General features: G+C 41.7%; 1 protein-coding gene and 1 long non-coding RNA gene across 3 annotated transcripts in view; one reads left to right on the forward strand and one right to left on the reverse strand.

Annotated features, from left to right (window-relative positions):
• Nucleotides 1–46,522: 46,522 nt before the first annotated feature.
• Nucleotides 46,523–113,774, reverse strand: LOC128929915 (uncharacterized). Its single transcript, XR_008477227.2, has 3 exons — nucleotides 113,536–113,774; nucleotides 47,644–47,847; nucleotides 46,523–47,213 (listed from the first exon to the last, which is right to left on the reverse strand). It is a non-coding gene; the product is annotated as an uncharacterized LOC128929915 (long non-coding RNA).
• Nucleotides 113,775–143,411: 29,637 nt separating this feature from the next.
• LRATD2 (LRAT domain containing 2) overlaps nucleotides 143,412–144,179 on the forward strand; it is a 5,950-nt gene continuing 5,182 nt past the window's right edge. For both annotated transcript variants that reach the window (XR_008477226.2, XM_054246724.2), the window contains exon 1: nucleotides 143,412–143,768. The gene's annotated coding sequence lies outside the window, so the exon portion shown is untranslated. The remainder of the gene's footprint in view (nucleotides 143,769–144,179) is intronic.

Raw genomic sequence — 144,179 nt, forward strand, 5'->3', positions numbered from 1 at the left:
GAATGAGCAAAGAAAGTGGTTTCTTGAGACATAATCTATTCCTGGTGAAATGCTGTGAACATTGTTAAAATGAAAACAAAGGATTTAGAAAATTATGTCAACTTAGTTGCTAAAGCAGATGCAAGTTTTGAGATGATTGACTCGCACTTTGGATAAAATTCTACTGTGGGTAAAGTATTAAATACTATAACTTTTTACAGAGAAATCATTCATAAAACAGTCAATCCATGTGGCAAACTTCACTGTAGTCATATTTTAGTCAATTGCCACAGCTACTTCAGCTGTCAGCCACCACCATCCTGGTCAGTCAAGCCATCACAATGGAGACAAGCCCCTCCAACCAAAATATTATGACTCACTGAAGGCTCAGATGATCATTAACATTTTTTATCTTTAAAGCATTTTTAATTAAGGTATGTATATATTTTTTTTAGACATAGTGCTACTGCATGCTTAATACACTGCATCATAGTGTAAACATAACTTTTATATGCACTGTGAAACAAAAATAATTATGGGACTCACTTTATTGCAATATTTGCTTTATCGCAGTGGTCTGGAAATGAACTCACAGTATCTCTGAAGTGTGTCTATACAGACATATTCTGTTGGTTTTGTTCTTCTGGATAAGGTCAGTATACCACCTAAGGAGGTTTTAGGCTAGGACTCATACCCTGTGCCTTCCTATCCAGTGTTCTTTCAACTTTAATGGACTGTCTGCAAAAGCCACTAAAGGAAGTTATTAAGTGGGCAAATGTGTTCCCTATTTGGAGGTATATCCCTTTGATGTAGCTCTACTAGCATAAATATTTTCCAGATCTCCTATCTCAAGAAGAAAAACATAGGGCTCCGATTTAGAAAAGAGCCAAAAGACAGAAGTAGATGTCAGTTCTAGGATACCAGAGCACTAAAGCAGGAAGTGCTCTCTCTCAAGATGATGGGAGATGCCAAGACCATACCAACGGGCAGAGAAAGCAACAGGCTGGAGCACCAGTATATTAACTGATGAGAAAGAAACCAAGAGGAGAGCCAAACCCCAGGGAGACAGGACAAGGTGTTAAAAGGGCCCAAAATTCAAACTAGACCAATGAAAACAGATACAAATACAGATAGCAGGAAGTAGTTCCAATGATTCACTCAACAATTATTTATTGTGCACCTGACATGTTTCAGGAACTATTATAAGCACAGAGGATGAAATAATGAACAAAGGGGCCATGACATAATCCCTACCCTCAAGGGGTTTAGAGACTACCTTTTGCAACTATCTGGAATAATGATTTTGAGCTGAGAAGCAGAGAGGGCATAGCTTGCCATGAGCTTGCTGGTACATCTCCAGGGTAACAGGGAAGAGATGTGTAATTTTTAAAATACACATTCCAAATGATCCTATACATTTCTACTGGAGAGTCATTTTTAAAATCTATTGTTTTCATAACATAAACTATGGAAAGTAAATCTTGGCAAGTTCTTCTTGCAGAAAGGGCAGTTTGAGAAATATTTGCCAAGAATATCAGCAAGGGTTTTCAGCTTGCTTTTGTAAACTGGCAAAGCTGGGATGCAGAAGATTGTTGACTTGCAAAGCAAGACCAAAATGGAACAGATATATGTTTATTCACATGCGCACATCGATTACATGTCCTCCAGCTCCCATTTCCCCTGCTTCCACCGCATATACCTACAGCCACTTCTACACAGACACACTATCTAAACAGGGTCTTTTATCCATCATTTATTCAGCAACACATGCTGACCATGTGCCAGACTGTGTGCTATGTACTAAGAATGTGGTCCCTGTCCTCATGTTGCTTCTTGTCTGCTGAAAAAGCAAAACAATAAGTAAATTCTTGCACTAACAAATGTACTTGGCAAACCGAGTATGCAGCTAAAATGGAAAGCTGTATAATTCTGTGAGAGCAGAGCTGAGGACACCCAGCCCAACCCACGGTGTCAGGAGGAAAGTGCAGTGGAGTGATTGGACTAATTTAGGTCAGAGACGTGGTCCTCTTTTCAGAGCCATAGAACATCTTACTGTTCTTTTCTAGCCCATATTTTATCTACATAGCATGCATGAAGGTAGCAAGAAGATGGCAAGGCCATCAAATCCAGTGTCAGAATGATTGATGGAAGTGCTATAACCCTTCTGAAAATATTACCTGAATATCACTCACACTGTAAGTGTGGCTCTCCCACAGTCCTTTAAGATTTTCATAAATCCTCCTTGTAAGAAAGTTCTGCTAACACTCACGACACAGCACTTATTTGCAGCCTTTTGATTTTCACCAGGTGATGCACAGTCATTACTAATTCAGCCAAATAGTTCAGATTCAGTGAATCATCGGCCCAGCAGTTTGGAGAAAACAAAGCAAAAAAAAAAAAAAAAAAAAACAAAACAAACAAAAACACATATCTTGGGCTTGGTTTATGACCCCCAAGGCCAAATGCTTGGCATTTTCTGATGCTTCTTCATGAGATTTTCTTATGGAATGGATATGTTTGTTAATTTTTAACCTGCTCCTCTTCGGATAAGTAAGAAGACAATTTCATTCTATAGCTCAGATGCATCTATTTGCCTCTGCTGATGCAATCGATAAGCATTTTTGACTACCTACTATGAATGAGGCTCTCCAAGTTGCTGACAGACAAGCAGGGAGACAGAGATGCAAATAAATAAATGCAATAAACCAGGGGAAGTACAAAACCAGAGGCAGAGACTAAATTCCTGAGACAGGAGAGGGTGAGGGATTGCTCTGTAGGGAAAGAACGATTCTAGCTGCGATGCAAGATGAATCGTTTCCTAGGCAGGGGGTGGAGAGGAGGGTGGGAAGGAGGAGCAGAGGCTCAAGCAGAAGAAACAGCCTTTTCAAAGGTGCAGAGGTGAAGAAGAGCCTAATCATTTGTAAGCAGAAAGCCGTTCAGTATGTCCTGCAAGCCTGAAGTATGAGTGGGTGGGGAGTGGTGAGCAGCAGGGATGGTGAGGGGGACTTGTAGATTTGAATGCCATGTTAAGAGCTTTGGGCTTATTCTGGAGGCAAAAAGCAATCTCTGAAGAATTTTAAGCAGAAATGATGTTGCCATCAGATTTGTGTTTCAGAAACATTGCCTGGTAACTGTGCAAAGGATAAACTGGAATGAAGAGAACTAATGCAGGGAGATACACCAGAAGGCCACAGCAGCACAGGTGTGAGCCCAGAAAGGCTGTTTCATCTTGTTTTACTATTCCCAGAGCCTGTTTCCTCCACACCAGTCTGGCTCCAGGACTATTCTTTTAACCAGGAAATTGTTGTGTTTATTTCAAAATTTCTCCTGGGATCCAGAACTGGGTACATCAAACTGGGCGAGGATTGGGAGGGAATCTTGCAAAGGTTTAAAAAGCAAATATTCCAGATTCCTTTTTTTGTATGTCCTCCACAACCTCAGCCCTGGAGAACATAACATTCCTGATCATTGATAATCCATGGTTTAGACTCAGAACATTTATTAGCTTCCAAATACTCTTTCATATAACCATGGAAACTTGTCCTTGAAGATAGATAGCATCTAATCCCCACACTCCGCTTTACAGAGGAAATACAGTCCATAAAATATAAATGAAGTGACTTAGCCCAGGTTATCACATACAGGAAATGACAAGGTCTAAATCATTATTGACACAGCATAATGACTTATCATGATCAATTATGGGTGTTTAAAAAGCAATATGTCAGCAGGCAAATGGATTAATAAAGGAGTCCATCCAGCCAGTGAAATATTATTCAGTACTGAAAAAAGAAATGAGCTATCAAGCCATAAAAAGACATGGAGGAAACATAAATGCATTTTTATAAGTGAAAGAAGCCAATCTGGAAAGGCTACATACTGTATGATTTAAACTCTATAGCATTCTGGAGAAGGCAAAACTATAAAGATAGTAAAGTGATCGAGGGTTGCCAGGGGCTAGGGAAGAAGGAGAAATGAATAGGTAAGGAACGGAATTTCTAGGGTAGTGAAACTACTCTGTATAATATTAAAATGATGGACACGGGTCATTACACATTCATCCAAATTCATAGAATGTACAATTTTAAGAGTGAACACTGATGCAAACTGTGGAATCTGAGTGATGATGAGGTGTCAATGCAGGTTTGTCATTGCACCAAACGTACTTTGGTGGGGGATGTTGATTAATGAAGGAGGCTATCCATCTGTGGGGGACAGGAAGTATGCGGGAAATCTCTGTAACTCCCACTCAATTTTACTATGTATCTAAAATTGCTGATATGATTTTGCCGTGTGCCCCCACTCAAGTCTCATTCTCATGTTAATTCCCACATGTTATGGAAGGGACACAGTGGGAGATGATTGAATTGTGCGGGTGGGTCCTTCCCATGCTGTTCTCATGATAGTAAATGGATCTCATAAGATCTGATAGTTTTAAAAATGGGAGTTTCCCTGCACAAGCTCTCTTTGTCTACTGCCATCCACATAGCATGTGACTTCCTCCTCCTTGCCTTCTGCCATGATTGTGAGGCTTCCCCAGCCATGTGGAACCATAAATCCAGTAAATCATTTTCTGGATTCCTTTGCAATTGCTCAGTCACAGTATGTCTTCATCAGCAGCATGAAAACAGACTAATACAACTGCTATAAAAATAAGAGGTCATCTTGTGTTCTGAAATGTGTTCTTGAGTTATTGAGAAATGGAGAGAGAGCTGGGTATTGAGATCAAGCATAACCAGTGCTCTGTCCTTGCTACACCGCAGTTTCGTTGGCAGCTGCACAACTATACTGTATGAAGACAATTGATAGCAAGTGACAGAAACTCAACTTGAGTTGGGTGTAGCTTTAAAACAAAAGTAAATGATTGGAAACGTCCTTTAAATACATGAAGGACTGAGCTGCATGTAGTCTCAGGAATAATTGGAGCATTACAGGAGGATTACAGGAAAGCTTCACTTCTCATCTCTGCTTCTTTGTCTCGGGGTTGGGTCATCTTTTATCTCTCAGGCACACTTTATCCTTTTGGCAGAGGGCAAACATGGACAAAATATGGTGGCTATTCATCTCTTATAACTTTACTCAAAAAGAACTGTGCCCCAACCCCTCACACAGCCTCTCCCCTTAAAAGTCAAAATACAAAATTTGATTGTGTTTAACTTACGATACATTTTCCACCCCCATCAACCAGCTGAAGTCCTTAGACCAGAAGTGGCCACTATAATCACATAGCTGCAATTGGGGGCAAAACAATTTCTCAAGTTGAATAAAGAAGAGATCCTAGAAAAATTATTGGGGCCATAGATTCCTTCTAGTACCATTGGTTTCACTAATAGTGAGTATAAATAATTGTGGAACTTTATTCTATTGCATATTTTTTTTTAGTTTTTAGTTTTGTAAGGATGGCAATATTTTATGTATATGAGTATCATCTATCACAACTTCTCTTTACTGCTTGTGTTAATTTTTATTTAATGTGTACAAAGACTTTTTCACAAACAAAACTTTAAACTTAAAGAAAATCATAACTTTGAGGTATTTTTTAATTTCCCCACAGGGACCATCATTCATTCATTGTGTGTTGCAAACACCTGAACTACATTCAGTCTAGTGTTAGGCATGGTTATATTAAGATATACAAGCATAGAAGAGCTTCCTGAGGACAGGGGACAGCACATCAACTCGGTGAAATTTGAGCATTTGAGGTCATTCCCAGTCAGCAATCAGAGTCCCTCTCTGAAGAATATGTGAGGAAAGGACCAGGAAAATCTGCCAATTAGCAGTGGAACATGAAGAGCAAGTGAAGGGGCCTGGGGCTGGGAGTCATAGAAACTACAGTGCAGGATAACCCTATGATAGAAACAAGAGGAAGGAATTACTTACCCTGCCTGTGAATGCTGAGGAAAGTTTTGTAGTACTAACGTGAACAGATTCCTGAAGGATGAATATAAGCTTTCCAGGTGACAGAGGAGGGACGGCAGAAGTGTCAAAGGAACTGAAATATGGAAAAAATGGTGCATGGAAGTGTGTGACATGTGTACTTGAAAAGGCCACTATAATTGTAAAGAAAATAAACCTACTCAGCCTGACCAAGAGAGAGAGGGAAGGAGGGAGGAGGAATTAAGAGAAAGAAGAAATTAAAAAGAAAAAAGGAGACGGGAGGGGAGGGCAAGGGAGGGGAGGGGTGAGGAGGGGAGGGAAGGGAAAGGAAGGGAAGAAAGGAAAGAGGAAAGGAAAGGAAAAGAGAAGAGAGGGAAGGGGAGGGGAGGGGAGGGGAGGGGAGGGGAGGGGAGGGGAGGGGAGGGGAAGGGAGGGGAGGGAAAGGATTTGAAAGTATAGAACTCGACTCCTGGGACTCCAAGACAAAGACCCATTGACCATCTGGGGCATTGAGGGGACTATTTATGCATGGGCAATATGGCCACTTTCTCTGTTTCCCAGGTGAAAGGAAAGCTCTTACTTCAATTCTCTTTCATGTCATTTCTGCCTTTCTGCATGCATCTACTCTGTTCTAGTTTTGCTCAAAATTATTCTACTTACTTGTCAGCTTGCACATGGTTTAAGGTGACCAACCCCCACCCATGCGGCCCCAGACCTCTTACTTCACATCACCTTCCTCTTCATGATTCACAGCTCTCTGCAAAATGGTCTGTCCCTCTGAAAATTCTGAAGGAAAAAAAGGAAAGAAAAGGAAGAAGGAAGGAAGGAGGGAAGGAAGGAAGGAAAGAAGGAAGGAAGGAAGGAAGGAAGGAAGGAAGGAAGGAAGGAAGGAAAGAAAGAAAGAAAAGAGTGAGTTAGTTCAATTGTTTGATGGTCCTCATAGGGCTTATTTCCCTTAGATTGAGATGCATCACTTGTCTGTATAGTGGAGCACCTGAAGAAGGCCTTACCTGGGATCTTCATGGTAGAAGGGATAGTAACCTGGTGGATGAGCTGAAGAGCACGTGCTTAGCAAATGATGAGAACAGCTGGAGCACACAGCACTGCTTCACTGGCCCTGTTGTAGGACTTTAGGAGAATCAAATCCACAACCAAGCAACACCAGTACCAGCATCTGTAAGAACGGTGAGACCAGTTCTCCATCCAAGAAACAGTGTGATTATAAATGGTCAAAAAATAGCACGAAGAATGCAAAGAGACGCCAGGAGCCAAGTAGGGATAATGCCAAAACTTTAGTAATAAACACCACTGAATTCAGCCAGGAAAGCTATACTTACATGAACACTATCTGACTACAGTGTTACATGTATCCTAGATGATGTCTTTCTCACCTGAGGCCACCCGACTGGACCAGGGTGGCACATGAATGAGTTGCTGCTCCACCATGTTTTTCAGATTTCAGGTGAAAATTCATTACCATAGCTTAAGTGACATCATTAGTCATTCTAACACTTCGTGATGCTTTTCCAAATGACTGTAGCTACACTCAAATCTAATGTCATAAAACAAAATATTGTCCTTTCTTTCCATGTTATTTCAGCTGATGTTTTATGGGGAAACAGCCAAGAGGGTAAATTCTTTAAAAATTTTTGAGAAGCAGACACAGAAATTTTGTGTTAGAAAAATAAACAATATGTTCTTAACAATATGTTCTCCTAAGAACCAGCAATTTCCTAGGAATCAGCTCCCTTGGAAGCTCTGCACCCCATTTTTCCCAGCCTTGATCAAAGCTGGTAGGGAAAGGAGGAGAAGAAAACTATAAAATAAACATCAGTAACACTGAAGCCTATCAAATCAAATGTTCCTCTCTTTTCCTGAGAACTGGATTTACAGTAAGGCTTTTATTTGCATATTATTTACTTATTAATTTGGGTGCTGAGAGTTTGTTTATTTTTTAAGGCAGAGGTGAGAGGAAAACTAGGATAGAGAAGAAAATAATTAAGTCAATCTTTAGTGTTTCTTTTTTTTTTTTTTTTAGGCAGGAGCTAGACATCAGCTCAATTGGATTGGACGCAGCACATTAACTTTTAACAAGTTTAAATGCAGGTAATTGCTATCCATGTAGGAACTAGAACCACCTCTTTCTAACCATTTGTTTCAATTTAGGGTTCATTTTTGAATTAAGTATCTCAGATTACAGAAGATGGACATGTGCTCATTTATCTGTGGGTAGGAGGAAGTGACAAAGTAGAAAGCCCATTCATCATTAAGACTATCCTCATTATCAGTATTATCACCATCATCTTCTTCTTCATCATCACTATCACCACTGCTGAGCTTCTGCTGTATGCCCGGCTGACATCTAAGCTTCTTGTGTACATTGCCTCATAAAGGATCTACACACTTCATAATGTAGATACTATTACTGTGCACTATTTTGCAGATGAGGAAAGTGAGACTCCTAGGGATAGTATAAATTGCCTAAAGTTACTGAGGTGTTAAGTAAGGGAGATTGAACTGAAATCCAGCTCTTTCTAGTTCTACACTTTAAATTTTCAACTAGGATGCTGCACATATTCTAAGGAATCTCAATCCTGAGATTGTTCAACTTCTAAATAAGGAAATCAGGTCATAAACAGGGAGATCATAGATTCAGAGTGCTAAGGTTTGTGTTTCAGTCCAGCCTATCAGAAAATAATTTTGTTGAACTTGCCAAGGTTAATTACAGCTGGGTCTCGGCTTCCCCATTTCTACCATGGGGGATTGGACCAGTAGATCTCAGAAATGTCTTCCAATCCTGATATTCTGAGATGTGGTGATTTGGGGACTACCTATCCATACCAGATTTCCTCAAAATAAAAGGGCAAGGTCTCTCAGTTACCTCATCTCTAAATGGGATCGGCTTCCTCTATTTCTAATGAAAGGTCAAAACTCTGTCTCATAAATGTTTTGCAAAAATATGCCAGTGAGGTTATATGCCACATCCAGCAAGAACTGCTACTTCCATCCCCCTCAGCCATGAGCATCAACCCCCTGAGGCTCTGCAAGTGTCAATAGTCTTAAAGGAGAAAAGGGTAAGCAATGCTTGCTTTAAAATTACATTTTTGCTTCATAAAAAGATCCACTAAATATACGCTTTAAATAGCAATCTCTTTTAGAACATTTAAAAGTAATTCAATTTACTTCTTCAGATACACATTTACCATATCAAGCAAGGCCCGCCTTTATCTCCGACCAGAATTTTGAATATTTATCAGTCTAATAAAAGCAGAGACCTTTTATTCTTATAAAGGAAAATATATAAATTCGCTGACTGAAAGTGTATTCATTTCTGGTCTATTTATTAAGCACTGAAAACTGGACTGGGTACTGGGGATAAAAGTGTGAGATTGGTGCAGCGATTTTCTGCACAGAATTCCTAAATCCAGTATGTCAGTAGATAATTTCAAAAGGGATAGCTTAAAAAGAAATAAATGCTATGATGGGAGAAGTATAGGTTTTACAGGTACTCCAAGTGTGAGCATGGATGGGAGACTTTCTGGAGGAAGTGACATTTGTACTACGACCTGAGATCAGAAGGAAATAGGTGAGAGAAGGTTGGTGGGTATGAGGAGATTGTTCCAGAAAAAGGAATAAATACAGTCCAGGCATGGTGGCTCACACCTGTAATCCCAGAACTTTGGGAGGCCAAGGCAGGCAGATCACAAGATCAAGAGATCAAGACCATCCTGGCCAACAAGATGAAACCCTCTTTCTACTAAAAATACAAAAATTAGCTGGGCAGGGTAGCGCATGCACCTGTAATCCCAGCTACTGGGGAGGCTGAGACAGGAGAATTGCTTGAACCTGGGAGGTGGAGGTTGCAGTGAGCCAAGATCGCACCAGTGCACTCCAGCTTGAGTGATAGAGACTCCATCTCAAAAAAGAAAAGGAAAAACAAGTATGAAGATTCAAGAAAGAAGGAGCATGACATAATGAAGTCACTCATAGAAATGTAAGGCAAGAGTATCTGAAACATGAGGTTGTTCAGGTAGATAGGAGTCATCTCAAGAAGGGCCATAAAAGCCTTAGAGACCTCAGTCTGAGTAACTTCAGGCAAGTCACTTAACTTTTCGGAATTGCAGACTTCTAATCTGAGACATTTGTGGTTTAGAATGAATAATGTCTAAGGCCTCTTTCAACTATGAATTTAACATCATAGCTAAGGGCAGGAGATAAGGTTGGGGAAATAACTTTACCTGAACTTCATTAGAGGTGTAAAAAGATCAAGTTAAGGGTGCACTCATTTCTTTATTAAATAGTTACTTATACCTATTTATGTTCCAGCAACAAAATTAGACAGAAGTGATCAGTAAACAAGTAATTACAAAAATAATACACAAATATTATGTTTTAATACTTACATAGTAAAAAATAATTACAGAGTCAAATCTTACAAAGTGCTATGAAGAAAAATAAGGTTCTTATAAAGAATATCTACCATAAACCTACAGAAACATCATACTTTATACTAAAACATTAGGAATGTGTCAGAAATATCTTGTTATTTCCATTAAACATTGTAATGAATATTCTAACAAGAACAATAAAACAAGAAAAATAGAAAATAATAAAGATCAGAAAGGAAAAGAACTAAATCACTGCTTTTAATAGAAAATGAGATAATTTAAGTGAAAAATATCAGAACATTTCAAACCATTGGAATTAATAAAAAACACATATTTGAAGGTTGATTAAAAAATCAATTGCTATCTTATACAATTGTTATATCAGAAAGTGAACGCTTAAAATGTGCTTAAAATGCCATTTCTAGTACATGATTTGGAAGTTCTTTAAGAAAAAATTTATGAAACATTACAACTACATTTAAAAAGATCTAAATGAATTGGTGATAACCATATTTATGAATGGAGAACCCTAATATTATTGCAATGTCAATTTTACTGAAATTAATCTAAGATTAAATGTAATTCCAATCAAAATCGCAAAAATCTATTTACAAAACAAGCTATTTCTAACATTTATTTGTACAAGAAATGTATCAAGAAAATCTATGACAAATATGATTTATGATATCGCAGGCTGGGTGCGATGGTTCACATTTGTAATCCCAGGAGTTTGGGAGGCCAAGCTGGGTGGATCACAAGGTCAGGAGATGGAGACCATCCTGGCCAACATAGTGAAACCTGGTCTCTACTAAAATTCAAAAAATTAGCCCGGCATGGTGGTGCACGCTGGTAGTCCCAGCTACTCAGGAAGCTGAGGCAGGAGAATTGCTTGAACCCGAGAGGTGGAGGCTGCAGTGCGCCAAGACTACGCCACTACACTCCAGCCTGGTGACAAAGTGAGACTGTTTTAAAAAACAAAAATCACACTTCGTAAGAAATTTATAACAATTAGAACAGTGTGGCAGTTGCCCATTAACAGATAAAAATAACCAATGGTATAAAACTAAAACTAAAACAGAGACTTCAGAAACAGATCTGTGGCCATTTTGATACTTGAATACAGTCAATCATGAGGAAAGAATGAACTATACAATACATGAAGCTGAGGAAATGTTATGTATTTTTTAAAATAGTAAGATCTTTACACAATACCTACTCCAAACAATTTCACATGAATAACCTAAATGTGAGAAAGTAAAATCTGTGTATCCAAAAAGATGCAACCCCCTTTTCATACCAAGGAGTATATGATTTCTTAAACTGGACACAAAATACCTACATTGTAAAAGACTACAGTTGCCAGCTGGGCGCAGTGGCTCACGCCTGTAAGCCCAGCACTTTGGGAGGCCGAGGTGGGTGGATCACAAGGTCAAGAGACTGAGACCATCCTGGTCAACATGGTGAAACCCCATCTCTACTAAAAAAATACAAAAAGTTAGCTGGGCACAGTGGCACGTGCCTGTAATCTGAGCTACTCAGGAGGATGAGGCAGGAGAATTGCCTGAACCCAGGAGGCGGAGGTTGTGGTGAGTCGAGATCGCGCCATTGCACTTCAGCCTGGTTAACAAGAGTGAAACTCCGTCTCAAAAAAAAAAAAGACTACATTTGCCTGTGTTGAAATTTTAATAGATTGATAGATATCTATAGATAGATCAAGATAGCTAAGCTAGCTAGCTAGATAGATAGATAATCATGCATGGGGATAATAAATATAAATTTCAAAAAATGATTACCTCTGGGGGGATGGTAAGAAGGAAAATGGGATTAGTGAAACACTTGAATTTATACAAAAACATTTTATTTAACTTTCTAAAGAGAAAAGAGACATTTTCTGCTTCTCTGTTGAGTGCAGCTGAGTACAAGTAAAATAAATACTGAAAAGTATCCATAGGATTCAGCAACATGGATGACATTGGTAACCTAAGAAGTATTTTCTTTCTTTCATAGAGCAAGTAGGCATGCGTGTTGGCTCTTGGTAATCTGTTGCTATATAGCGAACTATCCAGAATTTAGCAGCTTTAAGTAGCAAGCACTTATTATCTTCATGTTTTCTGAGGGTCAGGAGCTCAGAAATGACATAACTGGGTTGCTCTGGCTATGGCCCTTTCATGGAGTTGCAGTTACAATGTCAGCTTGGGCTGCGGTCATCTGAAGGCTTGAATGGGGCTGGAAGAACTGCTTCCAATGTGACTCCCTCACAGAACTGGCTAGTTAATTAGGATGCTTGGCAGGAGGCCTGTTTCTCAACATGTGGGCCGCCTGAGTGTCCTAGAGACATAGCAGCTACTTTCTCTCTGAGAAACGTCCTCTCTCGAAGTAATAACCCACATTATCTTTTATGACCTAGTTTCTGATATTCATACCATCACTTCTGCTTTATTTGGCTCAATAGAAGCAAGTTGCAAAGTGCAGTCCACACTCAGATAAGGAGAATTAGGCTTCACCTCTTGAAGGGAGGAGTATCAACAAATTTATGGATGGACTTTCAAACCATCACAAGGCATTATAGTAGCAATATAGTGCTCTGAGACATATAAATATTATATTAGATATAATTCCTGCTGTCCAGAATGCAATTGTGTAAAGCAGTTAAGTCACATACAAGGCAGTCCACATTCAAGCCCTGAAAGAGTAGGTGCAGTCAGATAGGCTGCTGATAAATAGTTCCGTGAAAGGAGATGGAAATCTTCTTACCCCAGAACCAGAAGGCCTTGTGAAGGGCTTGGGATCAATGAAGACCCTGGCATATAAACTGCATGATGGGAACAGCTTTGGTGAGTGCTTGGGATCACAGAAAGTATGCACCCAAAGAACATTTTATTTACCATTATTATAGAAGATATCATATTGTATTAGAGTAGTTGCTTGTGGAGGTTCCCTAGCAGGTAGAAATTCACATGCTATCCTCAGAGCCTTTGTGTTTCCTCAGAACCAGGACTCCATTTCTGTGTCCTCAGGAGCTCTCCCGGCACCTGGTAAGTCACTCATAATAGTGTGTTGAAGGAAATACATGTTGAAAAATAAGGTGAACAAATGAGTAAGTAAATGACTGAGTGAACAAATGAATTCTCTGCTGCCAAGATGCTGGCCCAGACTACTTGTGTGGTAGAACAGAAACAGGATGGACACATAAGAAGTGAAAAAAAAAAGTGCAGAATGTTGAGATTTCTTGGTCTACATGAAGTCCAAAGCACAACCAGAATGAATGCCAGCCTCCGCTATCTCAGAGGCAAGGGAACAGTCCCTTTGGTCTTGCAGAATTCCCACCATAAGATGTCCAAAGCCAATCAGCTTTTAACCTTCCTTCCCTAGATAAGCAGACATAGCTGCCTCACCCTGCTGGCCTTCACTCAGAAATTACCATCCTTTCCTGTCTTTCGGTTTCTCACCCCCAACCCTGTACTCTTTATAGGCTTCTGATCTAAACCTTCACTTTGACCCAGACCACTAGCATTTACAGAAGTGTGATATCCGGGATCATCAGAAAAACAAATGGACCTTGAGGGGGTGAGGTAGGTCTGTGCCTTAACACACTAGAAAAGCACTGGACTCTTTACAGCCCTCCCCCAACCCCCATGATGTACAATGTTTAAATTCTAGTAGTCAAGAATTCTATTTAACATTCTTTTAAAATTTGCTTCTTAAACTCATTTGACCTTAGGATGCTTTTTATTGTAAAATGAATGATGATGAGAATGATAATGTAATGTAACTGACTTTTTATGTGTTCGCCACTGTACTGAGAATTTTATGTAACCTATCCATTGGCCCTCGGAAGAACTTTATGATGTGGATATTCTCACCATTCATATGTATAGATGAAGAAATCACAATACAGGCAGGTTAAATAACAACCCCAGGTAATGAACCAAGAAGTAGCCAAGATGGAATTTGGATCGACATCTACTTGGTTCCAGGGCCTATGGTTTAACACCAAATAAAAGCATTGTCGTAACCTCTCTTCAAATACATCCTCCCTCTTCTCCACCTTGTCCCCTGATAATGTGCCCTCTCCTCCTCATCTTTAGTGATCATATTCTCATCTTCCTGCCAGGTTTCCCTAGTTCATTATGGCATCTCAACAAATATCCCATGAATGGATGCATCCTATCAAATGCTAATCAAGTAGTTGAAAGTACTGCCATGAGAAAACTCATACGAACATCTATGTGTGCATCTTGTCAATTCAATACTTGTAGACTATTTTATATTTTTCTCATAATTATTTTTTGAGACCAGATCTTGCTCTGTCAGCATGAGCTCAGCTCACTGCAGACTCTGTCTCCCAGGTTCAAGCGATTCTCCCACCTCAGCCTCCCAAGTAGCTGGGACCACAGGCACGCACCACAATGCCCAGCTAATTTTTGTATTTTTAGTAAGGACCTGGTTTCGCCGTGTTGGCCTGAATGGTCTCAATCTCTTGACTTTGTGATCCACCCACCTCCACCTCCCATAGTGCTGGGATTACAGCCATGAGCCACTGTCTTAAGAATTTTTAGAAAAGAATCTTATGCAGAACTTCCTCACTGCTTGCATTATCTTCATCAATATTCTGCATCCCAGAGGGCTCCTGTAAAATGCGTTTGGCTGATTAATCCTCACTTTCACCATAATTAAAAGGAAGACTCGGTCGCTGCTTAAGCAGCTCTCAGTTGGATAAGAATTCACACAGTGATCTGTCTAGTCTAATTCATGGCAGAGGAGAGTTCCTGAAAGGGACAGCCCCAAACTATTCAAAGGTGGGACCAGCTGGGATTCCAAAGAAAGAAGTACCAAACAACACAGTGACCAGGCTAAAGCATTCATTCATTCATTCATTCATTCATTCATTTATTATTCCGAAGCATTTATTAAGGGAATTTACACACAGATAGGGCTGCAGTGTGTCCAATGGACATAGAATGAAAGAGATGTTCTACTTCAGTAAGTCCACATCAAGGGGGTTGAGGTATTGAGTTTGCATGAGGGTTTAAGGGATTTGGCTAAGGCCACAGGCTAGTTTCTTTCAGTGTTTTGAAACAACCTAAACACCTTCATCAGTGCCTTAGAATGTTCAAGTCCCCAGCTTGGGTTCAAGCCTGCAGGAGAAATTATACAGCTGGACAGGTCAAAATACTTTGTTTCTCAGTCAGGACAGAGAAAAAGTGGGGAAAACTGAGGAATCCTCCACCCCCATCTCTCTCTCTCTCTCTCTCTCTCTCTCTCTCTCTCTCTCTCTCTCTCTCTCTCTCTCTCACACACACACACACACACACACACACACACACATACACACACACACAGAGAGAGAGAGAGAGAGAGAGAGAGAGAATTACTGTGTTATAATGTTAGAGGGGCCATCAGAAAAGTCTCAATACCTGTCTTTCCAGTTCACAAGAAGCAGTTGAATGTGGCTGACACACAAAGAAATGTTTTTGCTTATCAATTTCCAGGCATCCCTCCTAGTCTTCTTATCCAGCTGCCTGGAGGAAATCTTCTGCCTCACCTTGGGAACTCTCAGTGTCTCTTCTCCTGAAAAAGACCATCAAGCTGGTAACGTGAAAAATCTCTCCAAGTGACCTGCAGGTGTCTGGGCTAACAAAGAAATTCAATGTGAAATATTAATAACCTTTATTGAATGTGAACTTTTGACAGTGTCAAAGTCCTTATCAGCCTTCTCCACATGGTCCCTGCTTTCTCTGTTTTATTGTTATTGTTATTGATAACAATATTGATTCAGACAGACTTAAGACTGCCTTCTGAAAGCACTGTTCCTCCCTCCCTAGAAAGTCATTAATGTGCATCTTGCGGCCTTGGAAATGATTAAAGGATGATTTTTATTCCCTTCTAGTCATTTGTCATTTTGCCTTGGATTATAAAAGTCTAGGATAAGTTTCCAGGGAGATTTAATCAAGTGACTGGAGTGGAATTGCACAAGATGCTTCTCCCAAGATAGGAAAATGGGAAAGGATGAGAGAATTAGGCAGATCCAGTCCCCACCATTTCCTGGATATGGGATTCTAATCAAGTCCCTTCCCCTCTTGGAACTTCAGTCACCTCATCTGGAGAATATGAGATTAATGAGTTGATGCTCATAAACACACCAGGCACAGATGTGGCTGCATACAGCAGGTGCTCCACAAGTGAGAGTTTTCCTCCAGCCTTGCTTTTAAAGAAGACTCTGAGTGCTCTCATACTACGACAACAGTTTACCAAGTGGGGAAAGTCTGGTATCTACAGAGACATGGCCTGGGATGACTCCAGAAGATCATGGATAACAACTTGAGGGTTGAAGGCAGAGGAGCTTTCCAGCATCTCCATTTATAAGGGGTATATAAATTAGTTAAATTAATAGACAGAAAGTAGGGTGCTGGTTGCTGGGGAATTGTTTGGTAATAGGTAGAGAGTTTATTTGCATGACTAAAAAGTTCTGGAGATTGATTTTCACAATAATGTGAATATTCTTAATGCTGCAGAACTACAGAGAATGGTTAACCCCACTCTGACCTATTGTTCTGTAACCAAAGGGAGGCTAGAGGACCATCCTTAGGACCTCCTCGTTGGTTGTAACTGTGCACTCTGCGAGAGAATTGACCTTTTGAGAGCAGCTCCGTGCCAGGGTCTGGGGCATGGCAAGGCGAATAAAGTCCAGTCCCTGCATGCACACAGGGTTTTTTTTTTTATTTTTAATCACAATGAGAAAGGAGCAGTCCCAGGACTGTGTATATTGTGCTGTGAGAGAAGAATTCCTTCTACCAGGAATGCAGGGATGGGAAGGCCTCCAAACCATGGGATTGGGGGCTAGGCATTCAGAATGTTCAAGAGTTTCTTCAACAGAGAGACTGCCTAGACTGAGGAAAGAGGAGCGAGAACCAAAATGAAAACCCAAAGAAACAAAATGAAGTGGGAGTGGGGAGTGAGTCTAAAAAGGTAATTTGGGCCAGATGGTAATGAGCTTCACATGCAGTGTCAAAATGCTCTGGCAAACTGCTATCACTAAAAGGTTCCTAAGCAGTGAATGACATCATCACATCTATTTGTCCTGAAAAGCCCTTTTTCATCAAATTTCAGAATTTGATTAACAAGGTTATGCTCTCTTGGAAACTTCCAGTAAGCAGTAATTGTTCTTTAGCATTTGTAAAGTATTTTTACACTCATTATTATATTTATTATTTAAATAAATGGTAATGGAACGCATCTAATGCGGTGAGGTATCAGTGCCTTTTGGCTGGAAAAAAAAGAAACATATTCTGCTAAGAATTAAAGAGATAGCTGAAGACTGGATCACCAAAGGTCGGGATGAACAGTTCCAGGCTCCACAGTGCATGAAGGAATGCTCTGCCCTAGAGGATGCCACGTGGGGATGAGGCAGGACCAACCATTTTCTTTTTATTTTTTTTCTATATTTTAGTTTTTAAAACAAAAAGACAAGCATAGAAAATAATAAACAACAATGTTCCCAACATTCTAAGACTATCAAATCATTACATGTTGTCATATTTGCTTTAGTCAATTATTAAAGATACAATGGAAGGTGGTCTGAGTTTCCTCTCCTGTCTCATTCCATATTCCTCTCTCAAAGGTCATGACACTCATCTGTTACATATGTGTTTCTATTATTTTATTATATATTTGGATACTAAAAAATCAATAGCATTGTTTCTCAACTTGTTTCTTTTTCTTTTCTTTTTTTTTTTGCTTAACATTTTTATTTTGAGTTTTTACCAAATTTATTCATGCAGGTTTAGTTCATTCATTTTCATTGAGGTCTAAATAGCCATTAACTACATCAGGGGTGTTCAATCATTTGGCTTCCCTGGGCCACACTGGAAGAAGAATTGTCTCGAGCCACATACCAAATACATTAATACTAAGAATAGCCAATGAGCTAAAAATATATATATATTGCTACAAAACATCTTATACTGTTTTAAGAAAGTTTACAGATTTGTGTTGGGCTATATTCAAAGCCATCCTGGGCCACATGCAGCCTGAGTGCAGTGGGTTGGACAAGCTTGATCTAGATAATTCTCCTTCCTTTTCCTCCTCCTCCTCCTCCTGCTCCTCTTTTCTCTCTGTCTCTGCCTCTCTTTTTATTTTGTTTCTTAGACTAGGGAACCAGACCCTGAAATGGACTGTGGTAAGGATTGTTAGGAGGTATTCTTGGAAGATACGCATAAAGTGAGGAGGGGAGACCGGGAAGAGGGAGAGTCGAACTGAGATTTCGCTGCGGCAGAGGTCTCAGCCTACCTCACAGGGACCTGTGGACATGTGATGGCCTTCAGAGTTGTCCCAAATGGAGGTGAAGTGTCCATAGTATCACCAGATTAACCAATCATTAGCAATTGTCTCCTGAGGGGAAGCAGAGTCTTGGGCGAGCCAGTTCTCAGTGTGCAAGGACAGTTCCCAGCTTTGAGCCTTCGGCCCCTAGAAATCCAAGCACTGGGGAAGCAGTGTGCCAGCCTGAAGAGAGGGTCTGGGCAGAGGACCTGAGTATCCACCATAGATTGGTAGGGTTCTTTGGCACTCAACATTCATTCTATCCTTCTTCCAGTGTGACTGGTAATGGAAAGCACAGAAAGCTTCCAACTACATTTCTCAGCCTCCCTTAGAAGCAGTGCTGTGGATGTGGCTTAGTTTGCACCTGTGTGAGATTCAAAAGGAAGGCAAGAATTGGGTGCTATGTTTCTGCTCCTGCATTTCTGCTGACAAGCAGAGGCTGGAGAGAAAGGACAGAGCAGATGGCTTTTCTGCACCAGTGATGGCAGAGATTCCAGTGTCCAGGCACTAGCTTTGTGGGTGTTGAGAAACAGCCAATGGGGGCATCCTTTCTGCAGGGGCAGGTCACACAGCAGGGGCAGCATGCTCTAGAATCAGCAGCTGCAGCTTCTTATCTTGGCAACTTCCTGCTTGGGGTCGCGGCATGTTGGTTCTACTGCTAGAGGTATGCTGATTTCAGAGGTGGCAGCTGCTCTTTGGTGGGGGCCCAGTTCTGGGGTGTGACTCTGTGGGCTGTTCCAGAAATCTCTAAGCTATTTCTTCAGTGCTTCCCCCAAGGATTCTCTAGCCACTTACTACCCTTAAATGTTCCCCTCCTCACTTAAATCACCCAAGTGATTGCAAGGTCCTGCACCTGAAACCTGACTAATTTACACTAGTTATTTACAATTTCATTTACTAATTTGTATTGTAATTTCTAACTACTTGTATTACTCCATTTTACACTGCTGATAAAGACATACCCAAGACTGAGAAGAAAAAGAGGTTTAATTTGATTTACAGTTCCACATGGCTGGGGAGGTCTCATAAACACGGTGAAGGGCAAAAGATACTTCTTACCTGGTGGCAACAAGACAGAATGAGGAAGAAGCAAAAGCAGAAACCCCTGATAAACCCATCAGATCTCATGAGACATATTCACTATCACAAAAATAGCACAGGGACGACCGGACCCCATAATTCAATTACCAGTCCCCACCCCAAGTCCCTCCCACAATATGTGGGAATTCTGGGAAATACAAATGGGGAAACAGCTAAACCATGTCATTCTGCCCTTGGTTCCTCCAAATCTCATGTCCTCACATTTCAAAACCAATCAAGCCTTCCCAACAGTCCCCCAAAGTCTCAATTCATTTTGCATTAATCCAAAAGTCCACAGTCCAAAGTCTCATCTGAGACAAGTCAGGTCCCTTCCACCTAAGAGCCTGTAAAATCAAAAGCAAGCTAATTACTTCCTAGATACAATGGGGGTACAAGGATTGGGTAAATGCAATCATTCCAAATGGAAGAAATTGGCCAAAATAAAGAGGTTACAGGGCCCATGCAAGTCCGAAATCCAGCAGTGCAGTCAAATTTTAAAGCTCCAAAATGATCTTCTTTGACTCCAGGTCTCACATCCAGATCACGCTGATGCCAAGAGGTGGCTTCCCATGGTCGTGGGCAGCTCTGCCCCTTGGCTTTGCAGGATACAGCCTCCCTCCTGCTTTCATGGGCTGGCATTGAATGGCTATGGCTTTTCCAGGAATTTGGTGCAAGCTGTCAGTAGATCTACCATTCTGGGGTCTGGAGTATGGTGGCCCTCTTCTCACAGATCCACTAGGCAGTGACCCAGTAGGGACTCTGTGTGGAGGCTCCAACCCCACATTTCCCTTCTGTACTACCCTAGCAGAGGTTCTCCATAAGGGCCCCAACCCTGCAGCAAACTTTTGCCTGGGCATCCAGGCACTTCCATACATTTTCTGAAATCTAGGTGGAGGTTCTCAAACCTCAATTCTTGACTTCTTTGCACCTGCAGGCTCAACTCCACATGGAAGCTGCCAAGGCTTGGGGCTTCCACCCTCTGAAGCCACATCCCAAGCTGTACGTTCAAAGGAAGAAGCAAAAGCAGAAACCCCTGATAAATCCATTAGATCCTGTGAGACTTATTCACTATCATGAGAATAGCACAGGAAAGACCAGCCCCCATTATTCAGTTACCTCTCCCTGGGCCCCTCCCACAACAGGTGGGAATTCTGGGAGATACAATTGAAGTTGAGATTTGAATGGGGACACAGCCAAACCACATCACTGCTACTAAAAGCAATGCTGCAATAAATATCCCTATGCATGTCTTCTGCTAAATAGATACAAGAATTTCTCTGGAGCACAGGGGCATGTCTTCAACTTTAATAGGTAGTGCCACAAAACTATTTTATCATCTTATGCTCCCCCTGCATGGCACTACAATGTTTTGCTCAAAGTCAGTATCTAAGAACATTAAGTGAGGACTGGCTTCTTGAAAATTGCAACTTTAAGCAAAATGATGTATAATAAATTCAGTTTTTTTTCATCGACATTATCTGAAACAACCTTGAATGAAACGACCTTGAATAAAACAACTTTGATTAAAAAGATGTTATTCAAGGATCTGCTGTATAAGAGTTTGATTTCTTATCCCTCACCCTTAAACTCTCCTACCTTTCCACGTCTCCAGTAAATCTATAAAAACAACAAAAAGTAATTTTGAAAAGAGTTTCATTTCTCTAACATCATTGCTAATCCCTGGAACTGTTCATACATTTTTATATTTGCCAGTCAGTGTGAAGTGATATCTCTGTTGTTTTATTTCCTCTAATAATTAGTAAAAGTAAGTATTTTTTATGTTTATTCATCATTCATGTCTCCTCTTCTGTGAACTCCCCGTTCACATCCTTTGTGGATTCTTCATTTTAGTTGTTTTTTTTTTTCCCCCTTATTGATTTGCCAAATTTATTTATGTATTCTGGGCTCTAATTCTTTCTTCATTATGTGTGTTGTAAATATAGTCTCCAATCTGTGGCTTGTGTTTTAATGTTTTATGATATCTTTCAATTATGCAGAGGTTTTAAATATTTTAAGGTGGTTTAGAACTATTGCCCCATGGTGATATTGGACAAATATCAGTTTGGAGTTGTGGGGTCAAACTCCAAACCCTGACTCACTGATGTCCATGGTTTCAGGTACTTTTATGCAAAGGAATGTATATCTTTTTGAGCTAAGTAGTGCAATTATGGTCATGTTTTTCCATAATATTCAATCTAATTTGCCATTTGTTTGTACCGAGAGAATACATGAGTCATTCCATTTAAGATTCAAATTCTAGGAAAAAGCAGATAATCTAGCTAGTGTAGTTTGAATCATATGCTCACTCTTGGCCAGGAGATTATGGGTCATCTTGACTGACACAGTTCTACCAACTGTGTCAATGGAAGAGGAGGAGATTCCTGAAGCAGAGCCCCAGTACAGTCTTCAGATGTAGGCAAAATAAAATAAAACCTGGGCAGGCAAAACAATCGATGTGGGCTTCAAGTACTTGGCAAGATAGTGAATAAAGAATTGTTATTTCTTAGCTCTGGTGATTACAGAATTTTGTTCTGCAAAATGATAAAATAACGTGATCAACTCTGGATAACATATTTACATATGGCACAATGGAAGCGTTAAAAAATAACACCTCAATTCAGTCAGGAGCATTAGAGAAGGATTCAGAGGAAGTAACTAGTGCATCAGTTACTTCCTCTGAATGGGGGAGACTTTTCTAGTCTGAGGAAACAGCACATACAAAGAAAGGAGACTGTAATAGGCAAGTGATAAAGCTCCAAGTAGTTAAGTATGGCAGACATGTGAACTGCAAAGACAGATGGTTACAGGTAAAGACACAGAGGAACGTGTCTTATAACCATTCACTAATAGATGTCTTTGGAGGTATGTCTAATAATAGAAGCTAAAATAAGAATATTGAAATTCAGGTGTTAAAAATATCTCAGGCTTCATGAGACTAGCACAGTGTCTCACAGCTGTTTCAAGGTCCCACCGTCAGAGAAAAATACTAACTGGGGGGGGATGTGAGCGAGGTGTAGTGTATCTTCTGTTCTTGGATTAAATGTACAGATCTCCATCTGCAGTGATATACCAATAAGGTCTAAAGTTAGAAAAAGCATATGAGAGTCCTAGGCAGGAAGAACCTTGAGCCTAGATTTTTCTGTCAAATCAAATATAATGTTCTTATTCAAAACACTTTCTGATTTTTGTTTTGGGACACAGTAACACCTTACTTGTAGACATGCCTGTGTCATAGAAAAGTAGAGAGGATATGAGACATGGTGTCTGCTGCTCTGGGTTTCCACCCAGCCTCTGCCACTTGACAGCTCCGTGGCTTTGGACTTCTCTACACCTGAGTTTTCACACTTGCAAAATGATGATTAAAAAATCTACAGAGTCCACCAACACCCAAAGCAGACAAACAAACAAAACTTAGCTCTTTCTATATACCTATATATAGCAGTTTTTTCTAAGAATTAATTACATAATGCTGTTTTTAAAATGCGCTTACAAATATAGAGTTGATCTTTGTTTGTTTTGAAATTGTATAATGTTTTCCAATCCGTAGGTTAAAAATCAGTTAGTGATTTTGACTACCATTAAAAACTATAATAAAAACAAAATGAAGTCTAAGAGATTGAAACAGCATCAAGTAGTTTAAATACAAACTACTAAAATAATGCCAAAATATGAAGTACTTTCCTTTCAAAAGTCTATTTTTGTGTTTGTGTGTGTGTGTGTGTGTGTGTGTGTATGTGTGAAGAAGTTGTGCTCCTGTTGCCCAGACCGAAGTGCAATGGTGTGGCCTCTGCTCACTGCAACCTCCACCTCCCAGGTTCAAGTGACGTTCCTGCCTCAGCCTTTCAAGTAGCTGGGATTAGTGCCACCACCACACCCAGCTAATTTTTGTACTTTTAGCAGAGACGGGATTTCACCATGTGGGCCAGGCTGTCTTGAAGTCCTGACTTCAGATGATCCACCCACCTCAGCCTCCCAAAGTGCTGGGATTACAGGTGTGAGCCACCGTGCTCAACTTTTTTTTCTTTCTTTTTGATACAGAGTCTCACTATGTTGCCCAGGCTGGAGTGCAGCGCTGTAATTTTGGCTCACTCCAACTTCTGCCTCCTGGGTTCAGGCGATTGTCCTGACTCAGCCTCTTGAGTAGCTGAGATTACAGGTGCAGGTCACCACACCCAACTAATTTTTGTGTTTTTAGTAGAGACAGGATTTTGCCATGTTGGCCAGGCTGGTCTTGAACTCCTGAACTCAGGTGATCCACCCACCTCGGCCTCCTAAAGTGTTGGGATTACAGGCGTGAGTCACCGCACCCAGCTTTGTTTTTGTGTTTCTTGGAGTGCGTGTGTGTGGGGGGGGTGTCATGTGATTAGTATAAATAATTGGCATGAATTAAAAATAAATGTTGAATGAGATGACCCAAAACTTAAACTAGGACTTTGGGCTTCAAGTCGAGTTCTCTTGCTGACAGTAGATACTTAATCAATATAGGGGAGGATTAGGTGTCCCATGAGTCCTTAATGAATATTAATTACTAGTCAGGAAATGAATGATGGAAATTACCAATTGAGGAATCAAGGCATTCCTCAGAATTAATGTCCTGATAGGAAGTAATGATGTCCCAGTGAATAGGTAAGGGCTATTAGCACCAGCTCAGCTGCATCTCTGGGGAATGTCTAAATCAAAGGTCATAATTATACTCTCTAGAACAGCAAATGAAGATTCATAGGCCTATAAATTTCCTTTTCTATGGGCCCTGGACTTGTGTGGCTCAGTTAAAACGCAGGGATCAAGAATAAATGCTGTGTTTAGTAAACCCAGAGGTTAGGGGCAGAAACACTCATCATTCTGTAATTCTGTTAGAACTATCCAGTTTAGAGTCTGTCAAGGGAAACATCCCTGAGGTTATCATCTTTGAAGGAACCTCGGTTTTCACATTCAGAATTGAACTATATAATCTCTAAGTTTTCATTCAACTTAACATTCTATGAGCTGAGGTGAAATTTTTGCTGACAGAGCCATCAGTGAACCTTGATATAGGAGAACACGGTGGTCTTGAAGTCATAAGTACAGTATAAACACCTCTGTCATCTGGTTCTTCTTTGAATCTTAAGTTTTGTGGTAGGAACCATCATGTACATTTGCCTATAAATAATTTGTATGCCTTTTCTCCTGTTAATCTGTCAATTGTCAGTTTGTGTTATAGACTCAAATTACCAAACTTTCAGAGGAAAAGGAAGGAAAATCCTCTTTGCCCTTATGCTATAATTTGTTCAAGATCAATCCATGATGAAGCATGTGTTAGAATCTCCTTTCTTTTTAGGCATGAATAATATTCCATTGTATGTTTATGCCACATTTTGTTTATCTACTCATTCACCAATAAACATGTGAGTTGCTTCCATCTTTTGGCAATTGTGAATACTGCCATGAACTTGAATGTACAAATACCTGTGTGAGTCATCTGTTTTCAGCTCTTTGTGGTGTATATCCTGAAGAGAAATTGCTGGATGATATGGCAATTCTGTTTAATTTTTTTTTATTTTATTAATAAAGATGCCAGGACCAATGATTACCAGCTGCCCAACTTCCAAAGATTGTGCTTCTGAAATCTCTTGATATCAACTCTGCATGGAGTCTTGCTCTGTCACCCAAACTGGAGTGCAGTGGTACGATCTCAGCTCACTGCAACCTCCGCCTCCTGGGTTTAAGTGATTCTCCTGACTCAGCCTCCCAAGTAGCTGGGATTACAGGCATGCGCCACCATGCCTGGCTAATTTTGTATTTTTGGTAGAGACAGGGTTTCTCCATGTTGGTCAGGCTGGTCTCAAACTCCTGACCTCAGGTGATCTGCCCACCTCGGCCTTTCAAACTGCTGGGATTACAGGTGTAAGCCACCATGCCCAGCTAAATTTTGTATTTTAGTAGAGGTGGGGTTTCGCCATGCCCATCCCTCTGTTTAATTTTTTAAAGAACTATCATACCAATTTCCAGAGCAGGAATACATTTTATATTCTTAACAGCAATGCACAGGGGTTCCAGTTCCTCTACATCCTCCTTAACACTTGTTATCTTCCAGTTTTTTAATGATAGCCATTCTAGTGAGTGTAAAGTGGTGTCTCATTGTGAATTTGATTTGCATTTCTCTAATGATTTTTAGCATCTTTTTTTTTTTTTGAGACAGAGTCTTGCTCTTTCGCCAGGCACCAGGCTGGAGTGCAGTGGCACGATCTCAGCTCACTGCAACCTCCACCTCCTGGGTTCAAGCAATTATCCTGCCTCAGCCTCCCAAGTAGCTGGGACTACAGGCGCACACCACCATGCCCAGCTAAATTTTGTATTTTAGTAGAGGTGGGGTTTCGCCATGTTGGCCAGGATGGTCTCCATCTCTTGACCTAGTGATCCGCTGGCCTCGGCCTCCCGAAGTGCTGGGATTACAGGCGTGAGCCACCACACCCAGCCTTGAGCATCTTTTTTATGTGCTTCCTGGTTATTTGCGTATTTTCTTTAGAGTAATGTCTATTCAAATAGTTTGCCCATTTATCAATTGGGACATTTCATTTTATTGTTGTTGTTCAATTGAAGTTCTTTGTATAATATGAATATTAATCTTTATGAAATATATTACTTGAAAATATTTTCTCCCACTCTTCAAGTTGACTTTTCACCCTGTTGATTGTGTCATTTAATACACAAGAGTTTTTAATCTTGATGAAGTCTTACCTCTTTTTTTCTTTTGTTGCCTGTGCTTTTGGTATCACAGCAAAGAAATCATTGCCAAATCTCATGTCATGAAGATATTCCCCTCACTACCCCTTTTAAGGGAAGAACTACTAGGTGAGATGGCAACAGGTAAGGATACAAGGGGCCAGGAAGTACTGGTGCTAAAATGCAAATTATCACACCTCCTTTTCCCTCTTTCAGTTGCTCACTGTCCTAATACACTCTCCTTGCTCTGCCACATAATTTTTCTCTTAGAAAGAGAATCCTGTCAACTCTGAGGTGATAGTGACTAAGGCTTGTCTAAAAGAACTACAGCTCCTAAAGATACTTATATTTCAACATGGGGCAAGAAATCTTAAACCAAGGGAAAGAAGACATGTGTTTGACATTTTGTTCATCTCTAAGCTTGTGATAGAAACCTTCTCACACCCTGAAGCCACAAATCAGAAAACTGGCCCAGTTTCCCACTTGCCATCACTTCTGTTATTCCAGCCTTCAGCACCAGACTGCTTTATTAATCAATGTTACCAGTATTCCACTACGGTCAGGCTATGGTGGAGTGTAACCTATGAGCCAAGCAGATTCCATTTGTAAAATCGACAAACAAAATTCTTATAAGCCTCCTTCAGGATGTTAATCTCTTCTCCAAGGAAGTGTGGCACCACACCTTTCCTTTGTGCAATGGCAGGTAACTACTTTTTCTTCTTTACTGGCTATTTCTTAAGTGTTTCTAAATCACGTTTGCACTTTGTAATTTGTTTATGTAAAATAAAATATTTTCTTGGAGTCTGTCCAGGTTTTGAAAAGCCTTTATTATATTCTATAATTTATATAAGAGAACAGTTTTCCTCTATTTTCTAAATGTAAAAATCATAATGCTGAGTATGCTCTTTCAAGCTATACTTCCTTGCAGAGATTGATTTCATTTCTCCACCATCATCCCAAGGTATCCAACACACACACACACACACACACACACACACACACCATAAATCATTGTTTCAGAAAGCAGAGGGACTAGAAAAGGTTGTTGTTATTTGTTTCATTTTTTATGGAGATTATAAAGACTGATGTAAATCAAGGTTTATGCGTGTGTGATGCATAGAGGCAAGGGACTGGAGCAGAAAGCAATAAACTGAGTAGACTGCATAAGGTCACTAAAGATCTGGAAGGTATGGAGGTGGCAGGTAAAGGGTGAGTTTATTGCCCGCACAAGCTAAGAGAGAAGGGACACAGCTGGAAAGGTAAGTTCCATCCGCCTCTCAGTTATGCCTTGAATGAGCACTGGTTATACCTATTTCAGTCTACCTATTAAAGTCCACTGTGGACACACAGTTGAAGGCAAAACACTGAGTGGCATCTCCTGTGGCCTTTATGATAAAAATCTAAGTGAAGCTTAGGGATAATGTAAAGAGGAGGAAAAAAGAAAGAAAGAAAGAGAGAGAAAGAAAGAAAGAGAAGAAAGAAAGAAGGAAGAAGGAAGGAAGGAAGGAAAAGAAAGAAAGAAAGAAAGAAAGAGAGAGAGAGAGAGAAAGAAAGAAAGAAAGAAAGAAAGAAAGAAAGAAAGAAAGAAAAAAAGAAAGAAAGAAAGAAAGGCATGACTAAGGTTCAAGGAAAAGTTTTCCATGCCTAATTTGTTGCAGAAATTATTCACGAATAAGTCAACTGTGAAAATATGGCCGCTGAGACCCAGCCAAGGTTAGTGTGAGCCATTAGGATCTGCTGAGTAAATTCCAGCTATGTAATCGAAAACTGCTTGGTTGGAGCTTTAACTTAAGTACCAATTCCCTGCCCCCCCAACAGTTTTTATAGGGGAACGGCGTTGGGGGGCAGGCTGAGGTACATCGCAGGTAATTGTTCTGAGCCAGATGTATAGTTCCTGGTTACTCTGTCAGAGAAGCATCTTTTAAATTTCTTCTCTCTCTTCTCTCCCTCAATTCCTGGATATTTACTTCAAATTCTACACAGAAAATGAGAGAGAAACACTGGTTTTGCTGGGGTTTTACCAGAGGGCTAGGAGCAGTCCCTTTTTCATTCAAATTGGCCAATTCTTGGCCATATACAGGGGCATAAATAAGAGTTAAACAAAGCCTAAAAAGCCAAAATAAGGGTGGGGGAGGGGAGCCTAATGATCTCACATAGGCTATGAATTAATCCATGACACCAGAAAAAAAAAGCATTTCATAAATCAGGGAGTATCCTTGTGAGGTTATATTTCACATCATCTCCAAATTTGTAATTGTGCTCACTACCTCCAACAGAAATCCCTCACCAGATTTTACTGTCTAATGGGCATATAATAAAAGGTAATATATATTCTTGTGCTAAGCAATAAATAGGGAACACTCAGCAGGACTGTCTTCCTGAGGAAATCTCAGGTCTTCTGGGATGCATATTCATTCACACAATAAGGAGACACAAATCAACATGGTGGCCGAGCAGGCACTGGGTGAGTGATGGCCTTGGGTCTTAATGAAGCCAAACCATGAAAGGCATTAGAAAGATTGATTGGAGTTAAGTTAGCTGCCAGTGTTAGCTGGGGTGACCCAGGCTGTAATGAAACTGCCAGGGGTTATTTATAGAGATACAGGGTTTGGGGTGTAAGTTACGTCCAGCAAGCTATTTTTACAGACAGACACACACTTTAACCTCTACAATGAATGGAGCAGCAGACATACAGTCCCACTGGGCTCCTCTCCCACTGGTTGGGATAGCATGCTTTCCCAGGCATTTGCACCAGGCTGAATAAAGGCAGGCTCTCAGTCAGAAGGAAACTGGGCACTGGTTAAAGGCATTGTTTGAGCATGTCAGTATCTTTTGAAAATGTTGGTGTTAGCTCAAGAGAAAGTGTCAAAATCAACATGGAATAACTGTTTTCACATGAAAGAAAACAAACACACATACCAAAACAATGTTGCTCTGTAAGTCGGGGGATAAGATATATGCTTATTTCAGTGCTGATTAATCCTCTTTTGGCCTTGGCTTCTTTTATGAGAGCCAGAATGGAAGGAAAAGAAGTAAAACCAATATTAATTGCATGCGCTCACAATGACCCTGACAAAGAAATACCAGAACGCCCATTTTACAGAAGCAAACGCTAAGTAACTTCTCAGACAATACTCCCAGAAAGTGGCATGGTTTTTACATTGTACTGGTCAGGACAATTTTATATTGTATTTGCATTCTGGAAGGAAATAAATGGAACTCTAAAAAGTTTTAACTAAGAAGAGTTTTATGAACATCCCTTGTCCCGAAGATGGGAACACAGTCAAGAAACAGTGAAGCACCCAGGGAACAGCAACTGGGAAAGGATGTGACCACCCCTACATGCGGAGGTCAGTTGGGTGAACCCAACCAGATTCCAGAAGGCAAAGCATTCTGGGTAATGCCATACACATGCTCAGCTTCCAGAGCACAGAGGAGGCTGGGGCTGAAGACGAAAGAGAATAACTAGTGCATTGTCGTGTTCTTCAACCCAGCTATATTTGCTGTATATTTTTTGGCCTTAAGATGAATGTGGGAAAAAAGGTCTGAAGCAAGCTGAAAAACGAAATTTTAATCAGCCACTAGGAATATGATCATATGAACTCTAGCACAGCCAAGAGGCTGGAAATGTTACCCAATCAGAAAGTCCCTTTAATTTCCTGCCTGACTGGCTCCAACAGAGGGAAAGGGGGAAATGGTGCATGGGTTGTGTTACAGATGTGATCCTTAGAAGCTGCTTCTTTCTTAACTTGTAAAAAATATCTGTAAAATGCTGTGAAGGGGGCCAGGGGAATATTACAGTCCAGGCCAGGAAGTACAGCAACAGTAGTTGGGGCCACAGTAGCTCATTTTTTGTGGAGAAGAGAAAGGGGGGGCACCGACAGAGTGAGGGATGGACCTGGCAGCATCCAGTGCTGTGTGGGTCACTCAGGGATCCTTCAAATGCAGACCCTGAGACAAGGATTTGGGGTGGGTCGTCGACTTGGGAGATGATATGGTTGCATATGTGTCCCCTCCAAATCTCATGTTGAAATGTAATCTTCAGACTAGGCACAGTGGCTCATGCCTCTAATCCCAGCACTTTGGGAGGCCAAGGCAGGTGAATCACCTGAGGTCAGGAGTTTGAGACCAGCCTGGCCAACATGGTGAAACCCCACCTCTACTAAAAATACAAAAAATTAGCTGGGCATGGTGGCTGGCACCTGTAATTCCAGCTACTCGGGAGACTGAGGCAGGGGAATCACTTGAACCCAGAAGGCGGAGGCTGTAGTGAGCCGAGATTATGCCACTGCCCTCTAACCTGGGCAACAGAGTAAGAATCTGTCTAAAAAGAAAAGAAGAAGAAAAAGAAAAGAAATGTACTCTTCAGTGTTGAAGGTAGGGCCTGGTGGGAGGTGTTTGGGTCATGGGATTGAATCCTTCATGAACAAATAGCTTGGTGCTGTCCTTATGATAATAAGTGAATTCTCACTGTGAGTTCATGCAAGATCTGAGTGTTTAAAAGTGAGTGGCACCTCCTTCCTCTCTCTCTTGCTGTCACACTCACAATGTGACACACCTCACCTTCTGCCATGATTGTAAGTTTCCTGGGGCCCTTAGCAGTAGCACATGCTGGCACCATGCTTCTTATACACCCTGAAAAACAATGAGCCAATTAAACCTTTTTTCTTTGTAAATTACCCAGTCACCAGTATTTCTTTATAGCAAAGCAACAATGACCTAACATAGAGGATGATAACAAGAAATATAAGTGAAGGAGTGGGGAAAAGAAAACGGAATGTTTTTCAGCAAAAAAAAAAAAAAAAAAAAAAGAAACAAACAAACAACAACAACAACAAAAAACCCTGCATCTCAGAATTAAGCCACTAGGGGAAAAGTAGAGGCATTGACCTGCTAACTCTTAATCTTCATTAGTCAAGAGATACTCCCATAAGGCATTTCCAGGTTGCTGCTACCTGTGGTGGAACAAGTTTGAAACGCCAGAGAAGGCAGCAGAGAAGAGAACACAGAACTTCTGGTGAGTTCAGGTGGGCTGAATATCAACACGTTATGATGCCAGTCACGCTGGCTCAGTCATCTGAAAAGACTGGATTTGCTCAGGGGCAAGAATCATCTTCAAGAGGTAGAGGCTGTAGATGAGATAGGTGAGAACTAGAGCATGCCATGCAGATTCAGGATTTCAAATCCAAACTCTTTGCTAATATCATTTGACTTTTCCACTAACGGTTGCCCAGGACAATGAAATTTGTTTTTCATTAATTTAGTAAGCCAAGAAATGCCTTCCTGTATTAGCTTTCTAGGGCTGCCATAATTACCACAAACTGGGTGATTTAGGTAAACATAAATCTATTTACTTACAGCTCTGGAGTCCAGAAGTCCAAAATCGAGGTGTGGGCAGGCCCTGGTCTCTCTGATTGCTCTAATGGAAGACCCTCCCTTTCCTCTTCCTGGCTTCTGGTGGCTGCCAGCATTCTGGCAGCCTTAGCATCTGTTGGCTTGCAGGCATTTTACTCCAAGCTGCTGTCATCATGAAAGGATGTTTTCCCTCTGTGTTTCTGTGTCTCTGCTTCTTTTCTTTTCTTTTGAGACAGGGTTTCACTGGATTTCCTTGGCTGGAAGTGCAGTGGCACAATCACGGCTCACTGCAGCCTTGACCTCCTGGGTGGAAGCGATCCTCCCAACTCAGCCTCCCTGTAGGTGGGACCACAGGCACCCACCACCATGCCTGGCTAATTTTTTTTTTTTTGTATTTTTAGTAGAGACAGGGTTTTGCTGTGTTGCCCAGGCTGGTTTCGATCTCCCACCTCAGCCTCCCAAAGTGCTGGGATGGTTTCTCTTCTTATAAGGATATCAGTCACTGAATTACAGCCCTCCCTAATTCAGAATGACCTCATTTTAACTAACTCCATATGCAAAGGTCCTATTTCCAAATAAGACCACATTCTGAGTTTCTGGATAGACATGAGTATTCAACTGAATATATCTTCCAAAGGATGCCATGTGAAATCTTTGGAACCCATGGCAAAAGAGCGGATAATAACTAATAGGGCAAAAGATGGGATTAAATTAAGCATTTTGAGAGAAGGGGCTAATCCTTGATTAGCTGTGTGGACCTAATTGCATACCAAGTATCCTTATAAAACAAAGAGGAAGGTTGCTTAGAGGAGACATACACACAAAAGAGAAGGTGAGGTGATGACAGAGTAGAGAAAGATGCAGCCACAAGCCAAGGGATGCCGAGACCCATGAGAAGGTAAGAGGCAGGAGCAGATTCTCCCTTAGAAACTGGGAGGAGTGCAGTCTGGCCAACACCCAGATTTCACCCCTCTGGCCTTCAGAACTGTGAGAAAATAAACTTCTGTTGATTTAAGCCACCAGGTTTGTGGGAGTTTATTATGGCAACCTAAAGAAACTAACATAAGGAATTATCTGAAACACCATGAACTTGATACTTGAGTGCTCAGTTTATTCTTGTAGCAGATCACCTTCTTGCTACTAAAATATCATCAAGCGACTGACTCTTCAAGATTGACTTTGAAACCTCCACCCAGCTCTGACCACCAACCCTGAAGAATTACGTCACCTACATTCCCAAATCAGTAAAGACCCTGCACACACAATTACCTGCATTTACCCAGACTCCAGAAACCTCATCAACACTCTTCCTTTGCCTTCTCTCCTTCAGTAAATTTAGTAAAACCCTGTTAAGGTAGTGAGCCTCCTTTCCACAGTGTTTCTGGGAAACCCGTTTCAAAGCTGGTGACTAAGGAGTGGTTAGTCACTATTTTTTTTCTTCTTGCTAACTATTTTTTTCTTCTTTCACAACATAAAACGTTCCAGTTTAATCATCATTCTTAAAAGTACATGGGATTAAATTTTGAAAAAATTCTTCAAAAACTTCATTATTCATTTATTTAATTTATTTATTTTGAGACAGAGTCTCACTCTGTCACCCAGACTAGATTGCAGTGGCATGATCTCGGCTCAGTGCAATCTCTACCTCCCAGGCTCAAGCGATTCTCCTGCCTCAGCCTCCCAAGTAGCTGGAACTATAGACCTGCACCTCTTCTGCCCAGCTAATTTTTGCATTTTTAGTAGAGATGGAGTTTGACCATGTTGGCCAGGCTGGTCTCGAACTCCTGACCTTAGATGATCCACCCTCCTCGGCCTCCCAAAGTTCTGAGATTTCAGGCGTGAGCCATTGTGCCTGACCAAGGACTTCATTTTTTAAGATTAGATTTAGGGTTAAATCTAACATAAAGGAAGACTATGGGAAAGGTAGAGATTTCTCATACGGCCTCTCCCCACATACATACCTAGTCTTCCCCAGTATCAACAATCCCCACTGCAGTGGTACATTTGCTACAATTGATTACCTTACATTGACACATCATTATCATACAAAGTCCAAAGTGTACTTTCTATGCCTTTGGACAAATCTATACTGTAGCCACAATTATAGTATAATACAGAGCATTTTCACTGCCCTAAAAATTATCTCTGCTCTACTTATTCATCCCTCTTCCCCACCAACTCCGGAAACCACTGCTCTTGCTGTCTCCAAAGTTTTGCTTTCTTCCGAATGTCATATAACACAATCATATAGTATGTAACCTTCTCAGATTGGCTTCTTTCACTGAGTAACAGACATTTGTTTTCTCCATGTCATTTCATGGTTTGATAGTTCACTTACCTTTGGTGTCAATATTTCACTGTCTGGATATACCACAGTTTATTTATCAATTGACTCACTAAAGGACATCTCTATTGCTTCCAAGTTTTGAGAATTTGAAATATAGCTGCTATTAAGAGCCATATGCAGGTTTTGTGAACATACTTTTTCAACTATTTTGGGCAAATACCAAGGAGTGTGACTGCCAGATCTCATGGTAATAGTATGTTTAGTTTTATAAGAAACTGTCAAGCCATCTTCCAAAATGGCTATACCATTTTGTATTTCCATCAGCAGCGAATGAGAACTCCTCTTGCTCCACATCCTCACCAGCGGTCGGTAACATTAGTGTTTTGGATTTTGGCCATTCTAAGTGCACAGTGATATCCTATTTTTGTTTTAATGTGCATTTCCCTGATAACATACAATGTAAAGCTTCCTTTCATTTGCTGACTTTCATCTGCATAACTTCTTCGGTAGGGTGTCTGTTCAGGTCTTTGGCCTGGTTTTCAATTGGGCTGTTGGTTTTTTTAACTGTATTTAAGAGTTCTTTATATATTTTAAGTATCATCCTCTATCACATATGTCTTGGAAAATATTGTTTCCCAGTCTGCAGCTTGCCTTTTCATTCTCTTGACAGCATCTTTGGCACAGCAAAACATTTTAATTTTAATAAAGTCCAGCTATTGATTCTCTCTTTCACAGATCGCCTTTGGTATCATATCTAAAAAAATCATCATCAAACCCATTGTCATCTAGATTATTTCCTATGTTATCTTGTAGGAGTTTCAGAGTTTTGCATTTTACATAAAGGTCTGTAAACCCTAAATCCATTCTCAGTTAATTTTTGTCAAGATTTAAGCATTCATCTAGATTTGTTTTTGTACATGCTTACCATTTTAGAATCAGCCCAGCTGATAGCATGGGATACAGCCTTCATAGCTGACAAGGGAAGCAGAGGTTTTAGACTCCTGCCAAGAGATTGAGTCTCTGTAGATATTGAAAACTTGGATCTGCATCCTCTGGAGTGGTGATCTCCAAATGTTATGACAGTACATCTTTAATGGTACATTGTGTTTAAATTACAAGTGTCCAATATACCCATGTATATATGTATGTATGTATATGTACACCCACATACATACATGCTCTGTTGTATGATGTACCTACAAGGCTGGGCACAGCAGCTCATGCCTGTAATCCCAGCACTTTGGGAAGCCGAGGCAGCAGGATTGTTTGCACCCAGGAGTTTAAGACCAGCCTGGTCAACATACTCAGACCCCATCTGTGCAAAAATAATTTAAAAATTAGCTGAGTACTGTGGTGCGTGCCTGTAGTTCTCGCTATTTGGGAGGCTGAGATGGCAGGAATGCTTGAGCCCAGGAGCTCAAGGCTGCTCGAACTGTGATCGCACCACTGCACTTCAGCCTGGGTGACGGGGTGAGAGTCTATCTCAAATAATACTAAATTTGCAAGTTCTACTGTTTTGTGTATATGAGAAAGCATAGACAGAAATGTAAATGTAAATGTTAGAAAATAGCAATGAAATGAAAAATATTTTAAATTTACTTAATAATACCACCAAAATCCTTGTTTATATCACGAAAATTAATATTACTAACTACTATATTTGTGAGAGTACAACATCAAAGTTATAAAAGGCTTTTAAATGTACAAATGATTCATAGGTTTCCTTTCAGCAGAATGCTGAGTGTTAGCTAGCAAACCCTTCAGGGCTATTTGAGCCTATAGAGTTTCATGCCCTTGATTATCTTTGATTAGGTTATTTTACAACTCTGTAAACTGTAAGAAACTGATGATAATGCAAATTATTTTTGTCCATAGAAATGCAAATGAATTTTCTGCAGTAGAGATACAATTGATTTCTGCCCTGTAGAAACACACAATTTGTTGCCCTACATGATATCAACCAGTTTTGCAGCCATTAGCAAATTAATTTTAGGATTCCTGATTGTAAATATGTCTACTCTTCAGATCTTCCTTTGAACTAGATTAATCATCTTACAGTTTTCTCATTAATTAATAAACCAGATTTAATGACAAATAGTCATTTTACATATGTCTGACAGTCACAATTTTATCTTTTTGAAAATTATCCATTAACAAATGAAAACAAATAGGTCTTTTTTTAAAATCTTGGTTTCATTTTCTGTTATATAGCAATTTATGTGTCTGATTCTAAGTTTAGTTCATTTTGATACTTGGTTCTAATGGATACTATAGCTGCAAAAATACTCTTCATAAGGATAAGTTGGTCCAAATATGAAATTGTAATGGTCGTCTTTCAAAGTCACCAGCATTATGTAAAATGTCTTTGATTTAAAAACTGTCTTCTCTGATGTTAGTTATGATTGTGAACTGATATGAATATGTTATGTTTTTATGTATAAACTCTGTGCATGTGTGTGTGTAATCATATGGGTTTATATCCCACTATAATATTTTTATTTAAAAACTTTTTAAATGGGTTAAAATTCTATTTCCCAGTGTATGGCAGGTGCACTCAACAGCAACACTTCAGCATATCCTGAGAATGACCCTATCGGTCTAAGAAGAATGTGTGTTTGGAATCCTGAGCTAAGGAATCCAGGAGTGGCCAACCTGGAGATTCACTCCTTATCTACAAAGGATGTCTGAATTCCTGGCCTATCCCCATACAGGGGTCCTTTGTTCTGGGTTAAATGGAGGTTATTAGGTAGAGGTTTCTAAGTACAGGGTGCTCAGTAAAAATGCTCTATAAACTACATACTGTGTGGACACAGTAGTGGTTTTCCTGTCCAGCCCTCTGCCGTCGAACCATCCCTGCATGTATGTCCCCGGGTGAAGTCGAAGTCATTGTCTCCAAGCCCGTTCTTCAGCCTCCTGGACACGACGCCATCCCGACTGGAGTCAACAGGGGTCTAGCATGACCCCCAGTTTTATAAATGTGGATGTGAGAGTTACCACAGTTCTCACTCTTTTTGTTGTTATTTGTTGTTGTTGCTTTTATTTTAAGTTCAGGGGTATATGGGCAGGTTTGTTATGTAGATAAACTTTTATCATGGAGGACCTCTCACTCTCAATTTATTTATGAAAAGCTAAATCATATAACACTGAAAATATTTTTAGGCACCCATTTTAAAATGTTCTTTCCAGAGCAGAGGCTTTATCTGACAAACAATTATTTTTTTTACTCATTCTTAAACCATCACATTTACCTTGAAGAAACAGTTTAACTGTAGTATTCAATTTTTTTTTTTTTAAATATATGGTAGGTAGAATAATTTTATTTATTTATTTATTTTTGAGATGGAGTCTCACTCACTCTGTTGCCCAGGCTGGAGTGTAGCAGCAGCACGATCTCTGCTCACTGCAACCTCCACTTTCCGGGTTCAAGCGATTCTCCTGCCTTAGCCTCCAAAGTAGCTGGGACTACAGGTGTGCACGATCACGCCCGGCTAATTTTTGTATTTTTATCTTTTTTTTTTTTTTTTTTTTTGAGACAGAGCCTTGCTCTGTCACCAGGCTGGAGTGCAGTGGCTCACTGCAACCTCCACCTCCTGGGTTGAAGGAATTTCTTCCACCTCAGCCTGCTGACAGAGTAGCTGGGACCACAGGTGTGTGCCACAACACCCAACTAATTTTTCTTTTCTTTTCTTTTCTTTTTTTTTAATTTTTAGTAGAGACAGGGTTTCACCGTGTTGGCCAGAATGGTCTTGATCTCTTGACCTCGTGATCCACCCGCCTCAGCATCCCAAAGTGCTGGGATTACAGTAATTTTTGTATTTTTTGTAGAAATGGGTTTCACCATGTTGGCCAGGTAGTCTCCAAGTCCTGACCTCAGGTGATCCACCTCCTTGGCCTCCCAAAGTGCTGGGATGACAGGCATGCGCCACTGTACCAGCCTAGATGCCACCACATTTCATGCAGAAAAAAAAAAAAAAAGTGGGCCGGGTGCGGTGGCTCAAGCCTGTAATCCCAGCACTTTGGGAGTCCAAGGCTGGTGGATCACGAGGTCGAGAGATCAAGACCATCCTGGTCAACATGGTGAAACCCCATATCTACTAAAAATACAAAAAATTAGCTGGGCATGGTGGCGCGTGCCTGTAATCCCAGCTACTCGGGAGGCTGAGGCAGGAGAATTGCCTGAACCCAGGAGGCGGAGGTTGCGGTGAACCAAGATCACTCCATTGCACTCCAGAGTGGGTAACAAGAGCGAAACTCCATCTCAAAAAAAAAAAAAAAAAAAAAATGTGTTAAGGGCTGGAATGCAACTCCTTAAAATTCATATGTTAAAGTTCCAATCTTCACGACCTCAGATTATAATCTTGCTTTGAGATAAGATCTTTAAACAGGCCATTGAGTTAAAATGAGGCGTTAGGGTGAGCCCTTAATCCAATATGACTAGAGTATTTACAGGAATATAAAGAGACAGGAGGGAGGCACATTTACAGGGAAAGGCCATGTGAGGACACAGGGAGAAGGTGACCATCTGTAAGCCAAGGGAGAGGCCTCAGAAAAAACTAACCTTCCAAAACCTTGATCTCAGGCTTCTAGCTGCCAGAATTGTGAGAAAACAAATTTATGCTGCCTAAGCCATCCAGTCTGAGGAATTTTATTATGGCAGCCTGAACAAACGAATGCAATGTGTGACCCATCTTCAGGTTTGGTAATACTTTTCAGTTCCTTGCTATAGAAAATGTATAACATTGGTTGGGTGTGGTGGCTCACACCTGTAATCCCAGCACTTTGGGAGGCCAAGGTGGGCAAATCACAATGTCAAGAGATCGAGACCATCCTGGCCAACATGGTGAAACCCCATCTCTACTAAAAGTACAAAAAGTTAGCCAGGCGTGGTGGTGCTTGCCTGAAGTCCCAGCTACTCGGGACGCTGAGGCAGGAGAATTTCTTGAAACTGCAAAACTGAAGCTGCAGTTAGCCGGGATAGCGCCGCTGCTGCTGCACTCCAGCCTGGCAATAGAACGAGACTCTGTCTCAAAAAAAAAAAAAAAAAAGTATAACATCTTGTGTTATAAAAATTGCTTATTTCTCAATGTAATATTGTAGAAATCACAATACTTATTTATTTATTGAGACGGAGTTTGCCTCTGCCGCCCAGACTGGAGTGCAGTGGTGCAATCTTGGCTCACTGCAATTTCCACCTCTGGGTTCAAATCAAGCAATTCTCCTGCCTCAGACTCTTGAGTAGCTGGGATTACAGGTGCACGCCACCATGCCCAGCCAAATTTTGTATTTTTAGTAGAGACAGGGTTTCACCATGTTGGCCAGGCCAATCTCAACCTCCTTACCTCAGGTGATCTGCCCACCTCAGCCTCCCAAAGTGCTAGAATTACAGGCATGAGCCACTGCACCTGGCCTTACATCATTTAAAACAACTCATAAAATCTGTAAGTCTTTCTAACAAGAGGATATGAACTACATAACTTAACACATAAACTACAATGAGCTGTAGCATGCTGAAAATCAGGGAAGGAGTAGGTCACCACTGTCAAGACCACCATATTGTGGAATTTCCATTTTTTGTTTCTGACATGGGGATCAACCCATCTTCTAGGTGAGGACTTCCCCAAAGTCAAGCCATAGAATAAATAAAGCTTAATTAATTTTTTTCATAAAGGATAAAAACAATATACAAATAAAAGCTATAGTGTTTTCTTTTCACATTGCATAAGAATCATCTTTTGCATGCCTGGGATGCCCACTCTCTATCTTAGAGACCATCACTTTAAGAAAAAAAGACCGTCCCTGCCTCTAGGAAGAAGATTCAGTGTACGAGTGAGTTTTGTGCCCCAGCACTAAAGCAGCCAGGGTACCTCAGGGGCAGCTTGCTGAACAGCTACTTCTTTCCAAAAGCTACTCCCATCTGAGATCTTTGGAGTACCTTCACATGGGTTTAACTATCCTTGGATTAAAAAAAAAATAAAGCTTTTATATCTAGACCATTCATCTAGGCAATGAATAGCTTTGAAAATCTTAAGTAAAGGAGACATGATTTAAAATGGTTAAAGTGTTGGCTCCGAGAAAAATGAGTTATGGTGGGTGAGAATAAATTCAGTGAAGCCAGTTAAGATGCTGATGCATTTTCCAAGGGGAATGATGAGAGTGTAAAATGAGCTGTTATGAGGATCCAAAGGGGACAGACTCCCGATATATTAGAAGACCGGGTTGATTGGAATTGTGCAGCATGAAAATCTTAAAGTTAGGATTTAGGATTTGGGCGTGTGGGAAATGAGGTCTATTTTTAAAAATAAGACGTGGTTATAATAAACATTTTAGGAAAAAGTAAAATCATAATTTCCATTTCATTATGTTTTAGTTTGAGTTACTTTGGAATATCTAGATGAAATTATTCATCATGGAGTAAAATATGTGAATCTGAGTTCATAAAAGAGAGGTATGGTTAATGTTTTGTTGGTTAGGGTAATAATGGGGTACAGAGGGAAGAATATACTGCATGTAATTTTAAATCACAATTAAAATCAGAGTAAATCCTTAATATTCTAGTGTTCATTTAATCTTGTCCTTGACCATAGCCAATTCATAGAGGCAGAACTCTGCTACTATACTGGACCTTATTGGTCTGCAAAAATGGTTCCATGCCCTAACAAACTAGGATTGCAAGAAAAAAAAGACAGTCCTTGAAGAGGATTCAGTGTATGAGTGGTTTCTGTGCCCCAGCACTAAAGCAGCCAGGGTACCTCTGGGGCAGCTTGTTGAACAGCTAACTCTTTCCAAAAGTTATTCCCATCTGAGATCTTTGGTGTACCTTGACCTGGGTTAAACTGTCCTTGAATTTTCTTCTAAAGAAGTGTTGATTTTACATATTTTAGGGTATTCATGACCCTAGCCACCAAAAGCCATTGAAGTGGACAAGCTTATGGAGCAAGACTATGGTACAGTTTTAAAATAGGACTCATTCTGTCTCATTTCAGTTGAGACCCTGAGAAACAAGGTGCCAACTAACTTCACATTGCAAAGCAAGGTGACAGATCACCTAGGCAGAAATTGCAAAGAAAATTTCAGAAGATGGCTTTCAATCTCTAACCTAATACCCTTTTCTGGCATAAGAATATTGAAGTTGAAAATCTCAGAGAGAATTTCCTCGGGAGAAAGTTGTTCTGGCTTACTTAGGAGAGTGTTCTGGCATGTGTGTGTGTGTGCCTCCCAGTAAAGGGAAACAAAGAAGGGAAAACCCCTTCCTAGTTCAAGAGTAAAAAAAGCTTCAAATAAATTATCTGGAGAGTTTAATAGGTGCACTTTGGACACCTTGGACTCATGTCTGACACAGATCACAGAAATGCATAGGTCAGGTTCTACATTATCAGTCTGAGGCACCAGGGCAGAGAGAGATTATGGATAGGGAGTTAGCTACACTTCATCAAGAGTAAGAAGGAGAATGCCTGAGTGATCAAAAGAGGGCTACATGGGAGAGGGACATCACACCCTACAACTGTCTTGAACCTTCCCTAAGAAGACCACCCAAAGGGATGATGCGATATCAATCAGAAAGAGGAACCAGCATAACAGCTCAGATAGAAACTGTGCATGGTCCTCCAGAGGTACCAGCTTTTGTTGTCTAAGCTACTGCTGGAAGTGCGGCAGCACAATCCCAGGGATAGAACCTCCAAGGAACCCTGGGCACACCATACCAGAAAATCAACATCGAGCATAGATTAAATGAAGAGAATGTCAATCCCCAGGTGTGCATCCGTCCCTCCCATACAGGTAAGACTTTTCCTCTCTCTTTGATCTCTTATCTCACAGCTCTGATGAAGAAAGAGAGAGACAGAGAGAGAAAAGCTTGATCACAAAGCTTGGAGTGAGTGGGTTTTGACGAGAGAAGAGCAAGGATTACTGTTTCTTAATGTTGACTTCCACCCTGAAGGAGGAACTCGTTGAAGGGAAGGGAGAAGTGTAATGCAGATGCACCTGACAGTAATAGTTTAACTGGAAGCATCCATAAGAACTGACTGCGTATGGCAGATGCATCTAACAGCAATAACATAACTTAAGCATACTCCGAGAATGACTCTGTGGTCTAAGAATAATGTGTGTTCAAGAGTTTCAAGCTAAGAAATCTAGGAGTGGCCAACTTGGAGATTCATTCCCTATGTATGAGGAACTCCTGAACTGCTGCCCCACTCCATGGAATGCAGGCCATACAGCAGATGGAGGCCCTTTATTTTGGGTGAAATAAAGATTGCAATGTGGAGGTTGGTAGGGGGAGGGTGCTAAGTGAAAATGTTATGTAAATTGCATGGTTTTTACAGGCGGTTGGAGTTCTCCTGTCCAGCCAGTCGCCACTAGTCTGACTTGCATGTAGCTTCCCTCATTCAACCCCATGTCTCAGTCGCTGGCTCTGGGTCTCTCCTCTGGCCTCTTGAATGTGGGGCTATCCCTATCAAAGTTCAAAAGAGTCCAATGTTACAAAAGTTTTAACTTCAAATTGTCTGTGTAATTCTGATTTTTACTACTGGTCATGTTAATTATTCCCATGAGACTTTCATGACTAAAAATGACCAGAGGACAACTGACTACTAGAGAGTGATCGGAATTGAGAATGGCCTTGGACTTCATTCAAGGGTCAGGGGAAAATGAGCTTCACAGAGTAGATATGAAAGGCAATTGGAGGAAAAGGAATGTTCTCTTGTACTCCGTGGAGATTTACTCTTGCAAAATAAGAATTACCATAGTTTAGAGTAAGAACAGAAAAGCTCTAAGAATGAAGTCTTCCTAGAGCTGCAACGTCTTAAGTGTGGGCAGGAAGAGAGGCGCGAGAGACTGAGAAAGAATGGTGAGGAAAGTAGGAGGGAAACCAGGAGCCAGTGGTGTCAGGGAAGCAACTGCCTTTTTCTTTTAAAGGCTACCCTATTTTTTCCGTCTTCCCACACACCTCCTCATCCATGCACATACTTAGTGCAATCCTGGGACATTTGGCAGGCTATAACCAAAAACCTGTGAACCAAATGGACAGAACTATTCTGTGAATAGCTTCCATCCAGCTGTCTAAGCCATAAAGACTGTAGAACTCTGGAGACCAAAGAGGCTCTTGTTTCACAGGTCTGTGAATAGTGAAATCATGCATCCAGGTTTATAATGCCCATAACATGTATTTGAATAGCTTCTGCAAATAACTTCCACCCAACTGTCTAAGCCATAAAGATTGTAGAACTCTGTAGACCAAAGAGGCTCCTGGTTTACAGATCTGTGAATGGTGAAATCATGGATCCAAGTTTATAATGCCAGCGAACAGCCAGAACTACTGAGGAAATATTGGCTGCATCTGATGAATGTGTCCTCTTTTTTTTTTCTTTGAGACAGGGCCTCATTCTGTGGCTCACTGCTCACTCACTGATCACAGCTCACTGCACCCTCAACCTCCCAGGCATAAGTGATCTGCATAGTTCAGCTTCCCAAGTGGCTAGAACTACCTGCACAAGACACTACACCTGACTACTTTTTGAATATTTTTTGTAGAGATGGGAGTCTCCCTGTGTAATGCCCAGGCTGGTCTCGAACTCCTGGGCTCAAGCATTCCTCCTGCCCCCATCTCCCAAAGTGTTTGGATTGCAGGCATGAGCCACTGCACCCAGGCACTTTCTGCTTTTCATAACACTTTTTATTTCATGTCATGTAAGCAGCTGCACACAGCACATCGTACCTTGACAGGAAGGAGAGCCAGGTGTGTTCTCTTTATGGGGCAGATGAAGGCGATGGGATTGAAAACAAATGAACAGGTTGTGTCTAGAGCTAGAACAAGACACCAGCAATTCCTGAATCTTGAGGACTTTTAATAGAACATGTTGTTTTCTCCCTGAAACACTACATTATTTGGTGATACCTTTTATCTGTATGGCTCGTTAAGGCTACAGAGTATGGGCAACTACTTCACTTGAAGATACTTCACTCTCCTCAACATAGCAACTCTTCATTACCTTACAAAATTCAGCTCTTTGTCAGTACACCCAAAGTCTTCACCGAACCCCTTAAGCCATAAACAAAAATCTTAGACCATTTGGCATGCCTCTGACTCACCTAAAGCAGGAATAATGCAGTTTCCTATCACATGGGAATGGCAAGTGGATTAAGAAGACACAGTGAGTGTCCAACACATAGAAAGCCTTCAGTAAAGATCAATTAGCTCACACTATCATGAAGAGTTCTTTCACTCTTGTGTTCAGTGGACAATGAGTAGAAAAAAGACATTGTGAGGACTTCAAATCTTATTTTGGAGATATTCATGTTAGCATCACAGAGACTTGCCTTCTTCCTACCAACTAAATGGTAGATCTTACCCTACCCAAGATTAGCAGGAAGACACAACATTTGTGCTCAGTTCCTGCAACATAAAAACGACAATGCTCAGGCGACTTCTTAGCCAGAGCCATTCTAAATGTTTCTGCCCCCAACTTAATTGCAGTAATAAATATCATGTAGAGAGCTGAGGCTAAATACCAAATGCAAAAACCAGCTGAATAGCAGGTGAAAAAATAAGCCATTAGTTCCCTCTCTCTGATGCCCAGAGGAGGTAACCTGTTCCTCTTTTTTTATAGGCACTGCTGTTGGAGTAGACTTTAATGTATTGCATTAAGTCAGCATAGCAACAGCAGGGATATATGCATTTGTCCCGCATGCAAGCATCTCTCTGAATGCTTTTGAATATGAGATTGTACTATCCAGACCAGCAGGAATTGGTATTTAATAACACAGCTAGCAAGAGGTGTGGTATCCCAGCAAATCCCACCTGCTTCCTCTGTGAGCCAGGTGCAAGGCACTGTGCTGGGCATTTTTATCAACCTCCATCTCAGGATCCCCAGAGCACTCATGGGAAGCTGGGATTATATTAGACACTGGAGAAACTGAAAGCGAAAGGTTAAGAAACCAGTAAGAGCAATGTGGCTGGTCAGTAGCAAGGTCGAACCTCAAACTCAAATCTTCTGGTTTCAACTTCCACGGCCTTGATGCTACCGTGTGGCTGCCTTGGTCTTCTATCCAACTTCTCGTTTACTTCCCTGATTAAATCACAAGAATCCTGGAAACTGTAGTAGAATATGCTAATAATCAATGGGAATGAAGCCATCAGCCAGTGGAGTGATCTAATTTCTTTAGATCAAAATCTGAAAAATACATCTCACCAGGAAGACTATTATGCAGAATTGATTCAAATCTGACTCAGCTTCTTCCATTGTAAATGTTGGGAGGAGGAGAGTCTGGTCCCCTCAACAGCCCTGAGTTCTCCCTGCTGTATCTGGAAATGGCCACCTGCTTGGAGCACAGTTTCATTCAGAACAGCCCCAATATTTGATCATTGAGGAAGCTGAGTCTCAAAGAGAGGAAAGGATCCACTGAGAGACAACTTTTGAATTCTTTAGATGTTTACCTTTATTTTCTCATGGAACCCTGTCTGCTGCATGTCATTATATCAGTGTATTATGAGGAGTGGTGACTTGCCCAGCTGTACCTGGAAGATGGGACTTGGAGCTAGGATTCTACCACAGGCTTTCTGACCCTAGGCTTTGTACATTTCCTCCATTCCACAGATGCATCCAGAGCCTCTAAGTGAGGGAAATTCGTGCTTCATTAAAAGAAAACTTTGCAAAGCTCCAGAACTGTGCTGTATGTCCTGAAATCCCCAGACTCCAGGGCCTACCAGTTCTTAATATTTATTAAACAGGCGTCACTTCAGTGGTTCTTATCTGGATCACGTTCTCAGAGTCTAAACTCAGCAGAGCAAACCTTCCTTCTATTCCTCCCTCCTCCTATCACGGCCAGGATGAAATAATTATATTTCATGTAGTTAATTTATACCTGCTGCTCAGCAAGCATATCCTTTTCGTGCAGCCAAGGGCAAGTGTGTCTGTGGCAGCACGGGAGAGAAGGAAAGTGTGAGTTTCCAGTTAGCCAGAGAGCAGCTCAGCAAGAGAATAAAGCGAGTGCAAACAAAGAAGAGAAGAGTGAGGAAGAATCCATCCTAAGTGTCTCCCTGGCCTGGAAATTTCTAGATGTGGTCCCCGTCAGAGTCACCAGGTGATGCATCTGAGCACGAGTTTTCTATTATCATGACCGCTGGAGAGCAAGAAGCATGTTGTGCAAGCCCTGCTCTCCTTTGGCGATTTATCCCACAGGCACTGACAGGCTTAAATTATAAAAGCTGTGACTTTTTAAAGGAATATGAATTGAGGCTCAGCACAGTAATGCATGCTTGCAATCCCAGCACTTTGGGAGGCCCAGATGGGAGGATTTTTTGAGCCCTGGAATTAGAGACCAGCCTAGACAACATAGTCAGACCCCCAACTCTACAAAAACTTTTAAAATTAGTCAGACATGAGATGTGTTCCTGTAGTCCCAGCTACTTGGGAGGCTGAGGTGGGAGGATCACTTGAACCCAGGAGGTTGAGGCTGCAGTGAGCCATGATCACATCACTGCACTCCAGCCTGAGTGACAGCAAGACCATCTCTCTTAAAAAACAAAAAGAAATGCAAATTGAGTTTCTTGGGTAGCTGTTCAGCATTTATCCATTTCTTCAGTCACTCAAATTACTCACTCCATCGTCCATTCCTTGCTTTCCATATATATGCCTGTAAAGATGGGCACTGTCACCTGCTACAATTCAATAGTGATTTCAGCTGAATATGATAGCTTATGCTTACTGAATGCATACATCATATGGGAATTGAGGAAGAGTTAATGTAACAGTCCATACACAGTGCTTAGCACTGTAACAATGATTATGCTAAGCATTGTATATGCACTATTACATTTATTCTTCCTCAATTCCCAAAATGTTATAATTTCCATTTTACAGATTAGAAAACTGAGATACATCCTCCAAAGACATGCAGCTAATAAGTGACAGGGCCTGTATTCAGTCTCAGAGCTCAAAAAGTTCATCATCATAGGCTGGGTACGGTGGCTCACACCTGTAATCCCAGCACTTTGGGAGGCCAAGATGGGCAGATCACGAGGTCAGGAGATGAAGACCATCCTGGGCAACATGGTGAAACACCATCTCTACTGAAAATACAAAAATTAGGTTAGTGTGGTGGTGGATGGCTATAATCCCAGCTACCCAGGAGGCTGAAGCAGGAAAATGGCTTGAACCCAGGAAGCAGAGGTTGCAGTCAGCTGAGATTGAGGCACTGCACTCCAGGCTGGTGACAGAGCAACACTCCACCTGAAAAAAAATAAATAGTTAATCATCATGATAGATAGACACAGCACCTGCCCCCATTGACTTTATAGTTTAATCCAGGAATAGTTAACAGCTTACCCCATGCTAATTTTCTTCCTATGTGTTAGATTTCAATTGCTGCATAACAAATTAGCACAAAATAAGCAACTTAAAACAATACACTTTTTTAAATTTTATTGCACTTTAGGTTCTGGGGTACATGTGAAGAACATGCAGGATTGTTGCATAGGTACACACACGGCAATGTAGTTTGCTGCCTCCATCCCCCCATCACCTATATCTGGCATTTCTCCCCATGTTATCCCTCCCCAACTCCCTAATCCCTGCTCTCCCTACCCTAGCCCCACCAACAGACCCCAGTGTGTGATGCTCCCCTCCCTGTGTCCATGTGTTCTCATTGTTCAACACCTACCTATGAGTAAGAACATGCAGGGTTTGATTTTCTGTTCTCATGTCAGTTTGCTGAGAATGATGGTTTCCAGGTACATCCATGTCTATATAAAGGACATGAACTCATCATTTTTTATGGCTGCATAGTATTCCATGGTGTATATGTCCCACATTTTCTCTGTCCAGTCTACCATCTATGGGCATTTGAGTTGGTTCCAGGTCTTTCCTAAACAAGACACATTTTTAATTTCACAGTTTCCATAGGTGAGGAGTTTAGGAACAGCCTAACTGGGTCCTCTGCTCAGAGTCTTACAAAGCTGAGATCAAAGTGTTGGTTGGGGCTCAAAAATCACTGAGATCTCCATGGACCTATAAAAAACTCCATTATATCTGACTATTAACATGACAGTCATTCTTCAGTACTATGTTATTATTTCAGTAGAACTTACTTAACTACTCTGACCATGCTGTCTTTTCTACTAATGAGCAAAGGTCCCGTGCAGTCTCTAGTAAGCCTGCACTTTTTCTTGGTGCCAACTTTTTATTACATCATGCCTCTTGCCTCATATTTTAAGTTGTAACCCTCTGGATACCTTATTCCATAACCTACATAAGCTTAATACTTAATGGTAGATCTGGCAGTAACAATATTTATGTACACATATGCGTGTGCCTGTGTGCATGTGGGTGTATGTGTATTCAGTGAGAGCAAAAATAAAATTATATGTTCATCCAGATTTGGTGGCACATCTGTGAAGTAACAGTGATAAAATATTATTCCTTAGTACTTGTATTAGTTAGCCTTTGCAGAGTGACAAATCATTCCCAAACAGTAAAAAGCTATATAGCTCTCAATTCTGTGGATTGAAAAAAATTAAGCTGGGTGTTTGTACTGATCCCAGCGAGGCTTGCTCCTGAATTTGTAATCAGTTGGCGGCTTGGCAAGTGACTGGGTGACCTAAGGTGATCTAAACTGGACCGACTTGTCTTTCTTGCTTCTGTTCCTTTTCAGTTCACTGTCCCTGTCACTGAGGTCATGGCTATTCCCCCATTTTAAAACGCCATATGATTTTTGGTAGGAGTGGAAAGCTTCTAGTCACATCATCTCCTCCCCACTCCTGTCACGGAAATAAACACATAGCTTCAGTCCAGCTGGTCAAGCACCTCATCGCCCTGGCCACAGTGCTTGGCCAAAGCATGGATAAATGATCTAAGCAGGACCAATCATAAAACTTCCCTGGGGCCTATGTATACCAAGTAACAGTGAAGCTTATTCTCCTCTAGGTTGGGGACTGCAATAAAATAAACCTGGGACAGTCATTAGTCACGTGCCTCTCCTCCACCACATGCAAAAAGCTTCTTCTAGAACAGAGTAAGACCAGTACAGAAGGAGAAGAACTGAAGGATGGGGAGACAGTGGGTCCTGAAGCCAGCACATGCTTGTGTAAGGCCAGCTCCATGGTGGCCTGATTGTACTATCTACCCATGTTACAAATTGTTTGAATTTGTAACATGATAGTATGAAGTGTAAAATGAGAGATGTTCCCATTTTCCATGAATTATGATAGAACCAACAGCAAGGAACAATTGTGTTCTATCACGTGAGAAGCCAGAACAAAAAAATACTAAGTTCTTCTACAGCCACCTGGAGGCACTGGGGTGTAGCATATCCCCCTTTACTGTACCTTTCCACGTTCTTTGAGACGCCAGTGTCTTTTGGAAGAAGAGAGAGATTATGAAAAAACAATGGTTTCATATTTCTACCCCTAACATTAAAGAGAATTTTCAACTAATATCAGCCCCTTTCTTCCTGGAAGGTAGAGTTGTACAAAACATGCTTCCCCACCACCATCACTACTCCATCACTCAGGAATTGGGGATGATCTGTAGTACGAGTTTCTGGTCTTCTGAACTGACAGAGAGACCATTGCTACTGATCTGTAACAAAAGGAAAAGACCCAAAAAGCCAAGAAAGGAAAGCCAAGGGGACCCCTCACTACCTCCATTTGGCAGGCAGAGCTGGTACAACAGAATTTGTTTTAAACCATCTCAAACCATCTTACCAGTATCTTCCAAGAGAGCTGCCGGCCAGGCTAGAGAGCCCAGCAGCCAGAGGATGTGGGCTTGACCACACGTGAAGGTGGGAAGCGGGAAGAGGCTGAGCCTCAACCAGGCCTCTGGCAAGGCAGCTGACTACACAAGATGGGGTCCCCTTGAGATCTTCCCAAAAATATAATCCAGATGTGTCCCCACAAGACACCAGTGTTTATTCTCCTGTGACATAGACAGGACTACAAACCAAAATAATAAAATCAGTCCAAAAGGGCATGGAAAAACCACCATGAACAACCATAAAAGGAAGTACGTTTTTTCCTGTCTCCTTCCCATTCATAAATTCAGAGAAGCAAGGGCAGGACAGGGAAATGAGCACATGGAGAGTGGCCATAGACTCTCCTATGTTTGGGGGCCTAGGGTAGAATAAGAGATAAGAGGTTTTGAATGGAGAGGACTAACTCTTCGTCCTTGAAAGTGACCAAGAAGTTGGAAAATCTGACTAGCATGTCATTAAGTAGGTGACCATATAATTTATTGCAAATTCCAGGGCACTCATGAGAGTCAAAGGGGACACTATTTATAATTGCTTGAGGACAAAAGATGTAAACCAGAATACTCCCAGGCAAACAGGGACATATGTCATTATGCCCATGAGGAAAGGGGACTGCGGTAGAGCAAGACTGTTAACAGATTCTGGAAAAGTTAAAAGTGCTTCAGGTGTATATTTGCGATTTAATCACAAAATCAATTAATGCAAACTTAAGAGAAAACTTTTTTTGCATTGGAGCAACTTTGAGATAGATTTCTGTCACAACTGAAAGGCCTCTCACTAAAAAAAAAAAAAAAAAAAAAAAATTTAAGTCAAAATATAAAGTTCATCAGCTAGGCTATAAGTAGCAAGAAACAGGTGAGCACTGTACCCAGTGGAAAACATGGATGAGAAGCCCCTAAGCCACACTTGGGGGTTCAGGGAGAATTTCCAGAGGAAAAAACCCTGGGAAGAACCTTTAAGTACAAGCAGAAAACACAAATGTGTAGGAAGGATGGTCAAGACAGTGAGCGGAAGGCAAAGGAAGAAACGTGAAATTAAATGCAAGCTGAACACTTTATTAAATAGATGAAGATGGGCAGCATCTAAACCAGCAGCAAGACAAATCTGGGTCTCTATTTTTGTCAGTAAAGTTTTATTGGAAAATAACCCCACTCATCATTTTACATATTGTCTATGATCACCTCCTTTGCACTACAGCGTTAGAACTGAGTAGTTGCAACAGAGTGCCTGGCCTGTGAAGCTCCAAGTATTTACTCTCTGGCCCTTATACATTTGCTGACCCCTCATTTAAAGCACCAAGTAGTCAGCCAGTTGTCCCTCTCAAACCACTGCTGGTTCTAAGAGAGGTATACAAAAGAGACTTTCTTTATAACTGCATATAGATTTTTCATTTCACATTTCTATCTTGTTTCCTACCTAGTGAGCTTAGCTGGATCCTGCAATAACAGAGAAGACTTTTGTGCACATCAGCGGCAGGTCTAAAGAGATTGCCATTGACATTCTACCCCTTTTTCTAGGTGGGATGCCCACAGAAGCAAGCCCTGAGAAGAGGACCTATGGGGTGAGTTTATTTTGTAAGCACGGAGACCTGGTGGGGGAATGGGAAAGGGATAGATGAAGAATGAAGCCAATAAGGAGCGCACTGTAGAGTCAGCAACCACAGTAGACAGCTGGAGCTGCATCCCCAGAGGATACGGGGGAAACTGTGCAACAGGTGCATCAGAAATATTCCATCTGGGGGATGAGGAGGCTCAGCTGCTTATACTCACACCTGGCAGTCATTGATTATTAGCCCCATCCTATATGTCAGGCCCCCATCATGGATGGACACAGTGGGCTCCAGCAGCCTGACAGTCTTCTCATGAAGATGCAGGTGCTTGTCATTGGAAATGAGGCCACTGTGCATGGAAATGTCGGTTGTGACAGATTGTGGACGGAGCACCGGCATCCTGTGCCACTCGCATCTTGGTTATGGCTTGAAAGTGATCTGGAATTCCTTTTTGAACAACTGTAGAAAACAATGGAGTAGAAGCAACTGGAAATACCTGGGATGACACTTCTTGTTCCACCCGGCCCACATATACCTTCCAAACCGAAGGATGTCCCTGTTCTTACTTACCTTGTCAGCTGGGCAGGAAAGAAAAAAGAAAAAGAGGAATGAAAGAGAGTCAGACAGGAGAAGAGAAGAGAAAATAGGAGAGGAGGGGAGAGGAGGAAATCAGGTTAGAGAAAGAAAATGGCTTCACTTCACTCTTCAAAAGTAGACTAAGTAAATAAGGTTGCCCTCGCCAATGTGGGTGGGTATCAGTCAATTCACTGAGGACCCCAAATAGAATGGGAAAAAAAATGAAGAAGAGTGACTCTTTTCTCTCCTTGAGCTAGGAATGCACATCTCTCCCACCCTAGGGCATCAGTGCTCCTCTTTCTTAGGCCTTCAGACTCTGACCAGGATTTACACTATCCCCTCCCACTGTTCCACCCCCAGTCCTCAGAGATTCAGACTTGGACTGGGACATGCACCACTGACTTCCCTGGTTCTCAGACTTTCGTGTTTGGACTGGAAATGGCATCACCAGCTTGTCTCCAGCTTGCAGATAGCAGATTGCAGGACTTCTCAGCCTCCAAAATTATGTGAGCCAATTCCCACAATAAATCCCCTCCTTTGTATCTATATATATTCTATCAGTTTCGTTTCTCTAGAGTGCCCTGGCTAATACAGGCATATATAAGATTTGCACAGCACGTGTTGCTTCAGGCACCCTATTTGGTTCTATCACATGTGATCTTATTCACCCATCCATCTTCTACTTATATGCCTGACTGAAGCCCTGCACACAGGAACAGGACCTCACACCCCAATGCCAAATCTTCAAAGCCCTCAAACTCCATGCCCATCTTTCTGCCTATGAAGCCTGTACACAGTGCTGTATCCTCACTGTCCCGTGCAATCACACACACACACACACACACACACACCCCTCTGGTCTTTGCACAGGTGTGCAGCTCTTTACCTGTGATGCCCTGCACTCTGCTCCTCCTAGCACATTCCCTGACTCACTCTTCCACCTACATCAACCCGTCATGATCATTTTCTTCTCTGAATACCCCACAAGCTTGTTAGTGCCTCATCACATACCACTGTACTTTTTACCAACTAGCACTCTTCACTATTTTGAACTCTACTTCATGTGTCTTCTGACACAGATATCTTTATAATATCAGGTATTTAGATCTCTAAATAATATCTTCGTTGTATTTGAATACTGCCATCTCAATTACATATATAAAGCATTTAATTTTCAAAACACCCCTCTGACATATATTCATGTACATATGTAGATGTATAGATGTATGCACTTGTATATAAATCTTATTCCCATTTTATACATGGAAGGAAAATAGAGTGCAGAGAGGCAACACAGTAAGAAAAAGAGCACAGGCTTTAGCATAGATAGACTGAGATTTAAACCCTAACGTTCACTGAAACTGACAGAGTGGCCTTGGAGAAGTTACTTAAACTCCCTGGGCCCATAAGATGAGAATTATTAACGCCCCTTTCATAGATATTTTTTTAGAAGGACTAAATAAAGTAACTCAGAAAAACCACCAGGTACCAGGCACTGTGCTAAACACCTCTTACATGCTTTATTTCACCTAATTTTGTCAGTCTTATTTGATATTTCTTAACACCCCTTAAGAACTGAGAAAACTGAGCAAATGTGCACAGACTATGCAGAACACTCCCTAGCACACAGTAGGAACACAGCAAAGCGTGGCCTCTCTTGGCATTGAAGAGGGTAAGCTAGAAGCACTACCAGGAAGAGCAGGCGAGGGAGGAAAATAAAAAGGCAGGGCTGGGCGCAGTGGCTCACGCCTGTAATCCCAGCACTTTGGGAGGCCAAGGTGGGCAGATGATGAGGTCAAGAGATAAAGACCATCCTGGCAACATGGTGAAACCCCATCTCTGCTAAAAAATACAAAAATTATATGGGCATGGTTGTGTGTGCCTGCAGTCCCAGTTACTTGGGAAGCTGAGGCCAGAGAATCACTTGAACCCAGGAGGCAGAGGTTGCAGTGAGCCAAGATCTCGCCACTGCACTCCAGCCTGGTGACAGAGCAAGACTCCATCCAATAAAAAAAAAAGAAAGAAAGAAAGAAAGAAAATGAAGAGGCAGAGGGATGACTACAATGCAGTTTCCCTGTTCCAGCTGGAGAAACTGTCCTGGACAAGTCAGAGACACATCCATTGTTTGGCAGACTGCACCTTTTAAGCAATGTTTCTGTTCATTTCTACCACTACAATAATTAGACTCTGAATCAGTAAAAAAAATTATCCACTGCAAGAAAAATAAATTATATTTATCGACTTACAGGGCACAAGTAACACCACCATGGTCTAAAAAATGTGTCTATAATGGCAAACATGGAAAATGAACTGACAGTGGTAACAAAAGAATTCTAATCTCCTACATGAGGCCATGTCTGTAAGCACCAGTGTATGATTTTCCTGGGCCCCTGAGATACATTGGCTACACCTCAAAAATGTACCTTAATGGAAAAGCTTGCAGAAGAGGAAAAGCCATACTATCTCCCTTCCTGTTCCTTGAACCCAGGGAACACAGTTTTGGCATTTGCTATACCTGTGCCTGTAACAGTCTTCCCCAAGATAGCTACATGGCCAGCTCCCTCACTTCTTTCAGATGTGTGATCATACGTCAAGCCATCAGACACCCTCCAGTCATTTTATCTGAAATAGCATCCTCCCTACAAGTGCCTGCTTTCTCTCAAATCCTGCTGACTTGTACTTCATAGCATTTATTACTACCTGACGCCTTAAATGTTCCTTTACTATTTTATTGCTATAATTGTATATATCTATGGATTTGTTTATCTATGTATGCATTTATCATGTCATGTATTTGTGTATTGTCTACCCATAGTAGAATGTAAAATGCACAAGAACAGGAATTTCTGCGTTCACTGTAGCAGTTTAAATATTTATAAGAAAGCCAGGCATATATAGGTGTCTTAGTCTTCTCAGGCTACTACAAAAAAATACCAAAGACGGGGAAGCTTAAACATTCATTTCTCAGTTATGAATGCGGACATGCCCAAGGTCAAGGTGCCAGCATGGTTGGGTTCTGGCGAGGGAGGGCCTCATCTTCCTGGCTTGCAGATGGACCCCTTCTCACTGTGTCTTCACAAGGTGGAGAGAGCTCCAGTCTCATCCTCTTCTTACAAGGACACTAATCCTAGCATTGGGGCCCCATCCTTAGGACCACATCTAAATCTTACTAACTCCTATAGGGCCCATCCAGTTGTGCTTCCTGTCCTTTCTCTTGGGTCCCTTGACTTGGGTTACCTAAATGCTACATTAAATGAAGAAAAGAAGACAGACTACATATTAACTGTACCTTTTTTTTTTTTTGAGACAGAGTCTCGCTCTGTCACTAGGCTGGAGTGCAGTGGCACAATCTTGACTCATGCAACCTCTGCCTCCCAGGTTCAAGCAATTCTCCTGCCTCAGCCTCCCGAATAGCTGGGATTACAGGCATCTGCCACCATGCCCAGCTAATAGTACAGTCAGGGTTTCACTATGTTGGTCAGGATGGTCTCGATCTCCTGACCTTGTGATCCACCTGCCTCGGCCTCCCAAAGTGCTGAGGTTGCAGGTGTGAGCCACCACACACAGGCTACTGTGTCCATTTTTAAATGTGAGGTTTTGTACAATAATTTCAGATTGATTATTCTGGTGCTACACAAAGAGAACTGAGTTGTATCATTGCTCCTATTTGAAAGACAGAGAAGCTGTGGATCAGAGTAGTTACAGAGCTTGCCCAAAGTCACACAGCAATTTAGTCATTGGGGAAAAGGGGTACAGTTAACTAAAGTTAGAACACAGAAATGTAGATTCCAACCTTGTTTGGGTTTTTATTTGCCAAACCAGGAAGTTGATTACATGCACCTCATCACCATCCACAGCACCCCCATGGCCATGGCAGACACTGATCACCCACCACCTCCACGACACACTTCCCCTGGGCCAAAGCATGGTGCCAGGGTCCTCCTTCACACAGCATTCCAGCTAGCCTTGGGCAAGCAGTGAACGTTAGAGATAAACACTCCTACTTGCCTTCTTTTTTTTTTTAATAGTTTCAATAATTTGATTATAAATCCGTGAAAGCTGAAAAACCAGAATGCTTCGTCATGATTACCTATTTTCTTATGTACAGATAAAATTAAATTCTGTCTCTGTGGTTTTTTTGGTTTGTTTGTTTTACTTTAAGTTCTGGGATGCATGTGCTGAACGTGCAGGTTTGTTACATAGGTGTACATGTGCCATTGCCTTCTATCCTGTTGACCCTTTTGCCCTCTCCATTTCCCATCTGCAAGATGGAGACAAAACATGACTTTGATTCTGTAAAGGGTCTTTTAGGAATTACTTATTAGAAGGCTTTGCCATTTGCTCAGTACCACTTCAACCTGTAAACAATACGTACAAATATATTGCTGTTATTTTGTATATTACACTAGAATGAACCGTGTATTTTATATGCACACACACAGAGTCATAAAGTAGTATTATAAATTATGTGTAAAGACAAAAGTAGATGCTTTAAAATATTTATTTCATTGTCATTACAGAGATGTAAAGCATTGTCATATTAATGCTTTACAGAACTAGGAAGAATGAATCTAATCTTTTGATACAAAATGATTACAAGTTTCATACGGTCCTAAATCTTGCATGCCTGCAGTATCAGATTCGGCACATTGGTCTCAATAAAGAAGTATGTTTATTTATTTGTGTTGTACAGACCAAGATCAAGAACAGTTCTCCTTTTAAGGAACATTTTCAAGAAATCTGATGTATACCCAAACAATAATTGTGATGCATAATTATTTTGTAAATAGGCAGTAAAGATAAAATTTCTTTATAACTGATTTCTTAGTTACCACCTGCGGTTCTAATTAAAATTCACTTTTGGTATATGAAATGGCATCAGATGATGTTATCCTTATTTCATTGTGTAATAATTACATCTGTGGCTCTTGGTTTTGTTTTTAATTAGCTTCCACTGTTCTCTACAAATGATACAATTCATTTTTCTATGATAGATACAATCTTAAAGGACAAGGAAAACATCCAAAGATAATTAGGACATGAGGAATAGCATGTCAATGATTTATGGTCAACTAGATCTTATTTCATGTACATTTTTAACTTGTCTTTTCCCTCACCCTTATCAGTTCTTATGACAAGGACACTGCGGAGGGGACCTCAATGTTTTGTGAAGACAGAAACCTATGATGAGAGCTGGCTCTCTCCACTGGTGCAGTTGTGTTATGGTGTCTTGTCCAGCTTCATTCATTCTCTGTCAGAGCTTCACACCATACTTGCTGTGGAACTCTGGATGGCCAGGGCTATAGAGCCTGTTAATATGTCATGTCAGAGGAAGAGCCACAAGAGTCAACAGTGTTGCTTAAACCAGGTTGCAGGGTAGCTGCAGAAGTGGAAAGTGAGGTTGGCTGCTATAATTGTGACACTGTGATTAAATTAAGACAGAATTCTGGAAGCTGTCATTCTTATAATAGCAGGGATAAGAGCATGACCAGAATCAAGAAAGAAAACTGAGCAGGCAACAAAATGCACATCAAATTAATGAACAGGAGTCAGAAGATTACAAGCAAGCCATCTGCGTACATGTAGAGGAGGAACTCTTGAAATCTCTGCTAACTTTTAATGCTAGTACTGGACATGCATGTATATATGTGCAGCAGAGGGAAGATGGAGGAGGGAGAGTTCTCTCCCTCCCCTTCCCTCCGGTGCCTTAGAAGCAGTTCTTAGCACCTAGTAATTAATTCAGTGTAACATGGCTATGGTTTAAAGATTGGCAACATGGAGAAACTTTATTACCAATGCAGAGTGGCCCAGTCTCCATTTTCATTTCACTCTGATCTTCCCGGTTTCCTGGTCAAATGGCAAGATACCTCTGGAAAACCGGGTTAAAAGGATACCCAAAGTAGTTTCCAGGATACCACGATTACACAGAGTATTGAAACCAGAAGCAGAGGAGTCCTCATAAATGCTTCTATGCTGTCTGTGGTTGAAAACAGCACTTTAATCCAAACTACTTGGTTTCAGCACTAACTATTGGCTATGCAACAATGAGCCTCAATGTCCCCATTTGTAAAAACTAGGATAAGACTGTAATTCACAGAGTTGCTATGAAGAGCAGATGATAATAATATTCATTAAACAGTTTCAAAACAGCAAACTGCCATATCATTATAAAGAGTTACTCTTCCCTAACAGAAGGCCAGTGAAATCTTCAACAAAATAAGTGCCTATGATCAGTTTCAAAATTTTAGGTGATGGGAGTTAAAAGGAGAACAAAGAAGCATAAAAACCAGAAACAGAGAAGTCTGCATGTTGGGCAGGGTCTCAAGCTCTTTCGTGTCCTATCACTGATCCGTCTTCACAGAAACCCTATTTTATCCAGGTCTCTACAGGTAAGCACACAACCGTAATGAACTTCTCCAAGCTCACAGTGCTGTTCTGTGATCTGGCCAGGGCTGATTCTAAAGTCCATGTACTTCTCATACACTACACTGACTCTTAGGACTTCGTTCAGTAGGTTTCATTCTTTCTGCCACTTTGGTCTCTCCCTGTCCCTTAGTTCTCCTAAACTCTCATAGAAGCCCAGCTGAATTTCCATCTTTAACATTAAACCTTCCCAATTCTCTTAGTTGGGCTGTCAGTCCCTTTTCTGACTACCTCTCCACCAACCTCCCATCAGCATCTGTCTTGATGAAATCTCTATGAAATCATTCAGTTGGTTGGCTAAGCTGGAACCCAGTGGTACTTTTGCATGAAGGCCTCCTGTCCTCAACACAATCAATATCCATTTTCATCTAGCACCTGCAGAAAAGAGGACTTTGGTGATGGGAAAGGACAGGTAGAGGAAGGAGGTTGGAGGGATACTACCATGTTTAATCTTTCATCCCTCAGACTGAGTTTATTCAAGAGAAGTACTTAGTCACTTAACTGCAGATTTAAATAAAATGCAGTCATTTTATATTAAAAGCTGGAGAGGCCAGATGACATCTAAGTAACAGCAATTTTATATTTGAAATAAAAATTCAGCACGCATATGTTAAGTACATGAGGCTCTGTGCCAGGGGATTTTTCTAGAGTTGAACATAATAATTGTTGTAGCTAATAAATATTCTGTTTTCCAGCTAATTTGCTAATTCAATTTTACGTCCTCTGAGACATGTCACTACCCTGTTTAAGATCCTTTGTCAGGGTACAGTGGCTCACATCTGTAATCCCAACACTTTGGGAGGCCGAGGCAGGCGGATCACAAGGTCAGGAGATCGAGACCATCCTGGCCAACATGGTGAAACCCTGTCTCTACTAAAAATGCAAGAATTAGCTGGGCGTGATGGCAGATGCCGGTAATCCCAGTTATTCAGGAGGCTGAGGAAGGAGAATCACTTGAACCTGGGAGGCGGAGGTTGCAGTGAGCCGAGATCACGCCACTGACTCCAGCCTGGCAACAGAGGGAGACTGTCTTTAAAAAAAAAAAACAAAAACCTTCAATGGTTCTTCACTACTTGCAGGATAAAATTCTTAATGCCTTTGCTGCCAACAAAGGCTTCTATCAAGACCCCAAATTGTATTCTGCCTTAGCACTTAATATTTCCCTAAGAGAGAATTCCATCTCAGTATTTCTTGCTCTCAAATCATGCTTTACATATTTCTACTCCAGAGCCACTCTTTCTCTCTCTCTCTTTTCCCTTTGCCCTCCACTTCCCTACCCACACAAGCGCAAAGCCTAAGCACAGTCTTCCTGTTCTCATTGCCCCTAGATCAGCTTAACATACCCCATCTTCTCTCATCAAGCCTCATGTGTCACTGTATGGAGAGACCCTCTCATCCATTTAGGATCAATGGAATCAATGGAGTGCTACCGGAGTCAGAAAACCACCACTGCACTCTAGATCCACATAAACTCTTCTTCCCTAAAGAATATAAGTAGCCCACATGCTGTAGTCTCATCCACCAAGATTATCTGATAATTGTGCAGTAAAGTCTATTACTGTACAGTATGGCACATAGTATAGATGTATATAAACAGTATAAAATGCCAAAGAGACTTTCCTCTCTCTAGGCAAAAGAATGTTGACAATAAGCTCCTTCTAAGAGATTAGCACTCAACAAACATGTCTGAGCACTGGCTAAGTGAGACATCTCGCTGGGCACTTTACACGGATTATCTCACAATGACCCTCACCCTGTGAGGCTGAGACTAAGTTTGCCTTCAAAGAGATGGAGTAGCTGAGGCTGCGCAAGGTTAAGTAACTTGTCCAAGGTCACATAGCTAGAGTGCCATTAGAAGGAACCTGGCAGAGCAGGCAAATCGCTCCACATTCCTAGAGGCTACTGCAAGGTGACTCCTCCCCTATTCACCGTAGACCATTCCAATGAGTAGTGCTCTGAGAATCTCCCAGAAGCTTCCATGGTTCCATCTCTTCTGCTCCCTAGCAAAACTCACAGATTCAGAATAAGGAGAAAGCTTATTATTTATTCTCAGGCAAGCAGAAGAATATTGACCACCAGTTAATTCCATTAAGTCCACTAACCCATTTATACCAGAGGTTGCCATTTTTTGAATTGCAGACATGTGTGAAAAATTAGACCTTGGTGATGACCTTGAACAGTAGGATGTAAATACCCCCACGTGCTTAGCGTTCCAATAATGGAACACTAGGCATAAATGTGCGGTGTTCCATTATTGGTATTCTAGGCATAAACACATGGGCAACTGTTTTTCCTATATCACATCTGCCCAGGACAGTAAAGGTCATAGGGATGACTTCAAGCAGCCGCTGACACATCATCAAACTGAATGGCCTGTAATCTTCTTTTGCAGAACTATCACTTATAAGCACGACAGTAACATTATCTCATGTGATCTCACAAGTACATTCATGTTATGATTTTCAGCAACCCCAGTTTACAGGTAAGAAAACAGAGGCTCTAATGACAAAGCATCCACAAACTCATAGGTGAAAAGAGAGGGTATGTTCTATTTCTTTCTTAGATTAGTGGTTATACAAGGCTCATTTTGTCATCTTGTTTCCTGTACTTTTCCACATTTACACTCCCAGTAAAAAAGGTTAAAGTTGAGCATAGAAGGGCATGAAGGTATTCCCTGGGTCCACTCTCATTAAAGAGATGCCTTCTTTTAACATTTCATCCAAATTACTTTTTCACAATCACTGAATATTTGGGTGTATACTTTATGTGCAAAATACTGTCCTACATGCTAGAAATAATTATTTTAACTCAAAACACAAATGCTTAATAGCATTTATTTAACTTTAACTTAATTTCACAAGAAATTTCCTTATAAAAACATAACACTCCCAATTCCCCATGCTTTCAATGTATACATATACATACACCCCACATACAGACACATGCACACATCATTCTTTGTTGTAGCTGTGTAGTATTCCACCTAAAAGATGAACATTTATTTCTTTAACAGTCTCTTTCTGATTGGGTTTGTTGCTAGTCTTTGTTATTACATTACATACTGCAAAAAGTCTATGTATATGCATTTTTGTTCCTATGTTCAGACATATCAATAAGATAAAATATTTAAAATGTCAGTCCTTGACCAAGAATTTTTAAAACTTTGCCAGCTGTTGGCAAATTGCCCTCCAAAGTTTGCACCAATCCTTGATGAGAATATACGTTTCTTCACACCTTGCCAATATGAGACTCTGATATTTGCCAATCTAACCTGAGAAAGTTTTCTCATTGGTGTTACCACTTTTATTTATTTAATGATAAATGAGGCTGAGCATCTTTTTCATGTACTCATAAGCTAATTTTGTTTTTCGTAGGTCAGTCTGTTCATGTTTTTACCTGTTTGTATTTATTCTTCCTGTCATCAAATGGTCTCTCATTAATCTGTAATAGCTCTTTATCTATTGAGAAAATCAATCCTCCATTTTTCATTCTTCATGCTTTTTTCCTAGGCAGAAATGCCCCATTTTTATGTAGCCAACTTTGTCAGTATTTTCTCTTCTTGTTTAGAAGGGTCTTCCCCATTCCAAGATTACCTAAAGAAGTGTTTTCTCTAATGTAGCATTCTTAGAAGGACTTGCTCAATGAGGTTTTACTCTTTCTAGGCAAAAGAATGTTGATAACAAAATATTGAGGCAGAGTCCTTCATGTTGAGTTTAATACCTAAAGATGTATTTAATATGAGATCCTACAAAAATGATCAAAAGATAATCAAAAAATAGTTGAATGAGACTAAAATTACTGTACAATATGGCAAATAGACTTTACTGAACAATTGACTAAAGTTTTATGATGTATAGTAGCCTACTGTTATTCTTTGGTGGGTTTCTGCTCTACACTCCAATTCTTCATCACTAAGGAAATGATAGAAACAGCCAGATATCATCTCAGCTCAGTGAGATGGGGTAGCTGGAGCAGCAAAATTCTTTTTATCTCCTCCAAAGTTACTTTAATTTAATGCTATATCTTCCATGTGCTCTAGGCTGGAATATTTCTTCACATGTTAGAGGTCTTTTTTACTTGGAGTTGGCAGTATATTCTCAGTTTCTATCTGTACAAAGGGCTCAAATTCACTCAATGTATGGAGGCTTTGCCTGCAGTATTCCCAAGGAAGCTCACTTTTTTCAACAGGGTCTCCAATACCTGTGCGCTAGTAATGTATTAGTCCTAGATGTTTCCATTTGCCATAGATTCCTTCACCCTTTTGCTCTTGCTGTCTCTGGCATGGGGAAAAGAAAGAGAATGAACTGTAATATTTATAATGCCCACCACTGTTGTTAGGTCCTGTACACTCTTACTTCTTTTCAATTCTTCACAAACTACTTCTTCACCTTATTATACTACTTAAACTACTTTTAGACAAGGAAACAGGGGCTCTGGGTACTGGAGTAATAGACCAAGTGTATCATGGCCAGGTAGAGGTACAGACAGGAATTTAATCCAGGTCAGACTGCAAAGACTGGGCTCTCATGCGACGGACACTATATACATGTGAGAAATTGAGAGGTATGATGGGATCTCAACAGAAGGACTAAAGCACTTTGCTTGAAGAGATCAACAGAGGAGACACTTGGAAGAGGTCTCAATAATACCAGAGGCCCTCTGGGCTTAGCACAATAGCCTCTTAGAGAAAATATCCTACAACCCACTAATTGGAACAAACAGGGCACTCCTGGTTTCCCTTTCCCTTTCTGGCTTATTCTCTGATGGTTGCAGATGATAGTGTGACTGGCTGACTTTTTGTCTAGACAAAACCTTCTCCCCACGGCTCATGCAGTTTCTCAGATGCTGCCAGGCCGCCTTCACCTCCTCATTTCCGTCCTCCTCACTATTTTGTATTCTTCATGCTGCTCCCCGTCCTGTGGAAATGAACACGTCAAAGCCATATGGAGTCATTCTTTCTGGGCGCCCGTGTCCTTTTTCTCTTCTTCTTTTCCCAGAACATTAATATTAATAGCTTGTTTCTTTGCAGTTGCTTTCTTCTCCAGCCTCAAGGGAGCGGAACCTTTTCTTGGTCTTTGTGCCAGACGGAGCACTTGTTTGAAGGCGTGGTGAGGCGTGCTGGGAAGATGATGTCTCTGATGTAATCCTGGGCCACGCAGTGCAAGCATGTGATGCTACTCCACTGCCAATTCAATCAGGCCAAATATTCTTCATAACATTTGTCCTTTTGAAGGAGGAGGGACAGTCATTTGCAAGCAATCCAGCAAAACCCAGAGAAATCAGCCCTAATTAATAACCACTGGGTTTGGAGCCAGACTCTCTACTAAGTGTTTTGCATGCTTCATCTCATATAATCATCACACAATTCTTCCAGGCTAATATCAGTACCCCCATTTTATAGATATGAAAACTAAGGCTCCATGAGAGTTGCCATCTGCCTAGTGTCATGTAGCTTGTAAGTTCAAGGACAGAAATGTAAATCCCCTTCTCGCTAACTCCAAAGCCCATGTTATAAACCTTCACCGTCAACTATTTCCTGTTCTGTAGCCTCTATTCAGGCTGCGTCGTTCCCAGAAAACGGAGACAGAAAGAAAGGATTCTTTTGTGCTCAGTCAGTGGGGCCCCGCCTCAGAGCATGAGACCTGGCACAGCAGGAGCCGGCCTTTGTGGGTCTGTGTTCTCCTCCCGCAAACCCACCCCAGACTGCCTTGGCACCATCTCTGAGCTGTACAGAAGCTCTGGCATGAGAGGGCTGTGAAGCCAGAGTCCCATGGCCAGATCTGTGCAGGCCAGCCCTCACAGAAGGCCCCAATTTGCATCCGCTGCTCTCCCGCCCTGAGCTAGAGTGCAGCTGTGCATCAGGAATCACCGGAGGGACGTGCCAGGAAGACGGGTGAATCCCAAAATGACGGCGGCCACATTGAGGGGGGAGGAGTGCAGAGCTTCAAGTTCATGGGAGATAACTGATGTGGAAGTGACAGACACCACCCTTGATTTAAAAAAGAAAATTACTGGCTGGGCACGGTGGCTAACACCTGTAATCCCAGCACTTTGGGAGGCTGAGGTGGGCGGATCACCTGAGGTCAGGAGTTCGAGACCAGCCTGACCAATATGGTGAAACCCTGTCTTTATTAAAAAAAGAGAGAGAGAGAAAGAAAAAAAGAAAAGAAAATTAATGTATTCCTTCAGTATAATGAAAGGCTAAAATAGCCAAAATATCTAGAAACTTTATCATGGTTGACAAGGGTTTCCTGGTCAGCTTGCTCCCAAAGCATTGGGCAGTCTGGGTGCAGGCCGAGCTTAGGCTGGGGGCATTCCAAGGCACCAAGGGGACAGAGTAATTTTGCTGCTGGAAAACATGAGGAACCAGAGCAAAAGAAGCAGGTGTTTAATGAATTTAGGATTCTCAAAACTTCTCCACAAATATCTATTACATGAGCTGGTTAGTTGAGAATTTATAATTTCTTACCACCCCATGGGTTACGGGTAGGTGGCATTGCCAGTAACAGAATGTAGTTATTTAGCTTTTGCTCTTTCTCTCCCTCCCCCACTTTTAGGATGGTCTGCAACTATCCCTCAAATAGCTCACCCAGTTACTGCTGGGATTCCCCAGGAACGTCATACGGGAACATATGGCCATGTAGGCTAATGAGTGCAGCAAAAATAAAAGATGAGAGTCATTAGGATTTGTGGGATGCTCTGAAAGCATTTTATAAGCTTTCTAGCTATGACAATGGAAGAAACTGTGCACCCGAAACCCAGAAGTTAGGACTAGGTCACCACTCTAAGAAAAGATGAAAGGTGGTAACTGGAAGGTCTGTACCCCTCTGACCCAGAAAGCCTGTCACTCTGAACATTCTGCTGAAACCCTATGAAGAAGCACATCATGAAACTGTGCCTGCCCATGTCAACATCCATCTTGCTTCATCCATAGCCCTCAAAGATCTTGTTTACCATTCCTTTAGTAAAATGGAGTGAATGTTTTCCTAATTAGCTTCTTCCTGCCTCCATTAAATAAAATGTAAAATTTTTTAATGTTTGAAAACATACCAAATTACTGGTCTGTGTGGGGGCACACATACATATGAGTCTCTCTGATATACCTTCTCATTGCATCTTATACTTCTTTTGAGTAATACTTTCCACAGTTGAACTTAATCAATGATGGGCCTAATGATTTCTTGAATGCCTCCTGACTGTATACTACATGAGGATGGAGACTGTGACTGTCGAATCACAACAAGTTTCTTCAAAAGTTATTGGCTGAATAAACAAAGGGATTCAACTGACTCTGCATGGCCTGCCCCATCACACAGAGAGGGAATGCCTGCATTTGGACCAATTAAGACTGACTTCAACACCAAGCCCATCAGAAGCAGATGCTCCTTCTAGAACTCCCTCTTCCTGCATGTGTGATGAAAACATCCCCATTGACCCTCATGATAGAAAAACAGATGCTGACGAGGATGCGGAGAAATAGAAACACTTTTACACTGTTGGTGGGAGTGTAAATTAATTCAACCATTGTGGAAGACAGTGTGGCAATTCCTCAAGGATCTAGAACCAGAAATACTATTTGATCCAGGAATCCCATTACTGGGTATATACTCAAAGGATTATAAATCTTCTACTATAAAGGCACGTGCATATGTATGTTCATTGCAGCACTATTCACAATAGCAAAGACTTGGAACCAATCCAAATGCCCATCAGTGATAGACTGGATAAAGAAAATGAGGCACATATACACCATGGAATTCTATGCAGCCATAAAAAAAAAAATGAGTTCATGTCCTTTGAGGGACATGGATGAAGATGGAAACCATTGTCCTCAGCAAACTAACACAGGAACAGAAAACTGAACACCACATGTTCTCACTCATAAGTGGGAGTCAAACAATGAGAACACAGGGACACAGGGAGGGGAACATCACACACTGGGGCCTGTCGGGTTGGGAGTAAAGGGGAGGGAAAGCATTAGGACAAGTATCTAATGCATGCAGGGCTTAAACCTAGATGATAGGTCGATAGGTGCAGCAAACCATCATGGAACATGTATATCTATGTAACAAACTTGCATGTTCAGCCCATGTATCCTACAACTTAAAGTAAAATTAAAAAATAAATATTAAAAAAAGAAAAGAAAAAGAACAACAGGATGAGAGGGAAAAAATAGGCTGGCTGGGAGACGAGGCATTTGCCTACTAGAAAGTCAGATTATTAATATTCTGCAGAAAATAAGAAAACTTATTTAATAGTCTATGGCAAACAGGAAATCTAACACTCTAACAAATTACTTTCTGCTGGCCGTTTCAAGTAATCCAGACTCGAATTCTACTGCTCATGAAAAACTGTGTGACTCCTATACACAGAGAGCCAAGGCTGAGTTACAGTTTGCAAGGCCAACATATTTCTGAGATCGCTCCAGGAGACCTAATGGGAAATTTCAAATGAGGTCACCTGCTTTATTAAATGTCAAAAGGAACTTCCCCCCTCCTCCCCGAGTACAATTTATTCTTCTAACCTTACAGCATGGGAAATGGGATTTTTCAATGGAATTTTCCTTCAAAGGTCATCGTCTTTACCAAGCTACCAAGCTTCTCGTTGAAAATGGATTTAAATAATTTGGGGTCTGTTGTGTTGGGCCTTTTCTTTTTCTTTTCAATTTTCTTTTTCCGTTCAGGAAGAGACTCATTCTGGTGTAGTCATGCCCCATTGAACAGAGCCAAACCTGGATATAATTATTTCCTCTGAAGTGAAAGAGGCCTAATATGGAAGAAGCTATTGAAATTGAAATCTCAGAAAACCACCAACCCAAGGCAAGTGTATTTTTATCAATGATGCATTATCCCAAGAGGCAGGTTATTAAAGTTTCATTTTATATATAATATGTGTGTGTGTGTATGCATGTGTGTATACACATATAAATGTTCACACCTATATGCATGTGTTTATAAATACATATATAATTACATATATATATATATATATATATATAGAAAGAGAGTCTTTAGAAGGAAGATATGCAGTAATTAGCAGGAAAAAAACAGAATTGCTAACATCTCATTAGAATAGAAAGTGAAGTCATTTTTTTTAACTGTCATATATTTAACTAAGAAAAATCAGCATTTGAGTGCAAGGCTAACAGTCGATAATGACATAAGGAGGAGCGAGTTTCAGGAAAACTGGGGTGACTTCTCTATGCACCCTCTGTTCCATGCCCAAATAATGGCAAACAGACCCTCCACCTGAAAAGCCATGTGGTGAGTTGAAACTCCTGTTCTGCCAGGTTTCTTCTCTTGCTAAAGAACCACTGAAGAGACATCTATCCCTACACTTTGGCTTTAAGAGGTTTCTAGCTTCCAGGATCATGCACAGTGATGTCACATGGGCATGGCTTTGTCCCCTGCTCCCTTCTCTTTGTTATTGTTTCCAGAGACAAAGAGAGCCCGTTAGATGTCACAGTCTGAACAGGAAGCCTATTACTCCACTGGGCCTCACTAGGCAGGATTCAGAAGCTCTGCTTGCTTATTGGTTATTTTGTCTTTTTTCTTTCTTGAACTCTAAGTTGGTTTTTACAGAAAATCCACTGGAACCACGGACTCTAAAATGTACATCTTACGCTCTGTAGTCCAAAATACACACCACTTCTCGGTCTTAACCCAGAAGATGTCAGGCTTCATAGTCTCCACAGGGAGAATACTTGCTGCCATTCTTCAAGGCAAGGCTTCATCTCTCTGTATTGTTACTCCCACTCTTTTCATTGCCTGAAATACCATTTCCTGTCTTTCCAACCTGGCGTTCTCCTTGGCATCTTTTCCAAGTCAGTTTGAGCCTCCTCCACTCTCCACACCCCTCTGGGCAGGAGTGCCTGGCCCTCCTATGTGCTCCCACAAGACTTTGTACTTTACTGTTCACTGAACTCCGATTGATCTGACCATGAGTCTGTCGCCTACACGATCTCTAAGCTCTTGGCAGGTAGCTCTTTCCAGCTTTTAAATCTACAGCAGCCAATAGAGTGGGAAAATTATAAATGATTATCAATTAAATTAATTTGACATTCTGCTTCCTCTTTCTTTTTCAATCATTTGTAGAGACAGATCTCGTTATGTTGTCCAGGATGAGCTTCAACTTTTGACCTCACATAATCCTCCCCTCTCAGGCTCCCAAAGCACTGAGATTATGTGAGCCACTGTGCCTGGCCCTGTTTCCTATTTTGTGTCTGAAACCGTGGGCTATGTTATGCTGCAATAACAAACAACCCCCACATCTCAAAAAAGTCTTTTAAAACTGGTATTTCTTACTCATTCTGCCTGTCAGTCATGTGCCATTTGAGGCCTCTGTTTCATGCTGGGCCGCAGGATGATGGCACAGACATTATTTGAAATATTGCTCGGTTGTTCATGGCAGAAGGAAAGCTCTGGAGGGACTTACACTGTCAAGTAAAAACTTGGACCCAGCAGTGACAGGCAACCCTTTCATTCACAACTCATTGCCATCCACAGCTCATTGGTAGATCACAGTTACATGGCCCCACCGAATTACGAATAGACCAGAAATTTCACTCCTGATCCTTGAAAGCAGAAAGTAGAATATTTGAAAATTAGCACTAATGATTTCAGAATAGCTGTTGAACAGCTTTACTCTAAAGTCCCAGAGTAGGGAGGGGGGATAGGGTAATTTGCTATGATAAAACAGGAATCCTGGCTGGGCGCAGTGGCTCATGCCTGTAATCCCAGCACTTTGGGAGGCCAAGGCGGGTGGATCACCTGAGATCAGCAGTTCAAAACCAGCCTGGACAACATGGTGAAACCCTGTCTCTACTAAAAATACAAAAATTAGATGGGCACTGTGGCGCTTGCCTGTAATCCCAGCTACTTGGGAGGCTGAGGCAGGAGAATCACTTGAGCCTGGGAGGTGGAGGTTGAGACTCTGCCTCAAAAAAATGAAAAACAAACAAACAAACAAAACACATGAATCCTGTCTCATTTCTCTGTAGAATGTAAACTTAGCACTGTATCTACACCAACCAACTATCTATGTGGCCTGCTGTTCTCACAGGGTTTCCTGCAACCTAGCATGCTCTCACTTATCTGAGCTTTTGTAACCCATGCCCATGCTGTTTGTTAGCCTTGGAACTCTCATTATCCCCTTCTCTGTTCTTGCTTGCCTTCACCTGATAATGCCCTATGTATTTTGCAGACATTGTGTTATATATAACTTCCTCTAGTGGAGGAAGCCTTCACTAGAAACCCCTCACAGACACATCGCCAAATTGTGATTATCCCCAGTCTCTCTTTTTCAAGAGCCCTTTTGTTTTCCCCATCCTAGAATATACCAGATTTTTTTTTCAATAGCCTATCACCTCCCACTAGACTAAATGTTTTCATGATAGTACAAATCCTATCTTGTCAACCACTGTGTCCCCAATGCTAAACACGTTAGTTGCTCAAGATGTATCTCTGAAGAAATGAATCAATTAATGATGATATATAAGAATAAAAGAAATCTCAACTCTTTCTATATTGTTTCAAGGTAGTTTCTCCAGTGCTTTGACTCTTTTACTACCTTCCAGGAGAAGAAGAGATGCATTTCTGTTTCCCTCCTTGGGTTTAATCCAGAAGTATTCTTCAGTTCACTTTCCAATACAGTTCTCTCAAGCCAAAATGTTAACTCATCTTTTTGTTTGATTTCTAAGTTGTGAAAAGACCCCCTTGGTTAGTAGAAGACTCTTTCCAGAACACTCCACTCTGAAGTTTGTAAATTCATTTCACACACACACACACTGGGAAACTTGATTTCCTACGTGTAAAATGAAAGCTGCAATCACAACTACCTCTGGAGCTCCTGTTGGTTCAGACGCAGATTTTCTGACCTCATGTCTTCACTGCATTCCAATCTCTTTACCAGTGCTTTTTTCTTAAAATTAATCCCTCAACCTCTGACCAGTGTAGTTGTCTCTAAGCAATTTTAGAAGCATTAGTCTTATCTGGAAGAAGGTTATATGTTAGGTCATTACTCCTTAAGATAGACAGAAAACTTTTCCTTGTTATCAACAATATTGCCTGAAATTCCACCATTCATTAATTTATTTATTTTTGACGTTTCTGTGTCAAATTCTATGCTAGGTGTTTTCTCACAGGGAACTGATGGGTGTTAGGGTAAATCTCTTTTCTTCTTCTGGGACCCCACTCCCCCATTGATGTAATAATCACCTGAGTAAAACAGGTCGTCATCTCCTCCCTGCCTCTGTCTGTGTCTCACACCTCCTCATTCTCCCTTAGGGAGGTTTTCGTGACTCTTACACTGAGGCATCCATCCCTGAAATCTGTTCCCACAGCACACTGCACGCCCCCAAATATGACCCTCCTCACATCTTGTTATAACTGTGTGTTTAATGTCTGCCTTCTTCTACAGAGGGTAATCTTCCTTGAGAGCATAGGTTGAGACGGTCTCACTCAATTCTATTTTCTGATGCATGGCATGTCATTCAGGTATTTTATTAACAGGCATGTAAGAAATACTTGCCAAGTGCATGAAAGAGAATGTTTTGGTCTGGTTGAGACTGAACTGGGAGTTAAGTTATACAATCAATGTTAAATGCTCCAATTCTCAGGTTAAGCATGTGATTAGGGCAGTAGGGAAAGATAAGAAAAAAAAAAAAAAGAACGTTTCAGAGCATTAAAAATCTCCTTTGACAAACTTATCCAGAACTTTGGCATCAAATCATCCTATAAATAGCTATTTAATGTTACAATACATAAATGCTTTGTGTTATTTCAAAAGACCTCAATTTTATTTCCAACTAATTCCCAGAGTAAGAAAGCAGCCTTGATCTAGCTCGTAACCCAAACATCTTAATATATCCTCACTCAGCTACTCTAGCTACAACTTCTCCACTAAACAACTTTCCAATGAAAAGCTAATGTTTGAAGTAAAAAAGAGACACCAACCGTTGTGTGCCTGAGGAACATATGGAGGAAAGAAGGGACTCTCACTGGACTTGTTTTGGCTGAGCACGGAAGCTTCTGGAGCATTGCGTAAGGCGTTACTGAGAAAACATTCCAGAAAATCTCATCTGCTATTTCATGTGTGCAAACCTTAGTGCATTTAGCAGTTCCCAACTTTCAAATGGGTTTAATTCCAAAAGCACACTTCTTTGTCGGATTCTCTTAAGAATTCAAAGCCATTTTTCCATAGAAACAATACTGTAAGTGGCTGTAAGTTTTCCAGGCTGGCTTACCAAAACCTACTATTCCATAATTTAGCTGAAATACACTTACCATTACCAAAGCAGCAAATGATGCTATGAAGGTGTCATTTTCTTTAAAATGCCATCAAACCTATCTAAACATGGAGAATACAGCAAAATACATTTAAAAGTCACAATAACTGGCTGGGTGTGGTGGCTCATGCCTGTAATTCCAGCACTTTGGGAGGCCAAGGTAGGCAGACCACCTGGCCTACCTTGGGAGTTTGAGACCAGCCTGATCAACATGGAGAAACCCCATCTCTACTAATAATACAAAATTAACTGGGCATGTAGTGAAAGCCTGTAATCCCATCTACTCGGGAGGCTGAAGCAGGAGAATTGCTTGAATCCAGGAGGCGGAGGTTGTGGTGAGCCGAGATCATGCCACTGCACTCCAGCCTGGACAGTAAGAACGATACTCCATCTCAAAAAAAAAAAAAAAAAAAAAAGTCACAATAACATTTATGGGGTCAAGGTCTAATACATAAAACTTAAAACAAAAAAAATTAACAATAACTCAGTTTTACATTGCCTATTGGTACTTACAATAGCAGTATGAAACACATTGGAAACTGTCTCTTAAAATCCATTCTTCCCCTTTTCCTTTAGAAAGAGAAACTAACGCTTAACTTATAACTGGTTGCAAGGTCAGCCGGAATAAAGAGTCTGTTTCACAGCCCCTGTGGAACCCAGTGTGGCCATATGATTACCTCTGCCAATGGGATGCGTACAGAAGTGATGTGTGTAACTTCCAGGATTTTTCCTTCAGGCTATAGGCCCTGCCCTTGAGTTGGATAAAATAGAGAAATATGGAAGTTATACTAGATAGCACAATTGAAGACGGAATCCTGGAGAATAATGAAGCCCAAGAAAAGTTTCTTAGACAATAGTGTAGAACAAGGCCTCCCTTTCAGTTCCAAACCATCTATAAGGCAATTATTATGTCAAAGAAAAATAAATTAACTTGTATTAGTTGCTTTTAAGTTTTTCTGTGATTGTAGCCAAATATATATCTGAACTAATACAAGTGAAAAAAAAATGGTGATCTCGGTGGAGAATCCTGTGGAGATACTGTGGAGATACTCAGAAGAAAATATGAGGATTTCCAGGATGGTGCTAATTCAGAGAAGGATTTCTGTTCAGAACTCAAGATTTTTCTTTTCCTTGCAAAAACGCTATTCTTTGCCTGATGAATGTTTGCCAAAGTAGCCCATGGAGATATTTTCTCTGGACCATATTCTACAGTCTAAACCAAATATTTGTTTACAAAATTCCCTCCCTCCCTTCCTTCCTTCGTGCCTTCCTGCCTTCCTCTCTTCCTTCCTTCCTTCCTTATTTGAAGCCCAAGATGAACCAGTTATTGGGCTAAGAGTATAAAGTCCCATCACACACAATGTTTTGTCCTCAAGGAAGTCATAGATTCATATGAGAGACAGAAAACGAAACAAATAATAGCCCTGGAATGTGATACATGTTATAATGCAGTTATTTCCAAAGCTCTAGGGAAGCACAGAAATAGAAATGTCTTTTGAAAAGTATCACAAATCTTGCCTCAAAAACAAAAGAATGGGGATTTGGGAGTCACAGCTAAAGGGTACAGAATTTCTTTGTGAGTTGAAGAAAATGTTCTAGAATTTATTATGGTGATGGCTGCACAGCTCTGTACAAGCCATTGGATTATATATTTTAAAGGGGGTAAATCGTATGGTACTTAAATTATATCTTAATAAATAAATCTGTTACAAAAGGAATACTGAAGAAAGATCCAGAGCTTCTTTGAAAGAAATTTTAGTCTAAAAAGATGACTGAATGCATGCATATGTACGCATTTACACATATTTGATTAGTTCATGACAAAGCTCAAAATAAAAAAATCACAACAATGCTCAAAAGTGTTTATGTTAGATTCAAAGTTGCTTGATGAGAAGAGTTAGAGGCTCAGGTGCCACTCAAAAGTATGATTCAAAAATCAGTCGACGCTGGGCCTGGTGGCTCACACCTGTAATCTCAGCACTTTGGGAGGCAAAGGCAGGAGGATCAACTGGGGCCGGGAGTTTTAGAACAGCCTGGGCAATATAGCAAGATTGTCTCCACAAAAAAGAAATAGAAAAAAAATGAAGCAATCAATAGAGAAAAAAATATATAATATTTCATATTTTAAATAAATAATATTAACATTTTAAATATTAAAATGTCATATTTTTAAAATATAAATGTATTTTATAAATGTTTTTATAAAAACATTTGTAATTAAGGTTTATTTAAAAATATTTATTAATATAACTATCTATACTATACATATTTATACAAATATTTATATATTAGTATATTTATGTTTGTTTATATTGAACATATTTAATAAGGGATCTAGGTTGGAGCACATTAATTGTTCCAGTTCTTCAACTTCCTTTTTACCTGCACTCTTTGCAACAGAATATCTGCAGGTATTCTTTGACCAAAATTTGGAAAGCACTTGTGCATTTTCACTGATTCTTGCACTTTCGACATTGTGGTGAGAAAAAGATGCCTTAGCTAACTTAGGAGAAACATGTGAACCTCTGCTGTGCCCAGCCCAGAACAGGCAACCAGAGACTTATGAGTCAGCCCAGCTGAGACCAAAGACCAGAGACCCTATCAGCCAAGCTTCATCTAGACTAGCTGATCCCCATCCACCTTACAGTGTGAACACAATAAATATAATTGGTACAGATGAGGTTGCTATATAAAAAAGTTATGGACATAATTAACTGATACAAGCCCAGGTAGATTTTATGATCCGGCAAGTTGGGGACACATTTTTCTGGTCCTGACTCCCACTCAGTTTTCCCCTCTCAATTCAAACACCAGCAACTAATCCTGACAACCTAAGTATAACTTTTTCAGATCTGCTAGGCTCACTGTTTAAGGCACTGTGTGTACAAATTGTTCCAGACTCTAAGATTGGATGAATGGAGATAAAAGTCTTCCTATTGTTGGACAGAGAAACTTCAAGAAACTTTCTCTCGTTACCACAGATGCTATCCTTGGCTTTTTGCTGCTGATCAACTACCACTTCTCAAAGCAACTCTCCTTACATGCCATGGAGCAAAACTGACATCATTAACTCCAGGAAGTGATGAAGTCATTTGCCCACAGAGACAAACTTTTTCTCTCTCCCTAAAACCCTTGCTTCATTTTCAAGCTCATGTGACTTAGTCACTCAACCCTGAACAAGTGCTCAACAAGAAGTTGAGGGAGGTGGTTGTACTGTTTTTTAGTTTTCTTTATACGTGGTTTTTACGCAAGCCCCCAATCAGAATGATCTCTGTAAGGACTAACATAAGATTTAACAGCCTGTATTGCTCATCAGGGTTTTCTTCTCCGGAGAAGTGAGGACTTAACCTTTCACAGCATTCGCTGAGTTACAATTATTTAACTTGATTTTTACAATTCTATTTTATTAGACTGTATCTGTATTTTCAATATTATATCTCTAGTATTTGCTACATGGTCAAACACATGCTCTGCAAATCCTCGTGTGTCTGGAGACAAATCAAAATCTTTATAGAGACTGTATCTTATAGATTCAAAACCAGATAGTCTCTAAATGTCCCTGAAATTCAGATAATGAATGACAACCTCCAATATCATATATACATGTAACATATATATGATACACACACACATACATATATATATGTATCCAAAGAGAAGATGTAGCAGAAATTTTTTTAAATTGTGAACTTTTAAATTAGACAAACATGGATTTGAATCCTAACTCCATTATTTTCAGATTATGTGCTTGGCAAATTAATAATTCAGCTATCTATGCCTCTATTTCCCCCTTTGTAAAATGGAGATAATAAAGATCAACTATGAATATGTAAAACTAAGATCATGATGTAAAATGTTTAGGATATTCTTTTTGTGCGGAATAGTAATAAATGGTAATAAATTAAATGAAGCTTAAAGACCTTCTGGATTGTTTTTGGTGTTTTATAAAAGACACAGAAAACACACACCAATTTTAAAGGAAGAAAGAGTGTATCAGTTCAGAGATATTACTCCATTAGGCTTTGGAAACTTATCTTTGATGAATTAGTCACTCTGATCATATAACTATGGAAACAGCACATGCGTGGCTGAATCAGAAGCTTTCAGCCCCACCCTGCAGAAGCAACAGAAACTAGATTAATAGTCAAGGAGCCCATGGGACATAGGAACTGGGAAGAGATTTTAGGTCTTTTGGTGCTAGTCCACTCTACTCCAGGATAATCCTTCACATTTAATGAACACCTTCTAAATGTCAGACACTTTGTGGGGGCTAGAGGCAAATTCCTTATCACATGGCACTGGAGCCACAATCTCTTAACCTAGATGTTTGCCCAAGTAAATCCGAAGTCTCTGTGGTCACTTATCAGGCCCTCGTTCTCTCTGAACCTCTGGAATGAACTTAGTACAGTACCTGCATGGAACTACTTGTAGATGAAGTAAACTCATGTCTTTCAAAATAGTCCCACAAAAGTCATGGTGGCAAAGAGTGTCCTTTTTAGGTAAATAATAGTAGCCTTAAACATGTAACAAAACATCTCACCCTATATGGTGCTCTGTGTCACATTTGTGTAAACAAAATAGGACTGAGAGATTGAGCCCCCATATGGGGATCGTATCAAATGACATCTGAGATTACCATGTCTCAACCATAGCCACTTTGGAAACAGCTACTGAAAACACTACGTGAGCATACTTCTACAAATACAAACATACACAGACAGCCCATCTCTGTTGACTGTCGACTGATGGCTCACTCATACCCACACATTCCTCCCAGGAATGAGCACCTTAACTAAATATTCATTCTAAGATTAAAAACAGACATTTGACTTCTCAGAGAAGCACAATCTTAAAAGTATTCTGACCTGGTTCCAGGGAACATAGATTTACATAAATTAAAATACTGAAATCATGATTTTCTAAGGAGGATTCAGAAATGACTACTATATTTAAAATAATGAACAGAATGGTGGCATCCACTACAAGAGGCTTGACTGGCTCAGGCTTGCCCCTGGACTCCTTCACATTGGGTTTAGCCTAGATGTTTAAAAATATAGATTCTCCATCCCCATCTCTGTCCCTTGAGACTGTCTTGATTCTGTCTTTATAAATCTATACTCTGAGCCAGGCATGGTGGCTTATGCCTGTAATACCAGCACTTTGGGAGGCTGAGGTAGGTAGATCACTTAAGGTCAGGAGTTCACAACCCCCTGGCAAACATGGTGAAGCCCCATCTCTACTAAAAATACAAAACTTAGCCAGGTGTGGTGGCAGGCACCTGTAGTCCCAGCTACTTGGGAGGTTAAGGCAGGAAAATCGATAGAACCTAGGAGGCGGAGGTTGCAGTGAGCCGAGATCACAATGCACCCCAGCCTGGGTGATAGAGTGAGACTCTGTCTCAAAAAACTAGTAATAAAAAATAAAAATAAATAAATCTATGCCCTGGGTTTTTCTATTTTTGCAGGCTTCCAGGTGATTCTGGTTCCAGGTATGAGACCCACTAGCTTGAGTCAGCTGTAGCATCTTTCCATCACTGATGTTCAATGAGTCAGCCAGAAGATGGACTGCAACATCTGTTACCCTCCAGATCTTGAGTTGCCTGATCGGACTACCTGGAAAGGTGCACCTTCCTTTAGCCTTTCTCAGATGTCCATCTTGAAAGGTGAAAGCCAGGTATGGGAAACTATCCATTCCAGCTAGTGTTAGCTCTCCAGTCAGCAAGGCTTCTTTTTACTGTTCTCTCTGCACAAACTTACAAAGATTTTCCCTAGGGCCATGCGTGAATCTGATGAGTCTCGAGATGTCAATCACCCTCCATCCTCTGAGCTTCTCTAATCCCCAGAAGCTAAACCAATCACTCAGAAGCATCAGATTAAAGGTACAAGATTCTTCCCCACTGGTCTCCAGGTTGTTTGTTTTTGTTAGAATCCCAAGCCCCATTTTATCTAGACTCTGTGATCTAAATCTCCTTTGCAAAGATTCCAAAAACAGAAAACAAGGTTGAAACTCTGTATTGTGGGTGTGAGTGGGGCCTTGGGGTAAGTACAGCTAAAGGCATTAAACCAGTCATGCTGTAATCTTCCTTAACATTCCACATCAATTTGATTAAATATTTATGTGTGCAGCTTTTCTGATAGCACCTAATACCATTGCAATTTGATAAGCATTTGTGTAATTATTTAATAAGTCCCCAAGAAACCAGAAGGGCATGGTGCCAGAAACTTTGACTGACTTTCTCACACTCATCCCTAGCACCTGGTGCAGAGCCTGGTGCCCCAGTAACAAAGGGAAATAGGTCTTGAAGTTGTTGTGCAAGAGTGTTGGTTTCCTGTCCTCTGGCTAAATGCTCTTTCGGAAACAATTGGTGACTATTTATTGCTTAGGTTGACCATGGGAATTTTGAGTTCCCTAGGCTGGGTTCTAAGAGGATTAAGCAATCATATGATGCCTACGGGCAAGGCAAAGGCAGATCAGAAAGCTGAAGATAACTCTGGCTTTCCCTGTGGAAGGCATCAGTCAACAGTCAACAAGGATGCGCTTCCTGTACTAGCCAAGGGAAAGGATGCTAAGGGAAAAAATGATCCTTATGTTGCGCTTCTGATGACTCTTTCACCATACACACTGCAGGGAAGATTGCAGTGAAAACGGAATGTTTTGCTTCTGGCAGGGAAACATATAAACAAAGTCTGTATTCTAAAGGATATTTACTGGGATTTAAAGAATTAGGGAAGGGAGGAAAATAAGGAGAAAGATATAATAAGAGAACAAACCTGAAAAGAGAGAGAAAAGTGAGTCCAATAATTTTTAACTAGTCCATCTAGGTATATTTTTATCCCTGACTTATCACAAAGTATTTCTTCTCCCAATAAGCAAGAGCATCTATCCTAAATCCTAATAGAGTGAGAATAAGATCAATGTTCTATATTTTACAGAGCCAAAGAAGCTAAAGAGAATTTGTAAGAATCCAGCACAATTCAGAATCAGAGGTTTTAGAGCTGGGATGGATTTTCCAGAAATCTGGTTCAAACACCTGCCCTAGGATAGCTAATGTTTGATTTTCACCATTTTATTGATAACATGAGCCAGTATTAGGTCTGTGCTTATGTCTGAAGAATAAGAAGCTAAGAAGAGCATAACTTGGTCCTCTAAACATGTTTTGCAAAAAAAAAAAAAAAAAATCTGCTCATGAACAGGCAGTCCCTTATCGAAGACACCCAGTGATTTCCAGACATGTCAGAATTTGTTTCAAAGATCTTAATTAGTGATGCAGGGTGGCAGGCAGCTGTAATCCCAGCTACCCAAGAGGCTGAGGCCCAGGGAATTAAACCTGGGAAGTAGAAGTTGCAGTGAGATCACCCCACTGCACTCCAGCCTGGGTGACAGTGAGACTCTATCTCAAAAAAAAAAAAAAAAAAAAAAAAAAAAAGGCCTGGCAGGGTGGCTCAGCCTGTAATCCCACCACTTTGGGAGGCAGAGGCAGGTGAATCACAAGGTCAGGAGTTTAAAACCATCCTGATCAATATGGTATAACCCTGTCTCTGCTAAAAATACCAAAATTAGCACCAAAATTAAGAAGTGCACACCTGTAATCCCAGCTATGTGGGAGGCTGAGGCAGGAGAATCAGTTGATCCTGGGAGGCGGAGGTTGCAGTGAGCCAAGATTGTGCCATTGAACTCCAGTCTGGGTGACAGAGTGAGACTCCATCTTAAATAAATAAATAATAAATAAATAAATAAATAAATAAATAAATAACCTTATGAGGGATTTCCACGTGCCAGGTTCAGCACAAACCCCTTTAGTCCTCCCAACAATCTTGGGAAGCGAATACTTGATCTCCATTTTCCCCCCGAACAAACCAAAGTGCAGAGAGCACAAGCAACTTGCCTGAGACTATGCAGCTAATCAGTGAGTGACCCAGGACTCTGAACACAAATACACTACCCCCAAGCCTGGGTCTTAACCTCTGTGTGCTTTGATACCTATCAATTTTATATTCTACCAATGCATCCCTTTTAGCAAAGGAAGCACTTTCTAAATATGACTTTTTCTTCCCCCTCTTGTAATCACTCAGCAGGTTTGTCTTCTCTGCTGCCCAAAAAAGTCAATGCACTGACATTTTTGTGTGTAGAAAAGACAGAGTTTAATCAATGCAGGGCTAGCCAAACAGAAAACAGAGTTTATCATTCAAATCATCCTCCCTGAGAACTCAGAGGTTAGGGTTCTTATGGATAATTTGACCAGCAGAGGGCTAGGGAAGGAGTGCCGCTGATTGGTTGGGAATGAAATAATAGAGATAAGGAAAACAGTACTTGTGGGCTGAATCAGTCTTTCGGCAGGGAGCACAGGACTAGTTGAGTCATAAGTCACAGGTCCAGATGGGTTAGTCAGTCCCTAAAATGCAATATTCTGAAAAAAATCTGAAAAGAGCAATCGTAGGTTCTACAATAGCAATGTTACCACAAGAGCGATTGACGAAGTTACAAAGCTTGTGATCTTCAGCACAATAACTCATAAGAGCAAAGCGAGTTATGCCCACATATTAGGAGAATTCAGGTCCCTCCCATAATCCTAACCTCGTGGCTTTTCATTAGTCTTACAAAGGAGGTTTCAGTTCCTGCACAAGGAGTGGGTCAGTTTCAGGGAGAGGGTCAATTTCAGGGAGGGACTATTACCATTTTTGCTTCAAAGTTAAACTATGAACTAAATTTTTCATATGGTTAGCTTGGTCTATGCCCAGGAATGAGTGTGGACAGCAAACCTGTGAGACTAGAAGCAAGATGGAGCCAGCCCTGCTAGACCTCTCTTGTCATAATCTTTGCAAAGGCAGTTTCACTCTCAAAGAAAACTGTGCTTAGAATGCCCTGATAATTTGATCACAATATAAATACCTCAGAGAAATGTGAAAACTAAGGGTTAATAAAGATGACTCCTACTTGGGAGGCCAATGTGGGCAAATCACAAAGTCAGGAGTTCAAGACCAGCCTGTCCAATATGGTGAAACCTTGTTTCTACTAAAAAAAAATACAAAAATTAGCCAGGTGTGGTGGCACATGCCTGTAGTCCCAGCTACTTGGGAAGCTGAGGTAGGAGAATCGCTTGAACATGGGAAGCAGAGGTTGCAGTGAGCCAAGATTCCACCACTTCACTACAGCCTGGATGACAGAGCGAGACTCCATCTCAAAAAAACAAAAAAGAAAAAAAAAAGAAAGGTTACACCAGGTACCAGGTCTCACCTCTTGTGAGAAGGCATCCAAGAGGGGAAATCAAATCCAAATTATTACCCCAGAGAAAGATGGGAATTAAGTGCTAAGAATCACTGTGCTCCAGTGCCTGTTTTACACTCATTTGTCATTTTCCCATCTCTTTGTGAGACTGTGTTCCAATAGCTCTCCCTCCCCAAATGAGTGTTCATTTCCCCCATTTATCTTAGAAGCCAACAGCCAAATAAAATACATCATTTTTAAGAAGTGACTGATTTATCAGGGGCTTATGTATCCCCAGAATAACAGCTCAGAAGATGCCTGGCTCCAACTCTTGCCTAATTACAACATCTGTCCTACTGTCTCTAAACAGGCTGAAGACATCCTTTCCCCAATAGATTGGAAGCTCCATGAGGAAAAGCATTAACTCTTTTTGCCTCTGCATCCCTGACACACAGCCCAGAGCCTTCCCAATGGGTTGTTCTCAATAAATACTTGGTGGATATAAAATTGGCTTCTAGCCAGTCGTTCTCTACCAGGGGTAATCATGCACTCCAGGGAACATTTGGCAATCTGGAAACTTTCTGACTGTCACAACAGTAGATAGGGTTGCTAGAGGCATCCAGTGGGTGGAGGGCAGGGGTGCTGCTAAACATCCTACCAGGAACAGAACAACTCTCTGCCACAAAGAATTATCCAGCCCAAAATACCAACACTGTGAGAGTGAGAACTTCTGTTCCAACTCAATGCAATTTTTTTTGTCAATTGAAAACAACTGAGAATTGAAGAGATGAAATTTCTTGCTAATCAGAATGGAGGTAGAGTCAGGCCTGGGACCTAACTCCCAGCCCGCTGTCCTTTCCTTTCACTGATAAATAATACTCCTGAAATTGGGACAGCTCTCTGCAGATCACTCATTTGATTTCCTAGACCAAACAGACTCATGCTAAAAAGAGAATCTTAGATTATGGCATGATTTCCTACTGTCTATTTTTACCTAAAAAAACAAAATTGCATAGCTTGGTGTATATAAATAAAGCAAATGTTGTATACATACATATCTTTAGCTGATTTTTTCTTTCATTTTCTACAGACTGATGAGGCACTGCTTCTTACCACTTTTTTTTCTAAAGATGTATTAATAACTGGTTAAACAGTGATAAATTAAGGACATAAAATGGTTCCTTAGTGCTCCTTCTCCCTCATCATCTGAGACAAATATCAGAAAAAAGTCAAATCTGCTAACTTTGAGTATGAGTTGCATTATGATTTTGTATCTTTTTAAATATACAAGCAGGCCTTGGCTCAAATACTCTCCCCAAAGCCACTGATGATGCCCTGAGATGTTGTCACAGTTTGCAGGGATCAGAAGGCCGAGTGGAATATGAGGAAAAGCAAAATCTTTGGGTCTAGACAGTTCTGCCATTTACTCGGGCAAGTTAATTAACCTCTCTGAGACTGAATTTTCTGTTCAAAATAAAAATTCTTTAAAAGGAAATAATTATAGGGATGTTAAAAAATAAAAGGCGAATTAAATTCCTTCTGAGAAGAATGAGCACAAACTTGGTGAAGATAATAGATTTCTGCTTTTTCACTGTCGACAAAACTCTCACTTTTCCCTCTTTTCATCCTTCATAAGAAGTCTAAAAATATTGGAGCAAAATTAACAGGTAAAATATGTTCCTCTTTTTTCTTTCTAATAAACCATGGTAACCCCAGACACTACAACACGTTAAATAGGTTTGCTCTGAGAGGCGGCCTGATGACTCAGTTCTGCTTATCAGCTCAACACCTTCCAATTAGCTTTGATTACAGGATGCATGTTGGACCCCACACTGGACCACTGAGAGGTTGTAGGGAGACAGGCAGGAATGACTCTGAACCAGGCTCTGCCTTTAAGAAGCCCACAATTTAGTGAGGAGACAAGACAAGGGCACATGCAATCCTAAAACCACACAGACTGGGCTCCACGCTCTACGGGAGATGCAAGGTATTCATGCCTTACTTTCAAATGACAGAGACCACTTCTGGCTGGGCACTGGGGAAAAGCTTCATGGAAGTGGTGACATTAGAGGTGACCCTTCAGGGAGGGAAAGGATTAAAGTAGGGCTGTCAGGGCGGAGCACAACTTAGTAGGAGAGAACAGCCTAGTTACAGAAGACAGAGCGTGGAAATGAAAGCATGGAAATCTTCTGGTTCCCCAGAAGGACAGGCTCTCTACAAAGGGTGCTAACATGAGCTTAAAATAATATGACAGGTTTTGAAAAGGAAAATGTGCCTTCATTGTTTGTTTCTTCATTCATTCAATATTATTTTGTTTATTCCATAGGCAAACAGGAGCTACTAATAATTTTCAGAGTTGGAGTGGGATATGAGATGTCTTTCAAGAAGGTTATACTGCAGTCCTGAGAGAGTAGACACGCCAATTGGCACAGAGCAGCAAGGAGAATATAAAGACACTATGAAGTTCTCAAACTGCGATCTGTTCATTTACTCCTATTTGAATGAATTGGAGGCATAGGGTCTGACGTTTGGATGGGGTCTTAAAAGAGTCATCTTGTGCAACCTTGCACCCAAGGCAGGAATTTCTGGGGTTACACACTCTGACTGAATATCTTCTCTGATGAGAGGGGCACTGGTGCACAGAATGGCCCAGGCATGAGTGAACAGCTCTGCTCCACAGATCCAGGAGAAAGAAAGTCACACGGAAAAGACCACAGCCTCTGTCTTCTGAGACCTGGGCTCAAATCCAGCTCTGCCCCTGTGAATATGGCAGGATACTCCCTGAGCCTTGGTTTCCTTATATATAAAAAAAGGAAAAATTATCTTTAACATATAGGGATGTAGTGATATAAACATGAGCTATCTTACCCACCAAGGCTAAGCATGGTAGATCCTTATTCTTTCCCTTGGTCTGAGCCGAAATCTTCTTGCTTCTTTCACCTATTCATGGGCCCTAATTTCACCTTCTAGAGGCAACAACACATTTGCTCCCAATTTCACAAGACAGTATTAGAAACAGCAGCCATGTTCTCCTGAGTCTTCTCTTTCCTATGTTAAACATTACCTTCCTCAGATGACATTTCCAAAGCATTTATCTTGCAATCTTGATGTATGTATCAGGATGCTGTCTGAATTCTGGGTCTTTAATTGTTGCAACAGGATCATCTTGATTAAAAAAATATATATGAAACTGTATTTCTACATATGGTGAGGAGTAGAAGTAAGCTTTCTCAGAGACATTCCTGATGATGTCATTCTTTTAATGAGTGAGTTTATCTGGCTAGTAAGGAAGGAGAGGGCCATGTTGATGATCTCTACAGACTTCTCACCTCCTTTTTATTCCCTTCAGGCCCTGTTCTGACAAGTTCTTAAACATTGTCTAAGACACTGGGGAGAAAAAAAAAAATTGAGAACCACTGGTGTAAGACACATGGATCAGCGTTGGTCTAACTACTCAAAATAAACCAAGACTAGCAAGACTAAAATAACTCCAACACTCCATGTTAAAGAGGCACTGATGAGCTTCCCTTAAGGCAGTGCATAATACAGCACTGTAGTTTTCAGTACAATTAGCTGGCCTTGGGATTTGAGTACCGCCTCAAAGGGAAGAAATAAAATCTAAAATCGGTGGAAGAGGCCCAGTGCCTTTCCCACTAATGTGGAGTACAAGCTGTTTCTGCCTTTAGGAAATCTGAACACCCTTTCTGACTGACCCATGGCCAACAGAGAATATGGTTGGCAGCATGCATTGATCATTTTCTATGGATTGGGCCCTGTGGGAGTTCTCAGTGATTAACATAGCATTTCTAAGGTCTGGCTAAGGAGATTGCCATAGAATAGGATTATGGCACTACCATGTGCTAGAGGAGACAAGGATAACCAAAACAAAGATTTTGCACTTCAAATCTAAGGTCACAGAAGAGGCATAGAAAAGAAAAGGCAGGGCCAAGTATGGTGGTTTATGCCTGTAATCCCAGCACTTTGCAGGCTGAGGTGGAAGGATTGCTTGAGTCTAGGAGTTACAGACCAGCCTGAGAAGTGTAGTGAAACCTTGTCTCTACAAAAAAGTTTTTAAAATTAGCCAGGCATAGTGGCTCGTGTCTGTGGTCCCAGCTACTCGAAAGCCTATGGTGAGAGGATCGCTTCACCCTAGGAGTTCAAGTCTGCATTTAGCCACGATGGCACAACTGCACTCTTGGAGAAAAAGTAAGACCCTGTGTCAAATAATAATTTAAAAAGAAAGAAAGAAAGAAAAGACAGGTGCAAACAAAGGTAATTTTAATAATAGTGGCATAAAAGCTAGGATAAAAATTTATTTAGAATGCCATTGGGAGGTGGAAGCAAAGTCAGGGTAAGCCTTCTCAAAGTAGGTAGCATAAAAGCTAAATTTCACAAAGATTTCACCAAGCTGAAAGACAGGGAAGGGAGCTCCAGGCCAGTAGAATAACGTGCCCAAAATCCAAGCAATGTTCAGAAAAAGGGCAAATGTAGGGGAATGAGAGGCTTAAAACCCTTAAGCAATGTGGATTTAAACAAAAAAGAAAAAAAGAAAAATGTTTTTAAGCATGAAAATTACATGAAACAGATTACAATGCAATGAGAATCAACCAGCAACTGGGCAGAGAATGAGTTGGAAGAGAAAGACCAGAGGCAGGAAGATTAGCTAGAAGACTATTGCCCAAGCCCAGATAAGAGATAAGGCCCTGGGTTAGGGCGAGGGCTTCAGAGATGAAGAGATGGTGGATTTTATAAACATTTGCACAAGGAGCTAAATTAAAATGGATCGATCATGCTTCTGTGTGATGGTGTTGTGCCATAATTGAGGACACGACAGTTAAGGATGGGTCTTCAGAGCTCCCAGGCACAAACACAGAAGAACCATCATGAAGAAGAGCCACTTTTATTTAAATATTTGTGCTCTGCAAAGATTTTAGAGGAAAATGAAATCCTTTACTTCACTAAATATTTGTTAAACTTAACACAGTACATACTCATTTATTGCTAGGCACCATACTATATTCATCAGATACATAATCTCATTTACCATTGAAAATTATTTTTGGGTAAGTCATATTATTTTACATTTATATGTTTGAGTGAATTTAAGTGCCTTGCCCAAGGTCACAGTTAATAAATTGTTGGCTTATACACAGAGAAGAACAAAGCAAGAAAACATTTTAACAGATACTAAATCAAAGATAAAATGTCTGTATTTCAGGAGCCCATGTGGCCCAGACTGCACAAATTAAATAAACTCCTAAAGGAAACAGTTTATTTTAGTGTCAAGGCTGGGAGCTATGGCTCACGCCTGTAATCCCAGCACTTTGGGAGGCTAAGGCAGATGGATCACCTGAGGTCAGGAGTTTGAGACTAGCCTAATCAACAAAGTGAAACCCCCTCTCTACTAAAAATAGAAAAAAATGACCTGGGTGTGGTGGCACATGCCTGTAATCCCAGTTACTCAGGAGGCTGAGGCATGAGAATTGCTTGAATCCAGAAGGCAGAGGTTGCAGTGAGCGAAGATCATGCCACTGCACTCTAGCCTCTGTGACAGAGCGAGACTCTGTATCAAAAAAAAAAAAAAGAATTGTGTCAAGATCATGAAAACAGAGTGAGAAAGAGGGAGTTTGAGCAACTGTCACAGACTGAAGTGATTCAGCAGACATGACAACGAAGTCAATGTGGAATTCTGGATTGAGTCCTGGCCCAGAGAAAGGGTAATAGAGAGACAACTGATAAATTGCAGTTAAGTTTTGTAGATTCATTAATAATATTACATCAATGTTAATTTCCTGATTTCAATAATCGTAATATATAAAATGTCAACATTAGGGGAAGCTGGGCAAAAGTTTCTCAGAATTTTCTTCAAGTTTCCTTGTCTTCAAGATTTTCTTAAGTCTTAAAATGATTTTCAAATAAGTTAAATACATTGTCTTGGTCCATCTTGTGCTACTGTAACATTATGCCACAGATTGGTAATTTATAATCAACAGAAATTCATTTATCATAGTTCTAGAAACTGGAAAGTCCAAGAAAAAGTTGCCAGCATCTGGCAAGGGCCTTCTTGATGTGTCATACCATGGAAGAAGGCAAAAGGTCAGGAGACAGCAAGAAAGAGACACAAAAGGAGGCCAAACCTGTTCTTGTATAAAGAACCCTTTCCCATGATAAGGAACTCACTCTCACAATGATGACATTAGTCTGTTCGTGAGGGTGGTGCTCATGTGAGTCAAACACCTACCGTTAGATCCCTCTTCCAACATCAACACACTGGGAAGCAAGTTTCCAAAACATAAGCTTTAGGGGACACATTGAAACCATAGCATACATGCATACATACATACATACATACACTCCGCAAATAGTCTACAGGTATTAAGTTAATCAGGCTTTTTATTTATTCATTATTTTTATTTTTGGCTTGCTACTATAAAATTTTTATTTTGGCTCTTTATTATTTATGTTGACAGCATTTCTGACACTTTTCAAAATTTTCTTCTTAGCTTTCCTTGTCAAAGGACAGCCTAGAAACTAACTCAGTACACAAAAATCCTTTCCCTTTGTGCTCTTTGCTTCATTCCTCTCTCTCAATTCGTTCTTATGATTTTGTATCCCAGGAAATCCATGAGCCGAGAAGTGAAAACAGACTCTCATTAGGGAGTGGGAGAAAGAGAGAAGCTGACTTACCAAGGATAATTATTTTCATGAATGGAAGAAGAGGAAGACATGAATAAATTACGGCTCTAGAACAAAAACATAATCAAAAGCCCACAATCTAGGGATAGATAATAAATTGTGCGGGTGATCAGGAAGGAGTCAAGCAATCTGCAGTGAGAAAATGAGCCAGCTGAGGGTCATCCATATTCTGAGACTAACGTTTTGGTTGCCTTGTTAGAAAATAACCTTAGGTGCATTAAAATTTTTCAGCAATGATTGTTGTAGAGAAGAATCATTGACGGATGATGAAATTAATGAGCAAATGTATGATGAGAAACAGGATGTTTGCATAGTGTCAAAGTAGAATTTATTAAGCAGACAGGAATACATAAATCAGCACCACCAAGAACAGTTCAGGGTGTGAGGGGACTCTTTTATATTGTGTTCACGGAAGCAAGGCAAAGGAAATCTTGATTGGTTAATGTGGAAAGTTTCTAGTTAGAAGTTGGCAATTTCTAATTGGTTAAGCTTAAGTTTTGTTTTCCTAGGATATTTCCATTCGCAATGAGTTGTGCCTAGCATTAGTCCATTTTCATGATGCTGATAAAAACATACCCCAGCCTGGGCAATTTATGAAAGAAAGAGGTTTATTGGACATACAGTTCCACATGGCTGGGGAGGCCTCACAATCATGGCAGAAGGCAAGGAGCAGCAAGTCACATCTTAGCGGATGGCAGCAGGCAAAGAGAGAGCTTTTGCAGGGAAACTCCCCTTTTAAACCCATCAGATCCTGTAAGACTTATTTGCTATCAAAAGAACAGCGTGGGAAAGAGATGCCCCCATGATTCAATTACCCCATAATGTGTCCCTCCCATAAAACGTGGGAACTTTGGGAATTACAATTCAAGATGAGATTTGGGTGGGGACACAGCTAGACAATATCAGACACCATCTCAGCCTAATAGCCTCTCAATTATTATTATTTTTAACAGCCTTTAGGTGAACTATTTTCTCTATATTAAGTGAGGGGTTTTGGGATCAATTTGTGGTAAAATCACTTTCACCATTAATTTCTTTGATATACCCCCATCTATATGAACATAGTTTAATGTGTCTAATTTTCATATTTCCTCAGAACCAACCATGGCATAATAAAGAATATATATTTGATTGTTTTGTTCCCCATTCTTGCTATAGAACTCCTAAAACTCATGTAATTTCTGAGTGATGGGGAGATAGAAGCATCTTTTCCCATTCATTTTAAGCTCCTTTCAACCATATCTGGGCTTATGCTAATGAGGTGACTTTTGGTGGGCTCCTGGATAGCCTCAGTGTGGGGTCTGGTTACCAGAGGAACCAACCATGTGATTACAGGGTTGGAACTTTTCTCTTTGGGCCTCTAGGGAAAGGAGAGGGCTAGAGATTGAGTTAATCACCAGTGGTCTATGTATTAATCAATCATGCTTTTGTAATTAAACCTTCATAAAAATCCCTAGGCAATGGGGTTTGGGGCGCTCCCTGGTTTATGAATGAACACATTAAGATGCTGGAAGGGTGGCCCCCTAGAGAGGGCATGGAAGCTCTGTGGTTCTTCTCCAAGACCTTGCCTTATGCCTCTCTTTCATTTGTCTGTCCCTGAATTGCATCCTTTATGATAAATTAGTAATAGTAAGTCAACTTATTTCTGAGTTTTGTGAGTCATTCTAGCAAATAATCAAACCTGACGGTGGTGGTGGGATCTCCTGACTTTGTAACCAAGACCGACAGAGTGTGGGTACCCTGGGGATCCGATATTTGCAGCTTGCATCTGAAGTGAGGGTAGTCTTATGGGAGTCAGTCATCTAACACAGTGGTCCCCAACCTTTTTGGCACCAAGGACTGGTTTTGTTGAAGGAGTTGGGGGGAGTAGGGTGGGAAGTGGAGGTGGGAGAGTGGTGGGGTGAGAGGGTGCCGATAGTTTTGGGATAAAACTGTTCTACCTCAGATCCCTTGCATGCACAGTTCACAGCACGGTTCAAGCTCCTATGAGAATATAATGCTGAGGCTGATTTGACAGGTGGCAGAGGTCAAGCCATAATGCTTGCTGTCCCACCTCCCCTCTTGCTGTGTGGCCCCACTCCTAACAGGCCACAGACTCTTACCAGTCTTTGGCCAGGGATTGGGGACCTCTGGTCTAACACAAAGCTCAGGTAGTTGCTGTCAGAATTAAAGTGAAATGTAGGACACTCAACTGTGTTCAGATAGTTGGAGAACTGGTTGTTGGTATAAAAAAATACCCCACATATTTGATGTCAGAAGCACTGTGAGAAGAAACAATTTAGATGACTGAATTAATTTGTATGGCCTCAGAGTATGGCCCCACAAGAGGCGGATTAATTACAAAGGAAAAATTTAAATCATGACAGTGGAGAAACCTGGCAGATACCGCCTTAACCGAGTGATCAAATTTCACTTGAACAGTAATAAGATGTATTGACATCATGTAGCCTCCTCTGACACGATGCACCGAGGTCATAACACCATTTCTGTGGCGAGGTCCTCCCCACAATCTCATTCACACTAATGCAGGGAGCTTGGGACTATCTTTTCTGCTTTCTCTTGGAAAATAATTCATTTAGCCACTATTATTCCTCGGTCATAGGGATACCTGTGGATGATGTGGAAGCTGACATAACTTTAATTTAGCTGACTGTGTAAACAATCATCAAGTAATAGAATCATGTTGATGCAAAATAAGCGCTCATTCTATTTGGGGAAACAATTCAATTAAGAACAGAAACATGTAGAGCCACCCTGTGGTTATGGAAATTTAGTGATTCGTTGCCACCGAAAATTGCCTGTGGTGGGGGCAGTGCTATTTCCCTCTTATTCTTGTTTGTCAGTGCCCAGCAACCATGCCTAGTTTCCACCCATTACAAAGCAACATGAAACAAAAATCACCAGGGGTTAGAAGACCTAAATTGGATTACACTCACACCATTTTGAAAACAAGATTTTACTGGTACTTGCAGTCGACTGAATAAATATCCTTACATTAGCATATGGCTCATTAGAATTCCAATGGCGATTGTTTTTAATTATATGTGTCTGCCTCTGAATACATGGGGAAAGGGAAGAATGATGTAAGGGTGTTAAGACAGGCCAGCAATCCCAGCATTTTGGGAGGCCAGTGCAGGCAGATGGCCTCACTTGAGCCCGGGGGTTCGAGACCCAGCCTGGGCAACATGTTGAAACACTCTCTCTATAAAAAATACAAAACTTGGCCGGGTGCGGTGGCTCACGCCTATAATCCCAGCACTTTGGGAGGCCGAGGCAGGTGGATCACAAGGTCAAGAGATCGAGACCATCCTGGTCAACAAGGTGAAACCTCATCTCTACTTAAAATACAAAAATTAGCTGGGCATGGTGGTGCGCGCCTGTAGTCCCAGCTACTCGGGAGGCTGAGGCAGGAGAATTGCTTGAACCCAGGAGGCGGAGGTTGCGGTGAGCCAAGATTGTGTCATTACACTCCAGCCTGGGTAACAAGAGTGAAACTCCGTCTCAAAAAAAAAAAAAATATATATATATATATATATATATATATATATATATATATATATATATATATATATATAAAAAACTTAGCCAGGCATGGTAGCCCACATGTGTCCTTCCAGTTATGGGGGATGCTGAGGTTGGGGGATTTCTTGAGCTTGGACGTTCTGGGCTGCAGTGAGCTGTGATCGTGCCACTACACTCCAGCCTTGGTCACGGAGTAAGACCCTACCTCAAAAAGAAAAAGAAAATAAAAACAAAAATAAAAAAGAAAGATAGGCTAGGTACAGTGGCTTCTGCTTGTAATCCCAGAATTTTGAAAGGCCTCCGCAGGAGGAGTACTTGAGGCCAGGAGTTTGAGACCAGCTGGGGCAACATAGCAAGACTCTGTCTCTACAAATAATAATAATAATTAAAATAAAAAAGATGAGATTGACATTCTGTTCAGTAAATCAGAGTGCTGGCATAGAGCTAGATTGTGGTGACACTGAAATTACACGGAGACTTATTTAACATTATTCATTTTCAAAATTATCGACTGAGGCTGTAAACTTCTGGTTTTCAAACTGTGTTTTACATCAGAACCAGGGACAAAAGATACAATTGCCATGCTCTTCCCCAGACATCCTGAATCAGAATCTCTAGGAGTGAGACTCAGGAATCTATTTTTAACACCATTCCCCAGTAATCCAGTGAACAATCCGTTTGAGGAATACTGCTCTAAACGCTCACCAGTCTTATTCCAAGCTACGTATGATGATACAAGTATAGACAAATCTAAAAAGACAAAGTTCATCAGGGGAGGTTAACCAAGGGTCAGCCAAATATGGTCTGTGGACCAAGTCTGGCTCATCACTTATTTTTGTATATAAAGCCTTTGAATAGGAATACAAGTATGTCCATGCATTTAGGAATTGTCTGTAGCTACTTTTTTACTAAAAGAGCAGACCTGAGTGGTTGTGACAGATACCATATGGCCTGCAAAGCCCAAAATATTTACTACCTGGCCCTTTACAGAAAAAGCTTGCCAATCTCTGGCATAAATAGATGCCACAGTCTGAGGGAAACTAAGATAGGGTTTACTAAGTAAATGGGTAAACTAAGATAGGCTGGTAGAGTAGTTGGTTCTTTAAGAATTGTCAGCTCCTTTCCTTGTATTCTAATCTCAGATCTGCCACATGCTAGAATGATTTAACCTTCTCCAACTGCAGTTTTATCTGTAAAAATGAGAAAGATTAGATTAAATAAAACTACACTTAAAAGCATTGCAGCCTTTGTACTAGGTAAAAAGAAGAAAGGTGAATGAATCATTGCTTTTGCCCTCTAGTAGCTCAAAGTTGATCTGTAGGTTCTATTTTATCTTTAGTTTAAGAGGCTACATAGTGATTAGGATTGTGCCTACTGGAGTGACACTGAGGACACTGTGGAAAATCTGGTTCTGCCTCTTGCTAGCAGTTTAATCTTGAGAGAATCTTTTATGCTTTTTAGGCTATTCATAAAAACGGAGGTAGTATCTATCCCCAAAATGTCATGGTTAGGTTAAATTAGATAATGCAAATAAAGTATTTAATACAATGCAGATCTATCCATTTGGCTGCTGCTAGTGTTATTCATAATCTAGCATTCTTTTATCAGTGGCTACAGCACTGGTTGGGGCTGCACAATTCTTTGTGCAAACCTGTTCAGAGCATCCATCTAGCATCTCTGCCGACTAAATACCAATGGATACAGAAAATGTGGTATGTTCATACAATGGACTGTTACTCAGTTCTGAAAAGGAAGGAAATCTAGTATATGCTACGAAATGGATGAACCTAGAAGATCGTATACTAAATGAAATAAGCCAGTCACAAAAAGACAAATACTGTATAATTGATTACACTTAAAGTGGGTATCTAGAGTAGTCAAATTCATAGAAAAAGAAGTACAATGGTGGTTTCCAGGGACTGGAGTGAAGGGAAAATTGTAAATGTTGTTTAGCAGGTGCAGAGTTTCAGTTTTACACGATGAAAAAGTTCTGGAGATTGATTGCACAGCAAAGTGAATATGTTGAGCATTAGTGAATTGTACATTTAAAATAGTTAAAATAGTAAATTTTAGGTTAGGTGTATTTTACCACAATATTTTTTGGGGGATGGGATAGGTTTTCACTGTCACCCAGGCTGGAGTACAGTGATGTGATCATGGCTCACTGCAGCCTCCTGGGTTCAAGCAATCCTCCCACCTCAGACTCCTGATTAACTAGGACTATAGCACTGCTCCACCACCAAATTTTTTAAACATTTCTTTTTTTTTTTTGAGACGGAGTTTCGCTCTTGTTACCCAGGCTGAAGTGCAATGGCACGATCTCGGCTCACCGTAACCTCCACCTCCTGGGTTCAGGCAATTCTCCTGCCTCAGCCTCCCGAGTAGCTGGGATTACAGGCGTACGCCACCATGTCCAACTAATTTTTTATATTTTTAGTAGAGACGGGGTTTCACCATGTTGACCAGGTTGGTCTTGATCTCTTGACCTCATGATCCACCCGCCTCGGCCTCCCAAAGTGCTGGGATTACAGGCTTGAGTCACCGCGCCCAGTCAAAACATTTCTTATAGAGATGGGGTCTCACTGTGTTGCCCATGTTGGTCTGAACTCCTGGACTCAAGGGATCCCCTGGCCTCAGCCTCCCAAAGCATTGGGATTACAGGTATGAGTTACCATGGCTAGTCCACAACTTTAAAAAAAAAAGTTTACTTTTTAAATCATAAAAGGATATTATGCTTTTTTTTTCAGATTGCTTGCTAAAATTGTCTTTACATTTTCACTCCACTTTGAAGAGGCTGAAACTGGTTTCTTTGCTCTCTGTGAGGTTTGTGTGTGGAAGTCCAGACAAAGCTCCAATCAATATAAAAATATGTTCGTATATGTTGTTTAAAAGTAAAATGAGCGAAAGTTTTCATAACAGACTACTATGCAAATTTGTTGGTTATATTGTACCAACTACAAAAAAGTTAATTATGTGTTCACTATAAGAATTAGTGGCTTGTTGAAATTACAATATAAATATAAATTGTTTTAAATATAAAACAGACAATTGTAATTATTAGGTCCCTTTAAGTACCAATTTCACCAGTTTTTCACTACTGACTATTAAATATTGGTCTGATTCTGAATGAATTTGTTTAAATGGCCTTTTCCACTCTAAATCTTCCTTGGATAACAAAGAACTCCTTCAATTATTTCTTCTCTCCATACGACCTCCAACTCTCTAGCTTTAGACCTGAGCAAGCTAAGTTTTTCAGAACATGTCTCACGACATGTTTACTTCAAATGTTTCTGTTATTCAAATTCGATGTTAAAAAGTCTAACTTATCTTTGCTCATCTAAAAATTACTTTCCTATTTCTCAGGGTCATCATCTATGCCACGCCAACCACAGTGGGATTACTGGTGTCTTGTCATTCTGTCTACTTCATTTGCACATCCTTCATTTAATCAGTTTCCAAACTCTGCTGACTTTTCTCCTAAAATGTTATCTTTCATCTGTTTCCTCTTCTCCATTCCCTCAGTGATTCCCTTAGTTCCAGGTTCTTGCCACTCTTGTCTAGATGGGCACAATAACATTCTTCTTCTCACTTCTTATGGGTACTTTTCTTTCTATTCTAATTCTACCAGGTTAATTTTTCTAAAGTGTAGGTCTGCTCAAGCCCCAAAATTTTATTATATACATAATTATACATCTGGTTATATATATATATATATGGGTGTGTGTGTGTATCCTATTTTATATTTATAAAATACTTCTTGTTTTACATATGTAATACATCTTGTTATATGTAATATATTTTGTTATATATATATATAAAACACATATATTTATACACACATACATATATATAGATATAAAACTTTTTTTTTCAGAGGCAGAGTCTTGCTCTGTAACCCAGGCTGGAGTACAGTGGCATGATTACACCTCGCTTCTTCCTCAAACTCCTGAGCTCAAGTGCAACTCCCACCTCAGCCTCCCAAGTAGCTAGAACTAGACATGCCACCATGCCCAGCTAACTTTTTCTAATTTTTTTTGTAGAGATGGGGTCTTGCTATGTTTCCCAGGCTGGCCTCAAACTCTTGAACTCAAGTGGTGCCCCAGTCTCAGTCTCCCAAAGTGCTGAAGAGCCTTTGTACCCAGCCCCAGCCCAAACATTTTACTCACCCTCCCTCAGAAACACTTTTTAGCTTCTGTCTTTTGGTCTTGCACAATTCCTTCTTGCCGGAATTACCTCCTCCGTGATTGCCACCTCTCCAAATCCTGCTCAGTTATCAGTACTAATTTGAAGCCTTTCTTGATGAGCTCAAGCCTAAGTGCTCTCTCCCTGGGAACACATTTTGCCTACATCCCTCAGAAGGGAGTTATCCATGCATGTAAACTCTAGCTGCTTATAGCATGGGATCCAGAGGTAAGAGGCCTGGATGCTTCTTAATAGTGCAATTTTGAGTAAAACTCTCAATGGGTATAATGACTACAAATAATTACTATTTACTGAGTGTCCATCATGGGCTAAACATTTTATATTTATGAGTAATAGCCATCATTTATTATTTCTTAGGTTCTAAGTCCTTAATATATTATATTAATCGATCCATACAAAAAACTCTGTAAAGTAGGTGATATCATTAGCCCCATATTTCAGACAAGAAAACTAAGTCAAAGAGAATATTTATATTTAAACAAAGAAACTTGTAACTAATAAGTTAAAGGCAGACAGTCCAGCTCCTGAATCTACATTCTTAACTATTACCCTATATTATATTATGCCATTTAACACAACAGTAACTCTGTAAGATGTGTGTGTGTGTGTGTGTGTGTGTGTGTGTGTGTGTGTGTGTGTTTTGTTTAAAACAAGAAAAAATGAAATTCAAAGAGGTTAGGAAATACCTAAATCATGGATGTGGGGAGTGGTAGTGTTAAACTTTATACCCAGGTCTGTCAGACTCCATTAGACGTTATCTTTATTATGCTGTGTTTCTGAGATTAACATGACTACTTCGAAGGTCACTGTGGAAATTAAATAAAATCATGCACATGGTTTATAAATGATAATATACTATACTAAATGTTGGGTTGAGCTTTGCGTGAACATATTTTATCTTGCCACCATGCCTATTAGTTTTAGACCAATGGTCTCCAAACTTTGATCTCATACTTTCATTGGCCTTTTTATTGGTTTGGAAATGTAATAATTTATATGTAAATTAAATGTATGCATTACCGTGGTAATAAATCTTGATTCGGACACTTATTAGCTAGTTGGTCTCATGCTTGTTTCTTAACCTATCTATGCTTCATTTTGCCTATTTGTTAAACAGGGAGACCAGTATAATCATCATTAGTTGTTGTGAGAGTTAAAATAATTACTCTATGTAAAGTATTTAAAACAGTGCTTGTAAATGGTCATGTGGTATCCTAGTAATAAATAAAAAAAGGAAAGAAAACAGTACCTGCTTCACAGTAAAATGCATAGAGTCACACACAATTATTGATTGTGTCATTAATAAAACACACCAAAAAGAAAATTTTTTCACTTAATTTTTAAATTTTAGTTTATTATTAATATATAAAAGTTCTTGGCCAGGCACGGTGGCTCAAATCTGTAATCCCAGCACTTTGGGAGGCCAAGGCCGGTGGATCACAAGGTTAAGAGATCAAGACCATCCTGGTCAACATGGTGAAACCCCGTCTCTACTAAAAATACAAAAAATTAGCTGGGCGTGGTGGCGCGTGTCTGTAATCCCGGCTACTCAGGAGGCTGAGGCAGGAGAACTGCCTCAACCCAGGAGGCAGAGGTTGCAGTGAGCCGAGATTGTGCCATTGCACTCCAGCCTGGGTAACAAGAGCAAAACTCCATCTCAAAAAAAAAAAAAAAAAAAAAAAGTTATTTTCTTTAACTAAAAACATTAGTTAACTTTAGCAAGACAGACATGATTCAGTATGCTTTACTGTCTTTAAATGTCTGGAAACAACATTTTGTGATAAAATGATTTTATAGCCTAGTTCTAAATGCATTTTGATTTCTGTAATTTTAATGACTACCATAGTTAAAAACATACTTTACAAAGAAGCACTGGTCCATATAGAAAAAGCATACCCATATACAATTATCATATTAGCTTTAATCATTAAATCATCAGCCCTACTTTGTGGCCCTATTTACCAGTAATTCTAAGTTTTATGTTGATAGTTGACCAATAAATTTCCACATTATGTAATATAAATATGCTTTGCAAATTAATGGAGGATATTTAATAATTTATTTTTTATAAATTGTTTCAAAACCTATGTATTCATTTGAAAGGTTTTTAAACAGAAAATTTAGTTTCAAAAACTTAGTGTTGAAATATTAGAAGTTTTTAAGTAATAAATAGCAGTTGTAGCCTCAGGAACAAAATCTCACAATGATAAATACATCTCAATGTTTCAAAATTTTTAAAAGCATGAGTTTTCTTCAAAAGACCATTTTTTATTTATTATCAAAAATGTTCCTTTTATCTAAAAGGAATCAAGTAAATGGATATATATATATTTTTTAAATTCTGCTAAGTAGCATATCACCAATAGCCATTGATATTTTTCTCACAATGTGGCTGGAAAAAGAGTTCAAACCAGGAAGCGAGGCATCTTGTTCTTCCATTTCTTTGTTATTGTCTGCAGCTTGAATTATTAGTATTATTTTAACATGAAGTTTCTTTGAAGAAATATTTTTAAGTGACTTGTGTATTTTAAGAGGATTAGTTTAGTTAAAATCAGTAATATAGCGCACAAATCCATTTTACTAAACAAATGAACCAAACTGTCTCATGCCAACAGTGCCACCACATGGTCAGCAAAGAATAGACTGATGCATGTTTTTGTCATACCTTCATCTTATTAAAGGGATTTCAGCACTCCCAGCTGCTTTCCTTTTCTGTTTACCATGGTCCTTTACTGTTAATTCTACTGCAGTCAAGCATCAACATATTAACACACACACACACACACACACACACATCCTTTTAAACTCCATTTCTCTTGTTTCACTCTATTACCCATAAATATTCCTTTTCCCTACTCCTTTTTTATGAGCTTAAAAATTAATCATTTAAAACAATTATTTTTATAATCACAAGGATAGTATTAGTCATTTGTCTGCAAACCATCCATGCTTTGTTTCTTTGTTTCTTGTTGTTTTGTTTGTTTATTTGTTGTTTTGAAACAGTGTCTTGCTCTGTTGTCCAGGCTGGAATGCAGTGGAACTATCTCTGCAGCCTCTAACTCCTGGGCTGAAGCAACCTTCTTACTCCAGCCTCCAGAGTAGCTGGGACTACAGGCCTGTGACACTCCTTCTAATTTTTTTCTTTTTTTGTAGAGTCAAAGTGTTGCTAGGCTGCCCAGGCCAGTCTCAAACTCCTTGAGCTCAAGCCTCAGCCTCCCAAAGTGCTGAGATTACAGGCAAAAGCCACTGTGCGCAGCTGGAAGTATACAGGTTTATCCAAAATCAAATACAATGAGGGCCAGTATTCTCAAAAGCTTTTGTAAATTTTTAGACATCTTCAAAATTACTATTTTCACCTAAACTTCTACCCATATATTCATCCTCTCCTAATTATATTTATTGGATTTAAGCATTTGGCTGGATGCGATGGCACACGCCTGTAATCCCAGAACTTTGGGAGGCTGACGGGGGCATATTACTTGAGGCCAGGAGTTTGAGACTAGCCTAGTTAACATGGTGAAACCCTGTCTCTACTAAAAATACAAAAATTAGCCAGGTGTGGTGGCGGGGGGCGGGGGGTGCCTATCATCCCAGGTACTCAGGAAGTTGAGGCACAAGAATCACCTGAATCCAGAATGGGTAGATTGCAGTGAGCCGAGATCAGGCCACTGCACTCCAGCCTGGTTGAGTGAGCAAGACCTTGTCTCAAAGAAAAAAAAAAAAGAAAGAAAGAAAGAAAAAAACTTTAGCATTCAAAAACAGGCTTCAACTATTTTTAAAATTCAATTTTAATGTTGCTTTGATTCAGGAGGTTCCAGTTCTTGGGATAAGCACGGTCTACCCTGTCCGCCACACTAACAGCTTCCACTGCAGCTACGAAACCTGGACAGAACACGGCAGCTGCGTGGAACAGCTACTTGAGGACTCTGAAAAGTAAATAGCAGGAAGATTGGGAAGGCACTCCTAAGCTTAAAGTACCACCAATCCTGTGGTGAATTTTTATTTTTTTTCTCCTCTGGTATTCTCTAGCCTGAAACCCAGAAAGGAGCACCAGAACACCCAGAAAGGAGCACCAGAGCACCCAGAGAGGAGCACCAGAACACCCAGAGAGGAGCACCAGAGCACCCAGAGAGCTCCAGGGGAAACCCTTTGTTCTCCCTCAAGGTATGAAAGGCCAACTTCTAACGCTCATGTAAGAGAGTGCATAATTCCCTCTTTTTATTTCACTCTTTCTGTTTTCTCACATCAGGATCCCCAAGCAATTCCACAGCAGTGATGGCAGAGACCTCCAACAGGAGCCCCACTGGAGGGGGAGGATTCTGGGGGATCTTCCTTTCTGATCAGTGAAGCTATAATTCCAAAGAGATGAAGTGACTCTCCCTTAACTTTTATTTTTTCTTTATCCTCCCAGCAGTTAGCTCTGGATATGTGTAGCAGAGTGGGAATACTGAAGCCTCCACTCCCTAGAAGAAACCAAATAGAGACCTCCATGGAACAAGTATCAACACATTGCAAAGACGGGGGATATCAAGAAAGTAACCCCATAAAGTTGCTTATGAACTCCACAGTTTACCTCAAATTTATGTATGTGTGGGTCTGGCCCTAATCAACAAACCAACAAGTTTAAGAACTAAACATTGACTAAGACAGACACTGCCCAGGTCACAAGCCCACTCCTAAGTGAGGCACATATGAGACAGATCTGATTAGAACCGTGAGCCCTTTAGAAATGAAACTGACATCAGAACTATAGCCCACTGGCTGGGCATGGTGGCTCACACCTGTAATCCCAACATCACTTTGGGAGGCCAACGCAGGCGGATCACCTGAGGTCAGGAGTTCAAGACCAGCCTGGCCAATATGGCAAAACCCCACCTCTACTAAAAATACAAAAATAAAATAAAAATTAGCCAGGTGTGGTTGGGTAATGCCTGTAATCCCAGCTACTTGGAAGGCTGGGGCAGGAGAATCGCTTGAACTCAGGAGACAGAGTTTACAGTGAGTGAGCCAAGATTGTTCCACTGTACTCCAGGCTGAGTGACCAAGAAAGACTGACACAAACAAACAAACGAACAACAACAGCAACAAAACTATAGACCACAGAAGTCAGTTTAAAACTTATAGTCTGAAACTAACCAGGTCAGCTGCCTGCTAAGACAAAAATATATGTGTTTTCAATAGGAGCTGAATAAAGCCAAGAGTATTATAACAGTCAAAATGTGCAGGACACGATGCAAAATTACTCAGCACATGAAGAACCAGGAAAATCTCAACTACACAGGAAAAAAACCACTCAACAGATAGCAACATAAAGATGACACAGTATTATGGGCTGAATTGTGTTCCCCAAAAATTTGTATGTTGAAGGGCTAGCAGCACAAAGTTCAACTGTATTTGGAGATATGGCCTTTGAAAAAGTAATTGAGCTAAGAGGAGTCATTAGGGTGAGGACCAGTATGGCAGAGGACCAATATGGCTAGTGTCCTTATAAAAAGAGATTAGAGGACATACAGAAAGAGACTTCAAGGATGCACCAACAGAGAAAAGACCATGTGAAGACACAGAGAGAAGACAACCACCTGTAAGCCAACAAGAGAGGTCCCAGAAGAAACAAAGCCTGCTAACATTTTAAATTTCTGTTGTTTAAGCCACCCTGTCTGTGGCCTTATAATATCAGTGTATCAGTGTGTATTACTGTGCTTGGATTTTCCAACAAATCTCAAAGTAGCTATTATATGAATGCCATAACAAGAAATAGCAAATGTTCTTGAAACAACTGTGAAAACAGAAAATCTCTGCAAAGAACTAAAAGACATATAGAAGAATAAAATTGAAATTTTAGAAATAAAAAATATAAACAAACATAAAATGAATTTTTAAAAAACTTACTAACTGCGCACAATAGCAGATTGGAAAAGAGATAAATTATCACTGAACCAAAAGGCAGATCAATAGAAAACATCCCATCCAAAGAACAAAGAGGAAAACAAAAATTAACAGAAACTCATGGACCTGTGGAGCAATGAAAAGAATCTAAAATTAAGATCACTGGAATCCCAGAAAAAGAGAAAGAAGAGTATGGTGTTGAAAATGTATTTAAAGAAATAACAACTAAAAACTTCCCAAGATTAGCAAAAGATTAAAACTATAGATTCAAGAAGTTAAGCAAAACTCAAACAGAATAACCCCCCAAAAAATCCACATCCAGTTAATCAAACGGCTGAAAACTAATGACAAAAACATTTTTTTTAAAAGCAGTCAGAGAGGCCGGGTGTAGCAGCTCATGCCTGCATTGCCAACAGTTTGGGAGGCCAAGGCAGGCAGATCACCTGAGGTCAGGAGTTCAAGACCAGCCTGGCCAACATGGTGAAACCCCATCTCTACTGAAAATACAAAAATTAGCTGGCCATGGTCATGGGCGCCTATAATTCCAGCTACTCAAGAGGCTGAGGGAGGAGAATTGCTTGAACCCAGGAGGCAGAGGTTGCAGTGAGCCAAGATCATGCCATTGTACTACAGCCTAGACAACAGCATGAGACTCCATCTCAAAAACAACAACAAAACAACAACAACAGCAGCAAAACAAAAACAAGAAAAGAAAATGAAAGAAAGCAGATAAAAATTATGCATTATCTCTGGTGGAACAACTTGAACAACAGGTTTCTTATCAGAAACCTTAGAAGATAGAAAGCCTGGAGTTCTTACGAATGACACAAAAGCACAAATCATTTTTAAAACTGATAAACTGGCTGGACTTTGTGGCTCACACCTGTAATTCCAGCACTTTGGGAGGCTAGGTGGAAGGATTGCTTGAGCCTAGGAGTTCAAGATCAGCCTGGGCAACACGGCAAGACCTCATCTTTACAGAAATTTTTTTTTAAAACTGGCCAGTGATATGATTTTGCTGTGCCCCCACCCAAATCTCATCTCGAATTTCCATCTGTTGTAGGAGGAACCCGGTGGGAGGTAATTGAATCATGGGGGCAGGTCTTTCCCGTACTGTTCTCGCAATAGTAAGTCTCACAAGATCCGATTGTTAGTGTGAGGGGGGGTTTCCCTGCACAAGCTCTCTGTTCTCTTGTCTACTGCCCTGTGAGACGTGCCTTTCACCTTCTGCCACGATTGTGAGGCCTTCCCAGTCATGTGGAACTGTAAGTCCATTAAACCTCTTTCTTTTGTAGATGCCCATTGTTGGCTATGTCTTTATCAGCAGCATGAAATCCAACTAATACAGCCAGGCAGGTGGTGTGAACCCATAAACCCAGCTACTCAGGCAACTGAGGCAGGAGGAGGTCTGGAGCCCAGGAGTTGGAGGCGGTAGTGAACTGTGATCATATCACTGCACTCCAGCTTGGGTGACAGAACAAGACCCAATCTCAGAAAATAAATAAATAAAATAAAATAAAGTGGACTTCATTAAAAGTATTTTGCTCTGTGAAAGACATTATTAAGTGAAAAGACAAGCTGTGAACTAGGAGAAAATATCTTCTAATTATGTATCTGACAAAGCACTTATATATGAATATATAATGACCTCTCTAAACTCAATAGCAAGAAAACAAAACCCAATTTAAAAATGGGCAAAAGAAGACACTTGCTTACAGAAGATACAGGGATGGAAAATATGTATATGAAAAGATGTTCTACATAATTAGCCATTAAAAATGCAATTTAAAAGCAAGATTCTACTACATATGTATTAAATAGCTAAAATAAAAAGTATTTGTAGAACTAAATGCAAGTGAGGATTTGGAGCAACTGAAACTCTTTTATATTGCTGATTGAAATGGAAAATGATATAGCCAGTTTCCAAATCATCTTGGCAGTTTCTTATAAAGTTAAACATACAAATACTGTATGATACCATTTCTATTGCTGGGCATTTCCCTCTTGAGAAATGAAAACTTGTATTCACCCAAAAATCTGTACATGAACATTTATTGCAGCTCTATTCCCAATTGCCAAAAACTGGAAATAACTCCAGTGTTCTTCTGAAACCAGCTTAATTGTCCCATAGAACTGATGTTTGCAGCTTTTTGAATAAATATAGAAATTGACACCCCCAGTCCTAAAACTTGAAAATTAAATATGTTTTATTGTCTCAGTTCCTTCCTCAAGAAACCAGAGCTCGAGCAAGAAACTGAGGCACTGAAACTCACCACATCGCTGCACCTAGACAATGAGATGCCAGACCCCTTATCTATCATGTTGTTGTTGTTGTTTTATTTTGTAGAGATGGGGTCTCATTGTGTTGCCAGAGCTGGTTTTGAACTCCTGGCCTCAAGTGATCCTCTCACTGTGGCCTCTCAAAGTGTTGGAATTACAGATGTGAGCACTGCACCTGCTTCAGGTGATTCTCTTACCCTTCCCTATTTCCTGTTTACTCACTTTCTTCCTTGCTCCCCCTAATTCCTGTTTTTCATCTCCTCTTCCTTACCCCTCCCTAATTCCTGTTTTCTCATACCTAACAACATTCCTTCTCCTACATAGAAACCCCTGATTTTAGTTGATTGGGGAGATGGACTTGAGACTCATCGCCCATCTCCTTGGCTACAGAACCTGAATAAAGCCTACTTCCCTGGTAACACTCTTTGTCCCAGTGATTAGCTTTCTGTGCACTGAGAAATGAGACCTAGACAGTATCTTGGTAACACTTCACTGGTAAATGGAAAAACAAACTGTGGTATGTCCATACAATGGAATATAACACAACCTTAAAAAAAAACAAACTACTGATACATGCAACAATTTGGATATATCTCAAAGGAATTATGCTAAGCAGGGAAAAAAGCAAATCTCAAAAGATTCTATTTTATGTAACATTCTTGAAATGTCAAAATTAAAGTGATGGAGAACAGATTATTGATTGCTAGGGTTTAGAATAGGATCCAGGGCATGTGACTGTAAAGAATCATAAGGGTAGTTTTGGGAGTGCTGTCACTTTTCTGTGTCCTGATTGTGAAGGTAGTTATACAAAGCATGCATGTGTAAAGATTCATAGAATCATATACCAAAAAGTAAATTTTTCTGTAGAGTAATTTAAGAAAGAAAATTAATAAACAATAATATAGTATTCTGTTTTATACAATTATTTATTTCATAGCATTATTTCTTTTCCAAAAATTTGAATTGTCAGATATCAGTTACCCTGTTGAAGAAATGACTCTTTGGTAACTTGCCTGGAAACCTAAATTTCAGGGAAAAATAATGTATCTTGAGTTCCTGTTACTACTTGACAATGAAGGATGACTTAGATTGAAAAGTCAAAGAAAGATGGAGGCCAAGTCTGGGCTAACATTAAGGAATCTGTGTTCAAAGCTGAGCTATGGAAACAGATCCAGCCAAGCTGAGTGAGAGTGGTCCTTCCAAGAAGAAAGGAATAACTTCCCAAGATGGAAAACACCAGGCCTAAAGGGAGTTTGAGCTTTTAAGCAATAGTTCATTTACCTGAGAGGATCTTTAAAAACTATTTTGTTTTTATTTTTTGAGATAGAGTCGTGTTCTAGTGCCCAGGCTGGAGTGCAGTGGTGCAATCTTGGCTCACTGCAACCTCTGCTTTCCAGGTTCAAGCGATTCTTGTGCCTTGGCCTCCTGAGTAGCTGGGATTACAGGTGCCCGCTACCACAATCAGCTAATTTTTGACAGGGTTTCACCATGTTGGCCAGGCTGGCCTCAAACTCCTGAGCTCAACCGATCTGCTTGCCTCAGCCTCCCAAAGTGTTGGAATTCCAGGCCTGAGCCACTGCACCTGACCAACAAACTATTTTTTAAAAGAGGGGCTGGACGCGGTGGCTCACGCCTGTAATCCCAGCACTTTGGGAGGCCGAGGCGGGTGGATCACGAGGTCAAGAGATCAAGACCATCCTGGTCAACATGGTGAAACCCCGTCTCTACTAAAAATACAAAAAATTAGCTGGACACAGTGGTGCGTGCCTGTAATCCCAGCTACTTGGGAGGCTGAGGCAGGAGAATTGCCTGAACCCAGGAGGCGGAGGTTGCGGTGAGCCGAGATCGCGCCATTGCACTCCAGCCTGGGTAACAGGAGAGAAACTCTGTCTCAAAAAAAATAATAATAATAAATAAAAAATAAAAGAGGAAGAGACTGATCTTTTTAGTTACCAAATTTTTGTTCTGACACTCCACCATACTCCTCAGCATCAGTGGTTAAGGGAGTACCAGAGCAAGATGAAATAAATTCTAAAAACAGCGATTTCTCTTTTTACTACAGATATACATATCGATAGATGGATTGAGATAGATTGTACATATGGTTTATATATATACAAATATTTTTACTTGTATACATATATGATATATATTTCCAAAATATATACTACTATATTTAGAATAAAAGTTGACATTTATTAAGAGTTTGTTGTGGCTTTAAAATATGCCTATAAATTCTTTGATGCTCTTCCATTCAAATAGTGGAATCTAAATCCCTTCATTTTGAATGTGGGCTGATCTTAGAGACTTAGTGACTATCTTTCAATTAAAAGAATGTGGCAGAGCTGATGTTATGAGAAATCAGAGATTAGGTCATAAAAAAGATTCAATCTCTCTCTCTCTCTCTCTCTCTCTCTCTCTCTCTCTCTCTCTCTCTCTCTCTCTCATTGCTCTGTCTGGGGTACAACAGCTGTCAAGCCATGAGGACATCCATTCACCTCTATGCAGAGGCCCACATGAAGAGAAATAAGGTGTACCACCAACAGCCAGCACCATGTGGGTGGGCCATGTGAGTGGGCCATGTGAGAGGGCCACCTTCAAAGTGGATGCTCCAGCCACCATCAAGCCTTCAAATGCTTTTAAGTCCAGCCAATATCTTATTGCAAACTAATGAAAAACTCCAAGCCTAAATAGCCCAGCAAAGCTACTCTTGAATTCCTGAGTCATGGAAACTGTGAAGGATAATAGATTATTACTGCTCTAAGCTAGTAAGTTATGCAGCATTAGATAAAAATGTAATACAAAGGCTATATGCATCAGGCTTCAAATACATTATCAAATTCAGCTCTCATGAAGTAGGGCATCTCATTTTACAGGTAAGCAACCTGCTTCCTGGAATTACTGAAAAATTTACCACATGGTGATGGAGTTAATTCATAGCCATGCAGAAATTCAAACTCCAGACATGCCATATAGATCATGTGACTGGATGTCAGGCACTGGGAAAACAGCCATGAAAACTTTGAGAGTTGTGGGAGTGTTTATCAGAGGGAGACACTGTTGAGCAGGAGAAGGGAAAACAGCATCAAGTTCAGCTAGAAGAAATGAAAAAGATAAATTAGCAAATTCAGTAGAAACTCTATGCACAAATCTGGTTTAACCAGAAGGTAAGGAGTGAGATTCTGGACAAAGAGAAAAGGAAAGCAAGGTGAGAAAAAGACAAAACTGTGGAATGGTGTGTGTTCTTTTAATCACAAGCAGGAGGGTAGCCAAAAACACAATAGGAATCAGCCAAAGTGGAGTAAGTCATTTGTCAAAGCCATGCTGCTCATTTTCTATTACTGGTTGCCCTGGAAATAGAACCCGCTGTTCATGGTAATGAAATTGAAATAAGAATTTCACATGCAAGGAAGTAACGTGATTTTTTGGATGTGGATGTTCACATTTATCTGGTTAGTTCCACTTTCTCCAGAATTACTAGGTGCAATCTGGGAGGAGTTTTGTCACAGAAAAAGAATGATGCTGTGAAAGAGAAGATGAAGAATACAGCTCATTCTCTTAGCTTGACCACCCAGAAAGGTCTTCTAAGTACCATTGATGTGGTTATTTTCCCCATAACCCTTGTAGGAGTCAGTGTTAAATAATAAATCTTCCAATTTTTCTTGTCTGGCCCATTCTGACTTCATTGTTTAAGGGAACTCTGTAAGTCAGGGCTGCAGGCAGGCCAAGGATCACTTCCCCAGGGCCCTCAGTAAGGGGTCAGAGCCCTATATATGCTCACTGCTTGGACAGCTCTGCCTACTTTGCCTATTTCTGCATAGACATAGGTGCCCAGAGAGATTGCATCTGTTTCCTAGGACTGCTATCAAAAAGCACTAAAAACTAGTTACCTTAAACCAACAGAAATTTATTATCTCCTAGTTCTGAAGGCTAGAAGCACAGAACCAAGGTTTCAGCAAGGCTCTGCTCTCTCTCTGAAGGCTCATGCGGGGAGATCCTTCCTTGGTTTCTCCTAGCTTCTGGTTGCTTGCTGGAAATCCTTAGCAATCCTTGGCTTGCAGCTGTTACCCTTCAATCTCTGTCTCCTATGCAATATGCCCATCTTCTCTTTGTGTGTCTACGTGTCTTCTTATAAAGACACCAACCATATTAGATTAGAGTCCACCCTAATGACTTACCTTAACTTGATTACATCAGCAAGGATCCTTTTAAAGAATAAGGTCTCATTCTAAGGTACTGGGGGCTAGAATTTCAACATAAACATATTTTAGAGGATGTGATGGTTAGTTTTATGTGTCACCTTAATTGGAATAAGGGATGGCTAGATAGCTGGTGAAACATTATTTCTGGGTGTGTCTGTGAGGATGTTTCCAGAAGAGAGCATTTGAATCAGTAGGCTGAGTAAAAATACCCACTCTCAATAGTGTGGGCAGGCATTATCCAACCCATTGAGGGCCTGAATAGAACAAAAAGGTGAAAGAAGGGTGAATCGTCTGTCTGTCTCTCTCTCTCTCTCTCTCTCTCTCTCTCTCTCTCTCTCTCTCTCTCTCTCTCTCTCTCTCTCTCTCTCTCTCAGCTGGGACATGCATCTTCTGCTGCCCTCAAACATTGGAGCTTCTCGTTCTCTGGCATTTGGACTCGGATTGAATACCATCAGCTTTCTTGGTTTTCCAGCTTGCAAACAGCATATGGTCGGACTTCTTGGCTTCCATCATTGCATGAGCCAATTCCTGAGATATATATATGGTAGAAGAGCCCAGAGTCAAGAGAGATAGCAGAAATGGGTGAAAGAAGAAATGGCCTGAAAACAAACCACTTGCAGTCCTCACAATGACACAGTTAATCTAAGAGATAAGATGCTGGACTAAAATGTAAAGACTTGGCTTTCCATTACTCTGCTGCAGACTATATGCGAGCTTTCTATGTTGTTCACCTGAGCACCAAGCAGTGACTATCAAATCAATGTCCCTTCAACACACAGTAGCTCATGGGTCACCTGTGCTTTGGTGAGGCATTTCCTCTGCTCAGCATTTTCATCAATACAAGAGACAACTACTCCCTAGATAAGCTCTGGGGCTGAGATATATCTTCTAGCACCCGTAGTCACATCTGCAACTCAAGCTTCAGAATAAAGAATGGGCAAAAGAAACATGTGAATACATTCACAAATACCTGAGGACAAGATAAATGTGTGAACATGGCCACGAATACTTGGGGACAATCTGAAAATGGCATGCAACACTCCATGGTCCAAAACTCAGTTACGTAATCATGCCCAACAGCCAACTACTTGGAGACAGTCTGGAAATAGCACACATCACTCCTGGTCACATTCCACAGTCCAGAGTTCAGATGCCCGGTCACACCCCAGCAGCCAAGGAGGGTGAGAAATGAGGTTTCTAGCTGTGCAGCCATGTTTCTAGCTGTGTAGCTAAAAATCTTGAATTCTATTATTAAAGATAAAAGGGGAGAATGGATTTTGGTGGAAAACTTGTCTCTCCCATACTCTATACATATTTTGTTAAAATGCTACCTTTTTTCTGTGTGGTCACCCTGAAAACTTTACTTTAACATTTGTGTAGTTTCCAGCCTTGTAGTTGTATAAAAATTTTTATCGCCATTTTCCTATTGTTGGACATTTATAAGATTCACTTTTTCACATTATAAATAATGTCTTAAAGAAGAAACACACTAATCTTTGTTCACTTCTCTGTTTATCTCCTTATGGGAATCTCTTAAAAGGCTCTTTTGCGAGTCTATGACCAGGTCTGTGATACAGGGACCACATTAGCCTGAAGAACTGCTGTTCCACCAGGTCTCTCTGAGAGAAGGGAAACTTTCATGACCTTGGTGCATTCTGACTACCTTTCTAAGCCATTCTGCTTTGGTCAATTCTTCTAGGCCCTCGGCTGGTTATCAGAGGCAGGGTACTTGGGAGATTTTTTTTTTTATAGCCAGATGTGATATTGTTAAAAGCATGCCATTACTAGATGTTTTCAGAGGTTTGATCTGAGGGTTTCCCTTGAAATTGTGTCCCAAGCATCACCAGGTTATGTGTATGTACTATTTTTACTCACAAACTCATTTGTACACCTATTTACAACTTGCAAGATACTTAACTACTCATGATCTCATTGGCTGTATCCAAGAGTGATTTCTCTAAAACACAAATCTGATACTACCAGTTCCATGGCTTAAATCCTCTGACGTATCCACACACCTGTGGATTAAAGTCCAAATTTTTTAACATAATTTATAAGTCTCCAAGACTGCCATACCAATTAGCTTATTACTGCAAACAAACAAACACATCTATTCTCCCCCACCCCCCACCACATACAAAACCTTCACCGATTAAAATAATAGCCTTTTAGCTCATGATACTATAAGTCAGCAATTTGGGTTGGGTTCAGCTGGGCAGTTCTTATGTTAAGCTCAGTTGTGTTCACTCCTGCATCCATGGTCAATTGCAGGTCAGCTAGGCAACTCGGCTTCTGGAAACAGCTGACTATAGGCTGGGATGCCGAAGAAACTAAGGCAAGTGTCTCTTACCATCCAGCAGGCTACCTTGGACTTATGAAAATGTCAGTATCAGCTTTAAAGAGTAGCAAGAGACCCCTATATGTAAGCATTTCTCTTTTCTTTTCTTTGTTTTCTTTTTCTTGTTTTTTTTTTGAGACAGTCTTGCTCTGTTGCCAGGCTGGAGGGCAGTGGCGTGATCTCAGCTCACTGCAACCTCCACCTTCTGGGTTCAAACAATTCTGCTTCAGCCTCCCAAGTAGCTAGACTACAGGCATGTGCCACCACGCCCAGCTAATTTTTGTATTTTTAATAGAGACGGGGTTTCACCATGTTGGCCAGGATTGTCTCAATCTTTTATTTTATTTTATTTTATTTTGAGACGAAGTCTTGCTCTATTGCCAGGCTGGAGTGCAGTGGCATGATCTTGGCTCACTGCAACCTCCACCTCCCAGGTTCAAGTAATTCTCCTGCCTCAGCCTCGAGGGTAGCTGGGATTACAGGTGCCTGCCACAATGCCCAGCTAACCTTTTGTATTTTTAGTAGATACAGGGTATCACCATGTTGGCCAGACTGATCTGGAACTCCTGACCTTGTGATTCACCCACCTCAGCCTCCCAAAGTGCTAGGATTACAGGCATGAGCCACCACACCTGGCCGCCTTCTTCTTCTTTCTTCTTCTCCTCCTCCTCCTCCTTCTTCTTCTTTCTTCTTCATCTTCTTTCTTCTTCTTCCTCTTTTTTGGAGACAGAGCCTCACTTTGTTGCCCAGGCTGGAGTGCAATGGTGCCATCTTGGCTTACTGCAACCTCCACCTCCCAGGTTCAAGTGATTCTCCTGCCTCAGCCTCCCAAGTAGCTGAGATTGCAGGAGCACACCACCATGCCTGGGTAATTTTTGTATTTTCAGTAGAGATGGGGTTTCACCACATTGGCCAGGCTGGTCTCAAACCTTTGACCTCAGTTGATCCACTCACCTCAGCCTCCCAAAGTACTGGGATTACAGGTGTGAGCCACCTCACCCAGCCTGCAAGCATTTCTCAAGTGTCTTATTGCTTTTGCTAATTTCTCATTGGCCAGAGCAAGTCCTATAGCCAACTCAGATTGAAAGGATGAGATGAGAAAGCAGACTTTCCTTGTTGATGAGAGGGAAAAAAGACGGTGGCTATGTTTGCCATCTACAGTGACTTCTTTCTCCAGTCTCATCTCTTTGTGCCTTCACCTTCAACCTCCAACACTCTGCTCTAACTAAACAGAACTTCCAACTCCCCTACCCTATCTTATTCTTTTAGGCCTTCAGGCTTTTGCCCATGCTAATGCCTTGCCTGCTAGGTTTATATTACTATTCAGCTCCAAGTAAGGCCCATCCTAGACATCCCTTCCTCCAGGAAGCCTTCCTTCTCTCACCTCTAGCAGGGATGGTGTTCCTCCTCTGTGCTCTTACCCTTCCCCTTATAGCCCATGCCATGCTCTAATACAAATGTCTGTTTCTTGACGATTTCTCCAAAAAGACTATAAGGTTCTTGAGAGTAATACTCGTTTCCTATTGCATACTTGTGCTATACAATATGTACTATAAAATTGCATAGCTAGTGCTATACAATAGGAGTAAAATAGCTATTTATTGGTCAACTGATGAACTGAGCATGAGGGGGTGAAAGAAAACAGGTAAGAAAACCTTTTGCAAATCGACAGGTACCCCATCTATCACAGTAATGGATACCTAGAGCAAGAAGGAACTTATTATCTTATCCATGCATAATGCCTTGGAAAAACATGATTAAAAATTTCAGTCCATTGGTCAGAGCTGTGGATATGAAAAACAACTCATGCCCTCATAGTGCTCATTCTATTTTGGAACGCTTTTTTTTTTTTTTTTGAGGCTCTGTTGCCTAGACTAGAGTGCAATGCCACAATCTTGGCTCTCTGCAACCTCTACCTCCCAGGTTCAAGCAATTCTTCTGCCCTAGCCTCCTGAGTAGCTGGGATTACAAGCACCTGCCATCATGCCCGACTAATTTTTGTATTTTTGTAGAGACAGAGTTTTACCATATTAGCCAGGCTGGTCTTGAACTACTGACCTCAGGTGATTCACCCACTTGGCCTACCAAAGTGCTGGGATTACAGGTGTCCGCCACCTCACCCAGGCTCCAAACTCTTTTTAGGCTTAACACTCTCTTTCTTCACTGAATTCAAATCTTCCCAGTAACTTACACCTGTTGACCAAGACCTGCTGTCTGGCGCCTCAACGTTAAAGCGCAGTCTTTTTTTTCATACATCAGGGCTTCTCACCCCAAATCTAATGCCTGTCCCTCGTAGCATGTGTCCTCACAGCCCTCACCACCCTGGTGGGCTTCTTATGGCCACACCCAATGTGTCTCGGTTTCTCTTGGAAATCACATTGGGAACTGGACAGGGTATTCCTTCGGGCTTGAGAGGTGAGCTTCTCAGTAAACCAGCAGTTAAGACTATAATGGCTCCAGAGAAGCTTACTGCTGGGAATTTTAGCTCCCACTGAAATGGAACTCAGCCATGAATCACACCATTAATATGACTCTTCCTAAAAGGTTAAACTCCACACAGGCATTGATATGAGGAAAATTCCACCTGAGTCTTTTTACCTGTTCTTATCATTTGTATCCAAGTCAAGGCCCCTCAAAAAGCTCAGTGCTGCTGGGCTTCAAATATCTCTAACAAAAAAGAGCAAGAGATACTGAGGTGTATTTCATCATGAATAGACCATACACTTTGGAAAGAACCAACACTGCATTGGACAGCTGGTTCCAAAATGTTCTGAGTATGTACATTAGGAAGGGAGTTACCCTCTTTAGGACAGGCAGTTCCCCATCAGCCTCCAGAGTACTGTTAGAACCACATGCATCTAACTTGAGCTAACATTGATTTCAAGCTTGTCATATGTCAAACTGAGTACTTACACACGTTATACATTTCAACATGCACCTACCTATGTGAAGAAAATTTCATTAATATGCCTATTTTATATTATATGAGGACATAGAGGCTCTGAATTTTGAAGTTATTTGCCCAAAATCACAGGGCTAGCAGGTAGCAATGTTGGACCGTGAACTCAAGTCTCTAGCTCCAGACCATGGACACCCAGTGAACCCTCCATAAATGTTGGTACTTACATTCCTACCTTGAAAAGCAGAGACATGGGTGATTCCTAAATCATCCATGTTACTAAATGGTGACTAATGTGCACTGCCACAGTTCTGTGTCCACGGGGCTCACATAGTCACTGTGATCTCCAGTAATGGCCTGGCAAGAACACTGAGCTCAGTTCAACCTCTGGGGATTAGCAGTAGTGACCAATTTTGCTGCTCTATTAGCTCACTTTCCCAGAGATAGATTAGAAAGCAGGACAAAAGAAAGAAAAGAAAAGGAAAGAAAGAAAGAAAGAAAGAAAGAAAGAAAGAAAGAAAGAAAGAAAGAAAGGAAGGAAGGAAGGAAGGAAGGAAGGAAGGAAGGAAGGAAGGAAGGAAGGAAGGAAGGAAGGAAGCCTACCCCAATGTGTTATTTTGCTAACAGCCTTAACTTTGCAATAAATAAAGACTGCAAATGGGAAGAAAATGCATAAAATGAAAATAAGCTGAGTGAATCATGGCACGCAGTTTGTACAATGTATAAATATTCATGTTAAATTACCTTTTCCTCCAACTCCATGGTCCTCCTGTGTGCACTTAGGGCTGAGTGGTTTCTGTAGGCCTTAGTTACTGAAACAAACGCGGCGACTTTTGTGAGAGGCTGAGGAGTAAATAAGGACTATTAGCACCAGACTGAATAATGTCTAATCCCACTGAAAGCCCCGGATGCTCAAGTACCCTCTCTCCATTTGGCAAGGGAACGGTAATCCATCTCTTGGTCTTTCCTAGTCAACGGAAACTGAGCTGAGGGAGAAAACAGAGGGGAAAATCCTTAATCTTAGCAACAGCGAGATCTGGTATTTTAGCTGCGGAGCTTAAAGGAAAAAAAATACAAAAAGCCTTGTTGAAAAGTTCAACTCTAGGTAACCAGGTTCTGAAAGCTTCTTTTGTATGAGTGGGGAGGTGGGTTGTGTAGGCAAGGAGGAATGAGGGTCACACTGGGGTTGCTTGCCTGCCTGCCTGGCAGCAAGATCGTTCCTTTCCTGTGAGGAGGAATAGGGCAGGGTTGCTAAGGACCGTCACAGCTCACAACCCGGCTGCATGGGAAGGCCAAGACAGGAGCTAGCCAGAGGCTCAGCTGGCTCCAGGAGCCAACATTCCTTCCCTGATTCTGCTCTGGCCTCCCAGTGACCTTGGGTTAAACTGCAGTCAAGTCCAATGCTGGTAACATTTATCTCACTCCTCTGTGCAGCCCTCAGCTGCTTCCCACCCAAGGCAACATTCTAAATGTGAGTTACTGGAATTTCCCTACATCAGCAAGGAGATGTGCTGGCATCTTACTCCCCAATGATCCCAGTTTATTTCTACCTCTCTTCCTAGGAAAAGGAACATCAGCAAGCGTGTGATGTGGTGTGCATGTGAGTGTGTGTGCTATCTGTGGTTAAGTAATTTTCTGTATGTAAAAAGGATCCTACATAAATTGTCTTATATATAACAGCACGATGACTAAGTGTTAAGCCTGGCTTTCTTTTATACCTCATCGAATTTGTTAAAGTGTCATTTTCTTCAAATGAGAATATATAGTTCATAAAGCTAAAAGTTTCTAAGTACAGCTTTGGGTGTTTATTTCAGCTAATCCAATAAGCATTTCTTGAAGACATACTATGAGGCAGGTACTGCACTTGGAGCTAATACCAACAGGACTATTGTGAAGGGAAAACAAATGCAGACTCTTGAGGCAGACCAAGTACGAATCCTGGCTCTGCTACATGCACTGCACCTTTGAGACCTTAGGTAAAAAGCTTAAACATTTTCTTCTTCTTTCTGAGACAAGGTCTTGCTCTGTTGCCCAGCCTGAAGTGCAGTGGTGCAATCTCGGCTCACGGCAACCTCTGCCTCCCAGGCTCAAGTGATTCTCTGACCTCAGCCTCACAAGTAGCTGGAACTATAGGCATGCGCCACCATGTCCAGCTAATTTTTCTATTTTTTGTAAAGATGAGATTTCACCATGTTGCCCAGCCTAAAAGCTAAAACTTTCGATGCCTCAGTTTCCATATTCTTAAAGTGAAGTTAACAGTACACATGTGAGGATTCAATGAGATGGCACGTAGAGGAAGCATGGTGACACAGTGTCTGGGATCTGGAAGGTCTATACATGTGTTTGCTCAGATGCTGCCTGCACAGAGTGCTCAGCATAACTGGGAACCTGTGGGCAGATCACAACATCACAGTGTGATGAGCTCTTTAACTGAGATATGAACACAGCTCTACAGAAGGACAGACAAAGGAGAAATGAGAGGGAAGATCTGATGGCAATGGACAGACAGGTGAGAAGGCAGCTTTACAGAGAGAGGATCAGCAGGTACCATGTCTGGAGCGGGGAACCCAGAGGACATTTCAGAGATGTGCTTCACCATAGCACTTGAGTGTGGAAGAATTGGGACCTACTTCTATTTTCTGTTGGTGTTGATTTAATTAATCAGAGAATCTGTGGCTCCCTGTTATGGGTGCATTAATGGATGCTTTTAAAAGAAAGTAAAATAAAATAAAAGGGATTTCAAGAGGAAGAGCCATTTATTGAACATCCACTAGCCTTTTGCATATGTCGTTTTTTTTTTCTTATCTTAACAAACAAGGAAACTGAAGATCAAAGAGATGACCCAGCTCATCCAAGTTCATATCAATAAGAGGTGGGACTGGGTGGCAACCCCATCTGGACTAATGGCACCAAAGGCTATGCTTGTCTCCTTTCTCATGCTGCCTCCCACTGAAGGCTTTCAACTCAGGATGTTCCCCGCCCTCTCTTCTCCAGCCAGTTTCTTCCGACCCTTGCCTTGAGGACCATGGGATTATCTATCTGAAACATCTCTCTTCCTCCCATTCTTCTCTCCTGACCTCTTGTTTTCCCCCAGTGGCAGTCCAGACAGCCTCCCAGCCCAGACAACAGATACAGGCAGCAGGAAGGCAGGCTACTATCTTCTTCATGTAAAAAGACTCACGTGTTTCATGTCATTTTTAATCTGTGGAATAGTCTTGTGGAGTGAGGCTGAGAATTTACAGAAATCCAGGTAATATGACTTGTTCATGGTCATACAGAAAGTAAAGGGCAGAAAGATAGCCATTGGAAAGTCTGTTAATACCAAGGTCAAGAGTGGATCTGTTTCTAAAATATCAGCGCCCATGGTGCTGATGGCTCATGTCTACATCCCACACATACCCGCATCTTGGCACTTTGAGGCTCCCTTTCCTGTCCCTCCAATAACCTGAAGAGCACTTACTCTTTTGAGAACCCTTACATTGGTGAGTAGTAGCTACAAAGACATTTTCTTCATGACAGCATGTTCATAAGCTAACAGAACAGGCAAGAAGAAACAGTACAGGTGAAAGACGTGGGAAGGAGTGGAAGAAATATTTGAGCATTTTTCAGGAGAGGAGAAACAAACCTAATTTTCTTTCTTTCCTTATTTTTTGGGACAGGGTCTCACTCTGTTGCCCAGGCTGGACTGCAGTGGCCCAATCACAGCTCACTGCAGCCTCGACCTCCTGAGGCTCAAGTGATCCTCCAGCCTCAGCCCCTGAGTAGATGGGACTTCAGATGTGCGCCACCACGTCCAGCTAAGTTTTTTTCTTTTTTTTTTTTTTTAGAGACAGGGTTTTGCCATGTTGCCAGACTGGTCTCAAACTGCTGAGCTCAAACAATCCACCCACCTCAGCCTCCCAGAGTGCCTGGGATTACAGGCATGAGCCACCACACCCGGCCACAAACCTAATTTTCTTTTGGTACCAAAAGCAGCACAAACTTGTCATTACCTGGGCTTGTGTGGGGGCCACATGTATGGCCCTCGGTTGTTCCAGTTAGGTCCTGCTTCATGTCCTTAACCCTAAAACATTGGCAACTCACTTAGATCCAGCAAACAGCAATGCTAATGGTCATAGCTAACTTTCATGAAATACCTGGTGACAGGAAATGTGCTAAGCCTTTAACGTCATTACATTATTTAATCAGCTCAGCAAGGCTGTGAGTTGGTTAGTGCTGGATGTCTTCCACTTGCGCTCCACAGCCATTTTCACACTTTTCCGTTTGTCTCACTCTACCCTGGGAGGCCACTCTGTACAGATCGTATCACCTGCTCCCATGCCCTCTGGCTTCTTGTTGGGTTTGGCCAGCAGGGAGCTTCAGAAGAGCAGGATTTTGGAGAAAGAAAGTAAAATAAGGTCGGATTCCCTCTCTGTAAGGTCATTTCTGATAGACTATGAAGCCATGGCTTTTCTCAAAGACATCTTTTCTTTTCTTTTCTCTTTTTTTTTTTGAGACAGAGTCTCACTCTGCTGCCAGGCTGAAGCGATCTTGGCTCACTGCAACCTCCACCTCCCAGGTTCAAGCAATTCTCCTGCCTCAGCCTCCCAAATACAGGCACCCACCACGATGCCCAACTAATTTTTTTTATTTTTAGTAGAGATAGGGTTTCACCATATTGGCCAGGCTGGTCTCGAACTCCTAACCTCATAATCTGCCCATCTTGGTCTCCAAAGTGCTGGGATTACAGGCATAAGCCACTGCACCTGGCCTCAAAGAAGCCTTTTCTAAATACCTCTTCTCTTCTCTGGGTTCCTGTAATTTCTATCTCCCCTCTTAGATATTGACTTAAGGAAAGTCACAGATCTGCTGCCATAAACCTGCATACGTTACTATCTTTTGTGGTTTTCTAAAGCACTTCTACACATTTATAATTCGTTCCTATTTCTTATTGGGATCCTGATATATAGGTACTATTATCATACCCATTTTACAGACCGAGTCAGGAAAATAAAGTAACTTGTACAAGGCCCCACAGCTAGTTAGCAGCAGAGCTGGATTTCAAAGCCAGATCAGTCAAAATCCAGAGCTCAAGTTCTTAGCTGCTACACTGAGCAGCAATGAACAGTTCTGGACACTGCATGCAAGTGGGGAGGCCTGGGAGCTGCAGCCTTCACAGACTCCTCATGAAAATGTGCAATGGGCAGAACTACACGATGTGGGTGGTTTGCTGCCACTGTCAGTGCTCACCTGTCAACCTCTTTATAAGGTAGACAGAGGAGGGGAGGAAGACGGGCATCTTCATTGAGCCTGCTGTCCTCTCATCCTGGAGTCAGCCTATGTTGCTGGGACAGAACATCTTCTGGTATCAGGAGGCTGTGAGGAGCTATCAGATCTCACCCACATTCCAATCCTGTTTGGAAATGCATTCCAAGGCCCCAGAGGCTTTTATCTAATTGCCCTGGCTGGGCCTAGAGGTGGTGCTATTGAGACAGAGCCTTATTTAAAACAACCAAACATACCAAGGGCAGACAGTGGTTGACCTTATTTCAAAAGAAAACTCGGGGATACTTAAGTGCCCCAAATATTTCTGTCACAAGACACCATGAGAATCCATAGCAGGAAATAAATAACAACGTGGCTTGCATCTAAGCTAGACTGACCTCTACATGGTGGCTTCTGACTTCCACTATGGGAAGCTGGGTGATCTTTATTGAATGCTGGGACACTGAGGCTTCTTCCACAATGAGAATGTATCATCTCAGGGTTCAGATTAAGTGAAAGAGAATATTTTAGCTAAAATACTTACATAGACTTCCATAAATGATTTTCCTATAAAATAGAAAGAGGTCTACTTCCTTTGCTTAAAGCGAAACAGATTGGCCAGGCGCGACGGCTGGTGCCTGTAATCCCAGCTACTCAGGAGGCTGAGGCAGGAGAATGGCTTGAATCCAATAGGCAGAGGTGGTAGTGAGCCAAGATCGTGCCATTGCACTCCAGCCTGGACAACAAGAGCGAAAACTCCATCTCCAAATAACAAACAAACAAACAAACAGATTTTAGGCAAGGCCTTTCAACAGTGCCTTCTTCCAAACAGTTCTGTTACCTCTTGTCTCTTTCTTAGACCTCACTGCACTGAATTACATTTACAGATTGTCCCCTGCACTAGAAAGTGAGGTCCTTGTAGGTGGATCATGTGTCTCTCTCATCTCCACATCCCTGGCCCAGCCTGCAGCAGACACCCAATAATATATTGCAGGATGAACAGACATGGATGTTCCCAGAGGACCCTGTGAGAGCTGCCATCAGAGACTGCATTATGCAATTATATGTTGACTCAGACAGGCTCCATATTTCATTTAATTTTAAAACCCCCTTATTTGAAATATCATAATTGCTCAAAATATGTGTTGGAGGAAAATTGGAAAAAGAAGATGTAGCAAAATAAATAAATAAATAAATAAAGCTTCATTAACTATCGCCCTCCTGTCTTCCTGTATTGCTTGGAGATACTTTGGCAGCAATCTGGGTTGGTATTATAGGATAACACCCACCATATACTTCAATTATTCCAAGAAGAGCTGCATTCCACAATGGAGTCGCCCCATAGAGCAGACAATGGAGAAGGGGCTGTTAAGCAAGATCCTGGTTGAACTGATCATAGGCCCAACAACCTCTTCCATCCCTGAAGTCAACTTTTGGTTAACCTCAAGATTTCACGTCAAGTGCCCCTTTCTCTAGGAACTTCCCTTGACCCTCCAAGAAAGGCCAAGTCCTCCTCCCTTCCGAGCACTTCACTCCAATTGTATTTACATATTCATTAGTGTGACTCTTTGGTGAAAGGCTGACTCTCCTGAAAGTGTCATTTATGAGGATTGAAAGTTCCATTTATCAATTCCATTTATCTGCTTTGTTCATTATTCCATTGCCAGGGCCAAGTATGCCATAGAGTCAGGTTTTCTATAAATCAGTGTTGAATGAAAAAAAGCAGTGATGAATGAATGAACAAACTTTCAGTTTCTGCTAAATCATACTGAGTCACGTCCTCTTCTTGGTCCATTGATCTTCCCCTAATATCAGCTATTTTAAATGGATAGTGTGTGCGCGCGTGTGTGTTGTTATTTTTTTCCATGAAGCAATCATTCTCACTCCACCCCCACATCTGTTTCTAGGGGCACTATACCTACAGATTGACCTATCCCACACCCTGGCCACCTCATAAAAGAAAACCATAAACACTAAAGTGACCATTTTTAAATATACTTTTTGAAGAAAACCTCTTTTAATAATCTACATCCAAAAAATGATGGTATATCCTTAAGATGGGATATTACTTCATGATTTTTTTAAATGAGCTAGCAAGCCAGGAAGACTTGCCATAAATGCATATTGCTAAGTGAAAGAAGTCAGTGTGAAAAGTACATATTACAATTATATAATCTCTAGAAAAGGCAAAATCCTGCTCCTAGACAGCCTCTGTGGCTCCATTATGGCTCTGTTACCTGCAGGTACTGGGAGATGCACAGCTAAGATGCCAGGACTCCCTGGAAGCCTAGAAATGGGACCACTGACATTTATGGATGTGGCCATAGAATTGTCTCTGAAAGTGTAGCAATGCCTGGACACTGCACAGTGGAATTCATAAGGAAATGGGATGTTAGCAGACTATAGAAACCTGGTCTTCTTGGGTATTGCTGTCTCTAAGCCAGATCTGATTACCCGTCTGGAGCAAAAAATAAAAAAAGAGCCTTGGAACATGAAGGGACATGAGATGGTAGCCAAAGCCTCCGTAGGTGGGAATGAAAGTGAATGCAACAGATGACACAGATGAGAATCCAAAGATCAAGGAGAAAGCCAGTCCTTAAACGTGATTTGGGAAGCTGTGTTCCAAAGGAAATAATGTCTGGGAAGCCTGAGGTGTTTGTTGTTTGCCTGTTTGTTTGTTTGTTTGTTTGTTTTGCTCTCTCATAGGGCATCTTCTGTCTTAAGCTTTTAAATTCTCTAAGGATTCTACTTTGCCTTTGGTGATCTTCTTTCAAGTTTACAGTGAGAGCCAAGAGTCCACTTCATGGTGTATAAGGAACTGTATGATCTGACTGCTTTTCTGTTGTTTTGGGGAACACACAAATATCTGCATACTTTTGAGATATTCTATGTTAAACTATTTTTTAATTCTCTTTTTACATCATGTCTGAAATGTGTAAGTAGTGGTTTCTGTTGCAATGGTTTTTGTGTTTTTGAATATTCCATCCTGTTTGCATTACTATAGTCTTTAAATATAGTTTGAAATGATAAAGCTAAAAAATAAATAAATAAAAGGCAAAACTGTGGAGACAGAAAGAAATCAGAGGTTGCCAGGAGCTGATAGAGAAGGAAGAAGGAGTAAATAGGCTGAGCACAGGGCGTTATTAGGGCAGTAAAACTATTCAGTATGATACTATGATGGTGGACACACAGCTTTCTGTGTACTATAGACTCTTGTTTTGTTTTGTTGTGTTTGAGATGGAATCTCACTCTCTTGTCCGGACTACAATGCAGTGGCAGAGATCTCGGTTCACTGCAACCTCCACCTCCCAGGTTCAGGCGCTTCTCCTGCCTCGACCTTCCAAGTAACTGGGATTACAGGCGCATGCAACCAGGCCCAGCTACTAATTCTGTATTTTTATTAAAGGCGGGGTTTTGCTATGTTGGCTGATCTCAAACGCCTGATCTCAAGTGATCCATCGTCCTCAGCCTCCCAAACTTCTGGGATTACAGACGTGAGCCACTATGCCTGACCAGACTCTTGTTAATGATAATATATCAACATTGGTTCATTGTAATTAATGTAATACATGAGTGCAAGATACAAATAACATGGGCATCCAGGGTTTTGTGGGGGAAGAATACATGGGAACTCTGTATTTTTTGTTCAACTTTTCTGTAAATCTATAAAACTGTCTATTAATTTGTAGAAATTTTATAATGTAGCTCTTCACTCAATATATAAAATATAAAAACAGATGGATGCCAGGCTGGGCATGGTGGCTCACTCCTATAATCCCAGTACTTTGGGAGGCTGAGGCAGGTGGATCACCTGAGGCCAGGAGTTTAAGACTAGCATGGCCAACATGGCAAAACACCATCTCTACTAAAAATACAAAAATTAGCTGGAGATGGTAGCACATGTCCAGAGTCCCAGCTCCTTGAGAGGCTGAGGCACGAGAATCAATGGAACCCAGGAGGCAAAGGTTGCAGTGAGCCGAGATAGTGCCACTGCACTCCAGCCTGGGTGACAGAGCAAGACTCCCTCTCAGGAAAAAAAAAAAAGAGGGGGGGATGCCAGTTGACGTAGGAGCACTGTCCTAATCCCATCCACTTTTGCAACCACAGACGAATCTAGATCCCACTTTCCTCTTCCTTGGTCTCCAAGACCCCACTGAGGACCAGTGGGGATGCAAGCCCCAGTTGTACAGGGAGGGAGGTGAAGTCTGATTGCCTTAATCTTCCAAAGTCGCAGACAAGACCCCTTAGCCATCCTGTTGATAAACACATCCCAATCATCTCCGAAGAACTCATAACCCCTTGACAGCAAACCAGAGCCTGTTAACTAAAAGTGGTGGTCCCACAATTACTGGCAAGTGTTTGCTGGGCAGACAGCTCCCAGTAAAACGCCGCAGGGCACCAAGGCACAGAGGAGCTGGCTCCACCAATTACGGGTGTGCTTCTGAGCAGTCCCTGTGTCTAGGAGAGTTTCTGAAATAAGCCCAGGCACTCTAGCACAGGCCCCTGGGAAGGGAGAGCAAGCAGCCTCTCTCTGGTAGCAGGGAGGAAAGAGGCACCGCATAGCCATGGCTACCTCTTAGAGCCTGCCTCTAAGCCCTTCAGGAATCTCTGCTATTTGTGGAAACTGGATAGCATTCCCCAAGGCCAGCATTCCTTCGCTGTCAGGCACTCTCTCTTCACTTTCCTTTGCCCCAATTAAATGAAGGCAAGGGTGGGCCCTGACACTGCCCGTGCTGGGAACCTCAATGCGATGCAGCAGAAAGGCCTCTATCAGAGGCTCGGTGGCCAAGGCCACCCCAGACATTTCTGCTTGCCCATCCACAGAGCACATGGGGAACAGCCTTCGCATGCTCTTAAACTTCTAACAGGATTGGAGGAAGAAATAAACCTTCTCTGATGTGATTGATGTGCCAGTTCAGGCCTTGACTGATGTGCCAGTTAATGCCAATTAATGCCTTTCTGCATTCTGTCTTTCCAGCACAGTTTCAGGAAAAGGAGAATAAGACAACAATGCAATCACTATGGTATATTTGCCACCAAGAACACCCAGGTAGATTTCCCACTGGGGCCAGCATCAGATGCTAGTCTGTATCTTTTTCCAAAAAGTAAAAAATAAATAAAAATTTAAAACAAGGAAAATGTATAGCTTTCTTTAATAAGGTAATGTTTTGGAAAATGATATAAACTGAATTTACACTACCTTAAATTCTTATTAAAACCAGATCCTTTCAACCAACTAACAAAATAAAAACCTCCAGAAATAGAGTGTGAGGTTTTCCGTGCAAACAGTCCCTAACTCCATCTGTTGGTCTTGTCTGGCCAGTACGCCTTTGTTATTCCAGGGACACCACCTCAGTTTTAGGATGGTGTCTCCAAAACCGTTCCTTCTACAACCCCATCCAAACATGTAGTTACAGTGGAAACTGCTGATAATAGTATCCCAATTACATAGCGTCAGGACAGGTGTCTGTCCATGACAGACTAGTCAGGGTTCTTCCCACCACCTAAGTGGGAAGCTGAGAAAGTGATTTCTAGAGCTGAGGACAGCTGCGGTTCCTTCCCTGGGGAAAGGGGCATGTCTAAAGGAATGAAGAGGACTTGGAGAGAAAAGCAATGACAAGGGAAGGCGATCTCTGCAGACATTCAAGTCACTGGTTTGAGGCTTATGTGGTGGACTGGTAGAATCATGGTCCCCAAGAAAATATGTCTCCTTGTAGATGTCACCTTACATAGCCCCTCCCACACTGATTCTGGGCTTGACCATGTGGCTTGCTTGGGCCAGTGGGGGCATTAGCAAATATAGTGCAAGTAGAAGCTTGAAAAGCACTGAGGCACTGAAACTTACCCTTTTTCTTGCTGCTGTTCAAACCTTTTCATCATATGAAAAAGCCCAGGCTAGCCTGCTGGCAACAAACAGGTGGCCCAGCCAATACCCAGCACCAACTGCCAGGCATCAATGGACCACAGCCAGTAAGACCATCATAGACAATTCAGCCTCCATTAAGCCACATGAAAGACTCCAGGAGAGCCCAGAAGAACCATCAAACTGAGCATCATCCAAAATCATGACCCACAGAGTTATGAGCAAATCAAACGGTGGCAGCTTCTTGTATCAAGTTTTGGAGTCATATATTACTCAATAATAGGAGACCTTTCTGCCATCATGTGGAGAAGGTGACTGTAGGACAAGAAACCTGTAGAAAGAAAGGCCCAGATATCCCAAACACTCCAACTATCCCCACCGTCTGGCTGAAATCACAGATAGAACACGAAGCCAAGCTGACACTGAACAGAGAAGAGGTAAGCCTCTCAGATGAGTCCAGTCCAAGCTGCCAATCCACACATCCATAAACAAATCGATGTTTGTTCAAACTTTAAATGTAAAAAGTCACTACATTTGGAATGACTTGTTATGCAGCAAAAGCGAACTCAGATAACTTCCTTAAAGCTGTCCATTCTTGTCTTTTTCATAAAGGCATTTGCCCATGCTACCGGCGCAAGATCATTAAGGGCATTCCTCATAGCCAATCACTTTTCCCTTGACAAATCCTAATTTTGTGTAGGGGGGCAATTCACACAAGTAAATACTTGTCCTGTCCATTTGATTCAGCTGCTATTTAGCAGGAGGAAAAGTGGTGTTTCTTTCTCTCATTTAATAGCATTGAGGCTTTAATTATATTTTACTATTGTACAGAGGGGGGTTTTGTATGTTTAATGAATCTATAGGTTGTGGCTCAGCTTAGTGTGTTTGCTATTAAGAAGCCTTGATATTGGCCAGCACTTTGGGAGGCCAAGGCGGGTGGATCATCTGAGGTTGAGAATTTGCAACCAGTCTGGCCAACATGTCAAAACCTTGTCTCTACTAAAAATACAAAAGTTAGCCAGGCGTGGTAGTGCAGGCCTGTAATCCCAGCTACTCGGGAGGCTGAGGCAAAAGAATCACTTGAACCAGGGAGGTGGAGGTTGCAGTGAGTCAAGATCACATCATTGCACTCCAGCCTGGGTGACAAGAGCAAAACTCTGACTCCAAAATAAATAAATAAATAAGATAAAAAATCAGTTTCCTAAGTCCAGTTCAAATCTCCCAATACTTGTGGATACTGCAACTTCAGCTAAGTGTCAACATGAAGAGCCTAACTCTTCATAGCTGATTTGCTGAAATTATTGGCAGTATCACTCCCCAGTAGTTGGTATAGCCCTTTTTGCCTTGGATTGGAGGAACTGCCCACCTCTTAAGCACCTCTATCTTCTTTGCCCTTTAAGGTCTTCTGTCAGTCATCCACTTCCTTCCATTAAGTGAGAAAACAGCCTTTAACCATATCATAAATACACTAAGAGTTAATCACATTCAGAAACAATCATTAATGGAAAGGATGCAATTCAGAAACATCCAGCTGTAAGACAGACACTTGACAGGGTTCGCTATGTTTTTAGCTTATCATTTTGAATAAGGAATCCATACCCATGATTACAAGATTCAAATACTATACAAGAAGATGTTATGCAAAGTTACTCTCTTTCTTACCTCTGAAACTTAAATCCCTACCCAGAGGCAACCATGCTTATCAGCGTTTTGGATAAACTTGTAGAAATAGACTATAAAGTATATAGAAAAATAAGAAGGAAAAAAGCATGAATATATATACAAATATATATAGCATATAGAATATATTTCTCTCACTGTTTTCTGCAAAATGTGATTAATATGTTATTATCTATGCTACCTACACCAAGAATATGGAAAGCAACAGGACAGAGGAAGCTATCTGAAAAAAGACCTTAATAACCTGCAAAGTCCTACACTAGGGAAACCTGAATGTTCTAATGGCATGATCTGCAAAGTAAAAGGATCTTGTCCTGTGCCTCTGGCTACACACCAGTGCTCCCTTGATTATGGTCCGTGTGTCTCTGTGCATGCATGCAAGTCGTACGCGCACATGTCTGCCCCACTGTGAACACAAATTGGCCACACCCATCTTTGGGGATCAATGTGTCCTCTATCCCACTGGCCTGGCCATTCAAGAATCCTAGATGGCGCTTCGAGTCCCTAGGCCTCTGGAAGGCTCTGGCACTGGTGACTGGCTCCTCATTTGCTTCCCTTTTGCCCAAGTCTGTGCAGCAACATTTAATTTATGGGGGACTCACACTGGCCTTGGCTCAAGCCTTGAAGCCCAGTCTCCCTGGCTGCATACTTCCTCCTCCTGCACTTCTGACACCCAATAACAAGCAGCCTATGGGACCATGCACTAAACTCTCTCATATTTTACAAATAGGTGAAATGGTAACTAGGCATGGACTTGGGAAAGAACCAGAAAGAATATGGACAGCAATATAGGATGGAATTAGGATTCTTGCATCAGGTAGGGTGACTGGGGTTGGGTGTCTAACAGTCACAGGATTGCATCCTGGTTCCTCTACGTAAAAGATGTGTTTTCAGCCAGGCGCAGTGGCTCATGTCTGTAATCCCAGCACTTTGGGAGGCTGAGGCGGGTGGATCAAAGGTCAGGAGTTCGAGACCAGCCTGGCCAAGATGGTGAAACCCCGTCCCTACTAAAAATACAAAAATTAGCTGGGTGTGGTGGCAGGCACCTATAATCCCAGCTACTCGGGAGATTAAGGCAGGAGAATCACTTGAACCTGGGAGGCAGAGATTGCAGTAAGCTGAGATCGTGCCACTGCACGCCAGCCTGCAGAACAACATCAAGACTCCACCTCAGAAAAAAAAAAAAGATGTGTTTTCTTGGTTGAGTTTCTTATTTCTGAAGCCTCAGTTCTCAATATCTGTAAATCAGGGATAATATATTGTAGAATAATTAGGATTATAGAAAATACATGCAAAACACCAAATAGGATATTTTATTGGATAAAAAGTTTCCAAAATTACATTGCATTTTTTTTTGTTTCTAAAATAGGCTCACCTTCAGAGCTTTGGTCTCTTCCTTATTTCTGTGAACATTAATAGCACCTATAGAGTATGCTTAGATATAGGGGACACAAAGATGATCAAGATATTATTGCCTTTGTCCCCTGAAAATAGAAGTTGTGACAGAGGGGCTGGGCACGGTGGCACACTCCTGTAATCCCAGTACTTTGGGAGGCCCAGGTGGGCAGATCACCGAGGTCGTGAGTTTAAGACCAACCTGAACAACATGGAGAAACTCCATCTCTACTAAAAATACAAAAATTAGCCAGGCGTGGTGGTGCATGCCTGTAATCCCAGCTACTTGGGAGGTTGAGGCAGGAGAATAACTTGAACCCGGAAGGCAGAGGTTGCAGTGAACTGAGATCTTACCATTGCATTCCAGCCAGGGCAACAAGAGCAAAACTCCATCTCAAAAACAAACAAACCAAAAAAGAAGTCGTGACAGAGGAGACAGAACAAGCCAGTTCCAGTGGCAAAGTAAGTACTTTCTTCTGTGCAGGTGTGAGGAGAAACTATGGAAACATAGAGCACTTAACCATCTGCTATTAACAATATACACAGCAGAGCCAGGTCCAGAGTGGGTGTGACTGTGGGACCAAGGCCAAGTGTGGGATGAAATGGGAAACTACCTTTCCTGGCATACTTCCTCAATCATACTTGCTGCCTGGCTTCTCTCAGAAGTGACCCAGCTTTTCTCTGGAGGATTTTCCAAATATCATAGCCAGGGCCATGACCACTTCCACTTCCGAGCTTGCACGTTGCCCAGGAACACAAGAGCTCCGCTCCCCTCCACCTTTCACTCTTGGGCCCTCTCGTGACCTCTAGATGAAGTCTCCAAGAAATAAGCCTCTATGGATAATTTGCCAAGCTAGCAATTCAGCAACAGGGCAGGGAATCTTTCCTGCCTTCTGCAGATAGGGGCTTACAGCCCCGCATCAAATTTGTTTACCCTTATCTTAACACACAAGAACAAATTATCCAGCCCTTGTTATAAATCCAGCAGCTCTGTGTCTGTGGGCAGGTTTCTCTGTAAATCTCCAGCAAACTCTACTTGGCTGACTGCTCACTTTTGTTAGCTGCCTTTTCCCGGCTCCGGGTTTACTCAATTGTCCATCTCACTAGAGAACACACTGGTTTCATCTGTGGAGACGGTGGAAGAAAGGAGAGAGCAGCCAGAATCACTGCTCCACAGAAACTTCATCCCAGTGTGTGTCTCTCTCCCAGCTGACCCCCAGTGGTTCCATCTGTCAAAACAGCCCAGTGAGCCAGGGAACCTCTGTCCTGGACAGCCTGGAAAACCAGAAGGTATCACCTTTCAGGGCCTCTTGTAGACTCACCTCATTCAGGATGGTTAGCACAAATAGATGATCCCAGGTGCCGTAAGAAACTTGTCCAAGTGAGTTTTAAATGGCATCAGCAGTCCCACTGCCAAATGATGAGGTTTTAGGCAGGGAAAAGGGAAACTCTCCAGGCCAATGATATTAACTTTAACCACCAAAGTAAACATCATTGGCTGGATGCCTAGGCCTCAAAGACTACAAAGGTGGCTTAAGTATAATAATTTTTTTAAAAAATCATTAACAACAACAGCAGCAATTGAGCCATTGTGCCAGGCCCATAAGAGCAGTTTCAACAGCTTCAACCCTCAAGGTCCATTACCTGAAAAGCTCATAACAGCCCAGAGAGGTGAGTGCTGATAAAACTAAGGACTGGGCCAGGTGTGGTGGCTTGCCCCTGTATTCCCAACACTGGCTGAGGTGGACAGATCACTTGAGGTCTGGAGTTCAAGACCAGCCTGGCCAACATGGTGAAAACACATCTCTATTAAAAATACAAAAATTAGCCTGGCATGGTGGAGGCTGAGGCAGGAAAATCGCTTGAACCTGGGAGGTAGAGGTTGCAGTAAGCCAAGATTGTGTCACTGCATTCCAGCCTGGTGACAGAGTGAGACTGTGTGTCCAAAGAAAACCAAAAATATAAAAAAACTAGGGACTGAAGCACAGAGGGGCCAAGTGATTTACCTGAGGTCACACAGAAATAAGAGAAAGATCAGAATTAAAACAGGTGGTCCAACCTCAGAGTCTACGCTCTAAATTAGTGCTTCTTAAGCATTGACACACACAACAAAAATCACCTGGAGACCTTTTTAAGCTGCAGATTTTGTTTTAATGGGTTGTTGGTAAGGCCTGATATCCTGCAGTTTCTACATGCTCCCAGGTGAGGTCCATGCTGGCAATTAGAGGGCCACACTTGGAGAAGCAAAACCTAGTCCCACTCCATGCTAGAAAATGGAATAGGAGGCCAGGCGCGTTGGCTCACTCCTGTAATCCCAGCACTTTGGGAGGCCGAGGCAGGTGAATCACCTGAGGTCAGGAGTTCAAGACTGGCCAGGGCAACATGGTGAAACCCCATTTCTATTAAAAATACAAAAAATTAGCTAGGCATGGTGGCGGGCACCTGCAGTCCCAACTACTCGGGAGGTTGAGGCAGGAGAATCGCTTGAACCTGGGAGCCAGAGGTTGCAATGAGCTGAAATCCTGCCACAGCACTGTAGCCTGATACAAGACTTCCTCTCAAAAAAAAGAAAAAGAACCAACTAGAAATTTATTTCTCACCATTCTAGCGGCTGAGAAGTCCAAGACTAAGATGCTGGCAATTTCAGTGTCTGGTAAGAACCCACCTCTTGATTCACAGACGGTAGCCTCTCACCCTGTCTTTATATGGTAAATGGTGCAAGGGAGCGATCTCGCTGAAGCCTCTTTTGTAAGGGCACTAATCCGACTCATGAAGACTCCACCCAATCTGATCACCCCACCCACCCTAGGCCTGCTTTCTAACACTGTCACATTGGAGGTTAGGTTTCAACATAAATATTTTGGAGCAATACAGTCAGCTCACGGCAAGCATGGATGTCATTTTGTTATTTTGTACTTCATTCCTTTAGTAATTTATATGTATGGTATTTTACAAAGATATCAGTCTATGAAATATTGGACATTGTTAATAAATCAAATAAATAAAATGAATAGCCTTTACTCTTTCCCCCAGATAATTTGGAAATCACTTCTCTAAAACCACTACACCACACTTGCTCCCTAACAGATGGGAGGTCTAGGGCCATCAGGATGCACACACACATATGCGTGTGTGTGTCCCACTCAATTCCCATTTCCTATAGGTTCCATTTCCTCATGATTTTAGCGGTGCCTCTGTATATCCACCGCTTAAGTGGAAGACTGCCATTCCCCAAACCCCTCAAGCTATGTGAATTTTGATTTGTCGCTTTTTAGCTTCAGAACCTCTTGACCAAGTCACTCAACCATTTGCAGGTTTCATTTCCTCGTCTGCAGAATGAAGGTAAAACCCACTCACTGTGTGGCAACTCAAATGAAATGACTTAAGCCTACAAAGCACTTAGCACAACACCTGCAACAATCACTAGCAATCAATAAAGGGCAGAAAGAATTATCACAAGGAAAAAACACTGCAATAAAGAAATTCAGTCTGGGCTGTGCACGGTGGCTCGGGCCTGTAATCCTGGCACTTTGGGAGGCTGAGGCGGGCAGATCACTTGAGGTCAGGGGTTTGAGACCAGCCTGGGCAACATGGTGACATCTTTCTACTAAAACTACAAAAATTAGCCAGGTGTGGTGGCATGCACCGGTAATCCCAGCTACTCAGGAGGCTGAGGCAGGAGAATCGCTTGAACCCTGGAGGCGGAGGTTGCAGTGAGACAAGATTGTGCCACTGCACTCCAGCCTGCATAACAGAGCGAGACTGTCTCAAAAAAAAAAAAAAAAAAATTCTTATCAGGCATTCATCAATTCCAACAGCATTTTCAAGGAGGAGCTCCTGACTCACTGCTAGGTATTAGGAAGGCAAGGGGCTGTGTTTCTCCCAATAAAATTAGACAAATTTGCTCCTCAACTCAGAAGGTTACAGCCTAACTTCTCACCGAAGTCTACAACTGCAGTTAAATTTTAATTCTAACTGATAGGCAGAATAATGCCCTATGGCACTGCAAGATGCCCAATCACCAAGCAAAAGTGTAATTATTTTCATTCTGCTACAGAAACTTAGAAAAGTGGGTGAACTAACACAGTTTAGAAAGACTTTTAATATCCAGGGACACAAAAACACAGCTTTTATTTAACCTTCAGTTAAGCAGAAATCCAGTTAACTAGAGATCTTGCAGGTGGAGTATTCCTAGTGAATGGCTGTTAAGAGTTTGCCTGTGAGTCGTTTACATAATGACTCAGGAGGCCAGAGGCCCCCTGGGGCTTGGGGCCAAGGAAGGAAAAGGGCAGAGGATGACTTTGGGAAACGTTGAGCTAGTCCCTGAGGATTTGGGCTGGAATTTGTTAATCACTAGGTGAGAGGAATTTACCTGGTAGGAATGGGAATATTTTTGACCTTGCCAAACTCGCAGACCTCTTCATGCCCAGGTTGGTGATGTGTTTACGTGACTGCAGGGGCATGGGGATACGGGAGGGCACACTGAAATTCGATTTATTTGTCTTTGTTGGCATGCCCCTAATGCTTTAATGGCTCAGACCCTCCCATGAAAATAAATTAATTTCTCAAATCAGTCAGGGTCCCCAGATTATTCTCTCTCCACCCTCGCCCTGGTCGGTTCCTATAAAGAAAATTTTGGTTCCTTTTCCCAGTGGAGCCATCTTCTATCAATCTGTTCCTGAAATCAGTATGTGTGTGCTGAAGTCTTAGCAACCCATCCGAAACCCCGGGGCCCGCTGCTCTGGGTGAAGCATACTCCAGTGAGATGAGGACGAAGAGGAAAAAGAAACACTTGATCAATGGGTATATTTACCTCGCCAAGAAGCTCCTTCCTGTTGTTGTTTGTGATCTCCTCAGGACAACTGTGACCAGGGTAGGAAGGCGCCATACGCAGTGGGCTTGAGATCAGACCTGCCTGGGTCCATGCCCTGTTGGCTGGCTGATGTGCGGGCTCTGGATGGGGACAAGCTTCTCGTGGTGTTTCACTTTCCCCAGCTATAAAATGGGTATGAGCAGAATAATAAAAGCTGCCCTGTGAGGTTCAGGGAGGATGAACCAGGTAACACAGTATGTGCCCCAGAACGCATCCTACTGCTGTCTCAGAAATAAGGCTTCATCCTTTTGCTGGCTTGTGGCTATGCAGAGTGGTGACAGCTACTCCGATTTGCAAAAGCTGAGTAAATATAGCTTTTATCCTTATACTTTTGGCTCAGGCCCTAAATATCCCTTGTCTGGCATTTCCAACTACTTTTTATGCCCTTAAGACAAAAGCTTCATTCTATGCATTCATGAATCCATCACTTCAAAAATGCTTCCTGAACACCTATTAAATGCTAGGCAGAGTGATAGGCTGTGAGTCTCTACAGAGCAGGAATCGCATTTTAGTCCTTTCAGTGCAGCAGCTGAGCAGAGGTACGCAAGGCAGGTGTTCACTAAGGTTTCCTAGAAGTGGATTGCCAGGCTCAGCTGAGCAGCAGTATACAGTGGACTACACGGAGCGGTAGCCTCAGAGCCTAGGGCTGGGGTCTCACATTAGAGCAAAGGTAAGTCCTCTCTTATGAAGCAAGGACTTCACCCTCACTCATATAATCCAGCCAACGTTTCATTCAGCAAACAGGCAGTTAATGCCCTGTGCAGCCAGCTTTGGTAACATCCTTTCTTGAAGTTTGCTCTTTTTAACAGGTTCTTACAAATGTTTAACTCTTTAAAGTTTTATGTGTTTGTGTGTGTGTGTGTGTGTGTGTGTGTGTGTGTGTGTGTTGTTTCTCCTCCTCAACCCACACTTTACCCTGTCAACTTCCTCCCAGCTCCATTAACTCCTTTGTTTTGCAAACCTGAGCACATACTTGAAATTCAAAATCACTCCTTGGCCCTACGCCTGTGAAGTGGCCTGATCTTGGCTGGGCTCACAGCAACCCCGACCAGTCTCCTACGCCGCCCCACCTCCCGCCAGGGGTTCCAGACCAGCCTGGCCAACATGAGGGGTTCCAGACCAGCCTGGCCAACACGGTGAAACCCCGTCTATACTAAAAGTACAAAAATTAGCCAGGCATAGGGGTGGCCACCTGTAATCCCAGCTACTTAGGAGGCTGAGGCCGAAGAATCGCTTGAACCTGGGAGGCGGAGGTTGCAGCGAGCCGAGATCGCACGATCGCACCATTGCACCATTGCACTTCAGCCTGGGCAACAAGAACGAAACTCCGTCTCAAGAAAAAAAAGAAAAGAAAGTTTAGTGCAGAATAAATAGTACACCCTGAAAGATAAGAGGATTCAGGGTGGGCTGCTGTTAAGTATGAGACAGCAAACACCGGCACTAGGGAGACTCTGTTATGGGAGTCTTACATGATTATAAAGAGATAGAAAGATGTGTAACTGGTAAGCGTGCTCTGGGTGGTCTTCTGGATGCTCATGTACAGTAGCTGTTCAGGCTTGTTCCTATGCCGCATGTCTCATTAGCATCTTAAATCTCCACCCAAAGGTGTGTTTTTACTATTATAATGAGTAAAGGGTCGGTTTGAGAACAGGTAAAATCAAAGCGCACACACTATCTAGAAGGAAAGTGCCTACTGAAGATAGCTTTGTTTGACTGTGCCCAATGACAATGTGAATGCTGAGGCTTACTGTGTTGACTGTAGGGTCACCACAGTTGCTGCGTTTGGAGAACACGAACTACCTAAGCTGCCTCATTGGTATTAGGAGGTGAAGCCTCTGGGAGGTTACTACGTCATGAGGGTGGAACTCCTGTGAGTGGTATAAGTGCCTTTATAAAAGGGACCCCAGAGAGCTCTCTTGCCCTCTATCTGCCATGACAAGATGCAACCAGAAGATGGCAGCCTGCAACTCATTAGAATCTAACCATGCGGGCACCTTGATCTCAGACTTGCAGTCTCTAGAATTGTGAGAACTAAATTTCTCTTATTTATAAGCCACCCAGTCTATTGCACTATGTTATAAGAGCAGAAACTAAGACAGGCATGTTAATGCCTTTGAGATTTATTGATGTATTCTACATATCTTTGATCTTATTCTTACAGAAAAGACAAGGTTACGGCATCCTTGCCCTCAAGAGTCAAAGAGGTAATATTCTTAAAGATGGAGGTGCAAGGTGGATTGGAAATTGCTAGAAGTGGGCTGCCCGTTAAAAATCCAAGCCCAAATACAAACCACACACATACTCTAAATTTTTATAGTGGCCACATCTTTAAAAAGTAAAAAAAAAAAACAAGTGATTTAATTTTAATAATAGATTCCACTTAATCCAACAGATTCAAATTTTGTCACTTCAACATGTAATCAATATTTTAAAATTAGTAAGATATTTTCCTTTTTTGTATTGTCTTGGAAATTGGTATACATTTTGCATTTATGACATATTTCAGTTCAGACTAGTTACATTGCAGATGCCCAATAGCCACATGTGACCAGTGGCTGCCATGGTGAGCCACAGAGCTGTCATTTCTTGGTGAACTTAGCTGCATTTCCTGGGCCCAATTTCCTAACCTCTCTGTAACTCAGCTGCCTGTTCTGCAGTGCCTGACACATCATAGGCATTTAGTGATTTGAGAATTAATCTTCTCATCTGTAAATTGTGAGCATAAATAGAAGTGACTCATAAAAAGCTCTTTTATTTATTCATTTAACCATAGCTTATTGAGCCTAGCACGTGTCAACCACTGTGGTAGGAGCTAAGGATGCCTCAGTGAACAAACAAAACTCTGACTTCATAGAGTTCATAGTCTAACTAGGAGAGATGATAAAAAATAATTTAGCAAATTATATGGAGTACTAAACGGTGATAAGGTAGTAGAATAAGTTATAGATAGCAGAGCAGGGAGAGGAATGAGGAGTATGTATGGGAGGACACTTAGAATTTTAAATAGGGTTTTCAGGGAAGACTCACCGAGGTAGTAATATCTGAGTCAAGACTTAAAGGAATGGCCGGGCGCCGGGACTCACACCTGTAATCCCAATGCTTTGGGAAGTGGAGGTGGGTGGATCACTTGAGGTCAGAAGTTCAAGACCAGCCTGGCCAACATGGCAAAACCCTATCTCTACTAAAGATACAAAAATTTGCCCAATCTGTGCTTGTAAACCCAGTTATTTGGTGGGGGGGGGGAGAGGGGGGCTGAGGTAGGAGAAACACTTGAACCTGGGACGTAGAGGTTTCAGTGAGCCAAGATTGTACCACTGCACTTCAGCCTTGGCAACAGAGCGAGACCCTATCTCCAAAAAAAAAAAAAAAAAAAAAAAAAAGACTTAAAGGAGCATTCTATGAAGATACTGGGGAGGAACTTGGGGTGGAGGAGAAGTACTCCAAACAGAAAGAACAGCCACTGGGGAGAAACAACAAGGGGCTAATAAATGTCTGGAGGTGTAAGTGATGAGGTGTCAGAGAGGTTATGGGGGAGCAGGGTCTTAGGAGCTGTTGTAGGAACTTGGCCCTTCTGCAAGGAAGATGGGGAGCCATGGTAGGGTTTTGAGCAGAGGAGTAACCTAGCTTGGCTCTCAGTCTCACAGAATCCCTGGGGCTACTGTGTGGCAAATCAACTTTAGTGGGGTGTGTGGTCCACGGCGATCCCTTCGCCCAGGCCAGAAAAAAATTAACAAATTAAATTTGTTGAGTCCTGTGTCCTAAACGTTGGGTGGGTGGTTCCCCCCTACCCATTTGTCCTGCAGAAAGCCATGCTGAAGAAATGCCTCTTCCTCTCTCATGTCTGAATGCTTCTCCCCTGGAAGCATGAAGAATGCCCGAGGAAAAAAAAGGAGGTCAGGTTTGCTCTGCCGAAGCCTCTCTCATTATTGACAGCCTTGCCTCCTCTTTGAATATCTCATCCTCTTCTTCTCACACAAGAAGTGCAAAATAAGATTCTTAGAATTTAGATTATTTTTTGAAATACCCACATTTGGATTTGCAGATATGCCAATATTTGGATTTGTCGAGCTGTAATTTAAGCTGGTCTCTCCCCTGGAACTGCCTGGTGAAATGCATCTTTCATGAGGTTTCTGCAGGAGCCCAGCTACAAGCTCAGACTCCCAAGCACAAATCAAACTCTGGTTCAACATTAACAATATGATGTCAGGGCCTCCTAAAACAGCAGGTCTCCAGCGGGGACTGGCTTCACCGTCTTCCCACCCATGTACCCTCTTCCAAGAAAGGATTAAAAGCTTCCTCACAGACAACTGAGCTGCAGGATTAATGTATGGAGAGCTGGTTTGGGTTAGGCTGCAGCCTCAGACCCCTTCTCAGGGTTCCTGTTTTTTACCCCTACCTACAGGGTACACTAGCTCTTGCCCAGTCAGCTTCAGAATCCCCTCTGTTGATCTGAGCAAATAAAATGCAGAAGCCAAGGAAAAGGATGTCACTCAGCAGCCTCTGGGCTTCCTTCATCTGAAGGTCAAGTAATAATTCAGCCAAAATGTAAAACTCTTTATGCAGGACTTAAAGTCAAAGACAGGCAGGCTGGGAAGGCCAAGGAAAGCAGTTACAGGCCAGCAGCTTCCAAAGGTGAGACAGGCCCAGGTCTCACCTACTGTGAAGAGTCTGATTTTAAAATACAAATGAATGCCAAAAGCAGGCTATAATATTTATCGTCCCTTTCACTGGATGGCCCTGTCTATGCAGCTGATGCTGTATGTATAACCCCGCCTGGCAATAGGGGCTCATTGTAAGAGTGAGACCTGAACTAAAATATCAATTTCCCTTTGCTCTACTCCCCCTTCCCTGCTGTATCCTAGCAATATCCCCAGCTTCACCCTCATGACAGCCCTTGGCTTAGGGAGGGCAATGACCAAGACAGGGAGGCACCCAAGCAGGGTGGCCAACTGTCCTAGTTTGTCCAGGATGTGGGGCTTTTAGGCTAAAAGCTGGAAAGTCCTCGGTTAAGTATGTTGGTCACTCAGACCTGTCAGGTTCTGGCTGAGCAAACAAATGTATATGCTAGTGTTCCCTGAGGCTGCCTGAGAATGTGAAAAATAGACTTGGAAGCAGCCAGGTTTGGATTTGAACCTAGCCTCTCCCATTACAGGGGGCAAGATTCTTGCTAACCTCCCTGGGCCTTTGTATTCTTATTTGGGAAATGTCAAAAATAGAACTGATAGGGAGGGAGATTTAGTAAGAGAATGCCCACAATAAATCGTTACCTTTTTATTCCCCATTAGAAAATCTTATCTAGGCCAGGTGCAGTGGCTCAGGCCTGTAATCCCAGCACTTCGAGAAGCCCCAGCGGGCAGATCATAAGGTCAGCAGTTTGAGACCAGCTTGGCCAACATGATGAGACCACATCTCTACTAAAAATATAAAAATCAGTCAGGTGCGGTGGTACACACCTGTAGTCACAGCTACTTGGGAGGCTGAGGCAGGAGAATCACTTGAACCCAGAAGGGGAGGCTGCAGTGAGCTGAGATCATGCCACTACACTCCAGCCTGGGTGTCAGAATGAGACTCTGTCTCAAAAAAAAAAAAAAAAAATCATGTTCATTTAAAAATCATTATCACAGAGTGTCAATAACGCCTGGCACCTACATGGCCTTTAGAATTTACAAGGTGCTTTTATATAGAGGGTTTCATCTGAGGAGTCACAAGTGAGGCAAACAGGGTCATCAGCCTCCCTTTTGAGTTTGGAAAATGAAGCCTGGAGTGGAGAAGACACATCTCCGAGGTCATGCAGTTGGTAAACAGGATTAGCCCAGATCACCGGGCTCAATTTGCTATTGCTTACCATCAAAAGTCCCAAGAAAACCCCAGCAGTGCATATGAGGTGCAGGTAAGTCTGAGGACTTCCAACTGTCAGGAAGGTGTGGAGGAAGCTGTTTCCCAGCAAAAGCGCTCAGGTCCTTCCTGCTGCCATGGGCCTGGGGCCCAGCCTAGAGAATAGGCAGAGTTCCACATTGCCTAATCAGATAATTCTGCCCTCGTGCTCCTGTTTTGTACTTTTTTGGAGCAAGCCATTTAAACTGAGATCTTTACCACACCTGCAGAGTCAGGGCCAATGCCTTGTCAGGTAGAAACGTCAATTCTCAATTATTCCCCACTGATGCAGACGAAAGTACTGTGAGAGTGACTAACTGCATTCAACGCAACTTGCTTTTATTGAGTGCCTCCTCTGAAGAGGTGTGTGGGATGTGACACGTGGGTCACTGTTGGGGGGATGAAGCTGCAGTATGGCTGAGAATTGAAATCCCACTATTATTTCTTGTTTTTGTTTTTGTTTTTGTTTTTGAGATGGAGTCTTGCTCTGTCAGCAGGCTGGAGTGCAGTGGCACGTTCTTGGCCCACTGCAACCTCCAATTACCTGGTTCAAGGGATTCTCCTACCTCAGCTTCCCGAGTAGCTGGGATTACAGGCATGCACCACCACACCCAGCTAATTTTTGTATTTTTAGTAGAGACAGGGTTTCACCAGCTTGGCCGGGATGCTCTCAATCTCCTGACTCCGCCTGCCTCGGCCTCCCAAAGTGCTGGGATTACAGGCATGAGCTACCGTGCCCGGCCCAAATCCAACTAATATTCCTTTATTGAACGGCTGCTCTTGGAGAAGTCGCTTTCCCAGCCCTGTCCTTCGCTTTTCTCCAGCCTCCATCTGCCTGGGATGCCTTTCCTCCCACAGCCTGGCTCTCTGGGGGACCAGCTTCCTTTCTCACTCCTGCAGTCCATTTCCCCTAGGGCAGCTACCTGGATGCCCTTCAGTCCAAAGGCCCACACACCTCTCTCTCTACCTGCATCTCCTGTCACAGCTACACTCACTGTCACAACTGTAGTTTTTCCTTTTCCTTAAACATCTCCCATCCTTTCCCCTTCTAACCTTTGCTCTTGGTCTTCCCTCTGGAGGTAATACCAAGGCTGACTCCTCATCTCTCAAGGCTCCGCTCAATTCTACTTCCTCAGGAGCCCTTCCCTGACTGTCTTAACCCAGATAGGCCACCCCCATCACCCTCTCCTTACTGACACCTATTCAATCCCATTTCCCTATTTTATTTTCTTCATGGCCCTGCTCTCTCTCTCTCTCAGATATTTCCATTAATTCATTTACTTATTTATCATTTGCCTCCTCCCATCAACATGTGAATGCCATAAGAGCAGGGACATTGTTGGCTCCATCCACAGCTGTATCCTTGGAGTCTGATAAACCCAGACACTCAAATATTTGTTAAATACTGTAGAATCTGTTGGTTTATATTTAAAACAAAGAGGTTAAAAGCATGGGGCTGGTCAGGCACAGTGGCTCACACCTGTAATCCCAGAACTTCTGGAGGCCAAGGTGGGCAGATCACCTGAGATCAGGAGATCAAGACCAGCCTGGCCAACATGGTGAAACCCCATCTCTACTAAAAATACAAAAAAAAAAAATTAGCCCAGCATGGTAGCATGTGCCTGTAGCCCCAGCTACTGGGGAGGCTGAGGCACAAGAATTGCTTGAATCCGGGAGCCAGAGGTCACAGTGAGCCAAGATCACACCACTGTACTCCATCCTGGGTGACAGAGTGAGACTCCATCACAAACAAACAAACAAACAAAACAAAAAGCATGGGTTTGGAAGTAAAGTGGGCTTGTGTGATCTTCCCACCTACCAGCTGGGAGAAGCCATGTCCTCTCTGACCTTTCTTCTCCTTTATAAAAGAAATCAAGGGCTCACTCCATGGAAGTTATCATGATTAATTTTAGAGTTGTGTTTTCTCTATGAGCCCAAGCACTTTGGCAGACACTTTGTCATTAATCTTTGTATCCACTATGCCTTGAAACATCACCTTACCACTGCAGCATCCTCTATTTCTTATTACAGGACATGTCACAGTGTCCCAAAGAGTCTATTTATTCCTCTGTCTCCTCCAATATGGTGACTACATGCGGACATGAACGTCTAAGCAGCCTAGCACAGTGCCCACGGTAGAATGGATGCATAGTGATTAAGACTAACAGGCACTAATGTGTCTTCCAGAAATGTATTTTGAACCAAGTCCTCTTTAGAAAGGACATTAATATATGAATTAGAATATAAATTTTAATGCATGAATTTTAAATACATGAATTAAAGAATAATAGCAGATAGTATATGATCAAGTGCCGAGTTACACATATTCAGGTAATAAAATGTGTAATACAGATATCGGATGGCAAAGGTGGCCAACAGAGAGCTTCCTGGACCAGGCAAGGGACCTAGGTAGGTGAGGTGTGGGGGGCAGGGACTGGGTCCAACTGGAGAATACATTTCACCTGCAAGGCAACTACCACTTCTCTCCAGCAATTTATTGCCATCCTGGAGCATGGGTCTGACGGTCTCATATCTTTATTTTATTTATTTATTTTGAGACAGAGCCTCTCTCTGTCTCCCAGGCTGGAGTGCAGTGGTACGATCTTGCAACCTTTGCCTCTCAGGTTCAAGCCATTCTCCTGCCTCAGCCTCCCGAGTAACTGGAATTACAGGCATGACCCACCACACCCGGCTACTAATTTTGTATTTTTAGTAGAGAGGGGTTTTCACCACATTGGCCAGGATGGTCTTGATCTCCTGACCTCAGGCAATCTGCCTGCCTCAGTCTCCCAAAGTGCTGGAATTATAGGCATGAGCCATCACACCCAGTTAAGTATCCTATCTTTAGATTTTTCAAATGAAACTGGAAAGGTGAATTTTTATGTGATATCTCCCAGGTTTTCAAATTTTTGACAACTAGCTTAAAATTATTCAACAACTATTTGAGATGAGCCAAGCATTTTGAGAGCTATGCTATAACCTCTGACCAAGTGCTCTAGGTGACAAGATGGAGGTTGAACCCTCAACAGGCATTGGTGGAAGAATCTACACTAGAGGCCAACTCTCAAAAGACATTTACTCACTCACTCACTGACTCATAAAACCAGGATGCAATTCTTGACCTATGGCCATATTTTCCCCTAAGGCATCCATTAAGCATTTATTGAGTACCCACTCAGTGCTAGGCATTCAGATATAAAATAACTCAGGGCTCATTCCCTCTGAGACTTTATAGTTGGTCAGTTCAAGATATGTTGTTGAGCCAGGTGTGGTAGCTCACGCCTGTAATCCCAGCACTTTCGGAGGCTAAGGCAGGCAGATCACCTGAGGTTGAGATTTCGAGACCACCCTGACCAACATGGAGAAACCCTGTCTCTACTAAAAATACAAAGTCAGCCAGGCATGGTGGCACATGCTTGTAATCCCAGCTACTCTGGAGGCTGAGGCAGGAGAATTGCTTGAACTCAGGAGGCGGAGGCTGCAGTGAGCCAAGATGGTGCCATTGCACTCCAGCCTGGGCAACAAGAGCGAAACTCCGTCTCAAAAGAAAAAAAATTTAAAAAGATAGTTCTTGAGCCACTATTATGCACCTGAGAACAGCTCATCAAATGAAAAGGAGAGACACCTAGACAGCTAAGCATTGCTTCCTCACCTGCCAGATCTCTGACCTAGAGTGCTGGTAGCAAATTGTCACACTACTGTGTCCTTCTCTCAATTCAGTTCTCCCATCCCCAGACATCTCAGTAGCACCTAGGAGCAAAGTGGCCTCCCAAATCAGACAGTAGCAGAAGTCTCCCAATCTGATAAACATAGGATGACCAGCCATAATCTCTATAAGCCTAACTCTTGTCTATAATGGAGATCATATGATGGTGACGAATATCACTCAGGTAACAGCAGCCCCCAAACCATTTGCTATCAAATGTCTGGGGTGTGGGGGACTCATCAAGTCACATGTGCCTGAGGTCTTGGGACCCAGCCAGTGAATAAGTCTAAAACACCTCTAAGATGGAGCACTCTTTAGTCTGAAACTACTGAAATAGCATCCACACAGCACCCAGTAGTCTCACATTGGCCAAACTTTTACTGTGATCTCAAACTTGCTGAAGGACTGATTTCTATCTCAGCCCTGCCAATATTGTTTGGACTCAAAATTACATAAGTAGATCGATTTTTATTTTTTTCTCTCAAACTGGAAAGGATCACAGTAGTGCTAGTATATTCCTGTTTCCACTGGCTGGTTATACACACTGGAAAAAAAAAAAAAAAGAGTCAAAAGAAAGCAATGGAAGACGGAGTACAGGTCTTGAATTGCATACTGAAGTCCCCCACGAATTAGTTTGGGTGCTTGCAGTAGCACCTAAACTTGTTTATTGTGAACTGAGCTGTTAATCCTCCACCCTCAACCGATCCATTATTTTTTTTAAAAAAATCAGCAGCAACAACAACAACAACATAAAACACATCAGTAGCCTACATTTTAGATAAAAGAAAAGAAACCAGTGGGGGGATGGGAGTGTCTTTTGTGGTGGAGGTTAGGAAGCAGCAGTGGTCTCCTGTCACTTCCCTAAGTCAACAGGAAGGAACTATATCCTCCAGGGATCTCTACTAAGGACAATTAGGCAATTCCTGCATCTCCTAGACTCCCCCAAAAAGCTGTCAGAGCTGAACAATTTCTCTCACTACCCAACGAACTGGTACCTCCCTGGAAATAACAGTTTATGAACTTTGTACTAACTTCCAGGGACATCTAATAAACACAGCGGTGGTCTTGGGACCCAGCCAGTGCATAAGTCTTCGTTCTGTTTTATACTGTTTCCTTTCTGTGATTTTCTTTTCTACCCCAAAGTTTCTCATTACTAATGCTGAAAACACCTCTGAGATGGAGTACTCTTTAAGCCGTTCTGGTAAAGAATCCTTTCTTGCGGCCAGGTGCGGTGGTTCACGCCTGTAATCCCAGCACTTTGAGAGGCGGCGGCGGCCGGATCCCGAGGTCGGGAGATCGAGACCATCCTGGCCAACATGGTGAAACCCCATCTCCACTAAAAATACACAAAATTAGCCAGGCGTGGTGGCGGGCGCCTGTAGTCCCAGCTACTCCGGAGGCTGAGGCAGGAGAATCGCTTGAACCCGGGAGGCGGAGGCTGCAGTGAGCCGACATCACGCCACTGAACTGCAGCCTAGGCGACAGAACAAGACTCCGTCTCAAAAAAAAAAAAAAATCCTTTCTTGTGACCTTTAGGGCAAGAAATAAATATATTCCAGGAAAGAAAAGAAACGACTGTTCCCTGCCCCCAGATACTCTGTGGAAAAAGGAGGTGAAAGGAAAAAGGCGCAAACTCCAAGCTCTCCCCTCCTTTATCATTCCCACACTGGCAAGTTGTGTTTGCCTTCCAACTTCTGCGAGCTCTGCAGATCGTAAGGAAAGCGGTGCTCAACGCACCAGCCCAAGCCGGCGGGTGGATTACTTGCCGGGGGGATTTAAACCCGCTCTGGCGCGGAGGCGTGGCGGGGCGGAGCCCCGCGGCCCGGGTGGGCGGGGCGGGGGCGGGGATCCCGGCGGCACGGCGCTACGTGAAAAAGACCAAAGCTCGGAGAGTGAGCGCCTGTCTCTTTAAATGTCACGGGCTGCGCTCCCGCCCGGGAGCCCGGAGCCGGATCTACAATCCGGTCCCTCCCGCTCCAGCGCTTGTTGCTCACCCGGCCCGAGCGGGAGCTCTTGCCGCCTGGCTGCAAGGCTGCCGTCTTCTCCTCCTCGCGCCCCACTTCCCCCGAGAGCTGGCTGAGGAGGGGAGGCAGCCCCAGCTGGCGGGAGGAGGCGCGGTGTGAACAGTGATTCCCCCCGCCTTCAAGTATCGGGGCGCTACGTAGCCGCGGGGGAAAGACATGCCCCCCCTCTGTCCGCTGCGTTGCCCTCTGCCCAGCCTCGCTGCCGCCCGCGCCGGGAGAGGAGGGACTGCGGAGCCCACACCTGCAAACTCCCCCTAGAAGTCTCGGGGTGCGGCGGGGAGCCCTTCCCCAGGCCCCACGGCCTCCACCTCTCCGCGGGTGAGTTGGCGCAGGTAACCCGAGCCTGAGGGCGGGCGCGGGGGAGGGGCGGGCGAGCCGGGAGGAGGTAGCGCCGCAGGTGAGTCAGGTAGGGCGACTCACCTGCCCAGGTCGCGCTCTGAGATCCTCGCTCGGTCCCCTGGGGATGGATGTGTTGGTGTGGAGGAGGCGTCCCAGGGGCTAGCTAGGGGCCGAGTCTGCGAGGGGAAGTTAGGAAAGGAGGGGGCATTGGAGTAAAGTTTCTCTTTCCTTCCCTCTTCCTGCCCAAGCTTGGCAGGTGGGGCGCGGGCGGAAGCAATAGAAGCTGCTGATGCAATGGGCTTTTGCCAGGGCCAGGCGAAGGGCTGGGGACAGAGAGAACTGGAGTTGTCCAGTCTCCTGTGACCGTGACCTTAACGAGGGAAACCTCGC

The sequence above is a fragment of the Callithrix jacchus genome, chromosome 16 (genome assembly GCF_049354715.1).
Source record: "Callithrix jacchus isolate 240 chromosome 16, calJac240_pri, whole genome shotgun sequence".
In the NCBI taxonomy this organism is placed as follows: Eukaryota; Metazoa; Chordata; class Mammalia; order Primates; family Cebidae; genus Callithrix; species Callithrix jacchus.